The following is a 102,911-nucleotide window of genomic DNA, read 5'->3' on the forward strand; positions in this document are numbered from 1 at the left end:
TACTCGGTGTTAAAGATCTATCCATCCCAAGAGGCAGAAAGCAAGAGGTTTTTGGAATGTTTCATTGGCAGAGTTCATTTTGGAGATGGAATTTAATGGCAACATAATATTTATAGAAGAGGAAGAGCTCCCGAGATGTCACCTTCTGTGTGTGACAGAAATAAAGTGAGAGATTTTTATTTTTTACCAAGTAGCCAAAAGGCAGGAAATAATCCAACTGTGCAATTGATATAGCACACATCTAACAGAGATAATGACAGTTCACATAGCATAGCCTATTTTGTTTCTGTCTTTTTGTTTTGTTTTGAAATATCAGGGCATTAACAAAAGAAACACTAAATTAATCCCAGGCATTCAGGACTTTATTTTTCACAGGCAAGTAGCCAAAAGCAGAGTTGAAGCCAAATTCCATGTATTTATTAGACACTGTCTCTTACACGTAACAATGTGCTACCCAGATTTAATACTGGCAGCTGGTAATATGTTTGCTTTGGGTGGCTAGTTGTTTCCCTATTTTATATGTCCCTCTTGGCCTTCTTTAAAAAAACAAAAACAAACCTTCTTTGTATCAGAAGCTTTTGCAATGTTATAAGCTGTTGCCACTGTTCAGACCACAGCATAGCAGGTTAGGCTCCCCCATCAATGACTGATATGATACAGTCTCCAGAGGAACCAGGTCAACCTCTTTTTCAATAAGCAGTAAATGATTAATTTAAGAACAGCCACCACAACAACCTGGAGTGTCTACAAGTAGAAAAATGAAAAAGTGAGGAGAGGAGAAATGGAAAAAGGCAGCAAGTTTAAAAACATTTAAATGGGAACAAGTACATACCTTCCAGAATTCTCAGTACAAGGTTAGAGATAGTGTTACAGCTCACATGTGGAATTTACTAGTTATGGGACAAAACTCTCAAGTCTGAACCCTTTGTATATCAAAGCCCCGTTCCACTATTTCTACTTGTCCAGGCCTCATGTCCATGGAAAATACATAGCAAAAGTTCTCACTCTGCAGGCTGAATATGAACCAAAAGTGTAAATATCACTTTGAGCCAGGATAACCAATGGCGCTACAGAACATGCCCATAGTTCACGCAATACTTGAAGACTTTACATAATTTATTATTTAAAGGGCGAGTGTCAGATTATGGATACAATCCCTGTATTCTAAAGGGATTCATTAAAAAGAGGGCTCTTCTTCCAAGCTTACTCATGCAAAAGAGTCTTCCATAATTCCTTAATAATGGATGGTGGGGGGTGGGGGGGAGGTTATACAGGCCAAGCACCAAAGTGCATAAGGGCTTTGTGGGCATATAGTTTTTTGTATGTTTCCAATTTCCCCTTCCAGCACTAGTTCTCATCCTCCAGCTCCACATGGGATGCTATGGACCTTTCAGAGCAGCTTTTCAGGATGCTCAGGGAGTTAACTGCTGGCAGAAGGTGTCTGAAAAGCCCCTACATACATGGCCCGTTGCATCCCAGCCACTGTAAATGTTAACACCAGTTCTGGTTTTGCAAAAGGACAGCATGGACAGTGAACGATGCAGGTAACTGTGTACATAAGTACTTGTTTCAACTGACAAATGTGGCTTTTCTACATGAAACTGCACTGTAGACTAGAGACTGCATCCCTCACAAGGTGAACGGGAACTTTATTATTGACTTCAGCAGAACCAGAATTCTGCATGTTATAAGTTCTGCAAAACAGGGCAGGCTCTTTGGGACAGTGGGCATTATTAACACTAAAAATGAACTGCCTGCAGTTTTCATAAGAACATTAAAATCTTCTGGCTTTGGTCTTGAATACAACAGAAAAAACACACACATTCCTCTGTCTTTTAGTAACTGACAAGGAATTAGATCAAACTGAATGAACTTGAGCATCCCAAATACATTCAAGAATTATGTAGCATGCTAAAAATACATGAATTTTCTCACAACTTTCGGGATATGAATGAGAGACCAACATTTGTTGGGAAAAATGTTCCAGATGCACATGTGTCTCCCCCCCCCCCAATTCTGTAACATTTAGCATAGTTGCAGGAAATAGGATATAGCAACTTTTGATGCAAGAGTTTGCACATTCGTGATTGAAAAGAAAAACAGAGCTTTCTGTGGATTAGCAGCTGCATAGTGATCACATTCAAAAAGCTGATCCTCTGGACACATATGACATCATAGATTATAGTGGTCTTTTTCTATTTACAGTCACTTCATCATAAAGTCTTCACAATATTTCAGACCTTGGGGTGCATATCCTGTGACATTATCACAGCAAGCAGCACTTCCCAGATGAAGAGTAATGCTGAGCATGTGGGTTGTTATTCAACCTGTCTTCTTTGCCAAGTCTTCCAGAGTAACCAGCCCCACAACCTAGTTGGCACATACAAAGGAAGACCAACTAAACACAGAAAACAAAATCAATGCAAAATCGTCTTTGTTCTGGTAGCGCAATCCTCACGGTTTAATACTTCATTATTTTGACCATTTCCTTTCTTGGGAATGGCCCTGTTTGACTCTGCTTTGTAATCAGTGGTGTATTTTATGGCTCTTTTAAAAAAAAAATTAATGGGGAACAAAACAAAAAACCTGACTGAAGCATTCTGTAAAAATGACCCCAGGAAGAAGTGGAATGAGTTTGCATTAAATGATTTTAAAAAATAAATAAATACCAAGGATGCCATCAGCACTCTCACAGATCAGCCATCTTATCAGGCCTGGCAGGGTTTGCAAAGCTTTAAGCATGAGTTTTTCTTTAAAACTGGGATCATTTTGTTGCAGCTGGGGGGCTGAGGCCTATCAAGAGGAAACTGTCTGGTGTACCTGAAGTGATGATAAACATACAGGAAACACAGGAGCTGCCAGAAAACAAACAGGATGTATACATGTGTTTAAAGGAGGCTGGGTCTGCGTCAGCACCACTTAGGGCAGTCACAGCCCTTGTCGCGTAACAGATGTACATGACTATCTGAGAAAGGAGTGAACACAATGAACATTCAGCAAAGTTGGACATTATAAAAAATTAACTGGACAAAATCATGAACATGCTTTCTAATATTTCCTGCTGGTCGAAATACGGAAGTATGATTAACTAAAAAGCAATAATAGCACGGAGAAGCTTAGCTGTCAGATCGAGAACAAAGGCAGAGCATCCTTCAGTCAAAGAGTTCTGTTAAATGAACAAACAAAAATGCAAAACAAAAATTTTAAAAAGCCACAGCCAAAGCAATATAGGAAAAAACAACAACCAGTTGTCAGTTAACTCTGGGTTATCATTCCCAACTAAAGAAAGGCCTTCAGAAGTCATTCACACTGCTTGAACAAAGACTATCACATGAACCCCTCAGGAGCAAGCAACTATTTTGCCTTTGAAGATAATATTACTACTGCTTTGAGTATCAAGTGCGGAAGAGGTTAGATTTAAGCCAGTGAATGGCAAGTGACAGCAGCTAATGATTTGCAATACACAGATGAGCTCCATCTTAATGAGGTCCAAGCCTCTGGTTGCTGAAGATGCTGTTCCCCCACACTCCATCTCCTCCTCTTCTCTTGTTGGCCTTCACTTCAAGCAGGGAATTCAGAATCAGGCCCAGTTCTGCTTCTTAGCTCTCAGCCACGCTTCCGTTACAGATCTAGAAACTGACCGTCTCTCTATCTCTTGCCAATTCCATTGGTTACTTTTGTTTTGGAATGGCGATTCCTCCTCCTAGATGAATGGCTCTCGCTGTTGCTTGAGTGTTTCGGTGGACTGTCTTCCGTTCCTGACAAGCAATTCACACACACATACACATGCAGTTATTTTGAAGGAGCTGTTTTGTTTCTCACAAATGTAATCCCTGGATTTGTTAATGCATATACAATTTCATTGAAACCAGCATGCCATCTAGTGGTTTAACTACCGACATATTCCTCTGCCCCTTGTTAAGGCAACTGCTTAATCACAGTGTAATAATGGCTAGTCTTGTCAAATCTTTCATCACTCCTTATATTAGTAAAGTGGGTAGCTGGCATGTGGATACGCTGGGTGCTTAAAATGGAAGAAGAGGGCAAGATTAGGGATCTCAAGCGAGAGCAGGGAAGAGGTTAATAACCGAGTGGGGCTGGACAGCTCTCTAGGTGGGGTTTTTTCATGAGCGATATGGCAGGTCTAGCACACATGCAGAAGAACACCTCAGGGCACCGGTGGGCAGAAGGTAGATTGCCAAATGTTTTGAACTTCAACTCCCAGAATTCCTGAACACTGGCCATGCTGGCAGGGGCTTCTGGGAGGTGAAGTCCAAAACATTTGGAGATCTGCCTTCTGCCCACCACTGCCTTATGAGATGTAGCTTTGTAAGTAACTTCTGATTTATGAAAAAGAAGGGGAAGAAGGGCCTAGGTCTCAATATCCCACTGCCCAAACCCTGGGAAAGTCAATTAGCTATGCACATGAACTTTGGGATTCTGAAGGATGGCAGTTAAGAGCAGTGCACCTACACGAAAAGAAGGAAAACAGCTGCTGGAAAAAAAGGGACAGGCCAAGCAGAAAACAGGCAGAATGAACCTTTCACCCAGCCAGCTGTAGGAACCACAGCCAGACTCCCTCTCTTTCGCTGAAGCAATGAGGAGCATAATTTTACCTACTTTAAAAAGGCTTTTAGCAATTATCCACAGCTGGACAGGAAACTACATGGGGCAGAACTCATTTGTCCAACCAGGTGGGGCTACACATGTGGAATCCTGTGAGAAGATGCCAAACTGCTATGGGGCCACAGCCAGAGCAGACTCTCCACTTTCTTTTGCTACCCTTTCACAATTTTACCACAACTTTTGGGCAGGAAGTGAGTGAAACAGCTTTGGGCAAGTGTCAGATCGGGACAGTGGTGGCAGCCAGCTGGGACGTATTGTCAATGGATGGCACCATGGCCAGTGTCAAAGGTAGGCATGGTTGGGCACTGACCAAGGGCCCACACCCTAGCAAGGGCCCAGTGACAAGAGTCCCGTAGACTTGCTCCTCTTCACTACAACCTGCTTCTTTATCTTCCTCTCTCTCTGGCCCAGACAGTGGTGGAGGTGAGAAGGAAAAGCAGTAGATGCCACTGCCTACTTGCTCCCTGGCTCTCTGCCTGTCAAGCAAGCAAGTGGTAGCAATGGTGAGAAAGAGGATGAGCAGCAACAGCAATTAGGGACAACAGTGGTGAGAAGGTAGACTCAGTGGGGGGCCCATTGAGGGTAACTTGCTCAAGGGCCCATAAAAACCTGCAGCAGGCGCTGGATGGCGCTCTTCAGCCCATGCACCCTTCTGTTGCCCTAAGTCTGCACAGCAGCCAGGCTCATGGGAGAGAGTCTCTCACTGGGCTGTAAAAGCATTGAGTCAAACCCATGTTCCAAATTTAGAAGCTTTATTAAGAACAAATGTATGGGACAAGGAACAAAACAGATAGCTAGCAAAAACCCTCAACACTTTGCTCTCTAAATAATCTATGATAGAGGAAGCTCAAACTTCCATATGAGGAGCAAAGCTCACCCATGATGTTCAGAAGATGACAATTTTTCATAGGGAATAATTCCCATTTTTAACCTCACGGAACCAGGGGAGGGGGTTGATAGAGGAGATGGATCCTCCACTCAGGCATAATTGAATGGGGCTGGACACCTCCAGCACATATGCAGATGAACACCTTAGGAGATGGGCCATTGGCATCTTTCAACAATTCAGGAAGGTTTAAGTAAAAGGTGAGAATTGGGAGAGATTTCCAACAGATGTGTGGTAGACAGAATCACCAAGGGGAATTCCTGACAGTGCGCATGGTGAATGCGTGTAATGTGGAGTGCTACGAAGTGGAGAAGCTACGCTGGATTTTTAAAGAGATGGCGGCTTTACTTTTAGGCTTCTCTCCACACTCTGGTTCCATGCATAAGCCCATAACTGAACTGGGAGGCTTCAAGGTGTCCAACACAGGCCCACAAAACCTGTTTAAATTACTGAAATAAATACAAATTAATAATATTTGGGAATCAGATTTAGGGTACATTTCAAATTGAAAATTATAGACCCGCCAAATGGAGTTGATTTGCAATGGGGCTAAACGGGTACACAGTGATTGGGTGCAACCTATGTAGCGCACAGACACATTGTACAGAACTCTCTTACACATGCAGAGAAAAACCAGGGGAGGTGAAGCTGCAAGAAAACAAGAGAAGGTACAGAAACTAAGGGGAGCGTCTTTCTGCTAGCAGGAATGATGTTGTGCTGGCGGAAACTACATTCTGAACAATGCACAAGGGGAGAATCCATCTGAAGTTCCACTTGCACAACCATTTGTGCAACAGGTTGCACAACCACTTTCGGGAGCAGCCCATGTGCTCCACTAGTGCATGGCACAAGCGCTCGCACAACTGGAAAATTCGGTGGAGTTCTGCTAGTGCTATTTGAGTTTGCGGAATGACACTGTTGGATCTGCCCTATACTAAGAAGAAAATCACTGAATCAAAATTTTGGCAGTCAAATAGGCTGCAATTCTAGGGTTAAGGCCACATTAAACACAGAAAGTAAACATGCAGAGGATTGCACTGAACAGCTCGAATCCTACACACACTTACCTGGGAGTAAGTCACATTGAACTCAATGGGTCTTACTTCTGAGTAGACATGCATAGGCTTGTGCTGTAAATTAACCACAAGTTTATATCTTTCTTAACTTTAAAAACAAAAATATTTATAGATATAAATAAAAGTAAATAAATAACTGGGAAAACCTTGAAGAATGGCAATGGAAAAGAAAAAAAGGAACAGATAATGGGTTGTATCCAGACTGAGTCATGCTTAAAGTAGACCTAGTGAAATCAGTGGGATTTAGAATAATCATGACTAACTTGCCCCATTGATTCCATGCATGACTAGTCTAGATCCAACCATATAGACATTTCAGAAACAAATTTGTAAAAGTCAAAATAATGAAAAATAACCTAATTTATCACTGAAGATGCTGGAAAATTAGAGAATAAAGTAAAGGAAGGGAGAGCAGTGCAGCCAAAAGAGAGAAAGGAAATAAAGAACCTTTCATGAACAACAACTGTCTCCCCAACATCCAGGGCCTGGATGGAGTGCCAGACTCATATTTTGGGTTTAAAAAACTATACAAAGGAGATTAAATATATAAAAGGAGAACTGGACAACATGCAGACTGCACTCCTCGAAAGAATGAATACAGCAGTCAAAGTTAAGATTTTAAACTACTGTAGAAGAAAGTAACCAGGCTTACTTGTGCTACAGATATACACAGCAAACCATTTGAAGCTATTTAAATTCAAATCCTTAAAAAAACAAGTAACATAAGGAAAAATATGCTGACATGTTTCAAAGAACAAAAACAAAATAAGGCAGGATAAAAATATGCCAATGAATCTGTAAAAAGTAAAAATGTTTTCAATATTTTTTAAAAAGTTTTATTTTCAAGTTAATGTAAGATCAAGTCAATTTCTAAAATGGAAGAAAGGGAATTATTACTAGGAAATCATGTTAAGAGATCATATTACAGAAAAATATGTTGTGTTTTCCTATGTTAGATATATAATATAGAACATATAAATTACACAGTTTTAAAAAGTATGTTATATTGTTGAAAAGGAACAATTTATATTAACAAATATTTTATTTCTAATAAAGTTGTAATTCATTCCATAACAAAAACGAGTTACATAAGAAGTGGGATTTTAAAATGTTCACCATACACACTTTCATTTTTTTATTTCTCCCCACTCCCCCACTGACTTAGAGCAGCTTTCCCCAACCTGGTGCCCTCCAGATGTTTTTGACTACAGTTCCCATCATCTCCAGTCAGTATGGGTAGATGATGGGAGCTGTAGTCCAACACATCTGGAGGGCACCAGGTGAGGAAGGCCAACATAGGAAGTTTAGATCCAAACAACTCCCCAAATAGTTCACCATACTGAACAGTGCTTGGAACTTGGGGTTTCTCAAACAGCAGCCCTTTTCGGGGGCATTTCAACTCATGAAATGGTAGGATAGATTTGTTCAGAGGAAAAAGTCAAACTCCCACTGGGTATGCCCAAGACTCTGGGTATGTTTGAAGTAGCTCTTTGGAGCCCAGCCAAAATCACTATACAGAATTCAAGAGGGAGCGCGTATCAATGTAGAGAACAGATATTGGGATATCAATACCGATTTATAATGTAGCCCCAAAGCAAAATCTGACGGCTTCATGTTTAGTGCTGAAAATAACACATACTAGAACAGAGAATGGAGCAACTTTCCCACCTGGTGCCCTCCAGATGTTTTGGACAACTCCCATGAGCCCCAGCCAGCATGGCCTATGACCAGGGATTATGAGACTTGTAGTCCAAAACATCTGGAGAGCACAAGGTTGGGGAAGAGGAATGAAAAGAACATCTGTAATTATCCTTCACCTATGTGGCCCTGAAGCGGCTTAGTGTGCACAGAACTCTTCTAAAAGCTCTTGTGCTGATACAAAGCCCTCACACATCTCAGGTGCGTGCCCCTTGTGCTATGCAGTATTTGCCCTTGTCTGCTGTTGTGTGGTCCATATTCACACTCCCTGGTCCTTATAGGCTGGAGAAGCCAACTGCCCTAGAACCAAGGAGGAAAGTACAAAGAACTGAGTGCCGCATGGCTCTTATTGACCATGTTCCCCTTTTTGACAAAACTAGAAGCACTGCTGTGTTAGCCCCAGTCCTAACTATTGGTTAATTAAGCTTGAGAGTGACTCCAGGAATGCAAAAGCAGCCAATAGGAAGTCTGTATGTGAGCGAAAATTGCCAGATAGAATGGCCACCAGAGGTAAGATAAATGGCCAGGCACTAAGCTTTTCAGTCTCACAAGAGCCAGGCCACAACAATAGATCTCACCTGAGGCACTCTCTGAGCAGCCCAACTGAGGCAAAGCTTCCTGGTAAAGTCCTACTACAGTAAGCTGAGTAGGGGGAAGTTAACCTCTGTGTACAAGCGGTAGTATCCAAAATACACACACACACACACACACACACCCTAACCAACCAACCTCTCGGGGTGAGGCTAAGGAGCCATTTTTCCTTGAGCCTCATGTGGCCTCGAGACACCATCCTGCCAGCAGTATATGCAACACTGGCTATGCTGGATGATGGAGCAATTGATGGATGGACTAACAAGAGACCAGTGCATGGTATCCTAAGGGCTGCTTCAATGGCCTGGAGGTCTCAGAACCTCCGCTGTTATGTAGGGCAGAAGTGAGCAAAAGTAACTTGGGAATTCAGCCTAGGGAGCTACTGAAGAAAAATCAAAATGAGGGGTGGGGGTGGGGGGCTACTATATCTCTCTCTGTCTGTCTCTGTCTCTCTCTCCCACACACACACACACACACACACGCGATCTCCTAGGATTATTTGGTTGGGATGAGTGGTAGCTGAAAAAGTGGAAAGGTGTTACTGCTATAGACAAAAGAGGGTCAGAATGTACCATACAAGGCTTCAAGTACCTCTAGTAAACTTAGAGTTAAGCCAGGAGGCATCTGGGATGTACGAGCTGTCTTCACTTTCTGACAAAGTCTGTGGAGACAAAGAGGATCGTCATCTGGGGTTTCATCTTTGTAATCTGTGCTTCCTTCTCCGGACTCACTCAAACATGTACTTTTAAAACTGCAGAGATATTGAGCAAGTACTACATGCAATGCGGGCTTCTCCCTACTCGCCAACAAGGTTGTGAAGGCCTAACAGCAGAGAGGACAAGGAACCCTTAGAGAACAAGACTGCATCAGCTCCCTTGTGCTTTTGTTATGCACTGCAAAGCTTCCGCCAGTGTTTGACATTCCTGTTTGCCCTTCCACCCAGGTGCAGTGACACTAATTATTTACTTTCCAGCTCTACTCCGCAAGACTGGAATGACAGCTGTGACTATGCAGTACAGAGATATTTGGGCCTGACAGTTCTGCTTAGACCACACAAGTCTTCCCACAAAAGGGTGGATTTGTAAATGCATGCACCAAACAAGTGCCATGCTTTTTTCCATCTGCATGGTGCTTGGTACCATCATTTCCATCCTTTTGGGCAATGCAGCAGCCACATCTATGCAGGGGCACCATACATAAACATAGGATTTATTGCACTGCACGAACATGGAAACGGGCAACATTTAGGGAGGAGAGAAGCATTGACCTCCCTCTGCGTTTTAAGGTCACAATTATTTTTCAGAAGTGCTTATATTTCTAGCCAACTCACTGGTTCTACAGTTAAGAACCCTCCTGGATAAGGCCATCTAGACTAGCATCCTGTTTGCCACAGTGGTCAACTAGATGCCTCAAGGAAGCTCAAACACTGGACATGAAGGCAAGAGCCCTCTCCCACTCTTGTTCCTCAGCAACTGGTATTCCGTGGCCATTTTGCCTCTGAACATGGCCCCATATAGTCATCATACCAATATCCATGCATAGATTTATCCTCCATTATCTATCCATTAAATGGGCCTTGTGCACTAGGTATGTATGCCACAGGCACAAATCCTATTGCAAAACAAAAAAAAAGTTTGATTCGACTTGATAACACTGCCATATTATTATGAAACATGAATGCTCTTACAATGTACTGTGCTTCCTTTGCAATTTCATCTTGTATATATATCCAAGAATAGGCTTTTAAATCTTGCTTCCTGACCCCTTGTTCCACATTGAAATCTCTAACCCTCTCACTACTGGAATCTGAAAGTGTCCGTACATGCAAATTCACCTTAACCTCAACACGCTTTGGCAACAGTTCTTTAACATGGCGTAAACAGAAGCAAATGGTCTTATGCTAAGTGTAGCATTTCCCACAGGCACTACCTTTTCTCGTTGTCCATAGTGGTCTGCATACCAAACCATTCCATATAGACATAGGAAAGTAGTAACAGCCTACAACATTGGAAATAGAAGGGAAAAAGAGAATGAGGTGGGGGAGAAGAGTCAAAATCTGCAACAGATATTATTTATTTATTACTGAAGGGATTTGTACCTGTCTTTCTGCAAGTCCCCTGCAAGATGGCATACAATACACTGTTGGGGTACTATGACTGCTCAATGGAGGAGAACAAGGACAACAAAAATTGAGGCCTTTTTCCTAGTGTAAACATAGGAGCCATTTCCATTACAAACATGTACAAGTTTTATACCTTTTACACTGAGCTGCCTTCCACCAAAGAATCTAAAAACTGCAGATAGTGAGGAGACTGAGAATTCTGTTAGAAATCCCTAGCTCTCCTGACAACTCTGCAGTATAGAAAAGGCCATAAATCAAGTAGATAGAAGAGACTTTTCAGTAATAAGGTTTCTTACTTACCTTGTTCAAACACAGTTTGACTGAGCTATTAACAGTGCAATTTTAAGCACATCTACTCAGAAGTCAGTCTCATTAAGCTCTCTAGTATGTATGCTTAAGACTGCACTCTTCATGTATTCCAGTTACTTGATGACAGCGAATCAAGGTTTTGATCCCTGTGCCATGCAACTCATCTGGCACAGTTAGCTTTTTAAGTTAGTAGAAACAGACTCGGGAGACCTCCTTGAATGCTGCCTTCCTCGTCTAGGGCTAAATGCATAGAGTGGGAACATGACACCTAGCCCCATCCCTGTCATTGCGTGCCCGACAGCTTTGCCACCTGGATGTCTGTGCGTTGACAGGGATATCTATGAAGGGGAACCCTTCGTATGTACAGTTGTACGCAGGAAGGCTTCCATGTAACCGGAGCCCATATGTAGGCTTTGCCTTTAGAGATGTGTGCATCAAAGTGCAGACGTTCAGAAGGCAGGACTCAGGGTTCCCATTAGTAGTGGGGTCAGGAAGCAAGGGCCCACTTCCAGGGGATGGCATTTCACTTTGAGCTCCTGTTGGCCTTAGTCTAGCAAAATACAGACAGGTCTTTGTGTTCTTCCCATTGGATTCCACAGTGCTCAAATGCTCTGCTGTTATTAGAAACCACAGCTTGAAGGACATTTTGGCTTCGTACAGATAGTACAATTTGCATTCGAGAAACAATGGGAAAGATATTTTACAAAGCTATCCTGGGAAAGTTTTTGAAGGACACAACATTCTTAAAAAATAAAATATATTATGAATAGGACTGTCATCCACTTAAAGAAATGTTAGGGCTGTCACCCAATTAAAGAAATAGCAGTCAACCATATGAATTTGAGAGTGCAGTCCTAGGCAAGTCTACTGGGAAGTAAGTCCAATAAAGTTCAATGGGACTTATGCCAAGGTAAGCATGTATAGAATTGAACTGTATAGGATTGCAGATTGATTAATTAATAGATCAACTAATGAATCAATCTATTGATTAAATTCGCATGAGTAACACAGTAGTTCTGAAACAAGAATATTTTTGTTCTGAAATGATATGCACATCATAGCAGACATCATTTTAGAAGAGACATTTCCTGTAATATGAGAGAAAGTGGTTAAATACCTCTTTTAAGATGGCCTTTCCCTCTACAGTTTTGTATTTAATTTTTAAAACCAAAACAACTGCATCTTTTTCCTCAATTATGCTTCTAAAAAAACAATTAGTCTAAGCAAGTCATAGGTTAGATTAAAGATTACAACTGAACTTATGAACTTGCCATGACTAGCATGCATTTAGGAAAAAACTAATTATAACTATGCAACTTAGGATGCAATCCTATGCATGTTTAGACAAAGAAAAAGCCTACAAGGGCTGGCTGGGGAATGCTGGGAGTTGTAGGCCTTTTCTCTGTTTAAACATGCATAGGATTGCACCCTTAGTCAGCTTGACTGGAGGAGCTGACTGAGACTGGTGTCACTTGGGAAGGAGCTTAACACTGCATATGCATGTTTGAATGGGTTGCAGCTGCTCTGCACTGAGCCACTTCTAAATCCCAGAGGGAGATGGTGTCCTCTTGGAAGTAAACACAGAAGTTAACCCTTAGTATAGCAACAAAGGGCTAAAACATTAATGTGTGAAAAATAAAGGAGAAAGAGGCACTTACCACACAAAGGAGCCAAAACACAACGTATAATATTTGCGTTTTGGAGAAGAGTTCTTGACCAAATTTGATGCACACGATAGCTTCAAGGAAACCAATAACACTGAGGGAATGACAAAAGAAATATAGTGTTGAGTTGTCATTTAACACATAGCACACTTTACAGCCTTCATTTTCTTTTTCTGTATTGTTTTGTTTATAATACTCTCATATTAGGGATGGGAAAGCAAGATATGGAGACCATCCATAAGGCAGCTCAACCCTTTAAAAGCTTCTAAAACCTCACCTTTACCTTCCCCCACTTTTAACAAATACCCCCTTCCCTTTTTTTGTTACAACTTTACTCCCCTTCTCCTTACAAGGAACTTTATGGATGGTTCCTTAGAGCATTTCTACATCTTGGTAAAAATTGCTTTGCAGCACAAACGTAAAATCTACATTGACCACAATATTCATATCTATTATAACTGCCTCTGTTTCTGCATTGTCAACAGGCAGATACCAACATAAATAGTATGCTGAAAACAAGCGAAAATGCATGAGAGAGGCAAAGATTAGCTCCAGAACAGCCACAGAGCCAATGGCTGAGGAGGAATAAAATCCTGATTGCTCTGTACTTCAGGAATTTGGTGGTTATGATATGACCAAAAATACACCACACTTGTGAATACTGTTATTACTCCTTCTAGTTGAAGACTCAGTGGTGAGTGCCACAAAGGCTGTAGACAAAACGAGGCCGCTAAGAAACAAGAGACAAGTATTAACATGCTTGGGGGAAAACACAAGTTTGCAGAAGTACAAAATAACTTAAAAACAAACTCTAAAGCAGGCAATGATAGCCTAGTGGTAAAATCAACCCCTGGCATCTCCCGTTAAGAGGATGTCTGATAGCAGGGCTGGGAAAGACCTTGGCATGAAAAAAAGAAGGAACACGTTCTCCCATGTGAGCCACTCCCAGCACTTAAGATGAGACCCTGTTCCACATGCCATTTTATGAGGAGGTAAGGTTAGCCTGTACTAGGATCAGGGCTTTCTCAATAGCAGACCTAGCTCTGTGGAACTCTGCCCAGAGAGATCCATACAGCTTCCTACTGTTAAGTTTCCAAAGATGGGCAAAGCTGTTTTTATTGGCCATTATTATTGTTACGATTATTACTATTATTATTATTATTATTATTATTGTTATTATTAATGTATTACATTACTAAAACGCCCATAGCCGAAGCTCCCTGGGCGGTTTACAGAAGTTAAAACATTAAAATACAATATAAACAGTTTAAAATCCATTTACATAAAGGCACACAGACAATATACACAAACAACATATAACTAAAAACAATTTTGAGCAGTCAGTCCTAACTGAAGACACATCCAGGACCGATTAAAACTCATCATGTGCTGCCATTGAAAATTAATTACTTTGCCTTTTTCTTGGTCCTTATATGGAATTCATTGCTGTGCTGTATCTTTTTATTTTTTTAATTGCCGTTTGCTTTATTTAGCTTATTTTATTGTATGGATGTTGTTGTTTTTATTAGATTGTGAATTTTCAAAATGGATATAAAAAGCAGTGTATAAAGGTGTTTATGGGTGCATTCCTATCTAGGTAGGCGGCCACCTCCGAACTCGGAGGTGACTGCCTATCCAAAGCAGGGCAGGAGAAGCATGGAGGGGATCGTTCCCTCCGCACTTCTCATGCCCTGCTTTTTCGGCTAGACAGCCAGTTGTGGCTGTCTAGCTGCCGGAGCACAGAGCGGGGAGGGAGGCTGCTGTATGACACATAGGATGTGTCGTACAGGCAGCTACGCTCTCCCCGCCCCGGAACGCCCCCCAGCCACGCCCCTTTCCGGTCGCTCCATTCTCCTCTTGCGAGCGCGGAGGAAGGGGCTGTTCCACACTGCCTCCAAGGCAGGGCAGAAGTGGGGGGAGGTCAGTTTTCCAGGAACTAACCTTGGGGCGCGGGCTCCAAGGTCGGTTCCCGGAAAACAACATATCCTATGGCTGTCTAGTTGCTGTCTAGCGGCCATAGGACTGCTCCCTAAATAAATGGCAGCAAAGGCAAAAGGAAATGTTCAGCTAGTACTGGGGCTGTATATAAGCCATAATTTTGTGGGAGCACAGGCAACACACGGAATGTGATTGGTCATGGAATTCAGCTTCCTGCTTTCCAGGACCTCTGTTTTCACTTTAAACGTTAATAAGAACAAGTTTCTGGCCCCTATGGTTGTAATGATATGGGAAACCAAAGGGGGTAGTTAAGATTTCCATGATAGGACATTTTTGCCTGCAGAGATTCTTATCTCTCCCTAAAATGAGCAAAATGGTTCAGAATAAAAGTGTGTAAAGTAAGATTATTTTTTAAAAAAATTGTGTCATTTCTATAGGTCCCAGAATTTAGCTTTTCTCAGTTCAGAATTTGGATTGCAGAATTTCCTTTCCTTCTTTCCTTTTTAAGCATAGCACATGCATGCACACATGGTTTTTAAAGCAAAGCACATGTATGCCATATTTCCCTCATGTATTTTACAAGGGTATTGATTTCACTGGATGTCCATGTTCGTTTAACTTATGGTTTAATATCATGTTTTAGAAAGGGAAACCTGAACCTTCCAATGAGACACTCATCAATTGTCACTAGATAGATGAAAAATCAATTCACCATACCCCCCCACCAAATAAATGAGATAGGGATAAGATGTCTGTCACATTATCTGTCTTTGATCATATCTGGTTCATCTGCAGAGCTCCCTGAACCAAAAAAACAATCTGAACTTAAGCAATATTAAAACCCAGTTATCCTACTTCATACTTAGAGAGCATCAGACAATTAAGGAGTTATATGATACAGAGTAAAAATGGAAGCTCTTGTCCCCAGCTACTTCTGCCAAGTACTGTACATGTATTTACACACGTATCTTTATGTTCTGGAAAATTAAACACCCATTAGAAATAAGAAGTACCTCTTAATGCAGATTTTTTTCACATTCCTTCCCTCTTGTAATTTTAAAAAAATGTTTTCCCCTCCCTTTGTTTCCCTCCCCTTCACTTGTTGACCTGGTTTGCACATAATGGTAGCAATTTGTGGGTTAATTAACCTATGGTTTGATGCAGTATGTGCTGGTGCACAAGCTACTTCCGATTTCAATATGCAGCCTCTTGTAGGTTGCTCTATAATGATCAGTTCTTAGATTAACTCTGGGTTGCTCAACCCACAAACAACTTTGAGTGTTAACCCATGAAGTGTCTGGGTTTGCCCAGCACGCACCGCAGCAAATCATAGGTTAATTAACCCATGATTTGCTGCTATGTGCGAACTGGCCCATTTTCTCCCCGCTCCCATTGTCAACATTGGACTGTGGGCTCTTTGAGGCAGGGACCCGTCTGAATTTTTTTATTTATTTGCTTCTGTTACTGTGTCAAGGCCCATATACATTGATTGAGTTAAAGGGGAATAAAAGGTAAAGATATCCTGATTGACTTGCCACAGGATCATGATGACAAGTTATTTGTTCCTCTTCTCCTCTCACCAGTTAAAGCTTTGCTCACAATGCTTACAGCATTCTAAAAGACAGCTTCAAGGCCTAGATATCGCAACCTGAAGCCATAAATGAAATAGCTGGCATAAAAGAAGTTTGAGGCAAAACAGCTAAATAAAAATGGACATGAACGAAGCATGAATCTCAGCCCATAGTTCTAAATGCATCTACAATGTTTGCAGCAGAATCAATACTTCTAGTACTGAACTTATTTAGTAACTAAAAGCGATGACATTAGAGGTGCACTCCACTGGTCCAGTTCGTGGAACAACCTCTAATTCAAGATCAACACATTCTTTTTTAAGCTGACAATCTATCCTCAAGCCTGGCCAAACTGTAGCTCCAAACAGTTAAAAAAAGCCAGAGAGAATCACAAGCTCCAGTAGATGCTGTGGCCCTTCCACGGCTCCTCATTCATTTCATCGAGATGTGCAAAGGACGACTTCCCAGTCTATCAATGAGGCTGTTCACATAACATGTAACCCACACTCAGTGGTTGAGTGTGGTTTGTTGCTGAACCACGGGTTATTTGTTGAACCTTGGGTTAGTGTGTTGTCTGAACCCAGGGCACTTTCTGCAGGGTGGCTTGTTAACCATGCAGTGTGGCTTGTTAACCACCCTGAATAACCCAACAACAAACCACGGGTTTTATTTTGTTCGTGAAAAATAAGCCACACTGCATAGTTAACACAAGACACCCTGTGGAAAATGCCCTGGGTTCAGACAACACGCTAACCCAAGGTTCAACAAATAACCTATGGTTCAACGACAACCCATACTCAACCACTGAGTGTGGGTTAGCATACTGTGCAAACCCAGTGGCTTCTGGTCATGATGACGACAGATTACCTTCTGTATCAGAGGCAGCCTCCCAGTTCTCATGATCGCAGAGGGGGAAAAAAGCCATAGTGGCTTATTTACCCCGCCATGTGTGCCAGACAATTAGCATAATTACCCTCAGCTGCACAGCTTGTCGTGTTGTGCGAACCCGGACAAGGTGACTTGTTGCCGTGAGTAACAAGCCACCCAGAATCCATGGGCTGTGACTGTGCAAACAGAATGCTGGCCTAGGTGGGCCTTTGGTCTGATCCAGGAGGGCTCTTCTTATGTTCTTAGGTTAATTAGTGGGAGTGTCATTTGAATTTCCTGCCTTGGGCATCAAAATATTTTGGGCTGGCCCTGAAGCCTCCCCTTTCTACCTAGGTTTAATGACATTGGTATTGTTTAGCAGACATTACTCAGGAAAGCAGACATATTATTTGGAAAGAGTCTTTTCTTTTGGCTAGGAGCAGAACAAGTGCTAGCTGTTCTAATGACATTAAGAACAAGACTCTGAAGATGGATCAGACACGGAGCAAGTGATGACAGGGAAATGTTCGGACCATGGCCAAATCAACAGATGAAATTACTTGTTTAACATTTGCCAAAGGCACGAAGCAGGAGTCCCCTGGTGCCTATTAGCTCAGCATGGCCTTCTTATACGGGCAGACTGTACCGATCTGAACATTGCTATTTCTGTAAATTCATGATTGGAAAAGTCTTCCTTTGAATGATGTTTACACTGATTTGTTTCTTTTCTTCCATTTGTGTGCAAGACAGAGAAAACACAATAAGTTCAGGAAGATTACAGAAAGCTAGAAATAGCCTGAAGGTCATCCAGCTCAGCCCAAACCAGATTATTTCACACACCAATATCCTCATGCCCCTTTCACCAAAGAATCCACACTACGTGGTGTCACAAGTTGCTGCATTATGCCAAGAAAGACTCACAGGCAAGAAAAAATCACTTAGAATGCAATCCTATGCATATTTAGACAGGAAAAAAAGTCCAGAACTCCCAGCATTCCTCTGCCAGCTGTGCATAGGATTGTACCCTTAACCATTTACATATGGTTCCAAGAATGGAGCCAAACCACATACTCCAGGAGAATGCCTAGTGGAAAGTGAGTCAGTTTCCTAAATGTTTTCTGAATTTTTAGAGAAATTCGGATCCCGTTTCAAAGGACCATGGGCCCGTTCACACATTACTGGAGCAATGTAGGAGCCATAAAATGAAGCCAGATGGAAAAGAATAGGCATGGATCCTGTGAACCATGAAGGGAAGGAAGCTCGCAAAAGACACTTGCTGTAGTTCGGTGGCAGAGCCCCTGCTTTGCATGCAGAAGGTCCCAGGTTCAATCCCCGACATCTCCAGGTAGGGATGGAAAAGACTCCTGCCTGAAACCCTGGAGAATCGCTGCCAGTGAGTGAGTAGTAGAGAATACTGAGATAGATGGACCAATGGACCAACGGTCTGAGTCACTATGAAGCCGCTTCCTATGTTTGTATCCCGTCGCTCACTCACACGCCACCACAAACTCATATGTAAACACACACACAGTGACAAATGCAGGATTAAGGGAGCGTTTACCAGAGGTGTGGTGCTCGTGCAGCAGATTTATGCACTGTGCTTCAACAAAGTGAGGAACAGCTAATTCTGAAGTGGGGAAATTAGCTCAAACATTGAAGTCCAAAAATACAGATTTTATTTACAGATTTTGTTCTTAACACCCCCAAGCACGCATGTTACAAAAGAAAAGAAAACAAACCCCTGCTTGGTTAGCATGCCAGCCCTGACCCCACAGCACATGGAATCGTATACTGGTTCTAATAAGCCTAACATAGGCTGACTGCTGCTGTATGTTGGCATTTAAAACATCTATACAGAGCTTTTGACTAGGCTGATTCTTTTCAATGTTAGATTATGCTTCTCTCTAAATGGTAATAACTGAAATGTGATTGAAATGGTAGTGTTATGGTAGAATCACAGAATAATAGGGTTGGAAGGGACTTATAAGACCATCGAGTCCAACCCCCTGCTCAATGCAGGAATCTAAGCAATTCATATTGAAATGAATTGCTTATACATTGCTGAAATGGTGACTGATGATACCTCATTTGGTGCATTATTCTTATTGTTTTCATTTTGTATTCTGTCAGACTGAACAGTTTCCCTTGTGGAAAAGCGGCATACAAAAGCCCTATACATTCTTTTCTCCACGTGACCAAAACCGTGAGGAGAGAGAGAGCAGGGCTACACGACCTGGCCACACCCCCATACTCCCCAGGCATTGGGAGGTACGTCTGCAGAGGGGGAGACGGCTGAACGCACACAGGTGCTTAAGGGTGTTGCCATGAGCTGGAACCCATGCGCAGCCCTGCTTTCTCTTCACGCTCGATTAACTGCATGGAGAAAAGAACACTTGAATAGGGCTAAAATTAAAGTCTAAACTAATAAATGTCACAACTGCAGGTTGAGGCATTAAGTATCTAAGATTACTTTCCAGCAACTATTTCAAGGAAAATAAACATCCAAGCTATTTGTCAGCCCCAGGCCATGCTCTGAAGACACAGGATGCAGCAATTTTGCTGACACTAAGCATGCCTAGGTCTGGGTCCAGGGCCTGGATAGGAATCTATCTGGGATCCTATGTATGCCATCTTGATTTCCACAGAAGACAGATAGGAAATAAATATAAGAAATATATACAATAAATTACATATTTTATAATAAGATTTATATATATATATTTCTTTATGTAAGAAATATATAAAATAAATTTCTTATTCTCAGGGCGCTTTGGGGAGCAAAGGTTTCTCTTCTCATTGAGTCAGATCACAAGAGTCTTAACATTTTCAACTACAACAAAAACTTACCCAAACACCCAGCACTGAGTTCCTACCCTTTTGCACTGTGTGTCTGTGAGGTAAGCATAGTACTGTCTGGATCAAAAAACAGAAAAAAAGTAAGTGAAACAGATAATTACACACTTCAATGATAGCTAGCAAAATTATTTTTTTTTTGCCCCTATTCAATTTTATGAGACAGGAGTGCAATTAAACATTGTAAGGCCTCTAGGACAGGGGTACAGAACAGTGGGTAGTATCCAATGTTATTCCTATGCAGAGTAGACCCATCAAAATGAATGGGACTTAAGTTAGTTGTGACTAATCCAAGTCTCATTAATTTCATAGAATCATAGAACAGTAGGCTTCGAAGGGGCCTATAAAACCATCGTGTTCAACCCCCTATTTCAGTGGGTCTAGTCTACATAGGACTAACATTGGATACTATCCAGCATTTGGCTAGGGGGCTGGATTACCCACCACCACCAGGCCCTCTATGGGCTGGATGGCATCAGTAGGTGCAGCCTCACCCACTGAGGTCATCACCCGCCTCCGCCTCCCCTCCCAGCATTTTAGCCTTTCTCTGTGCTGGGAGAGGCACAGAGTTCTATGCCTCTCTCATCATGGAGAAAAGGACTTGTCCAGCATTGTGCAAAGCAACCACGCCTTCCAGTGCTGACGAAGTCCCTGGCTTCTCGCGTTGCTGTGTGAAGCTACTTGGCCTTTGCCCTTAAAGAGCAGCTGCTCTTCCTAGAAGTGGTTGAGTCCCCGCCAGCCTGCATTCCCACTGTTATCTCTGACCTGAGATAGGAGATAACCATGGAAATTCCCTCCAGGAGGGATTCTTCCAGGCATCGGGCCTTGAAGGAGCCTAGGAGACTCCACGGGTCAGATTAGGCCTGTGGGCTGGGGTTCTGCATCCTTGCTCTTTGATGACTGCCAGCAAAATAAAACAATCACACAGAGCACTAAAAGCAGAAAAGATACGTTCCCAGCCCCCTGCCCGAAGACTAGCAAATGTTTCTATTTGTAATCGTAACTGTCAAGCTGACGTTATATTTGTACAACAATGTTTGAAATTTGGTAAACTATACAGTCAAGACAGATGTACAACTGAGAATGATAAAGTGGGCAGAAAAGCCAGGTAGACTACCAGTGGAATATCTTGGTTTGCCTACATGCAGAATAGTACAAAGCATACACAGCATTAACCTCAGATCAACAAATTTGGATTTTTCTGTTAAGAGTCTATTTTGAAGTTGTTTCTCATATTAAAAGAAAGCTCCTATGAGATTTGACTGAGGAAAGGAGAAAGCCGTGTTTCGAGAATAACAGTGCAATCGTATATATGTATACTCCAAAATAAGTTCATTTGAATTTAATGGGGCTTACTCCTCGGCAATGGGTATAGGATTGCAGAGATCCTTTGAATGTGGACAGAGATCTTTTGGATAAGAAAACTAAGAGCACAATCCTATCTATGCATGCTTAGACAGAAAAAGGGTCCTACAATTCCCAGCATGCCCCAACCATGCATGGCTGGCTGGGGCATGCTGGGGGTTGTACGTTTTTCTGTCTAAACATGCATAGGATTGCGCCATAAAGCTTGCAATCCTTTGTACACTTGACTGGGGGTAAGCCTCACTGAACACAGTGGGACTTCCTTCTGAGTAAGATTGCACTGCACAGAAATATGTTAACGGAATGTGAACCAGAACTGTGTTCAAAGATAGCAGGCCTGTAACCAGAAAGCAAGGAATTGTTGAACAGCCAAAATATAAATACAAGCAGCCTAATATGCTTAATGTTATTTGACTGTATTACGACTTACTGAGCAACAGGGGAGAATGCTGCCTGCACTTTCCCTTATGGCTCTTTTTGGACATACCGATAAATCATAATGTAGCACTACATGCTTTAGCAGCAGCTAGCCTTGGGCTCACGCGCAGCTCTCACTCTCCTCTCCTCCTCCAGTGTTGCTGTAGTGATGGAGATCAGAAGCATTCACTTCCTGTTTTAAATCAACCAGAGTTTCTTGGTACATCTGAACAGGACCAGGGGCGGGTGGGGGGAGACTTCTTAATTAAACTATGTTTTGTTTTTCAAGTAAGACAGGATCAAACTGTGGCTTGTTTAAAATTAACCACAGTTGCCCCAGTTTGGACTTAATAACAAAGTCTGGCTAGTTTAAAAATGGAAGAATATGCTTCTAGTCTCACAGCTGCATATCACAGCTGAAGGGGGGAGTATGAAAGCATGAGGCTTGCTGCTGCACATTCATGCAACACTAAACCACTGCCTTGTTGTGGCGAAGGGGCTTGTGTAACTCAGTGAAGCCATAAGGTATGCCGTGCAGGGCCACCCAAGATGGACAGGTCATGGTGGAGAGTTCTGACAAAATGTGGTCCACTGGAGAAGGAAATGGCAACCCACTCCAGTATTCTGGCCAAGAAAACCCCATGGAACATATGACAAGGCTAAAAGATATGATGCCGGAAGATGAGCCCCTCAGGTCGGAAGGGGTCCAATATACTACTGGGGAAGAGCAGAGGGAATTTCCAAGTAGCACCAGAAAGAGTGAAGCGGCTGGGCCAAAGCAGAAAGGACACTCAACTGTGGATGTGTCTGGTGGTGAAAAGAAAGTCAGATGCTGTAAAGAACAATATTGTTTAGGAACCTGGAATGTCAGATCAATGAATCAAGGTAAGCTGGAGGTGGCCAAACATGAGATGGCAAGATTGAACATCGACATCTTGGGAATCAGCGAACTAAAATGGACAAGCATGGGCGAATTTAATTCAGGTGACCATTATATCTACTACTGTGGGCAAGAATCCCTTAGAAGAAATGGAGTAGCACTCATAGTCAACAAAAGGGTGGGAAAAGCAGTACTGGGGTACAATCTTAAAACGATAGAATAATCTCAGTACAAATCCAAGGCAAACCATTCAAAAGTACAGTAATTCAAGGCTATGCCCCAACCACTGAGGACGAAGAAGCTGAGGTTGTTCGGTTCTATGAAGACCTACAACACCATCTAGAACTAACATCAAAAAAAGATGTCCTCTTCATCATAGGGGATTGGAATGCCAAAGTAGGAAGTCAAGAAATCACCGGAATAACAGGCAAGCATGGCCTTGGTGTACTAAATGAAGCAGGACAAAGGCTAAGAGAGTTTTGCCAAGAGAACATACTGATCATAGCAAACACTCTTTTCCAACAGCACAAGAGGCGACTCTATACATGGACATCATCAGATGGTCAATATCGAAATCAGATTGATTATGTCCTTTGCAGCCAAAGATGGAGGAGCTCTATACAGTCAGTCAAAACAAGACCTGGAGCTGACTGTGGCTCAGATCATGAGCTTCTTATCGCAAAATTTCGGCTTAAATTGAAGAACGTAGGGAAAACCACTAAACCATTCAGGTATGACCTCAATCATATCCCTTATGAATATACAGTGGAGGTGAGGAATAGATTTCAGGGATTAGACCTGATAGACAGAGTGCCTGAGGAACTATGGACGGAGGTCTGTAACACTGTTCAGGAGGCAGCAATCATCCATCCCAAAGAAAAGGAAATGCAAGAAAGCAAAGTGGCTGTCTGATGAGGCTTTACAAGTAGCTGAGGAAAGAAGGGAAGTGAAAAGCAAGGGAGAAAGGGGAAGATATACCCAACTGAATGCAGAGTTCCAGAGAATAGCAAGGAGAGACAAGAAAGCCTTCTGAAATGAACAATGCAAAGAAATCGAAGAAAACAATAGAATGGGAAAGACTAGAGATCTCTTCAAGAATATTGGAGATCTCAAGGGAACGTTTTGTGCAAAGATGGGCATGATAAAGGACAAAGAAGGCAGGGACCTAACAGAAGCAGATGAGATGAAGAAGAGGTGGAAAGAATACACAGAAGAACTATACAGGAAAGATCTGAATGTCCCTGAGAGCCATGATAGTGCGGTCACGGAACTTGAGCCGGACATCCTAGAAAGTGAAGTCAAGTGGGCCTTAGGAAGCATTACTAACAACAAAGCTAGCGGAGATGATAGTATTCCAGATGAGCTATTTACGATCCTAAAAGATGATGATGTTAAAGTGCTGCACTCAATATGCCAACAAGTTTGGAACACTCAACAATGGCCGCAAGACTAGAAAAGGTCAGTTTACATTCCAATTCCAAAGAAGGGCAATGCCAAAGAGTGTTCATACTACTGTACAATTGCGCTCATTTCACATGCCAGCAAGGTTATGCTCAAAATCCTACAAGCTAGGCTTCAGCAGTATGTGAACCGAGAACTACCGGAAGTACAAGCTGGGTTTCGAAGAGGCAGAGGAACTAGAGATCAAATCGCCAACATTCGCTGCATCATGGAGAAAGAAAGAGAATTCCAGAAAAACGTCTATTTCTCCTTCATTAACTACGCTAAAGCCTTTGATTGTGTGGATCACAACAAACTGTGGCAAAGTGTTAAAGAGATGGGAGTACCAGACCACCTTACCTGTCTCCTGAGAAACCTGTACGAGGGTCAAGAAGCAACAGTAAGAACTGGACATGGAACAACTGATTGGTTCAAAACTGGGAAAGGAGTACGACAAGGCTGTATATTGTCACCCTGCTTATTTAATTTATATGCAGAGTACATCATGAGAAATGCCAGGTTGGATGAATCACAGGTCGGAATTAAGATTGCCGGGAGAATTATCAGCAAACTCTGATACGCAGATGATACCACCCTAATGGCAGAAAGCGAAGAGGATCTCAAGAGCCTCTTGTTGAGGGTGAAAGTGGAGAGTGCAAAAGCTGGTTTGAAACTCAACATTAAAAAAACTAAGATGATGGCATCTGGCCCCATCACTTCCTGGCATATAGAAGGGGAAGAAATGGAAGCAGTGACAGATTTTATTTTCTTGGGCTCCAAGATCACCGCAGATGGTGACTGTAGCCATGAAATTAAAAGACGCTTGCTCCTTGGGAGGAAAGCTATGGCAAAGCTAGACAGCATAGTAAGAAGCAGAGACATCACCTTGCCAACAAAGGTCCATCTAATCAAAGCTATGGTTTTCCCAGTAGCAACGTATGGCTGTGAGAGCTGGACTATAAGGAAGGCTGTGTGCCGAAGAATCGATGCTTTTGAACTGTGGTGCTGGAGAAGACTCTTACGAGTCCCCTGGACTGCAAGGAGGTCCAATCAGTCCATCCTAAAGGAAATCAACCCTGACTGCTCATTGGAAGGACAGATACTGAGGCTGAAGCTCAAATATTTTGGCCACCTAATGCGAAGAGAAAAGTCACTGGAAAAGACCCTGATGCTGGGAAAGACTGAAGGCAAAAGGAGAAGGGAATGGCAGAGGATGAGATGGCTAGATAGCACCCCTGATGCAATGAATATGGACTTGAGCACACTCCGGGAGAGAGTGCAGGACAGGAAGGCCTGGCGTGCTATGGTCCATGGGGTCACGAAGAGTCGGACACGACTTAACGACTGAACAACAAAACCATGATTTAGCATTATGTCCAAACCAAGCCTGAATCTCTACAAGTGAAAGGACTAGATAGAGGCCTACTTTTTCCAATGAAAGCTAAAAACATTCAGGGAGGGCCTAGGCCCCTTCCAGGCCCTCTGAAGCTATAGCTCTGGCTAGTTTCCAAGCCACTTTATAATGAAAAACATGAAACAAAGAAAAAATTACCTCACTGTAGGTGCTGTAATGATTCCAATGAAGAGGATTCTACCCCAACTTAAAGCGTGACTTGCATAGAAAACAAATATATGTTTCAAGAAAAATGTGTTCAATTCAGTCAACTAAAAAAGAAGGACCAAGAAGAAAACAATCAGCTAACAACATTATATATTCGGGACAAACAAGATAGACAGCACACCTTATTAGTAACTGCTTATGTTTCATTCCAGGGCGATATATACATGGCACTGCTAGTAGCTTATGCAGGATCTGCCTTGTTTTTCTCTTCCTTAGGAACAGTGAATTATGAACTACACCAATAGGATGAGACTATTTTGACTTGCCAGGTAATCAATGGGTTTAAATGTCTCCATTTTGGAGACTGAAACATGTAGCTTCTCTTTTTTCTCCTTTCCTTCTCTCTCTCCCTTTCAGTACACTGGAGGCATAAAACTGGTGGAGGTGCTCTGCTTTTCTTGACAAATGTAATCCAGTTAATTATAGCTTGCCCTGCCATTATGTACAGTGCCTTGCGTAAGTATTCACCCCCTTTTGACTTTTCCATTTTGTTGTGTTTCAACCTGGAATTAAAATGGATTTAATTAGGATTTCTTGTCACTGATCTACACAAAATAGTCCATAATGTCAAAGTGGGGGAAAGATCTACATATTTTACAAAATGATTTACAAATAAAAAACGGAAAAGTCTGGACTACGTAAGTATTCACCCCCTTTTGCTGTGACACCCCTAAATAAGCTCTGGTGCAACCAACTGCCTTCAGAAGTTACATAATTAGTTGGATGGAGTCCACCTATGTGCAGTTCAAGTGTCACATGATCTCAGATTACATACACCTGTTTCTGGAAAGCTCCAGTGTTTGTTGGAGAGCATATCTAAACAAACAGTATCATGAAACCAAGAAGCTATCAAAACAAGTCTAGGATAAAGTTCTGGAGAAGCACCAATCAGGGTTGGGTTATAAAAAAAATATCTCAAACCATGAACATCCCCTGGAGCACCATTAAATGCATGATTACAAAATGGAAAGACTATGGCACAACTGCGACTCTGCCTGGAGTAGGCCATCCACCAAAATTCAGTGACCAGGTAAGGAGGGCATTAATTAGAGAAGCAACCAAGAGGCCAATGGTAACTCTGAAGGAACTGGAGAGATCCACAGCTGAGAACCATCCATAGGACAGCTATCACCCAGCTGTTCCACAAAGCTGGGCTTTATGGAAGAGTGGCGAGAAGAAAGCCATTGCTGAAAAAAAAAAGAAGCCCATATCAAATCCCATTTGGGTTTTGCCAAGAGGCATGTGGGAGACACAGCAAACATGTAGAAAAACTTCTTTGGTCTGATGGGTCCAAAATTGAACTTTTTGGCCTTACCACAAAATGCTATGTGTGGCGCAAAGCCAGTGCTCATCACCCTAAGAACACCATCCTCACAGTGAAGTGTGGTGGCAGCATCGTGTTGTGGGGATGCTTTTCATTGGCAGGGACTGGGAAGCTGGTCGGGACTGAGGGCAAGATGGATGGAGCCAAATACAGGGCAATTCTAGAGGAAAACCTGTTTCAGGCTGCAAGGGACCTGGGACTGGGGCAGAGGTTCACCTTCCAGCAGGACAATGACCCTAAACACACAGCCAAAGCTACACTGGAGTGGTTTAAAAACAAGAACCTGAATGTCTTAGAATGGCCCAGTCAAAACCCAGATCTCAATCCGACTGAAAATCTGTGGCAAGACTTGAACATTGCTGTTCACCAATGGTCCCCATCCAACCTAACAGAGCTTAAGCAATTTTTCCAGAAGAATGGGCAAGAACTGCAGGATCCAGATGCGCAAAGCTGTTAGAGACTTACCCAAAAAGGCTCACAGCTGTAGTTGCTGCCAAAGGTGCTTCTACCAAGTATTGACTGAGGGGGCTGAATACTTATGCACCCAACAAATGCCAGTTTGTTTAATTAACTTCTGCACCACAATAAAAATATTTTGCACCTTCAAAGTGTTAAGTATGCTGTGTAAATCAAATGGTACAAACGCCAATTAAATGCATTTTAAATCCAGGTTGTAACACAAGATGTGGAAAAATCAAAGGGGGTGAATACTTACGCAAGGCGCTTAGGGTGAGATGGCCATTTGAAGTGGCAGGTTTCGTGGTACCATAAAAGAGTATCACATTTCTCAACAACCAAATTTATTGTCAGATTTTACCACCATGAAGACGCCATCTGGATTTTCTGTGTCGGACACCAAAATGTCTTGGGCAGTCTTCACATCTTATTTTATTTTACTATTCCATTTTTATCTTCTCCTTCCTCCAGGGAGCTCAGGCCTTCATGCCCACCAGACTGCACTTTACCCCAATATACCTATCTAGCCCTGGCTGTGGAATGCTCTCCTCAGAGAGGCTTACTTGGTGCCTACTTTTGAAATCAGGCAAAGATTTCTGATCGGTTTTATCTCTGTTGATCATTTTGAAGCTGCTTTGTATTTGTTTTATTTCTACTAAATGTTTTATGCTGCTTTTTTAAGCTGTGTTGTTTTAATATTTTTACTGTAAGTCACCCTGGGCGCTTGTTAAGGGGTGAAGGGTATACTTTCCTAAAAACATACAAAAGGAACTCAAATATCTCGACCGGCACCCTCCCTAGTTTATGGTATTTGCTTGTACATCACACAACAGGTTTAATCTACACTGACCAGATATAGTCCAGTGTCAGTTGAGATGGGCTGGGCTTTGATGTCACTGGGTTTTGTGTTTTTGTTTTGCTTTGCTTTTTACCTGCCAGATAATCATGAAAAGGTATACTCCAGCCACTCTTTGAAATGAAGACTTGGGATCGAACCAGCGAACGTAAGTCCAGCTTGCTGGAGTGAACTGTAATACAGCTCTCTTGATTTTACCTGTGGTGGTGTGAATGTCCCTGAAAGTAGACAAGCACAGCTGTTAAAAAAAAGAAGGGAATCAAGACTGCATCATCGTATAACAAATCACGATACAGCAGGGCTCTACCATAGTGCGATTCACAGCAGAGAAAAGTGCACTAAGAAGCAGGCCTTAGTGACTATTCTAATTAAGCAAGCAACTGTGTGCTACCAAAAGAAGCTTGCCCCAAAGCACCTTTTCACATACACGGTTCACTCTTGAAATGGAACAAAGCCAAAAAATTTAAAGCACTTAAAGGTGCAATCCTATGCATGTTTAGACAGAAAAAAGTCCTACAACTCCCAGCATGCATCAGCCAGATGTACTAACTGGGGCATGCTGGAAGTTGTAGGACTTTTCTCCTATCCAAACATGCATAGGATTGCACCTTAAGAACAATTTCCTATGCTGTTCACATAGACACTCAAAAAACAAAAACAAATGCTAAGCTTTTGAAAAACTGTTCCCTTTGAGGAAAAATATTTGAAAGATCTGAGATTCTGGGCATCTCCACTCATTTTTTAACTATTTAATAATTATCCTTCCAATTAAAGATAAACAACCCACTAGCGAGTGCGTCAATGCCAATTTTAGTACTTAGGGTGTCCTTATAGGGACTGGTGTCTCTTCTTATACATACAAACATTAGTGCCAACTAGTTTGGCCTAGTAAATGACCCACACCAGGATTCAAAGGCCTGTATGTGATGTTCCATGCTGTATTCTAGGACTTTTCCAGTCTCCCCTTCCCACTGCATCTACGTGCATTCTCCAGTAGCTGCTCCAGAAGGTTGAGAGACACTCTGGGGCAGCAATTAATGTGGCACAAGGAGGCACAATGCCCTCCGAAGCACCAGATGAAAAGTTTACAAAGATCCCTTTTAAATGTACATCATTACATCTGCAGTAAAGGGGTAACGGAGGATAGCCCTCATTACTTCTTTAGTTGCCTCATGCGAGACGATGATGTTCAGAGCACATTTCTCCCCCTCACAGCCAGAGGGATATGAACATTGATCTAAGTAACAAGAGAACTGAACACTCATTTGAAAATGATAGTGGACTTCCTACCCCCTGGCAAATCACATCAAATTTATTTTGATTCTTGTGATCAAGCATTAGCTGGATAAATGGATCTGTATGGTGTGTATATGATTATGAGGTCCATCTGGAAGGACATTCCCACTTTTCTAACCTTGTGGTTTTATTTAACTGTTTCTATTATTGGTCATTCAATCCTAAAGGAAATCAACCCTGACTGCTCATTGGAAGGACAGATACTGAAGGTGAAGCTCAAATATTTTGGCCCCCTGATGCGAAGAGAAAACTCCCTGGAAAAGACCCTGATGCTGGGAAAGACTGAAGGCAAAAGGAGAATGGGATGGCAGAGGATGAGATGGCTAGATAGCATCACCGATGCAATGAATATGAACTTGAGCACACTCCAGGAGAGAACAGAGGACAGGAAGGCCTGGCGTGCTATGGTCCATGGGGTCACGAAGAGTCGGACATGACTGAATGACTGAACAACAACATTACTGGTCATGCCACAATAAACAAATAGGAAGGTGGTGCAGCTGGAAAGGAGGAACCCAATTCTGTATGCATGGAAGTGCTTCCCTTTCGTGCCCAGGGACCTTTGGATCCTGGCTACGGGCAACAAATGCAACTGACTTAATAACTGCCAGGAACAGTTGTGGGTTTTCTTTTCTTTTTACTCAGCAAAACCAGCCATCCACAAGAAGCATCTATGGTGTGCACAGCCATCTTAGAATACAGTCCCAAAATACATGGCTGTGTGTGTAACTACAACACTCCTAATCCCTGCTAGTAAGAAGTACAGGATCAAAGCTTAAAATGGAGGCTGTTTTCCCAGAGTGGCAATGCAGAGAATTGCAGAAAATAATCATTTTCAAAAAGGAATAGGCAAAATGGGAAACCTTTAAATCAAATTCTCACCTTTTGTACTTTCGCTCCCCACCCAATTTTAGATTTAAAAAGAAATAACATGGAACAGTGTAGTACAGGAGTATAGCCTGTACACTCCAATTCTATAATATTAATTATATAAGGATTAAAAACCAAAAGAGCTTTCTTCCTTCAAAGTTACTTGGATTATAATAACGTAGTAAGAGAACAGAGTTAAGGTGTATGTTGCATGCTTGTGGGTGTCATTTTGGAACATTGTTTACATAGCTGAACCATATATTTGGTTACAGGATTAATGGCATAATCCTATACATGTTTACTCAAAAGTAAGCCCCACTGTATTCAAGGAGGCTTACTTCCAGGTAAATGTGGAGCTGGAGCCTAAGAGGGAAATCAAAGGTTGCTGATGGGAATTCAAAATGAAGGAGACCATGAATTACCACGGTTTCTTTACTTGCCTCTTCGGATAAACAATATTGCAATCCATCAACAATGTTGTAATCCATTAACATCATAGGGAAGTGGAATTTAAAAAAAAATCACAGCACTCATACTGATTTAAGAATTATCTTTAACAGTGGGTCTGTAGGGTCACATACCTTGTGATTTCCAATCTACACGAGTCAATCTAACATGAGGTTTAAGATTTCGGATAACCCTGAGTTAGAACTCCTAGTGAACAAGTGCATTTTAAACATTTTCCACATTACTGGGAATTCAGAAATACTAGCATGAATAATTTAAGTGTTAAAGTGGCCTGCAATTGGACAACCTCTACAATTTACAGTCTCCCAAATGTTTATTTCAGAGTTTTCATACTGCAGTATCATTAATACAATGTTTATTGGCTTGTATCTGAGACCTACTTGAAACTTGCCCAGTGATAGGTCCTCATCTCCAACCAACGACAAACTACCATGCCCAACCAGATGCCACCCCCGTTACATAGCAGGATGTCCAAAATGACTTGATCCCACCAGCATTCAGCAAAATTAGGCAGCAGATGCATGAAGAACAGCTACAGAATACAGCAAAAAGATTCTGGGTGAGAAATTCATACAGACAAAGGTTTCTTTTCAACATAAAAATGTGATTTTACATAACAACAGGTGTTGAAAATATAGAAAATATTTCTCATATTACAGCTGGTGTTGAAAATATAGAAAATATTTCTCATATTACAGCTGAATTGGACCAAAGACTATCGACCTGTGATTTCAGAGGGCTCTGGATCAGTTTGTGCTTCTTGGCAAGAAAGCACTATTATGCTTGCTCTCTAAAGTCACAGTTGTATGTTCCAAAAAGACAGTAGTAATTGTTCAGTGTTAAATTGATTGCCTGAGGTGCCAACACCCTGCACTAAACAAAATAATCTTGCTACAAATAATAATTTAGAATATATACTGTTAAAACTTGCTTTAAGTTAGCGTCCTTCAGTTACACACTGACAGTTTGTATATTTATTTTATTTAATGACACAATCTGGAGAACAACAGCGTGAAACCTGATAGCTGTTAAACGTCTAAGGGCACAATCCTAAGGGCACAATGCAGGTTTAGTCAGAAAAAAGTCCTACAATTCTCAGAATGCTGGACTTTTTTTCTGACTAAACCTGCATAAGATTGCGCCCTAAGAACGTCATTTTCCATTAAATTCTGCCCTTTTAAACTTGGCGTCTTGACTATGTATCAGTTACCAAGTGTTAGAAGACAAGCACTGGTGTAAAAATGGACTTCCTCTAACAACTTTGATACAGGCTAGTGCAGATAGGTAACACAAAATGAATCTGAACAGCGACGAAAGCTGCACCTCTTGTGCCTCTCATACTCCTAAGTTTCCCTTGTGGTCCATTGTGTGAAAATCCATCTTAACCTATTCTGATTAACAAGTATTCAAAAGGAAGCATACAGAACTTATTCACTGATTAAGATATGGCTTCCAAGCAAAAAAACACCATCTACCCATTGAGAGGAAATAAGTGAATTCCAGATGGATAACTTGAAATGCGAGCTTGACTTAGAACCTGATAAATACCGCTCAGCAACAGTCACAGACTTTTAGCAAAGATTCAGTTTGTAAATAGGAGGATTCCTCAAGACTGAATTAAGTCAACACGCTGAATTAAGTAAACCTCTGCTGCAGGGTGCCAATTTAGTACTGACGCTCTTGAGCTGTCCCTGCAGAGCCAGAGGAACATTGCTCTGAGTGGTCTGCCAAATATGTCACACCATCAAACACTCATGTGTTGGCACGGTTAAGACTTTGGATCAGGTTATCAGGAACATTATGACTTTAAGAACCAATGCAGTATACTCAAGGAGACACTGATCTACAGAGTTTTGTGCACTTTCTTAAGCACAAAATGCTATTGGTTGTCACATAATTTTGCCTTTACATATTTGAACGCAACCAAAAACCGCAAGCCATTAACCTGCCTCAAATTCACTGCATAATGCAGCAAGCACACGGTCACCGCTGGAAGCATTCTGAAAAGTTGCGACGTGTCGCACACTGAGAGTGCTTTCTGACACCATGGAAAGGGCACTGACAATTTTATAATGAACTATAGTCAATGTGGGATGAGACACTGCGAAGAGAACTAGTAAAGGTAGGGAATGGTTTAAGTAGCTTATTTATCCAAGCCTGTGTGACACTTGATCAATTTTAATTAGGTAGAAAAATAACCAAACAGGTTGATTTGTCCCTTGAATTTGTAGAGCACACATGGCTTCAAGCCATCAGCAGAGATTTTATTCTGCCTTGTTAAAATGTTTAGCTGGATCTAATAGGAAGCGCATATTACTTTAATTCCTGTCCAACTGGAGGATCATTCTTATGTAACCTAATGCTTTTTAACCTAAGGATATGGACTTGAAGCTTTTGAAGATAAATGAAAAGATTAACCAGCTTTGGTGTGGATGTTAAATAATGGAGGTCATATTAAACATCCTAGCTCTGATAAAGATTACAGGAGCAAAATCTTTTCAATAGCTTAACTGTATGATAACATTTTCAAGTTATATCAAAAGTTACTGAGAAATGGTCCAGTCGTAAAATCACATGGCTGAATCTCTTAAGAGGCACACATGATCATATGCTACAATAGGGGTAAGAACTGCATTACTGGTTTTAATATACGAAACAGACAGTGTGCACATACCCTATAGTAGGAGTAGGCAACCTGGTATATTTTGGACTATAACTCCCCTCGGTCCCAGCTAGTATGGCCAGCAGTAAGGGATTGTGGGAATTATAGTTCAAAACATCAAGAGGGCACCAGGTTGCATACGCTTTCCCTATAGTAAAACTAAAGTCTACATTTATCCACAATATATACAAGTAACTGAGTAAATAAACTTAACTGGATATGCTGTTCTGAACATCCATATAAACTTGGGCACCCCAAACACTTATGCGCAGGAGTAAAGTTGACAAATGACTAGTAAAGCCACATCAAATACTGAGTAGACATATTCCACCCCAAGGATATACATTTCCTTCCGGAAACAATGGCATGTTGTAAGGCTTGTATTAAGCTTCAGCTGGGATGCAGCTGTCAGCAAATTCTTTAGCGTGCTAGAAGCATCAAACAGCATCAGCTGCCCTGAGCAGTAATTTCTCTTCCCTGCAAACACACAACCTACCTCAGTTAGCTCCCAGGTGATGCTAATTGTCCAACACAGCCCATAGCTGCGGATCAACAAAGCCTTCATTGCCCAGCCCCAGAAGTGTCCAAAAGCAAATATGTCAAAATGGCTGAGGATTCGCTCCCAAGTGATAACGTGACAATTTACAGCATACTCCTGTGGATGATTTGGGGAGAAGTAATGAGAGAGAGAGAGAGAGAGAGAGAATGAGAATGAACACACAGCAACACCTAAAGTCTATTCTGGAAACATTTTAGAAATAAAATTGCAACCCACTAGATTATTTATTTATTTAATCAATCAATCAATCATTGTATATACAACTTACCATATCAAAATATATCTCTAAGCGGTTTACAGAAACAGAGATTAAAACACATCATAATAAACTGCAGCATTAGAGGATGTTCTTTTCCCAGAGTATGGTCCGCAATAGCTAAGTCTTACATAGATGCTATCTGGATAAGAGTCATGGACATGCCTGTCCTACGAGGGCTGCTACGTTGTTTTTCAAAACCAACTTAGCATGTTCTAAATCTGTGTTCTATTTGTCGTCACCACACCACATGACCCACTTTTCACAACTTAAGAAAAGATTTCATTTTTTAAAAAATCTTGAGGACTAATTAATTATTATCATTTATTATTCTGTGGTTAACAAAATCCAAATCAAGGTAGCCCAGATTCTACACCCAAAATAGCTAAATTCTGCAACTGAATTATACAAATATTTATCTGCTCTGCCCTGTTTACTCAAGCAGCTAAGCAGCACATTGATACCTAACTCCTGAAACACTGCCTGCGTTCTGAACTAGCTTTGATGTCACTGCTACCAGGAAGAAGGCCTGTTTTTTCAAACAAGTTGCAGCCGATCAGGGCTGTGAAGAGGCTGCCACCACTACCTGGACATGCTTTGGGCAGGGCGTGCATTTTCTTTGCAATCCCACTCCCCAAAAAAGTATTCTCCCAGTCACTGAAAGGGGCACACATTTTGGAGGAAAATAAAGGTTCGTAAAATGCACCTTCTTGTTCGGTTCCAAAAGGTCCCAAAGCTTTATCCTTTCTCTTAGAGAAGGCACTCCACCCTCTTGATCATTTTGGTTACTCTTTTGGTATCTCCTTGCATGAAAAACATTCCATATCTAGAGTCTCTGTACCTTCCAATGGGCAGTGACATTCTACAAACTCAAATAGTGCTAGCGGAGCTCTGCTGAATCTTTCTGTTGTGCCCGCAGTTGTACAAGTAGTTGTGCAACCAACTGCACAATATGGTGCACAATGGGTGAAAGCAATTGTGTAACCACTTGCATGACGGGAATGAACAACGCATTGCACACTATGTTGCGCAAGAGTTATGCAAAACCACTTGCTCAACCATGTTTGCGCAAACATAACTGTAGTTGGATATAGTTCAGAACCTAGTTTCTGCTGGCACAACATCATTTGCACTAACAGATTGACACAGTTAGATACTGCCCAATATATCCTCTTTTTTGAAGCACAGTTATCAGAATGACATGGCATGATATTTGAGCTTTCTACAGAGATGATATGAGAATTCTGAATTATTTCCTATCACTTTCCAAAGGGTTCACGCATGCTATTCTGTTTCTAATACAGCGATATAGTAGCGCTAGGACAAAGGTGCCAAAGCATTCACTACAGCACTATCAATACACACCATGATGTCTGCTTCTCTCGTTGCGTATCGGAGATTAGGGTCCAGCCAGTACATCACCGATTTCACCTGCTCAAAGTTAAGAAAGAGCAGGAACACCAGAAACAGAAAATACAGAACACTCAAACCTGTAGAGAAATAAGTTCAGATGGGATGTTTTATTGATTAAATTTCTGATAGGCTGTGTATCTAAAATATTTGTTTGAAAGGCAGTATCCAAAACCACACATAAGCAATGTTCATATATATATATATATATATATATATATATGCACGCCAACGGACCAATTTGGATCAATAAATTAAAACAACAAAGTAGAGTTCATGAATTAAACAACTTTTGGAAGTTTCTTCTCTTTATATTATTTCTCATGGCTGCACATTCCCTGCCCCCCCCCCCATGCCTGCTGCAGAGCATATGTGAAAATATGAAATGGTTAGCTGCATGTGCAACACAAAAGAAAGAGAGAGCCTGAACTATTCTTCATATGGTTGACTGCTACAATTAATTCACATGCAAAGTATGTGGTAGTTCCAGTAAGTAGTTACTCTATTCTTTATTTATATCTCGCCCTTCTTCGCATGGAGCTCAGGGCAGCTAACCACTGATATAAAAACACCACAACACCATTAAAATCATAATTCTAAAATTACAAGTACATTATGAAATACAATAAAACCACCACCACAATACCAGAAAACAGTGAACACACTTGCCTATATCTCAAAAGCATGTACAAATAAATACATCTTTAACTGGTGCCTGAATGACAACAGTGTGGGGTAGCACTACCATCATGGAGAGACTGAGCAAGGGTGGGAGAGGTCAGATCCAAAGAGAAATTTAAGCATTTGGAAGAAAAATCCTCAAGCAGTCAAGAGGATTCATCTATCATTCATGAAGCAGATGTGACTTTGGGAGAGTTTTTGAAGGGCATCCAAAAGCTGCATGATGGAAACTCAGCTGCAATGACTGCAGCTGTTCCACGTGCCTACAGATTATGAGTGACATTTTTAAAAAAACACCTTGGCGCCTGAGTAGATCAAGGCCTTTTTTCCAAAGTATCTCTGGAACTCTTGGGAACTTTCCCCCAAATCTTTCAAGAGGATAAACCCAGAACCGGGTTGTAAAATGTTTACTGGGGTGGTGAAGGAGGGAAGGCTTGCAGTGTCCTCCCTCATCCCGCCCCCACCAACCTTTGAGCACTAGAAACTGCCATGAGTGGAGAACATTCATCTTGCTCTCTATCCATTATTTCATACCCAGTGCCCCCTTTCAGAAATCCAGTGTACTCACATGCAGGTACAATTAAGCTGAAATTGAACTTGTAGACTATGGAGTGGCCCTGTGCTATACCAATGAAATTTGTAATCACTTAGGGTGCAATCCTATGCCTGTTTAGAGAGAGACAGAAAAACCCTACAACTCCCAATATGGCTGGCTGGGGAATGCTGGGAGTTGTAGGACTTTCTCTCTCTAAACAAACATAGGATTGTGCCCTTAGAAATTTAGGTCAATGTCAGAGGCCTTTACTCTTGGTGTCATCCCAAGAGATCCAGCAAGACGGCATGAGAGACAGGGCCTTTTCAAGGCCGCAACTTTGGAATGCACCCCCAACTGAGATTCATCGGGCTCCCTCCTCCTGTTAACGTTTCACCAGAAATTGGTGACACTAATTTCAATGGGCTTTTGTGTTACACCTAGTTTTGCTACTGCCGCTTCTAATTTTAATTTTAAAAAAATTTTAGGAGACCCTTTAGGGTGCAAACCCCTTCAAGGCAGCTCACAAGATAAAAACAATACAAGGGTATCAGAATTAAAAAGCCACCCCTAAAAATATCAAAGCCAATTGTAGTCAAAACTCTAGTAGTCCCATGTAAAACACAAATTATGAATTAACGTGTAATATATTTTACTTTTGCTACTGTTAGGTTTGTTAATTTGCTTTCGTATTTAATTACTGGTTGTATTATATGTTGTTCTTGCTTTTAGAAATTGTTTCTTGTACTTGTGTTTTTATGAATTATATAATATGTTTTTACAAATATGCTGTATGATGCTCTAGGACCATTTAGCAGAAGAATGGAATATCAATAAATTATTAGTAGCTAATATTCTAGAAGTGGATGCAAAGGACATTTATAGTGCAATCCTATACATGTCTACTCAGAAGCAAGTCTGAAACAGGCAAGTCGGTATAGGATTGCAGCATTAGTTTGAAAACAAAACAAAAAAACAATTCCCAGTGCATTTAGAGGATTTAAACTCTTCTTGAGAGGACAGGAAATGTTTTATAGTTTGGTTCCTCAGTTAGGTGTTATATGTCACCTTCTGTTAGATTTTGTACCAACTTCTTGAAATCCTTTTTTCACTCCTGTAAGTAGAATCACCCAGTTGGCTCATTCTGAATCATTCCATTTATATTTATTTGTTTAAGAACAGATTTTAAACTATAAAACAGAAAAAAAGAAATATTTCACAATATTACAATAATAACATACCTCTACAATGGCACAGAAGGCATATAATAAACTAAAGAATGGTATGTTTAAAACAGAAAATATCTGGTGCTCCAGAATAGTGCGAAAGCACAGCTTGGAAAGACTTACCAAAAACCATGCGCCATATTGCAGGATGGGGTCGAGTGAACGGGCCTGTAGAGAGAAATGCTGATGGATCAGAAAGAATGGCAACAGTACGTCTAAACATAATCAGAGGGAAATGCAGTTGTGCCAACCAAGAGCCAGTTGTGAACAAGCTTTACAGCAAATTGAGGTTCTTATTTAAAACCACTAAAGGAACTGGGCTGATAGTTTTTGGATAAGCGCATACTTCCTCAGAACATATTTTCAGAGACTAGCTGCACAAATTATTATGGTATCCAAGGAGCAAGCCTTGTTATGTCGTGAAAATAATAAGACGACCTGGAGTAAACAAGTGCTAGCCAGCAACGATTCCCATGTAGCAGGGACACTAGTGGTAGCACAGCTGTCCGGAAATCAGGATACACCAGCAACAAAAAAACCATAATCAGGAAGGGCAGGAGTGAATGCCAAGGATTGGAAATTATGTGCTTATTAGTGAAATGTCCATGACTGTAGTGGGTTCCGAGGGCAGTATCCAACACACACACACACACACACACGGTCCTTGAAATATATGCTGCCTCCCCACCCTGCAGACACATGGAGCAGTCTTCAACACTGCCACTCCACTTACACCAGTTACATAATTTCATTTTGTTTATTATATTTCTATACAACCCAGTAACCAAAGCTCTCTGGGCAGTTTACAAAAATTAAAAACCATTAAAATACATTATGTAAAGTGTAAAAAACATTTACACACTAACGTACAGACAAACAGCACAGCCACACATATATCTAAAACAATTTTAAACAATCAACAATAAGAAAAGTCCAGGACCTGATTAAAACTTCATCATACGTTGCCATACCCCTGAATGAAGGGTCTTAATTAGGCATTGAAAAGATAACAATGTAGGCACCAGGCAGGCCTCATTGGGGAGATTGTTCCACAATTGGGGCACCACCACTGAGAAGGCCCTCTCCCTTGTTGCCACCTTCCGAGCCTCCCTTGGAGGAGACACCTGGAGGGGGGACTTAGTTGCTGAACATAGTGTATAGGTAGGTTCATGCTGGGAGAGGCGCTACATCAGCTATTGTGGCCCTGAGCCATGTAAGGATTTATAAGTTAAAACCAGCACCTTGAATCAAACTTGGAAACATACAGGTAGCCATTGCAAGCAGGTCAGAATTGGTGTTATATGTGCGCACCTTCTTGTCCCCATTATCAATCTGGCCACTTCATTTGGCAGGAGTTGCAGCTTCTGAACCATCTTCAAAGGCAGCCCACACAGAGCACATTGCAATAATTTAACTTGGAGGTTACCAGAGCATAGACAACTGAAGACAGGTTAGGGGCATTGCTGGGCCATCAACTGAAGTTGGTGGAAGGCAACCACCTGCTCAGGGACCTTGCCCAGGAATGGAACATTTGCCACCGCCTCAAATTATTATGATTTTCCCCGTCTAGGGAGGATTTCTTCAGGAGTGGTCTCACCACTGCCATTTTCAGGCAGCCCGGGATCATCCCCTCTCACAAGGAGGCATCAATCACCTCCCTGGCCCAGCTGGCTGTTCCCTCCCTACTAGTGTTTAATAAGCCAAGCGGGGCAAAGATCCAATTTGGAAGTGGTTGCACAAACCTGTCCAAGCACCTTGTCAACATCCACAAGCTGCACCAATTGAAACTCATCTAAGAAAACTGGACAAGGCTCTCCTCTGGATACCTCACCTGATCCACCTGCTGTAACCCTGGAGTCTACATCCTGGCAGATGTATGAAATTTTATCCTGTATTACAGTGGGCCTCAGATGGGTTCGGTACAGGCTGAAGGGGCAGGATTGCAGCATGAGATCGATAGGCATATGGTCAAGGAACACCTAATTACTTTGAATGAGTTCAAATCTCCAGGGCCAAATGAACTGCATCCTAGAGTAATAAAGGAACTGGCAGAAGAACTCTCAGAACCGCTGTCTATTCTCTTTGAGAAATCATGGAGGACGGGGGAAGTGCCAGATGACTGGAGGAGGGCTAACGTTGTCCCTATCTTCAAAAAGGGTAAAAAGGAGGAACCTGGGAACTACAGACCAGTCAGTCTGACATCAATCCCTGGGAAAATTCTGGAGCAGATCATAAAGCAATCCATCTGGAAGCACCTTGACAACAATGCCGTGATTACTCGAAGCCAACATGGATTTGTCAAAAACAAGTCCTGCCAGACAAATCTGATCTCATTTTTTGATCAAGTAACCTTGACTGTGGACTGTGGGAATGCTGTAGACATCATATACCTCGACTTCAGCAAAGCTTTTGACAAAGTGCCCCATGATATCCTGATGAGCAAACTAGCTCAAAGTGGGCTAGATGAAACAACGATCCGGTGGATCCACAGTTGGCTACAGAATCGGACTCAAAGAGTGCTTATCAATGGGATCTTCTCAAACTGGGGAGAGATAACAAGCAGGGTACCGCAGGGCTCAGTCCTGGGCCCAGTGCTCTTCAACACTTTTATTAATGACTTGGAGGAGGAGGTGCAGGGAATGCTGATCAGATTTGCAGATGACACAAAATTGGGCGGGACAGCTAACACTTTGGAGGACAAAAACAAATTTCAAAGTGATCTTGATAGACTGGAGCCCTGGGCAGAAAACAACAGAATGACATTTAATAGGGATAAATGCCAAGTCCTGCACCTAGGAAAAAGAAACCAAATGCAGTCACAAGATGGGGGATCCATGGCTCAACAACACTACAAGCAAGAAGGATCTTGGAACTGTTGTAGATCACAAGCTGAATATGAGCCAACAATGTGATGTGGATGCAAAAAAGGCCAATGCTATTTTGGGCTGCATTAATAGAATCATAGCTTCCAAATCCCAGGAAGTACTAGTTCCCCTCTACTCAGCACTAGTTAGGCCTCATCGGGAGTACTGTGTCCAGTTCTGGGCACCACACTTTAAGAAGGATGCAGACAAACTGGAGAGGGTTCAGAGGAGGGCAACAAAGATGATCAGGGGACTGGAAACAAAGCCCTATGAAGAGGGACTGAAAGAACTGGGCATGTTTAGCCTTGAGAAGAGAAGACTGAGGGGAGATATGATAGCACTCTTCAAGTACTTGAAAGGTTGTCACAGAGAGGAAGGCCAGCATCTCTTCTTGATCATGCCAGAGTGCAGGACACAGAACAATGGGCTCAAGTTACAGGAAGCCAGACCCCGGCTGAACATCAGGAAAAACTTCCTGACTGTCAGAGCAATACGACAATGGAACCAATTCCCTAGGGAGGTGGTGGGCAGTCCCACACTGGAGGCATTCAAGACGAGGCTGGACAGCCATCTGTCAGGGATGCTCTGACTTGGATTCCTGCATTGAGTAGGGGGTTGGCCTCGATGGCCTTGTAGTACCCTTCCAACCCTACTATTCCATGATTCTATGACTTTGCCCCATGAAACTCAGAAGAAGCCACTGAGAATTCAGCTAGCCCTTACCTGCATGCCCTTGCTCTAGAGGTTCCATTTCCTTGTGGGAATGCAGGATATGAAGGAATCCTGGGAAACATTTTTTATATATACTATTATGAAAGCTGCTGATAGAACCACTGGGATATTTATCCACAACATCTTTAACACCTTGAACTTGGGATACAGCATTACTATACTGCACACTTAAGAGTGGCTCTCTCACAAGAGGGAGCAGCTAAATTTATGGGTCATTAGACATGGGAGCCTCTTCAGTTGCTTGCTTGAAGCTCGTCCAAGTAGAAGCCAATTTGTATATCCCCAGATCTTCAACAAGCCTTGTAACTAATCCAAATATCATGACTTTGATTACCCTGTGAAGTTCTAGGAACCCGTGGAAACCAGCCATTTCACAGGGATGACTGGAACCTGTTAAGAGCTGGAGAGAAGGAACAGTGTGGTTTAGTGGTTAGAGTTTTGGACTGGGGCTCGGGAGATGTGGGTTCTAGTCCCCACTCAGCCATGAAGCTCATTTGTTGACTCTGGGCCAGTCACTAACTCCCAGCCTACCCTATCTCACAGGGTTGTTGCAAGGATAAAATGGAGAGGAGGACCATGTATGCCACCTTGGGTTCCTTGCCAGAGGAAAAAGAAGGTGAGATATAAATGTAATAATAAATAAATAATAAAAAAACATGTTTGTGTGCACATAAACTCCAATAAGGACAGTTCGAAGCAAATTATTCATCTAGGACCCCCATAAATGAGAGCCTGGAGACAAGGGCCCTTTGACGCACCCAGTCATAGTATATAGTAATTTAAGGCTGAAATCCCAAATGCAGTTACTAGGGAGTAAGCCCCACTGAACACAATGGGACTTACCTCCAAATAAACATGCATAGGATTGTGCTGTAGAGCACTTGTGCTCCAAGCACTCATTTTTCTTTCCTCAGTTTTGGATGTTTACTTTCAGGCCACACTGAAAAGGCTTATTTTCCATTATGTCTTTTGTTCCAACGATGGTATTCAGACAGCAACAGAACTGTGTGATTGGCACTGTTGGACGAAGAGTAGGAGAGCTGGGAAGGCCATCTAAAACTTCCAGTGAGCCAGACATTAGATACCAGACAGGCTATCAAGTGCCATGCACACAGGTTGAACTCGTGTGGAAAATCGTTCCTTCCGGCTACACAAACTGAAATCAATACCTTTTACAGACACCGCTAAGATCAAATCCAAATTATATGGCTCAAAACAGGTTAATTTGAGGTGTCTGGCGCCTTTCTATCCCACGACACCCTGGGTTGCTGAAGGCACACATCCACTTAGCTTCAGGGCCTTTCTATAACAGTTATTTATCTCTACAGTTATCACGTACCTGGCTTTGTAATGTATGGCTCTGTGCCCCCCTCTAAAGAGACGATGCAATGCAATCCCAAGGATTCCTATGGGATATCAGAAACCATTTGATAACCAGCAGTTTGGTTGATGAAGTTAACATTTCTCTGAAGCCCGCAGCAACAGCTCACTGCTAACTGCTGGTCCTGTAGCTTGGCTACTAGGGCCAAGAACCAGGGCAGTACTGACAATCATAGCAAAGGAACCTAGCCAGTCTCAAGTGCTCTTATCAGCAGCCACACCGCTCTGTGCAAATGTTGCCTGGTACTGTCACTTGCCAAGAACGCCCAGGACTGAAGTCAGCTATAGCTTCAGTCAGATAGCGCAACATACTCCACTGACACCACACTGTTACTACACACAGTTGCTTTTACTGGCAAAAAGCCAGTAACTGTCTGCTGCAGACGATAATGACCACAGCTACTATCCATTCCCATACCAGACACAATGAGATCACTTTAATGTTTCCAGTAAGAGAGACAGGCATGAGGTCTTGAAAAACTGAACAGCGGATTTCAGTTAACAAAGATTTACTGAATCTTGTTTCCCTTTCATACCTGAGCCTTTTATGAAGGTCCTAATGTTGCAAGCTATGCTCTCTTGGTCTAGTGGTAATAACAGGGATAACAGATGCTGTAGTTCAGACCTTCTGAGATGACCACAGGACTTCAATAAAAATGAGATTGCTGTGGGATAAACTGCACCGTAATCAATTGGCCTAGGTAATCACTGTCCAGGTAATTAAAAACGACAACAACTAGAAAAACAGTGAAATCCTATACACACTTACTTTGGAGTAATTCCACTGAACCTAGTGAGAATCATCTCCAAGTAAACATGTAAAGAATCAAGCAGTGTCTCAAGACTAACAGGAACCTGAATTGAGCCGTTTTAATTACAACTATTTAAGATTCTTTGGGGACAATGTCAAAGAAAGGGTTCACAGTTTCACAAGCTTACTCACATGAAGATATAAAAATTTAATCTCATTTGTTTCAGCTGAAAAAAACAACAAACATCACTGTTTCCATTTTAAAATGCTCTAGGAGAAATGCTCTAGGTGAAAATCTTTTAAAATAACATGCATTGTTATTCTATTTCTGTTCAGTGTTCCAAATGAGACTTGGCAACTTGTCCACCCCCCACCCCAGCAAAAGAACCCTCCGACCCAGGAATCCATTCCCTACTAGCTCTCCTCCCAGAAAAAAACCCAAAGCAACTTCCCCTTTAAGGACCTGACATGGGTGGCAAGAGACAAGTCGTATATTTATAACTCAAAACACGTCAACAGAGGACAACAGGGAATACTCTATTTCCTCTACCAACAGATAGGAGCTGCCCTCATTCACCCCAAAAGGGAATATTTCAGAACCAGCCAGGAGGACTCTTGTATGGAAGCAGACTGATCTCACATTCCTTTTCAGTTACGCCTTGAGTTTATGTCACTGCCTTGTTTTGTGACTTTGAACTGTACCAGATGCTTTTACAGGAACTCATCCCTTATCTAGGTAAGAGTATAAAAAATGAAATTGGCAGACTGATCTATGCCAAACGATTTTCCAAGCTCACAGCAAACCATAGATCACTGCACCAGAGTAGTTCCAAACCAGTGTGCTCCAGAACTCGCCAGGCACCTTCGGAGGGCAACGTAAAAATGATCTGCGAAAGGAGTTGTGGAAAATATGGCATACAAATACTTGTGGGAGGCACACAAATACATATGGAGTTACTTACCATTTGGAAAAGCTAGAACACTGATGATTAGAAAGAAGAAAATCACAGAGAGGATTCCTTTCCAAATATTATCTTCTGGGGTTGAATCATCCCTAAAAAAAGAAAGTTGGCAATTAAAACAAAGAAGATTAGAACACTGCATTTTTCAGCTAGTTTCAAACCCCCAATAACTTGTTTTGCTTGACATACTTCTACCTCAGTTTGTATGACAGTGAAGTTAATCATGCAGTTAATACACACATCTGCATGCTTCTAGTCCCTTGGAATTCATCGTAATATTAGAGTGCTCAAAGGATGTGGCCAGAAGAAAGAGTCAAGTCTGGAATACAAAGACTTGTCTACATCATGCATCCCATCTACTAACAGCCAACTGGTAATCATTGCTTGTAAAAAGATCTCTTATATTGCCCTCATCTTATTCCAGACAAAAGAAAACTGTAGCAGTGTCTCTGCTGATTTAGGGTGTGCTGGACATAGACTAGAAAATCTGACAAAGGCGGTTTAGCTCTTTTAAATAAGTTTATTTTACATTAAAGGATGCTCTTCTTCTCTGCCTCAGTTAGAACAAATTAGGGAGGGATGCAAGGAAGATTCTTGTGGATCTGCACAGAAGGGCAATGATCCATTCTGGAATGTCATATTCTGGTAATTCAAACCATGCTGCTACTGGGCATCACTGAAAATGGGAGAATCACATGTTCAAGTAATTTAAATCCTCAGCATGAACTACCCCAAACAACAAGATTCAAGAATGGAAGGTTCAGTGAGATTATTGTACCTTACAAGCTAAACCACGTGTGGACAGTCAGTGGCATGGAAGTGGCAAGTGATACAGGCAGATGGAGTTTGTAGTACTCATGTACAGGATGGCCCGAAGACCTAAATACGGTTCCAGTAGGTAAAACCTCCCCAAGACATAGGGGCCTGCATATGTACTATTCTGCACACTTAAGAGAGTGGCTCCCTCATATACTTTGGATGACAAGTGCCACACTTGCCAGAAATACTGGGCACCATTGCAGTAGGTAACAAGCATTCCATCACACAGCACTTGATCTTGAATTCTCTCCTAACTTTCTTAGGGAGACAAGAACTACGGGCTCAGCTTATCTCACTTTTGATCAATATGCAACACATAGTAATATATATACCTATATAAAAAGATCTTTAAAAACGGGAAGTGGGCACCATGTTGCAAGTTGGCACTAAAGGTGAATCCATGTCTAAAAAGGATTAAAGATTATTGTTCTAGGGAGGTCAGCCCTGTGGACTGCTTTATTGTTTTCTTATGATTCTGTAAGCCAGCTCAAACAGTTGGAAAGGAGGAATAAAAGGGTTTTACATAAAAACAAAGAATTATTACTTATTTAATCACATATTTTCTCCTCGGCAATTCTTACAGAAATGAAGACCATTAAGTATACAATCCTATGCATGCTTAGACAGAAAAAAGTCCTACAACTCCCAGGATGCCCCAGCCAGCCATGTTGGCTGGGGGAATGTTGGGAGTTGTATGAAGGACTTTTTTTCTGTCTAAACATGCATAGGATTGTGCCGTTAATGGTTTAATAGTAACAAAGGGATACAAATGTATGTGTCTCAGCCACTTAGAAGAACAGTGATAACACAAATGCAGGCTCTTTGAGCCATAGGCTAATATGCAATCAAGATGGCTAAACAACTTTAGTACTTCTACAAAATTTTTTTTTATCTTTACACCCCATCCCTGAGTTTTCACTCTTGTTGCAGTTTTTTTTTAAAAAAAATTAAAAGAAAGCAAATGCTAACACACTCACTATGTCATCGATGTTTAGCAGTTTCCTAATACAAGTATTGTGGTGAAAAAGATAACTCGGGACCAAACTAGATGTTACACACAGATGCTTGTAACATTTCCCCAGTATTTTATTTTAACCAAAAGTAGCCTCAGGAGAATGCAATCCATAGCTTAACCCTTTCCCCACCGGCCATTCTTAAGCTCAAAATCCCTCACCAAAGCTGCTTCTCCTCCTTAAAAGTAGCCTGGAGGGAGAGAAGATGACCAATGGAGGAAAGGATTAAGACCCTTCATCTTCATCATTTATTCTTTACAAAAGTACGTAACACACTAAGCACTGTACAAATATAGAACAGAAAACCCATCCCTATATGTATGCTCACAATTTTTCTCTTTTAAGAGAAAAAATGGAGAAAGCACCCTCTCTCCCACTACCACCTTGCCAGTTTTCCTTTCTCGAACACCAGTATCACCAGAGGTTCCTTAAAGAAAAATGCCATGGAAATGTTACAAGCACCTGTGTATAATGCCTAGTATGGCCCTTATTTCAGACATAACAAGCCACATTCCTTCCCCCCACCCCACCACCAAATGGCCAACGCAACAACAGAGCAAAGAAATTTAGAATTTGAGGCAGCCTTTGGCTTCCCCATGATCAGGGTAATCAAGAATTGTTCATGGTAATTGTGTGCATGTTTATTCAGAATACTCCACTGAATTCAACAGAATTTACTCCATAATAAGCCTCAGTCTTTATTTAGAGAAGGATGATGGCCACCATCATCATTGTAAAGCTGAAAAACTATGGCCCAGTCCAGAAAAGGTCTATATGTGCCCACAAATGCAGATCGAGTAGGATTCCTGAGCTGTATCTCTGCCTGCTTCATCCCCAACTCCACTGCCCAGGATGAGTAGAAAAAGAAGCTTAGAGAGAGCTATAGAAAGACAGCAAATTAATAATGCATATATTTACACATCACTGGCATTTCTTATGTTCTTATCAGACAAAAGGCAGAGAACTGTGCTGCAAACACCAATATTCAGTGAACATCTAAGGTGGCACCATAGGTTGCTGCCCATCAACTCTCATGCTATAATAAATGTGTTAGTCTTGAACATGCTGCAGTACTATATCCTCTTGCTGCTATTACCACAGCTACTTATCTAGCAAGGTGATAATATCTTACAAATAAAACATATTTAACATCTCTGTTCTCTACTAGGAAAAAAGGACTGCCATAATTAGCACTTCCCATTTCTCTGGTAAACTAATATCTACCGTTTATGGCTACCATTACAACATTGCTACACAGCAGACTTGTTCATATAGGAATTAGCACAAAGGGCATATGTAGATCGCATGCATACATAGTTTATAGATCACATGCATGCATGGCTTTTTCACTGCATATGCATTGTTGAAAACTGCAATTGATCATAACAACCCATTGCACATACAGCGCACATACAGAGAAAACATGTCTGCACAATGGTTGTGTGTAAATGACCCACTACATATGGGGTTTCATACTAATTCTAACATAAAAGGCATTTCCATGTAGAAAGTTTGTAAAGCTGAAGGGGCCCTGAAAATCAACTTAAATTTATAAAGTGAACAACAATAACTAATCCAGCTAGATCACTGAACTGCTGCAGTCCTAGAGTTCTAGAGAGAACACACATAGATGACCAATACTTTTGCATAAGAGTGTGAGACGCAATTTCCCCAGGAGAAATATTTCAAAACATCAGCCAACTAGCACTGTCAAGTGCTTTACGAAAAACACAGCTCTCCTTCCCATGAGTACCTTTACGAACTCCAGAGAGAAGTAATTGCTAGCCAGCAGGCTTTGACAAGCACAGAGTACAAAGGAAGAGTTAGATGGTTCTTTCTTTACTAAATTTTCTGTCTCAGAACATTTGCAGAGTTACATAAAGGCAGCATACATTAAACTACCAAGTCCATATACCTTATACAGAACTATCAAGTTCTGTATAAGTCAGAAAAACCACAATTTAAAGGTGATTTAGGGTGCAAACCTATCCATGTTTAGAAGAAAAAAAAAGGTCTGACGACTCCCAGCATCCCCCACCCAGCATGGATTGATGGGGCATGCTGGGAGTTGAACTTTTTTTTTTTTCTAAACATGCACAAGATTGCACTCTGAAACTCCTAGATTACTGGCCTGGCACAGCACATGCTTGGCATGCAGAAGCTCCAGGTAGGGCTAGGAAAGAATCTTTCCTGAAACCCTGGAACTGCTGCTGCCAGACAGTGTCGACATTACAGGGCCAGATGGACCAATAGCCTGACTCATAGAATAACAGGGTTGGAAGGGGCCTACAAGGCCATCAAGACTCAGTATAAGCAGCCTCCTCTGTTCCTCCAAGTGTCCTCCACACTTCCCACTCTCACTCCCCCCCCCCCCGCCAGTCCCCCTTCATATCTGCACTTCTTATCATCTTTTTCAGACTCCTTCCTCTGACTTCACCCTCTCTATCTAGCCTGCTGGAGAGAATAAAGGTTCTCCTTCTGTTGTCTGGTGGGGCAACAGAATTAAGCACATCTTAATTCTGCACAAACATCTTGACAGTTTGTTGCAACCGGGCAAGGAGCTTCCCAACTCAAACTTATACTCGTCTTCTCTGAAGTAGGTCCCATGGACTCCTCCCAAATCCTATTGGGATATCCTCCCAAGCCGCTATAGGACTGCAGCCTTAGGCTGCTGCGCACTTACCTGAGAGTAAGGCCCACAAACCCTAGCGGGACTTACCCCCGCGTAAACGTACACCTGATTGTGCTGTCAGAAAAGGGGGCTCTTTTTTCTTTATCATTACTTCCATCAGCCCGCCTTTCTTCCATGGGGGGGACTCAAGGGCTGACCCCATCGGGCTCTCCCAACCAGGCACTGACCAGACCCAGCGCGGCTCAGCTTCTGCAAGGCTGCGGCATCGCGTGCCTTCAGACCGTGCCGGGGGGGGCGGGGGGCTCGACGGGCGCCCCGATCCCACGGTGCTCAAGATCCACTACGCTCCATGGGGCTCTCACTCCCGAGAAAGCCCCTGGCTCCGAGGGACACCACGCGGCATTCGATGCGGGGCCGAGCCTCTCCTGTTCGCCCGTCCCTGCAGCTCTCCCGCCGCGCTCGTCGCTTCCCACCCCCCAGGCGCGGGCACCTGGTGAAGGCGAAGGCCATGAGGCTGAGGATGGTGAAGCTGAGCAGGGTGATGGTGTGGGGCCGGTAGAAGAACTCCAGCGTGATGTCCTCCACCTGCTGCTCGTTGATCATGCGGAAGTGCAGCCGGTAGTTCACGTCGTCCTTGCTCAGGGTCCGGCTCCCCATGTACGACGCCATGGCTGCGGCTCGCCTCCCTTGCCCACCCCCGGGCGCTGCTGCTGCTGCTGTGGAGGCGGCGGCGGCGGCGGCCCCTTCCTGCCGTCGCCTCAACCCGCCCGCGGTGGAAAGAAAGCGAAGGACAGACGCGAGCGAGGACGGGCCCCCAGGCAGCGGCGCCGCGGTAGTAGCGGCTGCCCCGGGCGGGGAGAGGAGGCGCGACGGAGGGCCGGGCCTTGCTTTGCCGCCGCAGGCCACGGGGAGGAGCCGGCGCGGGAGCCTCGCCTCCTCCTCTCGCGCCAGAGGCCTCCGCGCTGACAGGGAGCGCTCTGGCGGCCGTGGGAGGCGGGCCGGCCTGGGCCTCCGTGCGCGAGGCGAGCCGGCGCTTGCGAGGGGAGGCCGCCGGGCCAGGCAACGAAGGAAGGGGGCCCTTCCCGCGCGGCCCCGGCGCTGCGAAGCCGGCGGGGCTGCTTCCTCGGAGGGCGCGTGAGTGAAGTCGGCCCGGGCGCGGGTGCCTTTTCCGAAGGAAGGGCTCTCGGAGAGTTCTCTTGGGGGGCTTCTGCTCTCTTGTTTCGGCCCCGGGAGATTTTTTTTTTTCCTCTTCTTCTTCTTCTTCACCTGACGCGCGAGGGGTTGAACGGGTTGGTGCGCCGTCCGGTGCTCTGGTGCATGTTTACTCGGAGGTAAGTCCCACTGAGTCCTGTGTTCAATGGGGCTTACTCCCAATCACTGTGCATGCGATTATAGCCGTGTGCTGGGAGACTACGGGCGCAATCCTATGCATGTTTAGACGGGGAAAAGGCCTGCAACTCCCAGCATTCCCCAGCCAGCCTTGCTGGCTGGGGAATGCTGGGAGTTGCAGGCCTTTTCCCCGTCTAAACATGCATAGGATTGCGCCCTAAGGGTAGATTCCTGTACACGCTTACCTGGGAGTACATCCCACTGAGCCCAGTGGAGTAGGCAGCTCGATATTACTGCATGTTTGTTGTTCAGTCGTGTCCGACTCTTCGTGACCCCATGGACCATAGCACGCCAGGCCTTCCTGTCCTGCGCTCTCTCCCGGAGCGTGCTCAAGTTCATATTCATTGCATCGGTGACGCTATCTAGCCATCTCATCCTCTGCCGTCCCCTTCTCCTTTTGCCTTCAGTCTTTCCCAGCATCAGGGTCTTTTCCAGAGAGTTTTCTCTTCGCATTAGGTGGCCAAAATATTTGAGCTTCAGTATCTGTCCTTCCAATGAGCACTCAGGGTTGATTTCCTTTAGTATGGACTGATTTGACCTCCTTGCAGTCCAGGGGACTCGTAAGGGTCTTCTCCAGCACCACAGTTCGAAAGCATCAATTCTTTGGAGCTCAGCCTTCCTTATAGTCCAGCTCTCACAGCCATACATTACTACTGGGAAAACCATAGCTTTGATTAGATGGACCTTTGTCGGCAAGGTGATGTCTCTGCTTCTTACAATGCTGTCTAGGTTTGCCATAGCTTTCCTCCCAAGGAGCAAGCGTCTTTTAATTTCATGGCTACAGTCACCGTCTGCGGTGATCTTATAGCCCAAGAAAGTAAAATCTGTCACTGCTTCCATTTCTTCCCCTTCTATATGCCAGGAAGTGATGGGGCCAGATGCCATGATCTTAGTTTTTTTAATGTGGAGTTTCAAACCAGCTTTTGCACTCTCCTCTTTCACCCTCAACAAGAGGCTCTTGAGATCCTCTTCGCTTTCTGCCATTAGGGTGGTATCGTCTGTATATCGGAGGTTGTTGATAATTCTCCCAGCAATCTTAATTCCGACCTCTGATTCATCTAACCCGGCATTTCTCATGATGTACTCTGCATATAAGTTAAATAAGCAGGGTGACAATATGCAGCCTTGTCGTACTCCTTTCCCAATTTTGAACCAATCGGTTGTTCCATGTCTGGTTCTTACTGTTGCTTCTTGACCCTCGTACACGTTTCTCAGGAGACAGGTATGGTGGTCTGGTACTCCCATCTCTTTCAGAATTTGCCACAGTTTGTTGTGATCCACACAATCAAAGGCTTTAGCGTAGTCAATGAAGCAGAAATAGACGTTTTTCTGGAATTCTCTTGCTTTCTCCATGATGCAGCGAATGTTGGCGATTTGATCTCTAGTTCCTCTGCCTCTTCGAAACCCAGCTTGTACTTCCGGTAATTCTCGGTTCACATACTGCTGAAGCCTAGCTTGTAGGATTTTGAGTATAACCTTGCTGGCATGTGAAATGAGCGCAATTGTGCGGTAGTTTGAACACTCTTTGGCGTTGCCCTTCTTTGGAATTGGAATGTAAACTGACCTTTTCCAGTCTTGCGGCCATTGTTGAGTGTTCCAAATTTGTTGGCATATTGAATGCAGCACTTTAACAGCATCATTTTTTAGGATTTTAAATAGCTCAGCTGGAATACTGTCATCTCCGCTGGCTTTGTTGTTAGTAATGCTTCCTAAGGCACACTTGACTTCACTTTCTAGGATGTCCGGCTCAAGTTCCGTGACCGCACTATCATGGCTCTCAGGGACATTCAGATCTTTCCTGTATAGTTCTTCTGTGTATTCTTTCCACCTCTTCTTAATCTCATCTGCTTCTGTTAGGTCCCTGCCTTCTTTGTCCTTGATCATGCCTGTCTTTGCACAAAACGTTCCCTTGAGCTCTCCGATTTTCTTGAAGAGATCTCTTGTCTTTCCCATTCTGTTATTTTCCTCGATTTCTTTGCATTGTTCATTTAAGAAGGCCTTCTTGTCTCTCCTTGCTATTCTCTGGAACTCTGCATTCAGTTGGAGATATCTTCCCCTTTCTCCCTTGCTTTTCACTTCCCTTCTTTCCTCAGCTACTTGTAAAGCCTCATCAGACAGCTGCTTGGCTTTCTTGCATTTCTTTTTCTTTGGGATGGATTTCGTTGCTGCCTCCTGAACAATGTTATGGACCTCCGTCCATAGTTCCTCAGGCACTCTTGTCTATCAGATCTAATCCCTGAAATCTATTCCTCACCTCCACTGTGTATTCATAAGGGATATGATTTAGGTCATACCTGAATGGTTTAGTGGTTTTCCCTACATGCTTCAATTTAAGCCGAAATTTTGCAAGAAGCAGCTCATGATCTGAGCCACAGTCAGCTCCAGGTCTTGTTTTTACTGACTGTATAGAGCTTCTCCATCTTTGGCTGCAAAGGACATAATCAATCTGATTTTGATATTGACCATCTGGTGATGTCCATGTGTAGAGTCGTCTCTTGTGCTGTTGGAAAAGAGTGTTTGCTATGATCAGCGTGTTCGCTTGGCAAAACTCTATTAGCCTTTGTCTTGCTTCATTTTGTACACCAAGGCCATGCTTGCCTGTTATCCCGGTGATTTCTTGACTTCCTGCTTTGGCATTCCAATCCCCTATGATGAAGAGGACATCTTTTTTTGGTGTTAGTTCTAGAAGGTGTTGTAGGTCTTCATAGAACCGATCAACCTCAGCTTCTTCGGCCTCAGTGGTTGGGGCATAGACTTGAATTACTGTGATGTTGAATAGTTTGCCTTGGATTCGTACTGAGATCATTCTATCGTTTTTAAGATTGTACCCCAGTACTGCTTTTCCCACCTTTTTGTTGACTATGAGTGCTACTCCATTTCTTCTAAGGGATTCTTGCCCACAATAGTAGATATGATGGTCACCTGAATTAAATTCGCCCATGCCTGTCCATTTTAGTTCACTGATTCCCAAGATGTCGATGTTCAATCTTGCCATCTCATGTTTGACCACCTCCAACTTACCTTGATTCATTGATCTTACATTCCAGGTTCCTAAACAAAATTGTTCTTTACAGCATCGGATTTTCTTTTCACCACCAGACACATCCACAGCTGAGTGTCCTTTCAGCTTTGGCCCAGCTGCTTCACTCTTTCTGGCGCTACTTGGAAATACCTTCTGCTCTTCCCCAGTAGTATATTGGACCCCTTCCGACCTGAGGGGCTCATCTTCCGGTGTCATCTCTTTTAGCCTTGTGTTACGTTCCATGGGGTTTTCTTGGCAAAAATAGTGGAGTGGGTTGCCATTTCCTTCTCCAGTGGACCACATTTTGTCAGAACTCTCTGCCATGACCTGTCCGTCTTGGGTGGCCCTGCACGGCATAGCTTATGGCTTCACTGAGTTACGCAAGCCCCTTCGCCACAACAAGGCAGTGATCCATGAAGGGGACTGCATGTTTACTCGTTAGCAAAACTGGTATCCTAGTATTTTATTTATTTGTTAATTAAATTTATTAATCGCCCATCTGGCTGGTCACCCAGCCACTCTGGGCGATGTACAACAACAAACAAAACAGTTAAAACAATGAAATTCTACATTAAAAACATTATAAAAAAATACCCTAACCCACCCCAAATGCCCGCCTGAACAAACACATTTTTAATGCGCAGTTGAAGCTAATTAAAGAGGGGGCATGGCGGAGTTCCCTGGGGAGGGAGTTCCACAGAGTGGGGGCCACCACAGAGAGCCTCCATGGACAGCTGGGAATCTAAAATGACCTCCAGGCTGTGGACCTGGTCTTTCAAGGGTAGCTGTACCCCATTCAACACCAGGTCAACATCCCCCAACCTCCTCTTGTCTCCCACCAAAAGTACCTCGGTCTTCTCAGGGTTCAGCTTCAGCTTATTCCTCCCCATCCAGCCACTCACCATCTCCAGACATTTGGACATAGGGATTCTATGGCCAACCTTGGTGAAGATTTGAATGAGAGGTAGAGCTGCGTGTCATCCGCATATTGATGACACTGCACCCCAAACCTCCTGATGATAGCCCCCAGTGGCTTCACATAGATCTTAAATAGCATTGGGGAGAGGATGGAACCCTGTGGCACCCCACAAGTGAGCGGCCACGGGTCCGAAACCTCCTCTCCCAGTGCTACCCTCTGGTACCTGCCGGAGAGGAAGGAGGGGTGGGCAGAAATAGATCTCCAGATGTTTGGGTTTTAAACCCCCAACATTCTTGACCATTGGGCATGCTGTCAGGGGCTTCTGGGAGTTGAAGTCGGAACATCTGGCGATCTACCTTCTGCTCACCCTTCTAAAGTACACTAACCACGGAGTAATCGCAATTAAATATCCCAGTTTCGTCCAAGTAAGCATGCTAAAAGACTGGGTGTGTGTCTTCTAGCGAAGCACCAGTGCGAGGCTTCCTTCTCTAATTATGGCTTCCAATTTGTGATTCCTACCTTCCCTTCCCTGCCCTTTATTCTTGTTTGTTTTCATTGTCCAGGTTCAGTCACTCCTGGAACATGAAGAAGTGTTTCAGTTTATTCCTTTTAAATGAAATGTTTACAGTTCACTAACATGTAACAATGAAATTTAGACTGCAACTGTATGCACACTTAACAAACACAGATGTGTTTGGGCAGGTTGGTTCTTAAAAAATGATGTGGGCATATTGGTGAGTTTAGTGTACTTAATTATTTACATGCATAGCCTTATCTTCTCAACGTGTTTACTCAGAAGTAAGTCCCACTGTGTTTACTGAGGCTTACCCCCTTTTGAACACAGTGGGACTTCCTTCTGAGTAAATATGTAGAGAAGATAAGGCTGTGGATATAAATAATTAAATATTATAAACTCACAAATAAGCCTGCATATTTTTTTTACAAGCCAACCTGCTCGAACACATGTGCATTTGTGATTTATTTATAGCACATTAACAGCCTGCAAAGGGGGGGGGGGGAGAAATTCCTTGCCTGACTATATAAGCAATTCTTGCTTGCCACAGGGGATAGGTTTTTATAGACAAACCTGAAATGATTAAGTTAAAAATGTGGCTTTTGAAATAGTATTTTCTTCTGTTCCATATTCTGTGGCATATCATGATGGCTTCAGGGGTTTTATGGGAGGAGGCTTGGACAAGACAGTGAAGTCCTCAGTGGGTCCCTTTCCCTGAGTGGATCCTCCTTCTCCTTGCCCTTACTATCCATTTTTTGCCCTTTCCATCTGGACCTGGGTCTGCATCATTACACAGTGGAACAAGTGGAGGTGGCTGCTGCTGTTGCTGCTGCTCCTTGTTTCTGTTACTGTTTGCTCACCTGGAGAGGATAGGGAAACTGGCAGCGAATGCAAGAAACAGCACAATAAGGGGACTCAAGAGTTGGAAGTGGAACTCCTGCTGGGGCATGGGCCCCAGAGATGCTCATCGAGACTGATGCCATTGCCGGCAGTATATTCCTAAAGTACCTTCTTTAAGGCAATACTGTTATTCTGTGCACATCCAGCATAACCACAGTATTGCTTTAGACCAGGGGGTGGGCAACAAATGGGCCACGTGCAACCTGCCATGGTCATTTGTGTTTCTCCCTGGTCCCCGCTGCCACCGAAACCCCGGCAATTCTTTTGGGCCCACCAAACAGCTGTCTGGAGCACAATTCTGCCGAGAGACAAGGCGTGTCCTCTCTGTGTGCCTTGTTTCCCAGCAGAACTGCTGGGATTTTGGTGGCAGCAACAACTTCCAGTGGCGGCGGCAGCAGCCACTTCCGCTGGTGGCGGGGAATGGGTGAGGTCTCTGCAGGGTTCATGGGGGGCAATGTGTCCCCCAACGCCCAGAAGGTACCCACCCCTGTTTTTGAAAGGGGTGGGAAATGCTTTTTCTCTCAAGTGCTGTATCATCTCATGAGCAATCTGTTGGCGGACGCATACCAGGGATTGATAGGGTCAGAGCCAGAGTGGATAGGGTTTGTAATTGCAGCCTTTCAGAATTATATAATGCTCTATTTCTCTCCGAGTGAGTTTGCACGACACGATAACCCACCCTGTGAAATAAGCTATGCAGTGTGGGTCGTCATCAGAACAACCCAGTCTGACAGACAATTGAGCTTAGCTTGGGTTGTTCTCCCCCGCCATCCTCCATCTGGCTCCAGCACATATCCCAGGGGACTTGGCGGCAGAACCTGTTTTGTCTGCCAACAAGTCCCCCTCCGCACCCCGATCATGACCCTGGTTGCATTTGGGGGTTTTCTTCTTTTTTGTTCCTTGGCATTTGTGCAAAACAGGGCCGAAACATTTATTTGTTTTTCAGCCCCGGGAATGTGTGCAAATGTCTTCGTAACTTTTTTAAAAAAGTTATTTTTTCGCAATTGCTGAGGTGCGCAATTGTGGCTGTCAAACTACATATAGTCTTGCCTTGTATGTTTCAGCTGTCAAAGGGAACAAAGTGTACTAGGAAACATGTAAGGTAATTGACAAGATGGGACTGTATATAGGCTAGTTTGACAGCCTTTGACAGCTGACGGGGTGGGGCTGGAAAGGGCACCAGATTGGCCCCTTAGCAAAGTTATCCTTAAGTTTTAGTGTGGGATTTATCCTTAGGGGTCCCCCCTTCCATTCCACCCCTCCCCGAGTTTCCCCAAAGTGGTTGTCAAACTAGCTTATATGCAGCCCTGTCATTTATTTATTTATTTATTTCATTTCTAATCCGCCCAGTAGCCGAAGCTCTCTGGGCGGTTCACAGAAATTAAAACCAGAAAGCACACAGTAAAACAATATAAAATATAAAAGCATTAAAACCACAATATAACAATGCAACCAGAATAAAACTTAGCAGCAATGCAGATATTTAAAATACAGATTTACAACAGCAAAGGTAAAAAACTAGAAAGCTAAAATGCTAAAATGCCTGGGAAAATAAAAAGGTCTTCACCTGGAGCTGGAAGCAATACCATGTAGGTGCCAGGTGAACCTCGCTAGGGAGCTCATTCCACAGCCAGGGGACCACAGCAGAAAAGGCCCTCCTCCTAGTAGTCACCCGCCTCACTTCCTTTGGCAGGGGCTCATGGAGAAGGACCTCTGAGGATGATCTTAAGGTCCGGGCAGGCACATATGCGGGGCCGGGGTGACAGTCCTTCAGATAACCTGGCCCCAAGCCATTAAGGGCTTTGAATGTTAATACCAGCACTTTGAATTGGGCCCAGAAATGGACTGGCAGCCAGTGCAGCTGGAAAAGTACCGGCTTAGTATGAGCTCGTTGGCCAGTCCCTGTTAACAATCTCGCTGCCCTATTTTGGACTAGCTGAAGTTTCCGGACCATTTTCAAAGGCAGCCCCACGTATAATGTATTGCAGTAATCTAGAGAAGTTATCAGAGCATGGATAGCCTAGCATGTAGCCTAGCATAGCCTCATATTCTAGATCATAGCATAGATCATAGATCATAGCCTAGCATGTACCTAGGCTATCTCTGTCCAGATAAGGGCGTAGTCTTGTCAATTACCTTGTATGCTTCCTAGTACACTTTGTTCCCTTGGACAGCTGAAACATACAAGACAATAAACAAGGCAAGGCTATATATAGTTGGACAGCCGCAGTTGCGTATCTCCACAATTGTGACACACACACACCCCTTTACAAAGGCCCTGCTTTGCACAAATGTCAGGGCACAAATTTTTTTAAAAGTGTTGCCGAATGAGTGACAGCCCCTCCAAAGTGCCGCTTGGGCACCAGTGGAGGGGCTGTCACTGCGGCACAGGTGAGATCACTCAGCAAGAGCAGCAGCGGTTTCTGCTGCTCCTGCCAAGCAGCTCACTCACCAATGCCCGCAATTCATGATGGGTTGGCAGTGTTGGGTTCAGATGACACACCAACCCATTGTAGGTACAACAGCCCCTAAAACAAGCCATGAGTTGTTAGAATTGTGGGAATTGGTCTGGGTTTGTAAGACACGACAGCCCACTGTGGCTTGTCACCTATGATGGGTTGTCATGTCATGCAAACCCAGTCTCCCTCTGGCAAGTCATATCTGTGTACTGCATGAACCTAGGCTGAGGGTACCACAGCTTCCTTATTCCTGCTATAGAACTAGCACAGTGAACAACTGAAATAATACTGGTGCAGAATAATATTGGATGCACTTCAGTACTCCAGTACAAATTAAACTAACTCATTCATGATTTCCATCATGAGCACACAGGGCTGGCCCAAGACACATTGTTGCCTGAGGTGATGGCCAAGATGGCACCCTCTCCTGTTCCATGTACAAAAACCAAACAGACTGCCAGCTGAATGCTCCTTCAACACTGGTGATGGGACAGTGTCTACCATCACACCTGAGAGGAGCAGGGGAGCTTAGGGGAAGTTGCAGGCAGCATGGCACACACAGCTCTGTCCTCTAACACCATGTCATCTGCTGCCTGAGGCAGCCACCCCACTCTGCCTAATGGTAGGAGACACCACTGTGCGCACAATATTGTTTTCAATATTCCTGTGACCCTTTGCTGTTATGGTCTTTTATTACAGAATATCTTCAGTAAGATGGCTCTGTTGACTCGACAGATATCCAGATGCTGTCCCTTGCTAAAGACATGCAGCATTGTGAACAATACGGAACAACTGAGAAAAAGATCCATCAAATCATGGACACTGTCTCTTGAACAATTGGGTTTGCCATTGCTTAGTCCTTACATCTGTCAATCAGTGTTAAACAACTCTAGGAGTTTATTTTTTTATAACTGTATACAGTTCTGCAGTTCAAGTACTGAACCGAATCGGAGTCCAGAAAATAATTCACTTTCTTTAGTTAATAAAACAGAAATAAGATCTAGTTCAGATACAGAAGAATTATATGAAGGTAAGTAATGAATAAAATTGATATGGTAGTAAGGAACTTCTGGGAATTGAGATTATCTTAGCACCTTGTCTAAAATTATGATTTAAACCTCATTACTCTTTGCCTTTTCTTCGTGTAACGGGGCTTGGAATGATTAGACTGTGTTTACAAATTATTGTTTATCACTAACTCTAAAGAAGGGTTTCAGTGGTAATTGAGGCTGATTCTTGCAGTATATTTCATACACAGTGGTACATGCATTTATGAAGATACATGTATGTTTTAGTGTAAGATTGGTTGCACTAGTGGTGAGAGCCAGCGTGGGTGGGGTAGTGGCTACAGTGTTGGGAAGACCCAGGTTCAAATCCCTACTCAGCCATGAAACTTACTGGGTCACCTTAGATGGGTCATTCTAGACCTACCTGCCTTACATAGTTGTTAAGATAAAATTTAACACCTTGGAGAAAGGGCAGAATAAAAAGTTAATAACTGTATGACATGAAATATTTTTGTTCCAGTATCTGAGGTAGTGGGCTGGTAGGGACACATACTAGTGATCTAACATCTACACTGGTTTCATATTGTCATTTTGTCAGGTGCTCACGTTGAATAATAAAGACCTTAATGGTTTGGGCCCTATACTTAAGAGATTTTTTCCCCCTTACGTTTCTTTGTGATCTCTTAGGAGGAGATCGGAGGAGCTTGGAGTACCCTACTGAGCAGTACAATCTGCATGCTTTAGGGACATCAGGTGCTTGTAGAGAAGCTTTCTGGGTAGATCCTCCAAAACTGTGAAACCCCTGAGTGCTTTGAGTGCTTATTTAGTCTAGCTTTCAGTGGTTGGGATTGAGCCACTGGGTGGTGCTGGACTGAATTAGCTTCAATTGTTCTCCCCTGATTGTCAGATTTGCCTCTTTTCCTTGGAGGAAAACTTCTAATCTGTGTCTATGGCAAATCATAGTTTGATCTTCTGTTCAAACCAGCGAACTTGTTTGCAGAATTGCAAACTATGGTTTGACTAAGCAAGCCATAGTTTGTTGCACACTGAAGTTTCCCATTTGAGTGTGTAAGGGGAGGAGGGAATGCCAAGCCTGAGGCTCATGCCTGTTCATGCTTGGAACACCAGATCATGATTTAGTGTTGCATCTGACCAGACGTTTTGTCTTCTATGCTGGTGCTGTCCTGGACCACGTCTTTGACAGTAAGACCTGATGAGATCAATAGAATTTCTGCTTAATGTATTTATTAAAGGTGGGGAGGGGGTGTATGTGAGGCTGAGTTGGACTCAGTCTAATCTTTGTTGTCCATGGAAAGACATTTAAAAATGAATTAACTGAATGAATTTTTTGAAAAGGATGGTTTGATGAGTGGGTTGTGGTAAAATATTCTAATATTCCATCTAATATTCTAGATGGTAGATAAAAGGCTTACCAACCTGATACTACTACAGCAGAATAGTCAAAATCAGTAGAAATCTTGTGGCATCTTAAAGTCTACCAGACTTATTACGGTATAAGCTTTCATGAACTATAGCTCATGAAAGCTTATGCCACTATAAATCTGTTGTCTTTTAAAATGTCACAAGACTCTTAATGGTTTTTGCTGCCCCTTTTGGAACTGGTAAAATAGGGTCCCTCTCCCTCGCAGGCTTCACCTGTTGTTGTTACTGTTGTTCTGTCGTTTAACAACGACATCCCACTTGTTGTTGAAAGTCACACAAACATCAAGCTAAAGGCAACAGGTGAAAGTTTATGAATAGTCCGATCAGAACAAAGTAATAAGTATGAAATGTTTATAATGTGACAGTAAGTTGAAGAATTCATCCCCCAAAAAGACTACAGAAGCAAGAGAATGGATGGCTGTTAAAACATAATTTATTGTATTTATTACTCAAATTTATATGCTGCTTTCCATCTAGTTATCAAAGCAGTGAACAAACAGTGTCATTACTATCAAGACAGCAATAAAACATAGCAGTAAAACTACATAATAATAAAAGCTGAACAGCAATAAAACTCCACATTCTGCTATGTGCTTCAGACCATAGCTGGCTAGGGCCCACTTCAGGAAAAGCCTATGTGGAGAAGTGGGTCTTGGGAAGATGTCTGAATGTCAGAATTGTGGGGGCCTGTTTAATGGCAGTTGGCAACGTGTTCCATGGGGTGGGTGCTACAACACTAAATGCTCTATTGCAAGAGACAGAAGTGCTTTCTTGCTTAACAAAAACATGTCTGGGCACTTAGGCTAATGTCTTAATTTCTGTGCTCTGCTCCACCATCCATTCAATAAACATTAAACTTTCCATATTCCACTTTGCTTTAACACTTTCTCAGCTCAGTCCCTTAATTTGTGTCTGTAGGGCTTTAATATTGGTTGTTTTATCAGGTCCTGGTATCTTATTGTAACTGTCTTTTAGGTGTTTTAAATTGTTTTCAAATTTTGTATGTTAAAGGTTTTATATGCTGTTTTTATGATGTTGTCTCTTCGGGTTGTAATTTTAGTGAACTGCCCAGAGAGGTTTGGCTATTAAGCGGTATAGAAATAAAATAAATGAAATTTCTACTTGAACTGTTGTACAATGGAAGAGCTTAGTAAAGCTGTTGATTACTGTGCTTACATTGGTGCTGAAATAGAAGTATGTCACATTTACCTTCCCTACTTCAGTGGGATCATTTTTCCAATCGTCTGTGTGAAGGGAAACCTACTCTTCCCCTATATTTTGAGAAGGAAAGGATTAAGCAATTAATTCCATGAGCTGCAGAAAACAATGCAGCTGTCATCACTACTGTGTGATTAGTTTTGTAGTGAGTGCATCTGTTATTTCAGAAACTCAAGCACTTAAAATTAGAGAACATCCAGAAAGGTACAGAGGGTTATTGCAGTGCTGGGAGCAGTGCTTTTTTAAAAAAGCAAACTTTCTCATAAAATTGCATTTCCCCTATAACTGTCTATCGTTGAATTGATAGTTGCTTAGAAGTACAAATATGTTTTAACAGGGAAGCAGTGTTGGTAGACCAATTTTGGATAATGATGTTTACTATGTATAAAATTTACAGCGTGCTTTGTTTTCTCCATTTCTTCCCCAATGGTTATTTTTTCCACTTTAATGACCTTTGGGTTTGGAAGATGCATTTCCTTCATCTGCCTTGGAGGAGGTTTCAGAAGACGAAGCTCTTCAGATCCTAGCTGAGCCACCACTACCTTTTGAATCTTTCACACTTCAAGATTATGTTGATCGTTCAGAAACACTGAAGAAGTTGGTGCTTCTAGGTAAGCATACCTCTACTTGGCAGTTCCTTTGTGAAATGCTGGAAACTTTTCAGTCAACACACCCTATTTTGCTGTATAATAGCAAATCATTATGTTGTAGGCATAGCAGTCTTATTCTAGCAAAACGTATAGAAAAAATACGGGGCAAGGTATACCGTTTCCCATAAGGCAAGCGGTGGGGGTAGGAAGGTGCAGCACCACTGCAGAAGGATCATCCACTTTCCTCGAGGGCAGGAACCACCTAGCACTTCCTGTTCCTTTGTGGCCAAAGCGCTGTCTACATGGACCCTACAAGACTGATACATTGACATCTCTGCTGTTGAATTGCTAGTTGCCTGTGACCAGCATTCTCCTGAAAGACTACTTTCAGAGAGTGAAACAGATGCATATGACCATCCCAAAAAGATATGAGTCTTGAGTTGCAGGTTTTAACATCTCTGCAAGTAAAACATTTCCATTTGAAGCAGCCTTTGGGCCATTTCTACCATTGTCTTTAGTGGTGTAGAGCTGTTGTATCATGGCTCCTTTTGGTGCTATTTGGTAACATAAGTCTAAGGCTATGTAAAGAAGAATGCCCAGTTTAACCCAGATGTGAGCGGGTCTTGTAGCAAAGGCACCTCACAACCTCCTTGGTCCATTGACTCTATCAGAGACACAGCAGCTAGCAATAGGCTTTAACTCAAAAATTTAATAAGAAAGTCTCTCCTAGTTACAACATTGGTAGTCTCCAAAGAGAACATAAAACAGGGGAATAGCTCCTTCGTTACAGGAGAATTATCTCCACCTTCACCTATGGCATAGGCTGACGCTGGACAATCCCTCCACAGTTTGTCTCTGTCAAATGCATGAGGAGAAACGGTGCCCACAGCTGCTAAATTCTGCCCTGGTGTTGCTCCCTGGTGCCTTTCCTTGAGAAAACGCTGACGCCTCCAGCCTCAGGCAGTTAAGTCCTTGGCCAGTTGAAGCCTTTTTGGAACTTGCTCTTAAAGGGACGATGTAGGAAGAGGGTTAGGTCTCTTCTCTCCCCAATAAGTTAAGGGGCTCCTGAGGAGCAGAGGTTTTCCTCCCTCCTGGCTTGTCTCTCTCTCCTGCTGTCTGGGTCTCTGTTTGTCTGCCCATCTCTTCTCTCCCATCTCCTTATCCTGCTTTTTATCCACTGCTAGCCTGCTTTCCCCCCTATCATCCTGTTCACCCCTTCCCTCTTCCAGGGGAATCCCATCGCAGGGATTAACACAAGCCTCCAACGTGTGTCCGCTGGCACTGTTATTCATGCCCTGGCATAGCCAATCTCCTTGAGCCCAGCATTTGGAAGAGTGTGGGGAGCCCTGGCAACACTGTGATGTGTCTGATGGATGCTGGGTAAGAGACAGTAAGCCCCACCAATCCCTCACATGAGAAAATGTGTTAAAGGCACTGGGTTGGATCCTGACATACTCATACTTGGAGCAGACCCATTGAAATCATTAAGTTAACTTAAGTTAGACATTACTAAAGTCCCATTGATTTCAAGGGTCTACTTGGAGTAGGACTAAAGCTGGATCCAACCCACTGTACAAAAAACTGTTGGTGTTTGCTTATAAATATTTATGCAATAAGAAACATGATGTTTATTTTATTGAGCATCCAGCTAAAGTATTTTTTGATGAATATTCTGCAGGAGTCGATTTGTCCAAAGTGGAAGAACGTTCAAATGCAGGCCAGCTTCTTCTAAGATTGGACTTTGAAAAAGATATAAGAAAAACCCTTCTATTTCTTAAGGATGTTGGTGTGGAAGATAAGCAGCTTGGGGCATTTCTCACAAAAAATCCTTATATACTTAGAGAAGAGCTGGAAAATCTAGAGACGAGGTAAAATATCTTCTATAAACATCAACCCAATAGACCATTCATATAAGAGTGCAATCTTTATTCATCCTTTTTATGCCTGAAAAGCATTGCTTTCCTATAGGGATTTTGTGCAGCCCGTTTAAATGCTTCTCAGATTTTGAAGGAAGGGGAGGGTGGCTGGTGATCCACAATTTCAAGTGTTCAGCATATACAAGTGCAGCATCTGCTGTCCGGACTAGGAGAAGGTCAAGCTCCATTCATTATCACACATGATTATTTCCAAATGGGAGTCCAAAACTGAGCATAGATTTTGCATATATTATTTTTGCTTTTCTTGGGGTCTTTCCTGAAGCTGGTACTTTCCTGAAACAGAGTACTCAAAAGTACTGTGTCTATTTTCAGAAGAATTTGTAGGGCATTTTGAATAATGAGTACAGAATTCTGTTGACACCCTTCTAAAGACAACAAGTGTCAAAGCAGCTTAGCTTTCCTTATGTGGACACCCAAATAAGTTAAAGGACAACTTTCTCGAGAAAGGGTTATAATTCATTCTATGAAGTAAACATGAACCTAGATGTAGGGGTGACTGCAAAAAAGTATATTTTTAAGAAAAGAATTAAAAATCAAATGATCTTTTTTGTTGGAATTATTCTTGGATCCTGTTGGACATGGTGAAGTGAAAGAAAACAAACGAAGAAAGCGGGTAGCTGGATAGTGACGCATATCACCCTTCCGCTTGAACACTTGTTTTTAGTTGGCTGCTCTGGCTGAACAAAAAACTCTCAGCTTTTACTGATAAAGGGAAGATTTCAGCCTCTAAGGGTGTGATCCTAAGAGATCTGCCTTGGGTACTCATAAGCCTCCAAACTTGGAAGCTTAGGAGTATGCAGTGCAGAGCGGGAGGCGTGGAGGGTTCCGGAAGGGGGAGAGAAGGAGGCTGGGGACAGCTGGGGATACGTCATATCTCCATATCCCCAGTCTTCTCCCTTCCCTGCCCCTCCCCTTTAACCCCATATGAGCTTGCGTTTGCAAGGTCGTAACAGCAGCCGGTGCAGTTTTCTCTGCACTGGCTGTGAAGGAGTGGGGAGCGTAGTTTCCTGACTCCGTGCTTGGAGCAGGAAACCAAACAATCCTATGCGCCCCAGATGCTGCGTAGGGGGCATAGGATTGCTCTCTAAGGCAGTATATGCCTAATACACCTAAAACAGAATGAACCAAAGCATAAATCTATTTACTAAAGTGACAGTGACATTCTTGCAATTGTCAGTATCTGCTTGTGAAAGAAAATGCAAATCTGAGCAGTAAAAAGGATTAGATTCAAAGACAACCTGAGTAGTTCTATTGACCCAGCATAGCGTTCATGAGATAACCTGCTCAGTCCCAGCAGCCCATAAAACTGAGACACTGATATAGTCTCTTCTGAATATATACATATACATACATACATACATACATATGCATGCGCGCACACACAAATTGTGAACTCATTCTTCAAGTATGGATCCTTATGTAGCCAAAACAACACCATGTGTGCACAAGAGGCTCAGGCGAACCTGAGGATTGCAGAAGTATAAAAAATCATTGGGGGCGGGGGAGTCATTAGGGGAGGGACCAAAAACAGGCATGAGGACTGAGCATGCTATGTGACCACGGAATGCTGGCTGGCTGTTAAGAAGAGGGAAAATGGAAAACCAAGGGGAGGGGAGGGGAAGTGGGTGTGGTGTACCTTAAAAGAAGGAATGGCTGGTTGGAACCTGAACAAAAGCACCCCACAAGACAACAGGTTCTTGCAACTGGAACTTTTGCAACTACCTGTTGTCATGTGGAGTGCTTTTGCTTTTCTGAATATAGAATGTTAGGATTATATAGGTAAACTGGGATGCTCAATTGGCTGAGTTTAGTAATCTGGGGCAGATGAACAGACACACTTATCCGCTGTATGATTATGCTGGTGTTGATGGAAAATATATGTACTTCTGTAACCCCACCAAATTATTACTTGAAATGAAGGTCACAGGAAGCTGCCTTAGAGTGCATCAGACCATTGGTATATCTAGCACAGTATGGACTCTGTACTGACTGGCAGCAGTTCCCCAGGGCTTTGAACAGGAGGTTTTCCTAGTCCTTTGACAGCAGAGCTGAACAAGGTGTGATGCTTTCCTTGATGCTTTTGTGTGCTCTTCTGCAGCACCATTTCAGTGCTTGTGCAAAAGACAAGTTCCCAGTGGATTTTGGCTGGTATGTCTTTGTAGTAAGGAAAGGTTGTAGGTCTTTAGGGTTGCTGCCTTGGTGACAGATGACCTCAGTTTTTATTTTAAAGTTGCCCTCCAAGTCTTTGAGACACTTCTGTTAAAAATCAATTTTTGATTGCAAAAGTGGCCATTGTTCTTCAGTGTTTCTTCTAGTGTGAGCCATTTGGGATAATAAAATCAACCCTCGAACTAGGTTGGTACTGAGGGAATTTTTATTTAAATACAGCTGGAAATCATTAAACTAATTCTGAAGTATTAATATTTTGTGCTAGAGTGTTTATTTCCTTTTGTCATTATTTGGAAATCATGGTATTTTGCTTTTGTAATACCTGCGGACTTTTCCACCCTTCTTCTTGGCAGCTTTGCTTGTTAATATTATTAAAACATCTGTCATTTTGATAGATACTGCTAAGGAAATTAGCACAGCTGAATAAATGATGGCCATTGTTATTTCCTTCATTTTAATTTGGACCTTCCTCTCTTCCAGGATAGCTTATCTAATATCAAAAAAATTCACCAAGGAAGCTATTGCACGAATGGTCTCAGGAGCTCCGTATTTACTCCTTTTTTCTGTGGAAAGACTGGATAATAGGCTGGGTTTCTTTCAAAAAGAACTTGGCCTAAATCCGCAAAAGGTACGTTCTGCTTCCACTTGGGTAGTTTTAGAATCTAAGGTTATGGGAGGGGGCGTATTGTTGAAAGAACTTCACAAGCAGGTAGCAAGAATCTCTTGCATTACAGGAGCTTCAAGCCTCAACCTTTTTTGCACATAATGGTAATTCATAGGTTGTTCAACCCATGAACTGGTGGGGCCAGTGTGAGCGAGCATGCTGCCTGCAGCACATTCACCACTTTGCATCCACTTTCCTAAACAACCCAAGAATGCCCCATTCTTGGGTTATTTGATGTGATGTGCAAACTTGGAACTCTGGGTTGTTGAGGGACAAATAATCCAGAGTTTTAACCCAACAACAAACCACAGTGTGAAATTCTGGATTGTTTGTCCCTCAGCAACACAGAAACCTGGCTTTGGTCGTCGCGTTAAAAAAAACAGGAATGCAGGCATTCCTGGGTTGTTTATGAAAGCTGATATAGAGGAGCAGTGGTGAGCAGGTGCTGCCCTGACTAACTATAGCACATTTAACCCATATTTAGTTGTTATATGTAAACTGGGCCATTGCTTCTGAACGCTGTCATCTTAGAACAGTGTACAAGGCTGTGTGGACAATACAGCCTCATTCATCCAGATGATCGAGGGACAACCAGTACATTTGAATTGCTAGGCGTTCTGCTGAAAGAAATGTTATTTTATATGGTGTAATCTTGTCATAAGTTAACAGAGAAATGCACTGACTTGGAATTTCAAATAACCGAAGGTCATGGGATGGAGGTTCAGCTAGATCTGTTGAGACCATGTCCTGCATAATCCCTGTTGAAATTCTGTACATACTCTAAAATACACTCATAAATTTATCACAGATAATTGTATACATGGGTTTTTTCTACAGACATGATGTCCATGTAGGAAAATAATTTTCTATAATCCCAAGTCTGAGACACAATGGCCTGCCCATGAATCTTTGGCTGAGGGCTTGTTGTTTATTCGTTCAGTCGCTTCTGACTCTTTGTGACTTCATGGACCAGCCCACGCCAGAGCTTCCTGTTGGTCGCCGCCACCCCCAGTTCCCCCAAGGTCGAGTCCGTCACCTCCAGAATATCATCCATCCATCTTGCCCTTGGTCGGCCCCTCTTCCTTTTGCCTTCCACTTTCCCTAGCATCAGCATCTTCTCCAGGGTATCCTGTCTTCTCATGATGTGGCCAGAGTACTTCAGTTTTGCCTTTAAGATCATTCCCTCAAGTGAGCAGTCTGGCTTGATTTCCTGGAGTATGGACTGGTTTGATCTTCTTGCAGTCCAAGGCACTCACAGAATTTTCTTCCAACACCACAGTTCAGAAGCATCTATCTTCCTTCACTCAGCCTTCCTTATGGTCCAGCTCCCGCAGCCATAGGTTACTATGGGGAATACCATTGCTTTCACTATGTGGACCTTTGTTGTCAGTGTGATGTCTCTGCTGTTCACTATTTTATCAAGATTTGTCATTGCTCTCCTCCCAAGAAGTAAAGGTCTCCTGATTTCCTGGTTGCAGTCAGCGTCTGCAGTAATCTTTGCGCCTAGAAGTACAAAGTCCGTCACTGCCTCCACGTTTTCTCCCTCTATTTGCCAGTTATCAATCCAGCTGGTTGCCATAATCTTTTTTTTTTCTTTTTTTTTGGGGGGGGGTTAACTGCAACCCAGCTTTTGCACTTTCTTCTTTCACCTTTTTCAGAAGGTTCCTCAGCTCCTCCTCACTTTCACCCATCAAACTGGTATCATCTGCATATCTGAGATCGTTAATGTTTCTTCCAGCGACTTTAACTCCAGCCTTGGATTCATCAAGCCCAACACATCGCATGATGTGTTCTGCGTACAGGTTGAATAGGTAGGGTGAGAGTACACAACCCTGCCATACTCCTTTCCCAATCTTAAACCAGTCCGTTGTTCCGTGGTCTGTTCTTACCGTTGCTACTTGGTCATTATACAGATTCCTCAGGAGGCAGACAAGATGATTTGGTATCCCCATACCACCAAGAACTTGCCACAATTTGTTATGATCCACACAGTCAAAGGCTTTAGAATAGTCAATAAAACAGAAATAGATGTTTTTCTGAAACTCCCTGGCTTTAATATTTTTTTCTACACAGGTGTAAGCAAACATGAAAGGTATATCACTGTTTGTTGATAGGCACAAGTATTTATTTTTGTAGTTATGCATATTTGGAAACCGCTGCATGAATGTATTCATGTTACAATAAATAGTAGCTTCATATATGTAAGCATTTTCTGTACATGGGGAATAACCCATGCAGGAAAAATGTCAAATGTGGAGGGTGTCCATGTGTAAAAATAATCCACCAAAGAAACACAAGCACAAGGTTTTAAACAGATGTTATTGAATACTAACAGTTTACGTATTCTTGCTTTATTTGTATATAGACCAGAGATCTAGTGACTCGTCTTCCAAGGTTACTGACTGGCACTCTTGAATTGATAAAAGAGAATTTGAAGGTAAGTCTTCTATTATGACAGTTTTCTAGAGTCATTAGCCATTCCAGCTTAGAAGTGCTTTGAGGTACTGCACAAAATGTGTAGTACATCACCATCGCTAACTTTTTACAGTCAACAGTATTGCTTAACACTTGTCATGTAGCAGAGTGCTTTATGAATAATGCCTTGGCCTTTGAGATGCTGCATAAGAACTTGGTAAGATTGGACACTAGAGTCCTGGAGAAATGGGTTCAAGTGGTTCCTTTGCACAAGCACTGGGACTCTGAACTCAAAACCAGTGGTTTTCTTGCTGCCTCACAAACACAGCTATATGGTGAAGGGACCATATGTGATGGTCCTTCACATGAGATCCTGAGTATTATCTGAGTTGCCCACAAAACTCCTTGTATCAGTATAACCCTTAACTTTTATTTTAGTCTGTGATCAAATGGCATTTTAAAGTCTTGAGCACAAGCAGTGAAGTTTAGAACATGGTGTTTTTTTCCCTCATGGGTAAAAATGACTGTTTTGGACTTCTCAGATCATTTAGTGTGCCTCTGATGAAAGAGGGGACGTCAGGTTCTGTTGAGAAGAATTGTGGTGGCTTAAAAAGCATGAGAACATGAACTAAAGGAGGATTTGCTTCATTTCGGGCAATCTGTGTAGTTGTGGTAGGGTCTTAGTACTCATTCAAACCGGAGTACCACAGAAGTGTCTCACTTTCTGCATCTTAATATGTAACTAAAATATAACCCACTTCCCTGACATTCTTCAAGCTACATTGACTGAATTCATCTCAATCACTCTCTTTTTCAGGTGTTCGAGCTTGAACTTGGATTTAGTCAGAATGAAATTCGGCACATTGTACACAGAGTCCCTAAGAATTTAAGTATGAGCAAAAAGAAGCTAACACAGACATTTGATTACTTACACAATGTAATGGGCATTCCCCACCAGCTCATGGTTCATTTTCCTCAGGTGAGACCCTTGAAGGATATCTAGCTAGCCACAGCTTGAAAACTGGTTTAAGGGAACAATACTGAAGGCCCAATTATATGTAAGGGAATGGATTCATGTATTCTAAGTCATCACTGACTTTGTTCACATTTATAAAATTATTTGCAAATGCGGTTAATCTTAAATGCCATGTAGCTCAGTCCAATCCATATTTACTCAGAAGTAAATCCCACTGATTTCAATACTAAGTGTACATAGGATTGCAGTCTTTTAAAATTGTTAGCCCTAACTTATTTGTGTTTATCATTTCAGGTTTTTAATTCAAAGCTGCTACGAATCAAAGAAAGGCACATGTTTCTTAAATTCCTTGGGAGAGCACAATATGATCCAGAGCAGCCGAGCTACATTTCCTTGGAGAAACTGGTATCCTTGCCTGAGGATGTGTTTTGCACAGAAGTTGCTAAAGCAGAAGTTCAGGACTTCCAAAAGTTTTTGAAAACACTGTGAAGTAAAAAAAAAAAAGACTTCTTTGTAAAGTAAATCCAATGGTGTTCTTTCTCACTGCAAGCGTTGAGGTAAAAATGATAGCCCATGAAGCTACTTCAGTGAGTAAAAATAACGTCTAATTCTGTGTTTTAAAAATATAGCGCTTGATTTAGAAGACACAACTGATGCCTAGGTGTGCGGATTTCACCCTAGCACCATGGGAAAGGGTAGATAAATTTTGCTACCAAAGATAACACCATAAACCAATCAGAATGGAAATTCTTGACTTCTGTTCCCATGCTAATTCTACTTGGCCCTGGTAGGTGTCACCAATGTTGCTTATCCTTGTCGTAGGTTAATGTATACATGATTAGGTTTTTAGATTTATTGCAGAGCATTGCTAATGAATTAATATTCCCACATCCCAGATCCACTGTCATTAGCATCTGTAACCATGGCCATATGGAGGCAACAGGCTGCGCTCCCCTATTACTCAACCATTTTAGAGATTGATCACTTGGGACTGTGATTCTTTTGCATGGCTGCAATGTCATTGTACAATCACAAAATTGGTTGTGTAGCACATTCCCAAGACCATAACAACATCTTTGCTTTCATTTTTTTAATGTATTTCTTGTCTTGATGGTTGTTGAGAAAATCTGATGAATGCATAGAAAAAATCAGCTGGCATCTCAGGCACCAAAAGAGCTCTTGATTTCAATGAGCATAGGATTGGGTTGCTAGTATGATTCTCTGGATCATTGCACCAGCCAAGATGTGGCTAGGATAGGACCCATAGGACCCCATCAGTGCCAAAGTAAGATGAGCTGTGACATCAACAGACCTTATGATGTTGCAGTGGAGCAGTATGGACAGAATCACTAAGCTGGGGCTCATCACCATCCCTAGAAATGGATTTACAGGAAATGTAGCACTTCACAGAAGTGTCAGGGCTGGGAACTACTCGCCTATCTGCAGTTCTAACAGTGTTTCAGCTGCCTTTGAGCCAGCTGCATAGGTGCAAATCTAGGTATCTAACAATTGATAATAAGATGTTAGAATAGGATTATAACTGAACTACTATGATGAGGCAGACCTATCTAATGTAAATACTGCTATTTGGCTTTGCAACTCTGCATGCTTCTCAGAATGGCAGTGGTAATATATATAGCCTCCATGTGGCCTATGTAAAATAATTGTGTTTTAATGGGAAAAGGTGAAGCCTGACAATGTTCCTCTTTCATATTGCCTGAACTCAGGCTGGAAATGCTCTTAGAGGCTTCTCGAATTTCCTGGACACTACTACTAGTCCCAGAAGATCACCTCTTCATCTAACAGGATGGTTGGGTGGGAGTATTTCTCACAGCTGGGATATGAAGCTACTATTCCTCTTCTTGAGGGGGAAAAATAGTAGAGGTCTTCTGCTGTGTGATTGGTTAGGGTCCTTCAAGGAGTGGGGATCCAAACTGAAGAGAGGTCTGTCCCTTCCGAAAGCATGTTCACATATGAAACACATCCAGCTATTTCACATGTTGTAGTTCTTGAGAGCTCTAAGGTGTAAGAGACTTTGAGTGTTATTAAGTGGATGGGTAATTGCAGGTTAAATCTAACTAGGTTCTCACATTCAGTCTTACTAATTAACAGTTCAAATAGTTGTGAAAGTTAACTTGTGGAGAGAGAGGGGAGAGTTAATATTCAGATACAGTGTTAATATTCTTATGGAATGCAACAGGAAAATGTTACAAATGTTTCATAAAAGGGTTTGCTTTTCTTTGTTCATATTAGCATTGGCTGAGATGAAGAAAGGCAATGGGTAAGGCCCACAGGAGATCTGTGCCTTTTCCAGCATGCTTAATAGCTCCACGGGAAAACATTTGCCAGTATCTGCCTTAATGATGATCTGGGGTCTGACCTCTTCTAGGCACTCTTCTTGGGAGCTTATTCTATGAATATGTGGGATAAAGCACACCACTCCTATTTCAGGCACTCAACCCCTGGGGTTAGAGGTGTATTGTTGGCGTTGAATCCTCACCCCACCTTCGTTTTTGCCTGCCGTTGTTCCAGTTTAATATAACAGCATATGGAAAGAGTAGGCTACTAGATTTCTTTAATTACAATAATGTTCCACCTTATTTTCATTTTGATAAGTGTGGCTTAATTGCATTCAATTTCCTTAGAAATGGCTACATAGGCTTGAATCCTAAGATAAGTTAACTTAAGGAAGTTCACAGAAGGAAGGTTTTCCCTCCTCCTTCCTGCAGCCCCTCATACATCCTTAGAAGCCTTTCCCACAAGGTCACAGGGCCCTCCTGAACAATGTTGGGGAGGGGGTTGCTGGGGGAGGGGGGGTTGCCAAGAATTTAGGGAAATCTGCCCAATTTGGGGGCAATTCTCCCCTCCCCCAGAAATCTCCCACAACTATCCTGCATAGTTCAGGTGTCCCCCAGACCTTTTGGAGAGGCTTTTGGGGGTGGGATGGGGGACTGCAGGGGGAGGAGGGGACATGAGACTTTCTTTGCACTCACTTTCTCAACTTAACTTTGTGTTTACAATGGCTTGGATCCTACTTTAAGAAGATAAAACAACGCCCAAGCTAGCACTGTGCGTGGGGAAACTAGTTGTGCTTTGTGTCTGGGGCTCCAAGAATTGCCTCTGGCCTCCAGCTATAGTTATCCATCTTTTGCTATATTTTGAAGGAGAAATTTACTATTGGTAAAGTACCCTCTTGGGCCAGAAGCTGTACAGTCTATAGCAATGTGCTCCAGCATTGCTAACCATGGCCAAAAGCAAAAAAGCTGGTTACCTTTTTAGCTGCTCTCCTCCAGCCAACAACCCCATTGCTAACTAGAGGAGCAGAACTAAAGAAGTATCATCCTGCTTCTCAGTTTCCAAGAACCTTGCTCTATACCAAGGGTGGGAAACTTTTGCTATGTCGAAGGCTTCCTCTGGGGGTTATCTGTCAGCCACATGCTGTCGGTGGGCAGGCCAGAGCCACCCCACACTCTTATCTCTCACAGCTGCCCTTGGAACTTCCTACCACCTGGGGAAGTGGGAAATAATGGGACAACATACAGGCCAGATTTTGCCATCACACAACTGGAACACACTAGAAAGGAAACTAGTTTCAATAATGTTTGCAAAATGGTTTAGCATAAGCTAAGATCACTGCATTGTGGCCATAATATATAAACACTCCGTTATAAAAATATTAGAAGCACAGAGTTGGAAGGATCTTTCAAGGTCATCTAGTCCAGCTCCATTGCATTTTTCACCTATTGGTTTTGGTTCTGGTCTCCAGAACAAGTCTGTTTCATCTTCTCTGTGACCACCCTTCAGGTATTTTAAGACAGTTATAATGTCTCCTGTTAATCTTCTCCAAGCTAAACATACACAGCTCCTTCAACTGTTCTTCATAGGACTTGGTTTCCAGCCCAACTCACTCACCTGGTCACCCTCCTGTGCACATGGTCCTATTTGTCAATGTTCCTCCTAAAATGTGGCATCCAGAACTGGACACTGCACTCTAGATGTGGTCTGACCAGCACAGAACAGAGTGAAACTATGATGACTCAACATCATAGTTGTGCTCAACATCATGCTTCTGTTAATGCAGCCTAAGACTGCTTTAGCTTTTTTTTTTTTTATCAACCGTATCACAGTGCTGCCTTGTGTTCAGGTTGTGTAAGGCACCTAGATCCTTTTCACATGTACTGCTGCCAAGCCAGGTGACTCTCATGTATACCTGTGCCTTTGAATGCAGCACTTTACATTTATCTCTGCTCAATTTTGCCTTGATGGTTTTGGCCCAGCCTTCCAACATGTCAGGATTATTTTGAATCTTGTGTTTTCTGTGGTGTTGACTATCCCTCCCAGCTTTGAGTCATCTGCTCACTTGATAAGCAACCCCTCTGTGCCCTCATCCAAGTCATTTATAAAAATATTGAGCAGCACAGGCCCTTGGAACAAGCTCTTTTGCACTCTGCTCAAGTCTTGCATCCAGGTTCATGCAGAGTCAGTAGTGTGACAGAGGAAGAACATAAGATGCTTAGGCTTTCATCATGGCGGGGTTGGTAAAAAAAGAGGGCTAGGGATGAAAATTCCTTCCCCTTTGGTAGTGTCTTTGAGCCACAGATTTAACATATGACTGTTGAACTGCAGCACATCTTTTATGCCACCTTTGTTTCGAGTCTGTAAGGGTACAATCCTATGCATGTTTAGACAGAAAAATCCACTACTCCCAGAGTTGTAGGACTTTTTTCTGTCTAAACATACGTAGGATTGCACCTCAAAGCTCTTATTTTGAACCTGCAAGGGCAATGGATAGAGAGAGACCTTAATGAGTCTACTCAAAAGAACTTAATGGGTCTGCTACTATATCATGTCTGGATACCAGAAAGTTTAACACAGCTTGCTTAGCTTATTTGATTTGGGAATCCATTTTACACTGTCAGAACAAAATCCTGTGCATATTTACTCAGATGTAAATCCCACATAGTGTTCAATTGGAGCTTACTTCTTAGTGAGCATAAGATGCTATCTTATTCATGTCTGCTCAGAAGTGTCATTGAGTTCAATGAGGCTTACTCCCAGGTAAGTAGGTATACTATATCCAGTATGGGATTGCAGCCATGTGGGAGGTGTTTTTTTTAAAGATACAGTACATCTACATGAAAATGAATAGAGTACAACCATATCTGCATTTAATTAGGAAAAGGGGGTGGGAATAAAAGTGGCAGTTTACCTGGAATTTCCTGGTGTGTTATGTAGGTATTTCTCCCCATTTTTTTGGCTGGAAATTCAGAAGTTTTCTGAACTTCTGGAATAACTTCTGAACCCTGGAAGAAAGTGATGGATGGGGATGGGGTATAACTTCCATTGCTGCATTTTCAAGCACTATTTTAGCAATCTTGCTGGTTGTACAAAAGTTATGGAGAATTAGATATTCCTATGTGTAGCCTACATTCTAACTAAATTATTCTCTCAGCCATAGCTCTTTCCCCTGCAATGTGGGAGTAATAAGTCTGGACCACATTGCAGGCTTGTTTGAAGCCACTCTCTTGGGGATATTAAAAGCCATTACCTCTGGTTCCCACTCTCAAAAGAGAAGTTGCAGCTTGAGGATAATAGCGATGGGCAACTTTGCAGGGCTCTGGTAAGCCTCTCTCAGTTACAGAGCGCTTCCTCCTTGCCTTGCCTGTCTGCAAAATGGGAATAACAACGATGGATGTAGTCGCATTTGCAATGCAACCAAGAGCGTTGAGACAGGAAAAAAGCCCAACTCCCAGCATTCCCCAGCCAGCGTGGCTGGTTGGGGAATGCTGGGAGGTGTAGGACTTTTTTCTGTCTGAATATGCATAGGGCTGCACTTTAAAAGAATCATATTTTTCACGTAAAGTGACACCTGAACTCCTGGCTTTGCATCTACTTTCGGGGCGGGGGAAAGACACGCTGCTCCGCTAAAGCCCCGAATTTCTCCAGCCTTTCCTGGGGACAGGTGTCACGTTTAAATCGGGGCGGGAAAATGACTTCACAGTCAACCCGGCCGTCTCGTCCCGCACAATGGAATGCTCAGCCCGTCAGCCTTCGAGACGCGTCTGCGGTCGAGCTGTCGCGTCGGAGCACGAAGCCACCCAGCCGCAAGGCGCACGCGACAGGGCAGGCTTGAGAGCACGTGATCGGAAGGCGAGCGAGTAGATTTTCCCGAAAGGCAACGCGCGTGGCTGGGCTCTCAGAGGTCAAGATGGCGGCGAGGGCGCCTGGTGAGTGCGTCCGTGACAAGGGGAGTCGGTGGTCCGGGGAGTATCTCGGGTAGGAGCGGTTGTGGAACGGGGCGGATGAGGGAGTAGCTGAAAGGGCTCGCCGGCGTTGCATGGCGATATGCGAGGGACGACGAGGCAGCGGAGGTAACGTCTGGGTCGCTGTGACCCTCGGCGTGCCAAGTGAGGGTTTTCTGAGAGCGCAAGCTGTAGTGTCTACTCGTCAGTAAACCCTATTGAGTGCAACGGGGCTTGCTCCTGGGTAAGTGGGCATACGGTTGCAGCCTAAGAGTTTATGTGAGGAGGAAACAATAGTTGTGGGGGCCTTCACTTATTTTTTTGGTTTGAGTTGTGTCCCTTCTTAACAGCTTCAACCAATAGCGGAAGAGCGGCAGGTGAAACTTTTCATCTAATCGCTGCCAGAAAATCGCCTAGTCCGCCCCATCCCATGGCGCACACGTTTGTGTCTCCTGGGGGCTCTCGTTCTAAGTAAACAACGCAGAATTCCCCAACCTGATGCCCTCCAGGTTGTTGGACCACAGCTTCCCTCATCCCAAGTCAGCGTAATTCCCACTGGCCACGCAGGCTGGAGTTGCGGGAGTTGTAGTCCAACATATATGGAGGGCATCAGGTTGGGGAAGGCTGAAATAAAGGATTTGGGGAGACTAGCAATGCCAAAGAATGTTCAAACTACCGTACAATTGCGCTCATTTCACATGCCAGCAAGGTTATGCTCAAAATCCTACAGGCTAGGCTTCAGCAGTATGTGAACGGAGAACTACCGGAAGTACAAGCTGGGTTTCGAAGAGGCAGAGGAACTAGAGATCAAATCGCCAACATTCGCTGCATCATGGAGAAAGCAAGAGAATTCCAGAAAAACATCTATTTCTCCTTCATTGACTACACTAAAGCCTTTGCTTGTGTGGATCACAACAAACTCTGGCAAATCCTTCAAGAGATGAGAGTACCAGACCACCTTACCTGTCTCCTGAGAAACCTGTACAAGGGACAAGAAGCAACAGTAAGAACCGGACATGGAACAACGGATTGGTTCAAAATTGGGAAAGGAGTATGACAAGGCTGCATATTGTCACCCTGCTTATTTAACTTATATGCAGAGTACATCATGAGAAATGCCGGGTTGGATGAATCACGGGTCGGAATTAAGATTGCCGGGAGGATTATCAACAACCTCAGATACGCAGACGATACCACCCTATTGGCAGAAAGCGAAGAGGATCTAAAGAGCCTCCTGTTGAGGGTGAAAGTGGAGAGTGCAAAAGCTGGTTTGAAACTCCACATTAAAAAAACTAAGATGATGGCATCTGGCCCCATCACTTCCTGGCATATAGAAGGGGAAGAAATGGAAGCAGTGACAGATTTTATTTTCTTGGGCTCCAAGATCACCGCAGATGGTGTCTGTAGCCATGAAATTAAAAGACGCTTGCTCCTTGGGAGGAAAGCAATGGCAAACCTAGACAGCATAGTAAGAATCAGAGACATCCCCTTGCCGACAAAGGTTCATATAATCAAAGCTATGGTTTTCCCAGTAGCAACATATGGCTGTGAGAGCTGGACTATAAGGAAGGCTGAGTGCCAAAGAATCGATGCTTTCGAACTGTGATGCTGGAGAAGACTCTTACAAGTCCCCTGGACTGCAAGGAGGTCAGATCAGTCAATCCTAAAGGAAATCAACCCTGACTGCTCATTGGAAGGACAGATGCTTAAGCTGAAGCTCAAATATTTTGGCCACCTAATGCGAAGAGAAAACTCCCTGATTCTGGGAAAGATTGAAAGCAAAAGGAGAAGGGGATGGCAGAGGATGAGATGGCTACATAGTATCACCGATGCAATGAATATGAACTTGAGCACACTCCGGGAGAGAGCGCAGGACAGGAAGGCCTGGCGTGCTATGGTCCATGGGATCACGAAGACACGACTTAACGATTGAACAACAACAACAGGTGGATGAAAAGCTGAATTTAGAACCTTGATTGTGGCCATCTTGCTCTTCTGAAGAAAAGCTGGATCTGAGAGAAACTGCAAACACCCTGTGGGACAGCAGCAAGTGGCAACCCCTGTCACCCTCCTTTAGCTTATGAATTGTAGCACACAAATCCCTCTGACCCTCCTGTCTTCTCCCCCAATTTGCAGAACAATCCCTGACCAGTGGTACGAACCATCAGAAGGGCAGTGGTTTCTGAAGGGAGCATCCTTGTTAAATTGCTGATTGTTTGAAGAAAGTGACAGGGTGATATTGCCTAGGGGAGTGTGAGGGCGGGCAAGCTTTGGAAGTTTTCCATGGCAAGCCATGGAAGTGGGGTGGGTGGGTGGGTGAGGAGGCTTCTCATCTGCTGTTGTATAACTGTTTTCTGCAAGATGTTTCTCTGGAAAGGATAGATGCTGCATTTTTCTTTCTTTCCAAAGTTTATCCTCCTTTGTGCTTCCATCTTTTTTTCCTGTGGTTTACAGGGGTAGGCAAATTGAGCCCTCCAGATGTTTTGGACTACAGCTTCCATAATTCTTGAGCATTGGCCAAGTGGGCAGGGTCTTATGGGAGTTGTAGTCCAAAATACCTGCAGGGCACCAGATTGCATATACTTGGTTTAAAACAAAAGCTGTTCTGCCCTAATGCCCAGTTCCAGTTAATGTTCTGCATACTCTGTCATTTATTTAAGTTCCTTTGTGGTGGTCTTTCATCTAGAGTTTTTCCTCTTAACAAGTTCTGTCAGGTAGCAGTAGGATTTGAGACTGTATTTGACAAACTTGTTATTTTGGCATGGCGGTGGGGAACCTCTTTGAGCCCAAGGCCAAATTCAGTTTCAGAGAACACTTCTGGGGCCACAAAACACAAAACACTGCCTGCATATTGTAGCTCAAAGCTCTTCCTGCCAGTAACTAAGCCTTAGAGGAGGCATTTCAACCTTTCAGAATGGGGAAAAACTGCACAAAAGGCAGGAAACCACCAAATCATCAGTGGTTGGGGGAAAGGGGCTGGAGCAAGGGAAAGGAGGTGTGGCAATGTAGGGAATCCCGGAGGGCCATATTGGGGATATTGGGACCTCAGGAGGGCCAGATTTGGCCGTGGGCCTAAGGTTCCCCACCACTGCTTTAGCGCCTTCTCTAAAGTTTTTAGCTGGGTCATATTCTATTTATAAATAGATTCATAGGTTATATAAGATGGCATTCCTGAAAATACTATTGTATTTCAAGCAGAAAGTTCTGAATGATCATGTGAATTAAGTTCCAGTAAACTGACGTAGAGCTTTTCCATTATCTGTTCCGTTATGTTGATCCCAACAACTTCAATTTGATGCACCTGTCAATATTTCTGGAGTTATGATATGTTAATACATAATTTACTACATACAGATTGTGGTAAAATCCTTCAGAAAATTCAACTGGAAGTTTTAGTCCTGGCTGTGAATGTTTGAAGTAAATCCAGGAAGTCACATTTAGGGTAGGCAGAGTTTATACGGCCCCACAATAAGAAATCTAACTGGGCCCTTTAATGTGTGGGTCTAACAGCTTGTTCTACACATATTTACTTGGGAGTCAGCTCACTGCATTCAGAATAGTGCTGAATGTAGTGGCGAACAAATACTACTTCTTCTGTAAATATTTTACATATAGGCTTGTGTCCAATGTTGTCAGTCTGCTGATGAAAGCAGTTCCATTAGAGGAACCGAGAGCAGGGGGGTAATTCTCCCTATCCTCACAGCCCTCCATATTCCCTCAAAATCTTATCTGGGTGGCTGGGATACCCTCCAGATGAGATTTTGGGGCAGCACTGAGGACTGCAGGAACACCAAGAGAGGGAGAAAGTCCTCTTATGCTAATGTACTTCTACTAGAGCAACCTTGGATTTAACCCATAATTCTCAATTGAAACCCAGGATTTGAAGACTTCTAAAAATATGTACATGCACGTGTGTATTTGGCATAGTGAAAACAATGCCTGCATTCAAGATTGTGGTCTGAATAAATGTAGCAAGAAAGTTTGCTATCCTTTAATCGTTCATGGAACCTGGCTATCAAAAACCCCTCTCTGTTTACACCCATGCAAAAATTGCATCAGAAAATAAATTTGAATTTAGAACCATAATTTAGAACCAGTGAATTTAGAACCAGTGAAATGAAACACCTTTCACTGTTTCCTTTGACACTATTCATAAATGTCCCAGGGTTGAGGAGTTTGTATACAACTTCTCCATTCCCCTAAAAAAATATTGTACTTAAAACTACTCTGAGTACTATTGAGTTCTTCTAAGCTACTGACAAGTATACAGCCGCTAAACTATTGGCCCTATTTTATTTATTTATTACATTTATATCCTGCCATTTCCTCCAAGGAACATACACGCTCCTTCTCTCCATTTTATCTTCACAATAATCCTGTGAGGTAGGCTAGGCTGAGAGTCAGTGACTGACCCAAAGTCACCCAGTGAGCTTTATGGCAGACTGGGGACTTGAACCTGGGTCTCCCTAGTCCAGCACTCTAACCACTACACCACAATGATTACCCAGTTATTTGTTGTCTCAAATTGCATATTAAAATCTTTGTAGATTTGTGGTTTTTTTTTTTCTGGATACACCAGATCATCTTTTGCTCTTGAATTAATACTTTTGATTAATACTTCCAGCTGCAGCCAGTGGTCGTCTGCTTGATGGTCTTCGCAAATGGTATTACAATGCAGCTGGATTCAACAAGCTTGGTAGGTTTTAGCGTGCATGTGCTCTGTAACCATGAAGCCTGTACTGTTGAATTGCAGAATTCCTCTTGGAGCCTGATTCATAAGAGGGCCTACTGATTGGAAAAAGATAATCTTGCTGCTTGTCCACAATCTGCTAGTTTATTGTTTACTTTTGATTATTCTTATTGGTGTGTTAATGTTTATTGTTACACACTTTGGATTCTTCACAGAAGATAAATGCGATAACTTTTAAAATAAATGTAGGTAAACAAGTGACCCCTGAAAATACAGAAGATGGCTTTCCCTGTTTTAGGCTGAGAGAGAGAGAGAGAGAGAGAGAATCCATTTCTTTGACTAACTCAGATGCTATAGGTTAGGGTTGTCATGCTAGTCAACTGGCCAGTCAAATAGTATGAATTGACCATCTGTATTTGACTGTGGTGAAATATTCCAGCTTTGTAGGTGACACAGCTGGAATATTTACCTCTGTCATTATGGCATTATTTGTTAGCTAGGGCAGGAGTGGGGCTGTTTACTTCCAAGCCCTGCAGCAGTCAGGACTGAACACAGCAACCTAGCAAGGTTTCTCCTGCTTACTGGCTGCTATAAGTGCAGGCATCTCCAAAGAGAAACAGGAACATAATTAACTGTGCAGTCCTAAGCATGTTTACTCAGAAGTAAGTCCCACGGGGTTCAGTGGGATTTATTCTCAGGTAAGCATGTCCAAGATTTCAGCCGGAGTCATCAGCGACAAAGGTCACTGCCTAAGACTGCCTAAAACTCTTACCTAGTTTGCTGAAGTAACAGTTAATGTTCCCACTATGTGATCTAGTGGTCTGCACTGTAAAGTACCTGTGCAAGACTGGATTTGGGTCTAGAAATTTTTTAAAGTTAGTTTTACAATAAGCTATCTAACTTGATACCATAAGTATCAAACCTTTGATGATTAAAGTGTCTAAAGTTCTAATGAAGTTATTGCTTTAAAATACTTGACCAATATTTGATAATATTTGACCAGTCAGTTGGTCAACTCCTTCTTGACCAGACTAATGCTGAACCCTAGTGTGGGTAGCTGGGCTAGTGAAACTTTGTGGGCTACTGCATTTTGTGTACTTATCTGCAAAGCCAATCTGTTGTGATATATTTAACTTACACCTCCTACATGGTGATTCTTTTACCACATGATTGTGTTTTGATTTTTAGCAGATTTATATATGGTATTACTACCAAATCATTGTTCATCCAGTATCATTGGGTTGGATCCAGACTTGCACTTAGTTCCCATTTAAATAAATGGAAACTAAGTTAAGTCATGCCTAACTTGTCCCACTGATTTCAGTGAGACCCAAGTTCAAGTAACTTAGTGCAATCTTATGCATGCCTACTTAGAAGTAAGTCCCCTTAGGTTCAGTGGGGCTTAATTTCAGGTAAGTGTCCATAGAATTGCAGCTTTAATTTGGGTACAACTTATTGGGAGAATAAAGATGGCAAGTTGGTTTTTTTTTTTAAAGAACACCCACTAAGGGTGCAACCCATGTTTAGACAGAAAGAAGTCCTACAACTCCGACCATTCCCCAGCCAGAAGCTGGTAAAAATTATTAAAGTAATATTTTTATCTTTGATGATCTTATGTAGTTACTCCTGAGTAAGTGGTTTGGAGGCTCCAGGTAAATCACTGTTGGATGGTGAGACCAGGCTGCAATCCTAAAAGCATTTGTTTAGAAGTAAAGGTGCCTTTGCATGTGTATTTACTACAGTTGAGTTTGCGGTTCTTTATACGTCGGGGGCTCCTGTGACTTGTGCACGCACATCTAAAACTGATGTTTTCAGGCACTTCCAATAAGGCAATTAGTGGTAATAAGCTGTGAAAAATTAATTCCTGGAGATCAAGGTGCAGCCGCTTGTAAAGAGATACTGTGAATTCCACATGCAAGTTTGAAGGCCTTGGCATTCGAAAAACGATAGCTTCTCCTGTCTTTATTGATGTTTGGCATTTGGGTTAACATAAGAAACATCTTTCTGTTGTAGGACTTATGCGAGATGATACAGTGTATGAAGATCAGGATGTGAAGGAAGCGCTAAAGAGGCTTCCGGAAGATGTATATAATGAAAGATTATTTCGCATCAAGAGAGCATTGGACTTGTCCATGAGGCACCAAATCCTTCCTAAAGAACAGTGGGTAAAATATGAAGAGGTATGAATTGTTACATACACAGTTGTGAAAAGAATCAACTTGGTTTTATAAGGAAAGTTGGTTGTAAGCCAACAGAAATATTGTGTCCTCCCAGTGATTGATTTAAAAATAATAATAAGCCTTTTAGGGTAAAAACCCTCACAAGGTTGCTTCCAACAATCAATACATATAATAAAAATATGCTCTCAGACTGATTTAGTACACTGGAAGATTATTTCCTTCAAAGTTTTCCTGAAAATACACAGTACAAATATTGTATAATATTTGTATGCTCCAGTCACTGGGATCACCAGGGGTAAAGGGCAAAGTTTTCCCGGACACTTTTACCCTTGATGTTGGATAGGCTGGTCAGGGCTCCCAAGGGGGAAGTGGATTGCACCTCTGTGCACAGGTCTGCAGTTCAGAAATGAGGAGAGGGCAGATAAATGGATCACTAACAACTGATGCTGAATGAAATATCTTCTGGAGGTGTATCCATATTAGTCAGTTGCAGCAAAAACATGGCATGTGGCACCTTAAAGACTAACAGATTTATGGCATGAGCTTTTGTGAACGAAGAGAAGAAAAGTGACTTAACTGGCTCTTGACTTATTTCAGGTTTTCATTGTAAACATGTTAAGCAAAAGAGTCAAATTTAGTCAGAATATATCTCCAAATTTCAGTAACAAATAAGATGTTTGGTAGAACCAATGTACTACTTGCACAACTGTAGTGAAGGTGCTCCACAAATGGTAGCAGAAATGCCCAGCTGGTGAATTCTGAGTTCAGCGTTTTAGATAACTCTCTTCACTGTTGCCAAAACTGACTAGTTTGTTAGTAGCCAATCGTCCATGTTGTTGCCTGTTTGTACAACAAGTTGTGCCCCTAAAATTTTTAATACGCTTACCTCTTTTTAGGATAAATATTACCTTCAGCCATACCTGAAAGAAGTCATTCGTGAAAGACTCGAAAGAGAAGAGTGGGAGAAGAAGTAACTGCTGCTTTACTTCATTTGAGCGCATTTTTCCCTAAGATTTAATTTATGTGGTTCAGCTAGGGGTTTGTTCAGCAAATCTGGGTGCTGAGAAGAAACCCATGCAACCCTTTGCTCACTAATATTTGTTCATCCAACTCAAATAAACGTTACTAAATCTTCTTGGAATCCTCTCTCCTAAATTTCAAGGAATCTGTTCAAGTCTTTTCAGCTACGCTGCATGCTAACATGGTGATTTGTGATCTTCATTCCAGCTGTTTGAGTAATTCTTTTTGTCATAATACAGCTGTTTCCTGCAGCTGGGAGGATAGGTAAGCAACATCCTTTGCTGTTTGTTTCTGCTTTTCTGATTCATTTTTAAAAAGGGATGCCCATCTGCAGAGTGACTGTATATATCCATCATCATCTGTTTTCCCTGGTGGTGGGAATGCAGACATGCAAGTATTTGGCGGCAACAACGCTACATAATCCCTGTCATGTCGACCAAAACAAATGGAATGCTACATTAATAGCTGCTTTTGGAATTTGTGGTTCCTGGCAATCTTTAAATAAAGGCAGTTGCCTCATTTAACCTGAATTAATCACTTGGCTATATTTACTGAATTATACCTAGTGTACTTCAGCTATAATGAATTACTCAAATATACAGTCCTGAGTACTCTTTGGAGTTGAATCCTATTAGAATCAAGAGGACCTATTGTGGAGTTAAAAGGTTTAGAATATGATTGTGAGAGCTGAAATGTGTTCTTTATAAAGTATGCTTTTCTCTGACTCACTAGTTTTTAATCTACATTGTTACATATTAGAAGTGCTTTGTCTGTTTAAAAAAAAGAAGAAAGGATTTGACTGCTTTCCATGATAGTGGGAAGTATGAAAAGCAGAAGCATGGCCTCCACCGCTTTTCCTATAATACCCACATTGTGATCAGTGACCTTGCAGATCTGTCCAAAAGCAAAGGAAACAGGTCCTCACTTCAGACGTTGCAGCAAAAGCTGGCAAAGCTAGAGTACAAGTGACTCATGTGTCTACTTTCTCTGTTTCTTGATGATGCATGAAACTGCTCCGTAGTGCCAGCAAGCTGTGGCAAACAACTCCTGTTACAAAAACTGCAGATGTAGAGTGACTATCTCATTTCTCCATTTGCAGTTCCATAAGGGCCACTTCCATGGCTACGCACCTCTGAATCCATCCAAATTCCTTGCGCATAGCCAGTTCACCTTTTCCTTTTTTTAAAAAGACATAACATTTTCAGTGAACAGAAGTATGCATAATCTGGCTATGTTTTGTAGACTACTCTGGAATGCAAAGAAGCTTGTATATTGTATTTGGTTTTGGAAAAATGGTGGGCAATCAGGTGTGAATTTACCCAGAGTCATATGCAGTATTTAATGCAGTGTTTAATGGCATAAGTATACTAATTTGCTAGATTTTCATGGCAATTTACATGATTTTAGAGCTGGTTCTCTTGGCTGTATTCACATACAGTGAAGGCCACACTTTTTGCTACTAACAGACAATGCACAGTAGTTGCTTTGCACAGCTCTGCACAGTGTACTTCCTGAATTGATAAAGATGCTCCTTTCTCTGTTCCAAGAGGGAAAGGCCTTGGTAAGGGGGGTGGGCAGTGTGGGTGTGCTTCCTGACAGTTTTCTAACAGTGAAACTTGCTCTATAAAATCCTGAGCAAATTGGCCTGTTACCTGTTCTCGTCTGAGACTGGGAAGGTGCACCACTTGCTCAGATAACCAGCTCCATGGGATGATGCCCGTCACTCCCCTGGGAACCAGAGTGACTGAACCCAGAGTTAACGGCGTGTGTAAACTTTCTTTGCTTTTATTCTATCTGCATCCATTTACCATCAATAAACTCCGCCATTCTTTCACATAGGTCATATTGGTATCCTTGAATCTGGTTAGTGTGGGTCCTGGATGGACCAGACCCCAGTTTAAAGCAGCTTGTTCAGAAGCTTGCAACTTGATGTAGCAACACATTTCAAAAGTTAACTAGGCTGTGAGACGTCCCCTGTCTATATTTTCCAGAGGGATAGCTGTGTTAGTCTGTTGTGGCAAACACAACAATGAGTCTTGTAGCATAGTAAAAACTGGAAAATTTAGTATGGCATAGGCTTTCATGGCCTGCAGTCCAGTTCATCAGATGTATGAAGTGTTTTGTTGCATTCCAAGTGTACATATAAACACATGTTTGTGGGGGAAGGGATTGTAAACAGTGAAGTCAGAGAGAACTGAAATGGAGAAAATACAGATAGTGTGATAGCTTCTTAACAATGGCCATTCACAAAGCGGTTGGATGATAATACAGACATCCCTGCATTGGTGAGCTGATTAATACATGTATTGCAATGTTAAAAAAAGGCTGTCCCTGCTCAAGCCACAGAAGATAGAGTTGAACCTCTTGAGTGGTACTTCAACATTTTTTCTATTGCAATCTGTCTTTGAAATTCCTTTGTTGAAAAATGACCATCTTAATATCAGTGACCAGCTGCCCCGGGAAGCTGAAATGCCCCCGCTCCACCACCTAAAACCTGTTTTTTTTTTAATATTGCCATTTCTGATGTCAGATTTGTGTCCCGTTTATATTTTCGGGTAGAGAAGGGCCTGTTTGCCTTATGTAGAATGCAGTAGGGCATTGCTGGTAAATGATGGTATATATCGCATTAAAAGATGAGCAGGTGTATGAACCCCTGATGTTGTGGTTGACATTATTGTTGTTGTTCAGTCGTTCAGTCGTGTCCGACTCTTCGTGACCCCATGGACCATAGCACGCCAGGCCTTCCTGTCCTGCGCTCTCTCCCGGAGCGTGCTCAAGTTCATACTCATTGCATCGATGATGCTATCTATCCATCTCATCCTTTGCCGTTCCCTTCTCCTTTTGCCTTCAGTCTTTCCCAGCATCAGGGTCTTTTCCAGAGAGTTTTCTCTTTGCATTTTAGGTGGCCAAAATATTTGAGCTTCAGCTTCAGTATCTGTCCTTCCAATGAGCACTCAGGGTTGATTTCCTTTAGGATGGACTGATTTGACCTCCTTGCAGTCCAGGGGACTTGTAAGAGTCTTCTCCAACACCACAGTTCGAAAGCATCAATTCTTTGGCGCTCAGCCTTCCTTATAGTCCAGCTCTCACAGCCATACATTACTACTGGGAAAACCATAGCTTTGATTAGACGGACCTTTGTCGGCAAGGTGATGTCTCTGCTTCTGACTATGCTGTCTAGGTTTGCCATAGCTTTCCTCCCAAGGAGCAAGCGTCTTTTAATTTCATGGCTACAGTCACTGTCTGTGGTGATCTTGGAGCCCAAGAAAGTAAAATCTGCCACTGCTTCCATTTCTTCCCCCTCTATATGCCAGGAAGTGATAGGGCCAGATGCCATGATCTTCGTTTTTTTAATGTTGAGTTTCAAACCAGCTTTTGCACTCTCCATTTTCACCCTCAACAAGAGGCTCTTTAGATCCTCTTCGCTTTCTGCCATTAGGGTGGTATCGTCTGCATATCGGAGGTTGTTGATAATTCTCCCAGCAGTCTTAATTCCGACCTCTGATTCATCCAACCCGGCATTTCTCATGATGTACTCTGCATATAAGTTAAATAAGCAGGGTGACAATATGCAGCCTTGTCGTACTCCTTTCCCAATTTTGAACCAATCCGTTGTTCCGTGTCTGGTTCTTACTGTTGCTTCTTGACCCTCGTACAGGTTTCTCAGGAGACAGGTAAGGTGGTCTGGTACTCCCATCACTTTAAGAATTTGCCAGAGTTTGTTGTGATCCACACAATCAAAGGCTTTAGCGTAGTCAATGAAGCAGAAATAGATGTTTTTCTGGAATTCTCTTGCTTTCTCCATGATGCAGCGAATGTTGGCGATTTGATCTCTAGTTCCTCTGCCTCTTCGAAACCCAGCTTGTACTTCCAGTAGTTCTCGGTTCACATACTGCTGAAGCCTAGCTTGTAGGATTTTGAGCATCACCTTGCTGGCATGTGAAATGAGTGCAATTGTGCGGTAGTTTGAACACTCTTTGGTGTTGCCCTTCTTTGGAATTGGAATGTAAACTGACCTTTTCCAGTCTTGTGGCCACTGTTGAGTGTTCCGAATTTGTTGGCATATTGAATGCAGCACTTTAACAGCATCGTCTTTTAGGATTTTAAATAGCTCAGCTGGAATACTGTCATCTCCGCTAGCTTTGTTGTTAGTAATGCTTCCTAAGGCCCACTTGACTTCACTCTCGAGGATGTCCGGCTCAAGTTCAGTGACTGCACTATCATGGCTATCAGGGACATTCAGATCTTTCCTGTATAGTTCTTCTGTGTATTCTTTCCACCTCTTTTTAATCTCATCTGCATCTGTTAGGTCCCTGCCTTCTTTGTCCTTTATCATGCCTGTCTTTGCACAAAACGTTCCCTTGAGATCTCCGATTTTCTTGAAGAGATCTCTAGTCTTTCCCATTCTGTTTTCCTCGATTTCTTTGCATTGTTCATTTAAGAAGGCCTTCTTGTCTCTCCTTGCTATTCTCTGGAACTCTGCATTCAGTTGGAGATATCTTCCCCTTTCTCCCTTGCTTTTCGCTTCCCTTCTTTCCTCAGCTACTTGTAAAGCCTCATCAGACAGCCACTTGGCTTTCTTGCATTTCTTTTTCTTTGGGATGGATTTCGTTGCTGCCTCCTGAACAGTGTTACGGACCTCTGTCCATAGTTCCTCAGGCACTCTGTCTATCAGGTCTAATCCCTGAAATCTATTCCTCACCTCCACTGTATATTCATAAGGGATATGATTGAGGTCATACCTGAATGGTTTAGTGGTTTTCCCTACGTTCTTCAATTTAAGCCAAAATTTTGCAAGAAGCAGCTCATGATCTGAGCCACAGTCAGCTCCAGGTCTTGTTTTTACTGACGGTATAGAGCTTCTCCATCTTTGGCTGCAAAGGACATAATCAATCTGATTTCGATATTGACCATCTGGTGATGTCCATGTGTAGAGTCGTCTCTTGTGCTGTTGGAAAAGAGTGTTTGCTATGATCAGCGTGTTCTCTTGGCAAAACTCTATTAGCTTTTGTCCTGCTTCATTTTGTACACCAAGGCCATGCCTGCCTGTTATCCCAGTGATTTCTTGACTTCCTACTTTAGCATTCCAATCCTTTGTGATGAAGAGGACATCCTTTTTTGGTGTTAGTTCTAGAAGGTGTTGGAGGTCTTCATAGAACCGATCAACCTCAGCTTCTTCGGCATCAGTGGTTGGGGCATAGACTTGAATTACTGTGATGTTGAATGGTTTGCCTTGGATTCGTACTGAGATCATTCTGTCATTTTTAAGGTTGTACCCCAGTACTGCTTTTCCCACCCTTTTGTTGACTATGAGTGCTACTCCATTTCTTCTAAGGGATTCTTGCCCACAATAGTAGATATGATGGTCACCTGAATTAAATTCACCCATGCCTGTCCATTTTAGTTCACTGATCCCCAAGATGTCAATGTTCAATCTTGCCATCTCATGTTTGACCACCTCCAGCTTACCTTGATTCATTGATCTGACATTCCAGGTCCCTAAACAATATTGTTCTTTACAGCATCGGATTTTCTTTTCACCACCAGACACATCCACAGCTGAGTGTCCTTTCGGGTTTGGCCCAGCCGCTTCACTCTTTCTGGCGCTACTTGGAAATACCCTCTGCTCTTCCCCAGTAGTATATTGGACACCATCCGACCTGAGGGGCTCATCTTCCGGTGTCATATCTTAGCCTTGTGATACATTCCATGGGGTTTTCTTGGCAAAAATAGTGGAGTGGGTTGCCATTTCCTTCTCCAGTAGACCACATTTTGTCAGAACTCTCTGCCATGACCTGTCTGTCTTGGGTGGCCCTGCACGGCATAGCTTATGGCTTCACTGAGTTACGCAAGCCCCTTCGCCACAACAAGGCAGTGATCCATGAAGGAGGTTGACATTATTAGAACCTATCATAGTGTTGCCAGTATAGACATGGGGCCATAGTCTGATTCCATGGAATCAGAGTTAGAGGAAACTACAGGTTATGGGCCCAATTCTCTACGCATGTATAGGAGTATCCACAGAAAAACCTTGGCATTCCAAATTATCACTTGTTACTTGCTCCTTGGCATCACCAGAGCAGAGGGAACTTCTTCCTGACTCCCAAGAAGTAAGAATTCCTTCGAATTACAAAGTTGTGGTATAACAGAAGACTCATTCTGCAAGTCTCCTTCAGGTAATTTTTTTTTACTGGGTACAGCCTTATTTCCCAGTATTTGAATCCAATGGGCAGTGGGGTAGAAATTGCAGAAGATAATTCATAAACATTCAACTTCCTTAAAATTGTGGCTGAAACAAAATCCAAAACCAAAACACAAATAGTAGCACTTAACTCTGGTTGTGCTGATTTCATATAAAGGGTGGGAGATTTAAAATGATTTGAAGCATTGAATAGATGGGAGGAAAAGGGGGTCAACCTCCCCCCCCACAATTTCCCAGCTCTTTTTCTCATGTCAGGTTACTTCAGAGCTCTACCAGGAGAAAGAGCTTGAGCAATACAACTTGGGATAGAGAGTTCCACTTCCCTCCCCTGCTGATGATGCGCTTTAAATCATGCACACATACTTGCGTTTTTATATTAATTCACTAGCCACATGGCTTTTACATACAGGTTTGTCATAATCACTTGCAGTTTATTCCTACCAAGTGCTTGCTTCTGCAACTGTTCAGGGAAAGTTGCAGAAGCCTCCACTGTTTCTCTCCCAGGTGTATCCGTACTAATGTACTGATGCTTGTTCTTCTTCCACAGTTTTTTTTTTTTAATGAAGTAGCTGTCTGTCTATAGACTAAAGGGCCACGTTTGCCATGTCTGTCTGTCATTTGTCATCTCTTTTGGGCTGTGCTGCTCATGCACATTTCCTAGGAATGGAATGGTATGATTCTTGGCTATGACAGGAATAGATCTTTGATGGTAAACTAGATGCGATGAAGAACAAACTGTGTGTGTTCAACCCATATCTGCACCAACCACATCCAGTTTGTCCCACGGAGGATAAGAATTCTGTTTTGTGTGCTATTGTAAACCACCCTTTGCATGTAGAAAGTCCCAGGTTTAAACCCTGTCAACTCCAGATAGGGCTGGAGAAAACCCCATCTGAAACCCTGGAGAGCTACTTCCAGTCAGTGTAGACAGGACTGAGTTAGGTGAACCAATGGCTTGGTATAAGGCAGCTTTCTCTGTTTCTAGGAATGTTTTAAATAAGACAAAGCCAGGTTACCAATTTAAAATTGCTTAGAAGCTGTTCAGCTACGCTGATACCAAAATGGTACATTTGGGGAAATTGCACTGCATTTCTCAGCAGGCACCAAAACATGCTGCATTTCAGATGAGCATAAAATCAAAATAGTGGATGTGGCGGTTTATTAGTATCATGGCTAGCTAATTCTAAAGCTTAATATGAATACGAAACATAACTTTGCAGGTAAACAGCATAGCAGCTTCTTACATATAAATTCTTTACATTGGCTCTAGGTGGGGGTGTGCCATAGATGTACAAAGTGCTCCTTTAGCTATCATGGCTTAAAAAAAAAAACTACATTTTTCAAGATGACAGCACCTTGACGGTTTATGACCCACTGGAGAATTTACTACTAAGTCATGTACTGATGTAATGAAATCTAATATATGCTGTGTAAAATGAATTATGAGATGCTATTTCATTTCAGGATTTTATTACTTCAATCACTTGTAGCTGTATTTCCTTTTCTATTATTGCTTAGTCTTTAAACAGACCAGATGACTGTGTAAAGAACACCTCATAAAATCTGGAGATGTTAAAACATAAATGTTTTAAATGTTTTAACGTGCTTGGTATAATTTTTCAGGCAAAACTAGCTTTCCCTTCACAATGTTATTGACTTGGATATTTGGGAAATACATACAGTAAAGTGCTAGTGCTGTATAAGGCTATCTCTCTGCTACATGTGCTTTTGTTTTTAGCCTGGCAACAGGTTGTCTGAGCATGTGAAAACTGCTTTGCACAATGCCAGGCAGCATTAGCAATAGCAAATATAAAAACAGTGGGAGGGCCCAGACTGGGGTGGCCTAGTATATGCAAGCAGAAGATGCCAGGCTCAGTGGAGTCTCCGGCTAAAAGGTCAAACATCAGGGCTGAAAATATCCCCTACCTGAGACTAGAGCGCCACTATCTTAGTAGACTTGGGATAGGGCACCTCCAGCCATGGGGGTTTTGCACCCCACCAAATAGTCCGCGCTAGACGACAGCTGACTTTCTCTTGTGCTGATTGTCTCTGTGCCTCTCTGTGCAAGGGAGAGAGGCTTTGGGAGGAAAGGGTGGGAGGGCCTTGCTCCCTGGTATCATCTTGCTCCTAGGGGGTGTTCTGGGAGGCAATGTGGCCTTGGAACAGTTTCCCGCCCTTCTAATAGACCACATTAAACTAGGTCAGGACTCGGTATGAACAACTTGTGGCCCTCCAGATGTTGGACTGCAATTCCCATGATCCCTCACCACTGGCTGTGCTGGCAAGGTTGATGGGAATTGCAGTCCAGCAGCATCTGGAGGGCCACAAGGTGCCCACCCCTGGACTAGGGGGAGCTTATTCTGTGCTGTTTTCATTCCTTGTTTTAATGTTTGTATTTTATGTTTTCAGTGTATTGTATACTGCCCAGAGAACTTTAGTTATTGGCTGGTTTAAAGGCACAGTACATAAATAAAATGAAAAAAATAGGCCAAGATTTGCATGCAAGGTAGGGTTTATTATTTTCCAAGCGGAAGCATTCCACTTTAGTGTAGGATCCTTGTGCAAAAATATTTGTCTCCCATGCCACCTCTATCACCTAAGAGCACTCTCAAAACAGGCCAAATGGGGCAGTGAAGTGCCAGTAAGATCAATGGGACTACCCCAAAAGTAAATGTGCATAGTTGCAACTTTATGGTGAAAGAGGTGCCAAGCTTGGGTCATTCACCTGCTCTTCCTTTTGAAGGAATCATTTCTACATGGGAAAGATAGATCCCATTGGTGCTGGCATTTTTGTGGGCATCGCATGTGGCCTTGTGGACATTCCCATGTAATACAACCATAGCTTAGTGGTAGAGCACAAGCTTTGCATGCAGAAGGTCTGAGGTTCAATCCCCACCATCTCTAGTGAGAAGGGGGTGGCAGGTGATGAGAGTGGCCTTTTCCGGTGACCCTGGAGAACCCCTGGCAGTCACTGGGCAGGATGGATCAATGGGCTGACTCACTCATAAGGCAATTTCATATGTTCAGCGCACAACTCTTAGCCAGCTTTATCTTTACAAAAGATAAGACATAATAAAACATCCTCCTGCATTTTATTACTTCAGTCACTTGTAGCTGTATTTCCTTTGGTGTTATTACTCAAGTCAATTTTATCTGTTTTATATCAATACAAGCAAAAGGATGGTTTTGTGTTTCTAAGGCTGGCCCTTTTCAAACTTTTGCTGCAGTAGAGTAGATGATGAGTTTTGGACTGTGTCCCAGCCAAACAGTACTGAGCTTTCTCATCAGTTAAAATCCAGGCAGGGAATAATGACCTCAGGATTTTGTATTTTATCACTGAATTTTGCCAATGGACCTGCCTAAAGGAAGCAGTAACTTGAAACACTACTTACACAGCCAAGACCTACAAAGGTGAAGTAGAATTTGATCTGATCTTAACTTATCTGGAACCTTCCCCGCCCCCAACTAATATTCTTTTAAATGGATTCTGGATTCGGTTCCTCTCTCAGTGCCAGCCAGTTGAAGAGAACAGGATTTGGCTTCAGGATTATCATTACAACATAAATTATTTGCCCACCCTGAAAAGAAACAGAGCTGCATAGACACACGGGTGCAGTCCAGCCAAAGCAATTGTTGCTATCCCTGGCACTCTTTCTAGTAATTGTTGGCTACAGTTATTTCACATATTTACAGGGAAGGGAGCCCTTGTGGATGTCACATTAATTTCTCTACTGTGGCTTCACTTCATATTTATTTTTCCATTAGTTGGTTACTTTACATTTCTATCCTGTTCATAGTGGCTCATAGCACAAAAATGACATTAATATTTAATCTTTATTTCATCCTGAAGTCTTTGGTTGATTTACTATATAAAAGCAAAATTCTAGCAATAATAATTCCTTAATATGAAAGAGAATACACTGAACAATATACAGTTGAATGTAACATCATGTGTACCCCAAACTACTAAACATCTGCTTTGCTTTTAAAGGTTGTGTTGCTTCTGGAAAAAATTTAGGCACAGACTTAATCAGACCCCTAAGAAAATGGGGGGTGGCAGAGCGCTAAAATAATGAATCAGCCAAATTGCCTTACCTGTTTCTCTGTTATATACTCTTTTCCACATCACTGATCTCAGACAAACCTCAACAGTGTTGAAGACAGATCAAACTCTACAAGTGTTGCCTTGCTTGGCTGTTCCACCCAGTTGGCATGCCCAGGGCTAGATCCTGATTAAGATGATAGTTTCACCCCTACTTGCCGAGTGCTTGACCCGTGCCACTATCAGATGACCTTGATGAGTAGGCTTCTTTGACCTCCCCATAGCTCAGAACGTAATGATTTTTATCTCATCACACAGAGTTCCACATGTTGGGGGGTAGGGAGAGAGAACCAACATTTAATTAAAAATAGTCTATCTGCCTAACATGTTGATCTGAGTGGGCATGCGTGTATACTGTGTTAAAGCATCTGGGACAAATGTGGGCATCCAGACAGAGGGAAGGATGTGGCAGATGTGCCAGAAAAGAGTGCTGGACTTTAAGCACACTACAGCCTAAGTAGGCCTTTAGCTCCTTGACCAGGCATTTAATGGTGCAGAACTACCCAAACACTTTCTGAGCTGGAAATGCTATTTTAGTCACTGACCTGGTTTGCATGTAATGACAGACCAGGGTTAAGTTATGTGCAAACCTGGAATTATGGATTAACTGTGGGTGGTTAACCACAAGCAACCCATGAAGAGAACCCATGGTTTGTTGTTGGAGTGTGAACTGTGAGTTGTTTAAACCATGGGCTGTTATTACATGTGAACCTATAACCATGGGTTGTTCATGAGTTGTTTCACCCAGTTACAGAGGCAGCGGGTAAGAGCATTAAAAAACCCACAACCCAGTCTCTTTACATGCCTGTACTGCAGTGCCAGAAAAGCAGTTGGAATAGAGGGAGGGAGCAAAGGAGGAGGGAAACAACCCAGGGACTGAGAAAACAAACCATGGTTTGCTTGGTCATCTGCCAGATAAACCCTGGGCAGGGCAACAAACCATGGTTTAAATAAACCATGAGTTAGTGTTACATATGAACCAGGCTACTGTGTGTGTATGATCCAGACTTGCAAAGTGCTTCATTCTGTGCTAGACCTTTTAATATGGCTGGCAAGAAGTGTTGTGGAATGAGCACTGCCTGTTCCACTGCCATGGGGTTGCCACCTTTTTTTATGTGCAGAAGCTCTATAAAAATGCACATCTGCTGAGCCTTTTCTCTAGTAAAATTGGATGGTTCTGGCCATCTCGATTTGCTATAACTCATGCCCCAAAACTGGAATTATACCTGAACTGATGCACAATAATAACTGGCTGCATACCACAAGTTACTGTGTGTGTGTATGTGTGTGTGTGTGTGCGCGCGCTAGGTTTACAGTAGCCTGTTATCATAAAGAGAATTCTGCTAGGTTGCTGTGTGACAAATTGCAACAAGGACAATACCTTTGGTGCTGATTAGGTAAGATTTCCTTTTGAATATTCAATTCAAATCCATTGCAGGGCTTGTTTTAGATGTACGGTATGCCGCATGCATTTTTTAAATGAAATCTTTATCTTCAATCCTCACACCCGAAATACAACTTAATCAAATGATCCTGGCAGGAATTTAGCTAAGTGCTTTTCCTCTTCCTGTCAGGCATGGAAATGACCCATCAGATTTGATAGGACTCTTCCTTACACTTTTAATGTGTTTTCTAAGGATGTGCCAAACAGTCTGACTGAGCAGGAGTGGCATTTTTTGCAAAATCTGTATAAAATCTTTAAATGCTAGGGAGGCAGATCAGGGGCTGTCTTTACAGAGGCCATGTTATTGTGTGATTCTAACACTTTTATCAGCATACAGCTCTGTACCTAGAAAACATAAAACTAGACAAGTCAAAATCTTAGTTACGGAGCAAAGTATTTCCTTTTTGCAACTGAATTCCACCACCACCCCTTCCCGAATTCAACATTTATTTAACTGAAGTCAAAGCTTGAGATCCAGTTGTTTATACAAAGGGACCATGGCTTAGTGGAAGAGCACCTGCTTTGCGTGCAAAAGGTGCCAGGTTCAATCCCCAACATCTGCAGGTAGGACTGGGGAAAAGAGCCCTTCTGAAACCCCGGAGAGCTGTTGCCAGTCAGTGTAGACAATACTGACCTGGTTGGACGAATGGTCTGACTTGGTATAAGGCAGCTTGCTAGAAGTACACTGGGTCATTAATATAATCAGGTGTTTCTTGAGTAAGTTCCTAGAGCAGGAGGTGGCATCACAATTCCAGGTTTTCTTGGATGAAGCTGGATACTTGGACCCCTTCCATTCTGGATTCAGGCCCAAGAATGGTTGCCTTGGTAGATGACCTAAGCCAAGAACTTGACAGGGGGAGTACATCCCACTTGGTTCTGTTCAACCTCTCAGTAGCATTTGAGATCATCAACCATGGTATCCTCCTGGGACATCTGGCTGATATGGGACTTGCGGGCACTATTTTATGGTGGTTCCAGACCTATTTGGCAGAGTGTTTCAAAAAGGTGGTGCTAGGGGACTATTGCTCAGTCCCTTAGCCTTTGGGGTTCCTCAGGGCTCTATTTTGTTCTTTATGCCTTTAACACCTACATGAGGTCATTAGGGGAGGTCATTTAGGTTTGGGGGGGTTGTCTCATCTGTGTGTTGATGATAAGGTAAAGGTGTCCCCAACCAGTCATGTCCGACTCTAGGGTGCGGTGCTCATCCCTGTTTCTAAGCTGAAGAGCCAGCGCTGTCCGAAGACGCTTCCGTGGTCATGTGGCCGGCATAACTAAACACCGAGGTGCACGGAATGCTGCTACCTTTCCCGCCGAGGCGGTACCTATTTATCTACTTGCAATTTCTTGCTTTCAAACTGCTAGGTTGGCAGAAGCTGGGACTGAAGACGGGAACTCACTCCGTCACGCAGCACTCGGGTCTCGAACTGCTGTCCTGCTGACCTTCTGGTCTGCAGTTCAGCGTCTTAACCACTAAGCCACCGCGGCCCCGTGTTGATGATACCCAGATTCATATCTCATTTTCAGCTGATGCCAAGGAGATCAGGTAGTCCTAAACTATTGGATGCAGTTAGGGCTTGGAAATGAGTGAAAAAACTGAGGCTTAATCCAGACAAGACAGAGATCCAGTTGAGCAGTAGACAACCTAACCTGGGATTGTGAGTACAGCTTCTTTTGGATAGGGAAGCACTTCCTCTGAAAGTTCGGTACACAACTTGGAGATACTCTTGGATCTGGCGCTGCTCCTGGAAGGCTGCATGGCAGCAGTGGCCAGTGGTGACTTTGCCCAGTTTCTTCTGGTGTACCAGTGCCTCCCTTTCTTGGGGAAGGAAGATATGCCCAGAGAGATTTATGCCTTAATCACCTCTCATTTAGATTACTGTAGTGTGCTTTACCAACAGGAAGCTCTGGCGTGGGCTGGTCCATGAAGTCACAAAGAGTCGGAAGCAACTGAACGAATAAACAACAAAGTGTGCTTTACATGGGGCTGCCCTTGAAGAATGTTTGAAAACTACAGGTAGTGAAGATGCACAGCTAGACTTTTGTCAGCAGTATGCTTTATAGACCACATGTCCGGAGCACCCTGGCAGCCTCTTTCAGTCTACTCCAATAGCTAACTCAAGACACAGACACAAGGATTCTTTTCAAGGCTTTAATCCTTTTACAACTTAATGACTCTTTCAGATGCTAATCACCAGCGACTAAGCAAGGAACAGCAGAGTAGCCTATGCTCCAGGTTAGGCAGTTGGTCCCCGTTTGAAGGAGAATCATGGGAAGACCCTGAACTTATGGGCTAGGGAGAGTTCCTCCTTCTTTCCCTTGGGTCCTCGGGACGTGACCATTGCTTGCGCACCAAACGAGTGCTACGCCTCCTTTCCACGCCCTCCAGCTGTTGTCGCTCCCAGTGTCAGCGTCGAGTGTCCAGCAAGCCCCCTTCCCACACTCTCTCTCTGCCAGGGTCACTATCTAACTCAGGAATGCTGGCAGGAGGAATCTCTGCCAGCTGCTGTGCCTGTGAGAGAGGAGCGTGAAAGATAAACAATGAAAGATAAAAGAAACACCATATTAGAAAGTTGTTATTTTAAAAAAAAACACCATTAAAACCATGGCTGGTCAGTTGAGAAAGGCTTCCCGAAATAAAGATGTTTTCAGGAGCATTGGGCATGCTGGATGGGGCTGATGGGAATTGGAGTCCACAACATCAACTTTCCCTATCCCTAATCCAGATCAAAAGAAAGGGGGGGGGGAGAGAGATAATGGCCAGGTGCGCATGATCATTTTGAGCCTTGGTGGCTTAAATAAGCCACTATGGCTTACAGCATATGGGTGACCACTTCGTAACCCCGCACCCACCCTCAGGTTGTTGTGTCATCTGAACCCAGCAAGGATGGGTTGTTGGGGTGGTTAACAAACCACCCACAACCCTAGAACAGCCCATGGATTCTGGTTGGTTTGTTAACCACCCCAACAACCCACCCTCACTGAGTTTGGATGATAAGACAATTTACTGGTGGGGGGTGGGGTTACAAAATGACTGCCTATGGGTGCCCAGCACATGCCGCAAGCCACACTGGCTTATTTAAGCCACCATGGATCAAAATGATGGTGCAAACCCAGTCAATAAGAGGGAAAGAGAAGGTGAAAGAAAGGGAGTGGTGGGATGGGTGGCCCCGTTGCCAGCTCTGCCCACTTTTGGCTTTGGCCTGACCTGGCCTTGGTATGCAGCCACCAAGATAATTCCGCAGAGGGAATGCAGCCCTTGATATAAAAGCTGCCCCTTCAAGTGCTAGATTGGGTGATGGGACAAGCGTCAAAAGAGGAAGTTGCTGTCTGAGGAGGGGAAAGGTTTCCTTGCACATAGAAAGCTAGCACTTCTGGGGGAAGGCTAAGCTAGAACCCTTCCTGGGGACATCTAGTTTTCTTTGTGGAGGGAACTTTAGCTAAGGATGGGAATTCAGTCGTTTGAGGCCCCATCTGCAGTCCAAAGTGGCACAGATCAGATACAGGTTTGTCAGCTCCATGATGGTTAGGCATGTACAAGTGGGGCTTGCAACAAAAATGTTGCAGGTGGAAGTGTTGCCGTTCAGGATTCCAGCTGCTCTGCTCTATTCCACCACCACAACAGTCAGTTAGCATTCTATGCCCGCTGAGCGTGCTCAGTCCCTACCGGGCTGAGGCTCCTGCCCTCCGGGCCCCCGGCTAATGGTTTTCCGTACGTCTGTAAGCCTGTAAGTCTGCTAATCTCTCTCTTGTACGTGGCTATGGCCCTTTGGGCTACATAAGCCATGTGGTGCTGGAAGGATGGAATCCAGTGGCTCCGGTGTCAGTGGGGCGGCGAATCCATTCCAGGTTTCAGTCCAAACTCTAAAGGAGCGATCCAAGGTGCAGAAGCTCCTTTGGAGTTCTGACTGGTTCCGACTGAAACCTGGAGAGGATTCACCGCCCCCCTGACATCGGAACCACCAGCCTCCCCTGATGGAATTAGAATATGGGATGACTTTGCAGGCCAAGATTCTGGGTGTCTATAGGAGGAAGCTGTAAACGTCCAGCCCTGTTTTAAATAACATCTGAGTCAGCCCCCCTTTATATAACCTAACTGCTATTCCTCTCTCCAGCCAGACTGTGGGCAGAGATATACAGGAAAGAAGACTCAGGTCTCATTCAGTTGGAGCTGGAAAAAAAATGGAAAGCTTCCTCCTGTGCAAGCACCAGGTCATTACTGACCCCTGGAGGGACGCCGCTTGCGCTGGCGTTTTCATGGCAGACTGTAGCGGGGTGGTTTGCCATTGCCTCGCCAACCTCTAAATTGCCACTTCCGAATAGACAGCGGCAAACCCCCAGATCCTCTGCCCAATTCAATTTTGGTCAATAGCCACCTTAAGTGCAACCCTGCACCTCCTTCATCTAGTCTTCAAGATGGTGAGGATCAACTGGCAAGTTGAGACTGTTCATTGACCAAATTTAAATCAGAATTTAGAAGGGATGCCAGATGGATTGTTAAAGCTCCCATCAAAATCAGGGAATGGCTTCTGAGTTAGATTCTGTCTCAGATGGGACCTTAATGACCAGTTTGTATTGAAGTGTCATCTCTCAGTGTGCTTTCCTATCAAGGCTGCTTCCAGATGGGCAGTTCCTAGCTCTATCAGCTAGAAGGCATTGTGCAGCTATTCTGTCTTTTTCTCCTCCATGGTTTTTCTGTGGTTAAAAAAGAAAGAAAAGAAGAAGACAGAAGAAGTGGTGGGAAAATACAAAGAGGGTTATGAATGGAAGGCAATGTCATCTGCCCCCCCCCCCCATAAAATTCTGTGAATGAGGAAGGGCAATAGTGCCATAAAAGCCTTGTCTGGAAGCACCTCCATTGACTTGTTGATTGTGTTGGTTTCTTTGTGTGTGTGTTTTACAGGATCGTTCCATTTCTTTCTGTCCACAAGGTGGTGCTGTGAACCCACCAGTCTCAAATCCTGCCCTTCGCCTGTACAAACTTGTGACCTGACAGATGTTGCAGCATATGATAAAAAAGTAGTATATCCAGATGTGCCACACTTTGCACACTCTCCTGAACTTTGGGAATCGGGGTGGAACAAGCCCATATAATACTCCCCCTCGAGAACTGGGAAATTAATGTGAATCACTGTGCTTGTGTTAATTGGGGACACAACTTACAGAGCTAGTAATGCAAACACAAACAGCGGTGGTATGAGGAAAGCACTACCTTTGGGTTAAATGTTGAGTTCCTCTTTAATATCTGGTAAGTTGTCATTCTCCATCACCCTGGTAGGTGAAATCCACCCCAAACAATTTGAGAAATAATATGTAGGCGGCACCGCAGTTCTTATGACCCTATGGTATGGAACAGCCTTCCCCAACCTGGTGCCCTCCAGATGTCATAGAATCATAGACTCATAGAATAGTAGGGTTGGAAGGGGCCTACAAGGCCATCGAGTCCAACCCCCTGCTCAATGCAGGAATCCAGGTCAGAGCATCCCTGACAGATGGCTGTCCAGCCTCGTCTTGAACGCCTCCAGTGTGGGAGAGCCCACCACCTCCCTATGTGTTGGACTACAACTCCCATCATTCTCAGCCAGGAGGGCACCAGGGTATGGAGGGCTGCTGTAGAATGTAGGAAGCTGCCTTTTGCCGGGTCCGCTGGTCAGGCTATTGTCCATCTAGCCTGGCACCATCTACTCCAGCAGTGTTGAACCTCTGTTAGCTCAAGGTCCAAGTTCAGTTTCGGAGACT

At 43.0% G+C, this 102,911-nt stretch overlaps 3 protein-coding genes across 6 annotated transcripts; 2 read left to right on the forward strand and 1 right to left on the reverse strand.

The window, feature by feature from the left end:
* Nucleotides 1–344: 344 nt before the first annotated feature.
* PTDSS1 (phosphatidylserine synthase 1) lies at nucleotides 345–51,113 on the reverse strand. Of its 3 annotated transcripts, XM_084849070.1 has the most exons (14): nucleotides 50,164–50,618; nucleotides 45,210–45,301; nucleotides 38,644–38,688; nucleotides 36,037–36,161; nucleotides 34,353–34,511; nucleotides 31,575–31,726; nucleotides 28,637–28,778; nucleotides 25,856–25,968; nucleotides 20,196–20,261; nucleotides 12,967–13,066; nucleotides 10,807–10,875; nucleotides 9,469–9,538; nucleotides 6,580–6,642; nucleotides 3,673–3,758 (listed from the first exon to the last, which is right to left on the reverse strand). In XM_084849070.1, exons 1-13 carry the CDS (start codon nucleotides 50,340–50,342, stop codon nucleotides 6,602–6,604), a joined length of 1,353 nt encoding a protein of 450 aa, XP_084705196.1. In that variant the 5' UTR covers nucleotides 50,343–50,618; the 3' UTR covers nucleotides 3,673–3,758; nucleotides 6,580–6,601. The 3 variants fall into 3 exon arrangements, with proteins under 3 accessions (XP_084705194.1, XP_084705195.1, XP_084705196.1); XM_084849068.1 differs by lacking the exon at nucleotides 6,580–6,642 and having other exon boundaries at nucleotides 345–3,758; nucleotides 50,164–51,113; XM_084849069.1 differs by lacking the exons at nucleotides 6,580–6,642; nucleotides 20,196–20,261 and having other exon boundaries at nucleotides 345–3,758; nucleotides 50,164–50,616.
* On the forward strand, nucleotides 50,633–71,818 carry MTERF3 (mitochondrial transcription termination factor 3). 2 transcript variants are annotated; one of them, XM_084849071.1, is made up of 8 exons: nucleotides 50,633–51,004; nucleotides 59,576–59,906; nucleotides 63,012–63,155; nucleotides 64,813–65,002; nucleotides 67,721–67,868; nucleotides 70,270–70,341; nucleotides 71,137–71,298; nucleotides 71,590–71,818. In XM_084849071.1, exons 2-8 carry the CDS (start codon nucleotides 59,591–59,593, stop codon nucleotides 71,782–71,784), a joined length of 1,227 nt encoding a protein of 408 aa, XP_084705197.1. In that variant the 5' UTR covers nucleotides 50,633–51,004; nucleotides 59,576–59,590; the 3' UTR covers nucleotides 71,785–71,818. The 2 variants fall into 2 exon arrangements, with proteins under 2 accessions (XP_084705197.1, XP_084705198.1); XM_084849072.1 differs by having other exon boundaries at nucleotides 50,633–50,807.
* A 5,667-nt stretch (nucleotides 71,819–77,485) lies between these two features.
* Nucleotides 77,486–92,991, forward strand: UQCRB (ubiquinol-cytochrome c reductase binding protein). The gene is made up of 4 exons (XM_084849073.1): nucleotides 77,486–77,522; nucleotides 82,162–82,233; nucleotides 84,241–84,407; nucleotides 85,304–92,991. The coding sequence occupies exons 1-4, from the start codon at nucleotides 77,504–77,506 to the stop codon at nucleotides 85,379–85,381; spliced, it is 336 nt and encodes a 111-aa protein (XP_084705199.1). The 5' UTR covers nucleotides 77,486–77,503; the 3' UTR covers nucleotides 85,382–92,991.
* The last annotated feature ends 9,920 nt before the right edge of the window (nucleotides 92,992–102,911 follow it).

Source organism: Heloderma suspectum, chromosome 4 (assembly GCF_057233095.1).
Source record: "Heloderma suspectum isolate Gila_16-S chromosome 4, 16-S_ref, whole genome shotgun sequence".
Taxonomy (NCBI): domain Eukaryota; kingdom Metazoa; phylum Chordata; class Lepidosauria; order Squamata; family Helodermatidae; genus Heloderma; species Heloderma suspectum.

Excerpts from the sequence above, each read along its gene's own strand:
- PTDSS1 (XM_084849068.1), bottom strand. The coding sequence starts at position 50,342 with ATGGCGTCGTACATGGGGAGCCGGACCCTGAGCAAGGACGACGTGAAC. Across the intron at positions 25,969-28,636 it reads TTTTCATGATTATCTGGCAG|TTGACTGAATTGAACACATT; the intron begins GTAAAAAGCAAA and ends CTTCTTTTTTAG. Across the intron at positions 20,262-25,855 it reads ATTACAGCACCTACAGTGAG|ACAGTACTATGCTTACCTCA; the intron begins GTAATTTTTTCT and ends TTTTTGATCCAG.
- UQCRB (XM_084849073.1), top strand. Across the intron at positions 82,234-84,240 it reads AGCTGGATTCAACAAGCTTG|GACTTATGCGAGATGATACA; the intron begins GTAGGTTTTAGC and ends TTTCTGTTGTAG. Across the intron at positions 84,408-85,303 it reads AGTGGGTAAAATATGAAGAG|GATAAATATTACCTTCAGCC; the intron begins GTATGAATTGTT and ends ACCTCTTTTTAG.
- MTERF3 (XM_084849071.1), top strand. The coding sequence starts at position 59,591 with ATGGCTCTGTTGACTCGACAGATATCCAGATGCTGTCCCTTGCTAAAG. Across the intron at positions 59,907-63,011 it reads TACAGAAGAATTATATGAAG|ATGCATTTCCTTCATCTGCC; the intron begins GTAAGTAATGAA and ends TGGGTTTGGAAG. Across the intron at positions 67,869-70,269 it reads TTGGCCTAAATCCGCAAAAG|ACCAGAGATCTAGTGACTCG; the intron begins GTACGTTCTGCT and ends ATTTGTATATAG.